The 135,642-nt window shown below is 45.4% G+C and overlaps 1 protein-coding gene across 1 annotated transcript; it reads right to left on the bottom strand.

Moving 5' to 3' along the window:
• Positions 1-51,700: 51,700 nt before the first annotated feature.
• On the bottom strand, positions 51,701-102,618 carry TUNAR (transmembrane neural differentiation associated intracellular calcium regulator). The gene is made up of 2 exons (XM_060277450.2): positions 102,335-102,618; positions 51,701-52,491 (listed from the first exon to the last, which is right to left on the bottom strand). The coding sequence occupies exons 1-2, from the start codon at positions 102,368-102,370 to the stop codon at positions 52,306-52,308; spliced, it is 222 nt and encodes a 73-aa protein (XP_060133433.1). The 5' UTR covers positions 102,371-102,618; the 3' UTR covers positions 51,701-52,305.
• Positions 102,619-135,642: the final 33,024 nt, after the last annotated feature.

Genomic DNA, 135,642 nt, shown 5'->3' with positions numbered 1-135,642 from the left:
AAGGAAACTTGTTGTTGTTTAGTCGTTTAGTCGTGTCCGACTCTTCGTGACCCCATGGACCATAGCACGCCAGGCACTCCTGTCTTCCACTGCCTCCCGCAGTTTGGTCAAACTCATGTTCATAGCTTCGAGAACACTGTCCAACCATCTCATCCTCTGTCGTCCCCTTCTCCTTGTGCCCTCAATCTTTCCCAACATCAGGGTCTTTTCCAGGGAGTCTTCTCTTTTCATGAGGTGGCCAAAGTATTGGAGCCTCAGCTTCACAATCTGTCCTTCCAGTGAGCACTCAGGGCTGATTTCCTTCAGAATGGATAGGTTTGATCTTCTTGCAGTCCATGGGACTCTCAAGAGTCTCCTCCAGCACCACAATTCAAAAGCATCAATTCTTCGGCGATCAGCCTTCTTTATGGTCCAGCTCTCACTTCCATACATCACTACTGGGAAAACCATAGCTTTAACTATACGGACCTTTGTCGGCAAGGTGATGTCTCTGCTTTTTAAGATGCTGTCTAGGTTTGTCATTGCTTTTCTCCCAAGAAGCAGGCGTCTTTTAATTTCGTGACTGCTGTCACCATCTGCAGTGATCAAGGAGCCCAAGGAAGTAAAATCTCTCACTGCCTCCATTTCTTCCCCTTCTATTTGCCAGGAGGTGATGGGACCAGTGGCCATGATCTTGGTTTTTTTGATGTTGAGCTTCAGACCATATTTTGTGCTCTCCTCTTTCACGCTCATTAAAAGGTTCTTTAATTCCTCCTCACTTTCTGCCATCAAGGTTGTGTCATCTGCATATCTGAGGTTGTTGATATTTTTTCCGGCAATCTTAATTCTGGCTTGGGATTCATCTAGTCCAGCCTTTCGCATGATGAATTCTGCATATAAGTTAAATAAGCAGGAAGACAATATACAACCTTGTCGTACTCCTTTCCCAATTTTGAACCAACCAGATGTCTCCTGACAATGGAAACTAGTATTTTCAAAATGGCAGAGCTCCTGTAAGGCAAGGCCCGCCTGAATCTTGGTGGGGTCGGGAAAGAGCAGTAGGTTCTGTAGCAGTGGCCCCCATGAATCTGAGAAACCCCATATTGTGAAAAACAGTTTGTTGCGTACACAATTGCAACCACAGCATGTTGTTCCCCTCCCCATGGCCATGGACCTTGCTATGCCGTCGTGTGTCGTCTGTCGTTGGGACAGGGGCATGGCAGGAATTCCCCCCACTTGGCTGATTGGCTGGTGCCATTTGGGTTCGCCTGCCGCATAGCAAATCGTCACAACTTGGCATTTCCATGTGCTGCTCTGGTTCACCAGAAGCTGCTTTGTCATGCTGGCCACATGACCTGCAAGCTGTACGCCAGCTCCCTTGGCCAATAATGCGTGATGAGCACTGCAACCCCAGAGTTGGTCATGACTGGACCTAATGGTCAGGGGTCCCTTTACCTTTACCTATTATTGGGTTATTGTTTTTATTTTTTTAATTTTTTATATTGTGATCTTTTTTTGTGAACCTGAGATCTCCGGGTATAGGGTGGTATATAAATAATAATAATAATAATAATAATAATAATAATAATAATAAACCAGAGTCCTAAAAATGCCAGTGTTCTGGATAGCGGTTTGCAGTGCACATCCTTAAGTCTGAATTGCCCACGGACCCAGGGCAAGGATTAAATATTCTTTTGATGATGCTGTATTGGGAAACAGTCCTTGCTGATCTACTGTAAATCACCCAGAGAGCTATCTGTAGATCCCCATTGACCTTCTACTCATCTCTGGTCTAGCTGCGGCCATCAAACTGGGCCAGGCTACGCAAAGAGTTTCATTAACTCCAGGGCTCCAATTAAGCTAATTTATTTAGGAACAAATGAGAAAATTGATTCCAAAATGGGGGGAACACAAAACAAAACACAAGAGTTAACTAGCTAACCTTTATATGTGAGCCAAAAATAGAACAGTGTGCATTTCAAAAGAGCTTACAGGCAGAGTCTGGGTGTCTATGGGCAAAGAGTCAGGCCTCTTGACCAATCCCAAGAAGAGCCAGCAGAGGTGGGCACTAGAATTCAAATGCTCCAATCAAAAAGCTCCAAATGGCCATGGTCTTTGGTACATCCTGCATATTCCTTTAGATAAAAATTTGCTGAGGGCCTAGGACCCTCGTACTTACGGGACCGTCTCTCCCGGTATGCCCCGCAGAGGACCTTAAGGTCCATAAGCAGTAATACCTTAGAGGTCCCAGGCCTGAAGGAAATCAGATTAGCCTCTACTAGAACCAGGGCCTTCTCAACACTGGTGGAACACCCTTTCTCATGAGACCAGGGCCCTGCGGGACCTGATTTCTTTCCGCAGTGCCTGTAAGACAGAGATCCTGGCATTTGGCCTGGAGCCAACCTGATTCCATCCCCCCATTTTCCCTTTCATTTTCCCTTTTATATGAGGCTGAATTTTTAATTTTTAATTTGATTTTGATGTATGTAGTCTTGTTGTTGAGTTGTATTTTAACCAGTTGTTTTATATTGGGCTTTGGCTGGGGAGGGTGGGGTATAAATAAAAATTTATTATTATTATTATTATTATTATTATTATTATTATTATTATTATTATTATGTCATGGCAAGACCTTCCACTGATTCAGATTGTGGTGCCTACAGATGCCTGGGCAGGCCTATGCATAGTTTTAGCTCAGAGGCTTGCTGTAGGAAGAAGGGAGGGAGGGAGCACCGGTTCATCACAAAGGCCAGATGTCGAGGTGAGTCGGGCCCTTTCTTGTAGGGCAAGGCTGGAGAATCTTTTCCAGCCTGAGTGAAGCATTCCCTTCAAGGGGAACCTCCCATTGGGGCTCTGTATTCCAGTATGGAGGGGCAACGGATACGCTTCTTACCTCTGTAAAGGTAAAGGGTAAAGGGACCCCTGACTATTAGGTCCAGTTGTGACCGACTCTGGGGTTGCAGCGCTTATCTCGCATTATTGGCCAAGGGAGCCGGCATACAGCTTCCAGGTCATGTGGCCAGCATGACAAAGCCGCTTCTGGCAAACCAGAGCAGCACATGGAAATGCCAATATGGAAACCCAATAATACCCACCCCCAAAAGAGCCACATTTTAAAAGAGCATAGGATGTCAACCAGATCAACTAAAGGCCTGGTTAAAAAGGAACGTTTTTGGCTGGCGCCTAAAGGTGTATAATGAAGGCGCCAGGCAAACTTCCCTGGGGAGAGCATTCCACAGATGGGGAGCCACTGCAGAGAAGGCCTGTTCTTGCACTGCCACACTCCGGACCTCTCAAGGAGGAGGCCTCAGAAGATGATCTCATGGTCCACGTAGGTTCATATGGAAAGAGGCAGTCCTTGAGGTATGGCAGTCCTGAGCCTGGATCAGGGTCCATGGCTCCAGATGTTTTCTTGGAGAAGCTGATACCACCTTCTGCAGATGACAGGCCTCCTAACAGAAATAGACCAAGTCTGACCATTGGCCCATCTCGCTCAGTACTGTCTACATCAACTGGCAGTGACTTTCCAGACTTTCCAACCTGGAAATGCTGGAACCTTCTGGGTGCAAAGCAGATGTTCTACCACTGAACTACAACTTGGATAGCCATCATGGTGACTGCTGAAAACATAAGCAACAGACAAAAGGTAAGGCAGCAGAATGGATCTCAATCGTTCCACAACCCCATCACCAGCCATTATTATCACAGCAACTTTCTCATGTGCATCCAGCACCTTGCGAGACCAATTTTGTTTCATTTTTCTCCCCAACGGTAGCTGATTCCCTCTTTTCTCGGAATCAGCTGTTATTATGGTGCCCTGCAGATTGGTTGAGATGCTGTTCCTAGCCTTGAAGTGAAAGATGACATAAGGAAGCATATTGCGGTGATGCTGATTAAAAAAATATCCTAGTATCATTTGCCTCTTTGACAAGTCATGTGCAGCAAGGGCTTCATGTAATGTAAGCCCACTGGCTGTTTTTCCCTTGAAAAGCACCCTTGGAGTGATTATTTTCAATGAGGTGGAGGGGGGAGATAGAGGTGGGGAGGGAGGAGGAAGTTTCTCTCTGAAACTCCTTAACGCCAAGCCGTTTTTCTTCCCATGGTATTCCAGACCCACACTGCAAAATACACATAGCTATGAAACTTCTGGAAGGAAAAAACAGCTGGCAGAGGATGTTTCAGAGAGAAATAGGAATGGCAATGGACACCAGATCCCCTTCTGGCCCTTTCTTACTGCAAATCCCTCCCTCCTGAGGATGCTTTGCAACCCAGAGAAGCAGGTGACAATCTTACATAGCACACGGTTGTACTGTAATGTTTAGTTTTGCAGCGAGAAGATAGATGCCTGTTCACAGTGTCTCCAATGAGTAGGGCACAACTGATTTACAGTTGAACAAGAGGATTGCATTCCTGCCTCGTGGATGAGTTCCGCCAAGCAAACATAAAACAGCAGGAGGGCGTTGGAAGAGTGGATTTATTGGGACTCTGGGTGCGTTTACGAGGGAAGAGTGTTGCAAATGGCCTCCCCACCTCATTCGCTTCTTCCTCCAGAACAACAGCTTGGGGTCTCTTTATTGATGAGTGGTGGTTTTGTCAGTTGTGTGGCACACAATAGTCTAGGCCAGGGATGGTGAAATATACTCGGAGTCAAGAGTGAATTTCATGCTCTTTATTCAGCTCATAGTCATCAAGGAGGAGAAGAGAAGACGAATGGCTCTTTCCCCAAAACCATCTGCTTATATACATTATTTACACAATGGGCCTTGCGTGATTGGCTACTTCAGGGCTACACCTGTGGGCCAATTATATTGTGGATTGACTTTTGCCTGCAGCCTGATTGGCTGCTCCTACAGGCCAATCAGGTAGCAGATTCACTTCTGCCAGCCGCCTGATTGGCTGCTCCAGCAGGCCAATCAGGTTGCGGATTCACTTCCACCTGGAGTTGGATTGGGTAGCTCCCGCTGATTCTGAATCCTATTGTTCTAGGATTCAGCTCAGTACATAACACCCCTCCCCTCTAAGTTCCAGTCCTGCCCGGGAAGTTGCATTCGTAGTCCCCAAGGTCTGCTGGCCGCCTCCGTGTGCGTTGTGGCCTGGGGTGTTCCTTGGTCAGGGGTTCTGGTTCTGGCTCGTGTTCCGAGGCTGCTGGCTGTGCCGGGGCTGTCTGGTCTGGCGCCACTGAACCACTAGGTTGTAGCTCTGGTTCCGGTGTCCTTCCAGCCTCGGGGCGCCCCTCTGTGCCTACTGCTTCTGCTTCCTCTGCCCACCCCTCTCGCTCTGCAGGCCTCACTGCCCTGCTGTCCCCTTGGGACCCCTCTGTCCCGCTCTCCTCCCGGGTTCCTCCTGGGAATCGTCGCCGTATCTGGTCGCAGTGGCGGCGCCAACATTGCCCCCCTTCCGTTAGTACCTCGTACGACACGGGACCGGTCACCTTGGTGACTGTGGCGGGTACCCATGCTGGGCCTGCCCCAAAATTCTTTGCATACACTGGGTCCTGGGCCACAAATGTCCGGGGGTTCCTGCCTTTCCCCACCACTACCTCATCCTGAGCTCTGTCGGGGTGAAGTCGGTCCAGTCTAGTTGCAAGGCGCCGGCCCATTAGTAATTCAGCTGGGCTCCGGCCCGTCGTTGTGCTTGGGGTGCTGTGCTGTGCTAGAAGAAATGCGGCAAGGCAGTATTCCCAGTCCCCTTGTGTCATGCGGCGGAGGCTGTCCTTGGTGGTCCGCACCATGCGCTCCGCTTGGCCATTGGTGGCAGGGTGGAATGGTGCTGAGCGGATGTGGCGGATGGCGTTCTGCGCTGTGAAGGTCTGGAACTCCTCTGACGTGAATGCGGTTCCATTGTCCGAGACGAGGGTGTCAGGGAGCCCGTGGGTCGCAAACAGCTTACGTAGTACCCGGATGGCTGCCGCCGTAGAAGTGGATGGTACCAGTGCGACCTCCAGCCATTTGGTGTAGGAATCCACCACTATGAAGAATGTTTTTCCCTGGAAGGGGCCAGCGAAGTCCACGTGCAAGCGTGACCATGGATGTCGGGCGGACTCCCAGGGCTGGACTGGGGCCCTTGGGGGATCCGGGCGGGATTCTTGGCAGGTCTGGCAGTGTTGGACCCAGGCCTCTATCTCTCTGTCAATCCCCGGCCACCACACATAACTCCTGGCAAGGGCCTTCATCCTCACTACCCCTGGGTGTGTCTCGTGTAGGGCTGTGAGGACCCTTTTGCGGAGGGGCTGGGGAACAACAACCCTGCTTCCCCATAACAGGCACCCCTTGTGGGCCGACAGTTCATGTTTGCGGTTTGTGTAGCCAGCGAATTCTGGCCCGGGGCTGCTGCTGGGCCATCCTCGCCACACCCAGTCCAGGACCCGGGAGATGACCCTATCTTTTGTGGAATGGTGCGCAACTTCTTGTGCCTGAATGGGTCGGTCGGGAAGCAGCTCCAGGGTCATAACCTCTTGCGCAGGCGCTGGGTCGGGGCCTGTTTCTGGTAGTGGTAGCCTGCTGAGGGCGTCTGCGTGGCCCATCGCCTTCCCAGGGCGGTGGATTAGTGCATACTGGTAGCCGGCAAGGAAAATTGACCACCTGAGGACACGTGGAGACAACACTTGGGGGGTCTGCTTCTCAGGGGCAAACAGGCCAAGCAACGGCTTGTGGTCCGTCACTATGGTAAAGGGCCGCCCGTACAAGAAATCATGGAATTTTTTTACGCCCTTCACGATTGCCAGACCCTCCTTGTCAATCTGTGAGTAGTTTCGTTCGGCTGCAGCAAGCGTCTGGGAGAAGTATGCCACCGGCACCTCTCTTCCATCCGGGAGTTGGTGTCCCAGGACAGCGCCGATGCCATAGGGAGAGGCGTCGCATGCCAGCACCACTGGCAGCCTCTCGTCGAAGTGTGCTAAGACCGAGTTCGAGACGAGCAAGTCCTTGACTGCCTGGAATGCGGCCCTTTGTCGCTGGCCCCACACCCAAGGGGCCCTTTTATCTAGGAGTCTGTGTAGGGGCTCCGCTACCGCTGCCTTATGGGGAAGGAAGGCATGGTAAAAGTTCAATAGTCCCAAGAATGACTGAAGTTCGGGCTTGCTCTTGGGCGCTGGGGCCTCACAAATGGCCCGTACCTTGTCACCGGTTGGATGGACCCCTTCTGCGTCCACCTTAAATCCCAGAAAGTCCACCTGCGGCACTCCCAGTAAACACTTTTCCCGCTTCACCTTGAGGCCCGCCGTCTGGAAACGGTGCAGGACGGAGCGGAGGCGGTCCTCAAATTCCTCTGGTGTGGGCCCGGCGATCAGTACATCATCGAAGAAGGGGGTGACACCAGGAATCCCTTTAAGGAGAGAGTCCATTAGATTCTGGAATATGCCTGGTGCCACGCTAACGCCAAATTGCAGCCGCTTAACTCTGAATGCCCCTCTGTGCGTCACAATCGTCTGAGCCTCTGCTGTGGCTTCGTCCACAGGCAACTGTTGATACGCTTGGGCCAAGTCCAGTTTGCCAAAGATTTTTGACCCAGCCAGGGTGGCGAGGACATGGCTGACCACTGGCACTGGGTATGCATGGGCCGTGAGAGCCTTGTTTATGGTGCATTTGTAGTCTGCACAGATGCGGACCGAACCGTTAGGCTTGACGGGTGTGACAATTGGAGTTTCCCAGGGGGCGTTGGGCACCGGCTCCAGCACTCCTTGCTCCACGAGCCGGTCCAATTCCTCGTCTATGCGGGGTTTCAGGGCGAACGGGACCCGGCGGGCCTTGTGCCTGATGGGTCGTACAGCGGGGTCCAGCTGTAGGGCAATGGGGGGTCCTGTATATCGTCCCAATGCCCCATCGAAAACCCCTGGAAACTCTTTGCATATGGCGTCCACGTCCACTTGTAAGCTAGTGCGGTTCACCCCGGTAACGGCTAGCCCCAGAGGTCCAAACCATGCCAGTCCCAGTAAGCTAACGTAGGGGCCCTTAACTACCAGCAAGTCCAATTGTTGCTTTCGCCCTCGATATTGCACCCTGAAGGTCCCCACCCCCATTGTAGGGACCTTACGTTTCTGGAAGTCCCGGAGGGTGAATGGGGCCGGCCTTAGTTTGGGACCCCCATTAGGGCACAGTTCCCTTAATGTTCGGGCCGAGATTATGGATAGAGTTGAACCCGTGTCCAGCTCCATGCGGCATGGGGCTCCCTCTATCTGTACCTCTATATAAATTTTCTCTGTGCTGGGATGGGGCAACTGGAATACCTGGTAGTCCGTGATCTCCGTCGAGTTGCCTTGGTGCATGGTGCCGTGTGACCTGGGGCTCCTGGGTCGGTCATCTGATGCTTGTCGACGGGTGAGTTGAGCCCGACACACCCGGGCGATGTGTCCCAATTTTCTGCACTGCCTGCACTCTGCGTTGCGGAAACGACAGGTCCTCCTCTCGTGGTTCTCCCCGCAGCTTGCACAGTTCCCTCCTTCTCGTCGAGGCTGCTGTGGTGTGTGTGCTGCTTGAGTGCGCCGCTGTACTCGGTGTACTTCCTCCCTGTCAGATTCGGATTCGTCGGTGAGGTCTTCGTGGTAGACCCTCGGTTGGGATGGCGGGGCCGGTCGTGCCTCTTGCGTTGACCTCTCGGCGGCTTCGGTTGCCAGGGCTTCCTCCAGAGCAATCTGGAACGTGAGGTCTTTTTTGGCGTAGAGGCGTCGTTGCAACATCTCGTCCCTCAGGCCACCGACGAGGCGGTCACGAAGCATGTTCTCCAATTCTGAGAAGTTGCATAACCGGGCGGCTTGGCGGAGGGAGGTCACAAACCCAGTTATGGTTTCCCCCGGGGCTTGCCGCTTTGCGTAGAAGGCATTTCAGCAAGCTACCACCGAGGGCTGTGGTGAGAAGTGCTCCTTCAGCCGTTCCATTATTGTTTTGTAAGAGACGGTAGCGACATCTCTAGGTGCAAGGAGAGCCCGGGCGATTTCAAACGTCTCCTCTCCACAGACGCTGAAGAATGTCGCCCTCTTCATGGCATCGTTGGTGACTTCTTTCGCTTGCAGGAGGAAGTTGAAACGGGTGGCGTACCCTTCCCAGTCTCCTGATGCTGGTTTGAATGGCGAGAAGCTGCTGTCGGTTGCCATTCTGGGTTCCTTGGGTCCTGGAGCTGAAGCCTGGATGCACGGTGCGATGCAGCGGTGCAGCAGGTGGCGGTGCTGCGGTGCAGTGCGTGGTGGCGGTCAGCTCAGCAGGATCCCATCCTCGTCGCCAGTGAAATATACTCGGAGTCAAGAGTGAATTTCATGCTCTTTATTCAGCTCATAGTCATCAAGGAGGAGAAGAGAAGACGAATGGCTCTTTCCCCAAAACCATCTGCTTATATACATTATTTACACAATGGGCCTTGCGTGATTGGCTACTTCAGGGCTACACCTGTGGGCCAATTATATTGTGGATTGACTTTTGCCTGCAGCCTGATTGGCTGCTCCTACAGGCCAATCAGGTAGCAGATTCACTTCTGCCAGCCGCCTGATTGGCTGCTCCAGCAGGCCAATCAGGTTGCGGATTCACTTCCACCTGGAGTTGGATTGGGTAGCTCCCGCTGATTCTGAATCCTATTGTTCTAGGATTCAGCTCAGTACATAACAGATGGGCAGACCACAACCCCTTCTACACCAACTTCTTCCCTGCTGGTAAAATTAAAAGGCAAGATTAAATGCATAGCATTTTGCTGCTTAAATCACTCTGCCTAATAGTGCCCCCTATTTCAAGATCTGCCCTATCCAACTCTGGTTAAAAACCGGATAAGATAGGGAACTGAAAGAAGGGAGAGCAAGGTGGCAGTGCTGGGAGGAGAGACAGCTCTGTCCTATCCAATCACTTCCCCCTCCTGGTCCTGTGCAAAGAGAATTTAGATTGCAACCAAGCAGGGTGATTGACCACTGAAAGAGGAGGTGGAGGCTGGCTGGACTTATATACCCCAGAGCCAACCTAGTCGGATCCACCCTGGGGCGAAGCCAGTACTGCAGCCTCACCACCATTGGCCAATTTGCAGGCAGGCTATGATCCACTTTTTGGACCAGAGTGAGGACTGTTTGCCTGATCCAACAGGCTTTCCTTATGTTCTTATCACAGGAACACTAGTTCCTGGCCATATCAGGAGTGTAAAGCTGGGAGAGTGAGTATCCTGCAAACAACTTTGGTGGGTAAAAAAAAAATCTACCCGTGTATAACCAAGTTCTGTATTAAGATCCATTGCTTACTTGGGAAAAACAAGAACTTTTCTTCCAATGGTTAGGTACCTTTTCCAGCTTCGGGACATGCTAAGTTTAAGCCTCGTTAAAAGCCACGATGCAGATAAGCTTTTATAAATACATCTATCATATCAATGAATTCTGACCCCGCTGCGTGCGCCTTGAATTCTCCCCAGCGCTTGACTTGATAGGCAATTTGTTTCATTACGACAACAATGTCTCCGAATTGATTAGTTCATGGCATGTTTGGTTTGACAGGTACTTTATATTTTATAGGGGATGATGGATTTGTTTTGACAGATGACAAGAGCCTTTGGCAGGATGAGCCACATCAGTACTGCTACAAGCCATGTTCACCTCAGCTAGTAATGTACGTACAGGGCACCATATAGAGGCTGTCTTACATAAGAAGAGTCTTGCTGGACCAGACCAAAAGCCATGGAGTCCAGTGTCCTGTTCTCAGAGTGGCCAACTAGACGTCTATGAGAAGCCTACAAACAGGATCTGAATTGAATGCTTGTGATTCCCAGCAACTGACATTCAGAGGCATACTGCCTCTGACAGGAGAGACAAAATATAGTCATTGTGGCCAGCAGCCATCAATAGATCCATGAGTCTGTCAAATTCTTTTTCAAAGCCATGCAAGTTGGTGGTCATCACTACCAGCTGTGGGATCAAATTCCCTAGTTCAGTTGTGTGCTGTGTGGAGAAGTACTTTCGTTTGTCTGCCCTGAATCTTCCAACACCCACCGTCATTGGATAGCAGTGGTGTAGCATGAGTTGCCAGTGCCCGGGGCCACACAGAAGGGGTGGGTGGGAGGGAAACGGAAAGAATATGCATGCGCATTCAACTGCCTAATGGCGTCCACATCACCCAGGAAATCTCAGCCACAGAGATAAGAACAGTCGTTCCATTGTCTGGAGAGGTTGTGAACTGGCTCAAAGATCCAAAAATGTTGTTAATTGGAGGTTAGCAAGGTCATTTCCTGGTTTGCATGGAGAAGCTGTTTTCAACGGAGCCCAGTGATGGAAGTGTGAAATTTTGTTCCGCCTGATGTCAGGGACTGAGCAGAGGAGGAGTAGTGGTGGAGACCACTTCCCCATCCTGACCTTTCCAGGGAGGAGGAAGAGGAAGACAGTAAAGAGTTACAACAGGGGTTTGTAGGAGGTCACAGCTCAAAGGCAGATGAGGGGAAACGTTGGGAAGTAATGGGAGAGGAGAAGCAGGCAGAGCTGGATCAGCAGCTGGCTGAAATGTTTTCACTAGAAAGCATTCCAGACCCACCATCTCCCAGAACCCAGCGAGCCTTAAAAGTAGGAGAGCAAAGAGCTCAAAGACAGAGGGCACTTAGCAGCACCTGTAGAGGAGATGGTGCTGATGATGAATGAGGAAGATTCACTTAGGATTCACTTGGGACAACACCATTATCCAAGAGGCTGGGCTCTATAGCCTCTCTCTGTAAAGTTTGAAATAAAAAAGGATTGTAAGAAACTTTTCCTTGTCTTTATAATTTCCTGGGCAACCAGCCAGGAGCCGTTGACACCTAACAATTTTTTACCTGGGGCAACCGCCCCTGTGGCCCCCCACGCTATGCCACTGTTGGATAGCCCTAAGTTCTAGTATTGTGAGAAAGGGAGAAAAAGTGTCGCTATCCATTTTCTGCGAACCATGCATAAGCTTATATACCTCTATCACACACCCTCATTCACCAGCCCCATAGAAAAAAGCCCAAAATGTTGTAACCTTTCATCGTAGGGTTTTCTGAATGTTTTCCAACTCAGCAATACCTTTTTGGGTAGCCGTTCTTAATGTACACTTAATGCGGAATTGCAATTCATTTTCTCGAAAGAAGTTGAAAAAAAATAAAAAAAAATCATTCCAGCAGCACCTTAAAGACCAACCAAGTTGTTTGTAAGATGCTTTGCCAATTTTGGTGGCAGATATGCTCACATTGTTAGAATAGCCAGTAAGCAGCAACTGAAAATTTAATATCCAGCACTGTCAATTGACAACTATATAGCTCAACGTTTTGCAGCTGGCATGCAGTAGCCATCAATATTGGAACAAGAAAGAAAAAAACACCTGACAGCAGCTTCTGACAGTATTTAACAACCTGCACTGATATGTTCATGGTTAACACAGAGTTAATTTGGACAGCAGTTTGACACTATCTGACAGCTGGTAAGTAGCAGCAGTTAACAGTTGACGGGACTTAACATGCAGCAGCCACGTTTTGGCAATATTTACATTGGACATGCAGCAGCAACCAGTATTTTACAGCATATGGGGCTCCATATATCGTTGGACTACATTACTCTGATCATTGAGCATGTTGGTTGAGGCTGATAGGAGTCCAACAATTTTAAAATGACCACACACACACACACACACACACACACACACACACACACACAGAGAGAGAGAGAGAGAGAGAGAGAGAGAGAGAGAGAGAGAAATTTCAATAAAAAACAGATTCTGAAAACATACCCTGGACATGTAGGTCTTTTGATATTTTATTTAATAGATAGTTAATGACTTAGGAAGTCATTGGAAGAGGCCATAGCTCAGTGACAGAGCACACTTGGTTGTTTCTAGTTCAATCTCCACTGTCTCCAGTTACAAGAATTGGTTAGCAGATTGATTATTTGAAATAGCTCTACTCTGCAGAGCTTCTGCCAGTGAGAATATACAATATATTGGATTCGGCCATTCCTCCCTAACCCGCTGCCCTCTAGATGTTGCTGTACTACAGCTTCCATCATCCGTGACCACTAACTATTATGCCCAGGCTTATGGGTGTTGGAGTCAAACAAGTCTGCTGACCTTTCCTGGTCAGGTGGCATTGCAGGACAGAGGCTCCCCACCCTTTTTCATCCGATGGGGAGCATGTCTCAGGCAGTTTTCCTAAGTCAGCGTGCCCCAAAGTGGTCCTCACACCTGCCTGGGAAGTGGACCATAGCCTGCCCGGAATTTGGCCAATTGCAGGCAAGCTGCAGTACTGGCTGAGCCCCAGCAGTGGATCAGACTAGGCTGGCAAACTTCATTTGAGTCCACCTTGAGTATATAAAACCCACCAGCCTCCACCTCCTCATTCAGTTCCTCATCAGATCTCCCACCCTCCTTCCCTTTTCTTGGCTTTTGTCTGTGCTTAACCTTGCTAAGGACTATTTGGGGCAGGGTAGGATTTTGTCCATTGGACTAATTGGCCAGGTTCTTTGGTTTCGCCTACCTAATTGCAATTGTCACAACTTCGGTGACAGGTAGGTAGCCGTGTTGGTCTGCCATAGTCGAAAAAAAATAAAAAAATCCCTTCCAGTAGCACCTTAGAGACCAACTAAGCTTCTCATTGGTATGAGCTTTCATGTGCATGCACAGTTCTTCAGATGGTATCTGAAGAAGTGTGCATGCACACGAAAGCTCATACTAATGGCAAATTTAGTTGGTTTCTAAGGTGCTACTGGAATGAATTTTTCTATTTTGTTTTGACAACTTTGGTGGTTTAGGCATTGGGTAAGTAGTCTTTGGTGGAGGGGAGGTTGTAGCCCAGGGGTCAGCAAACATTTTCAGCAGAGGGCCGGTCCACTGTCCTTCAGACCTTGTGGGGGGGGGCGGACTATATTTTGAAGAAAATTTGCTCCCCAAAGTTGGGTCTCCAGCTGTTTTTGGACTACAGTTCCCATCATCCCTGATCACTGGTCTTGCTAGCTAGGGATAAAGGCAGTTGTAGTCCAAAAACAGTTGGAGACCCATGTTTGGGAAACACTGCGTTAAAGGGACCCGGGAGGAATTGCTTCCGTCCAAATGCCCAGGCAGGGGCTACTACCATAGCACTCCTCGAGGTGGCAGCCCCACAAGGGGTCCCTTCTTGATGTGTGTCATAGTACCTCTTTTGTCTTGAGTTGACCCAATATGTATATTCCAGCAGGCAGGCTCGCGGTTCGATGGTTATGCTCAATGCCTATGCTGAATGTATATGTCTGTAATCAATAAAATTGTGGCCTGATGTGACCTGAAGCAATGTTGCCTGCCTCTTTATTTGGGGATGGGGGGCACACAGCATCAGGATAGCTGTTCTTGGTGGACAAAACAACTGACCCAATTAAAGGCAGCTTCTAGTTGGGTTGGGGGACATTGTAGGTTTGCTTTAAAAATCAATCTTCTTTAAGAAGCTGGTTTCCAAAACAAGAGGCACCCAAATCGTTTTGACAACCTTTGTTACAAATCAAATTTTCTAAAGTAATACTTTTCACAGAAGTAGTCCGAGTCTAGCTTTGGGGAGAAAAGTTCAAAAACGGAGCCCCCACCCCACCCCTACTTCAAGCAAGCTTCATCTACTAATCTACTTCACCATGAGACACCTGTCAAATTTCGCTCCAATCTTGCTTTCAGGGTGCACGTGTTGAGCCGTGAAGTGTGCTTGTCCACTGTGTGGAAAAACATAGACCGCTATATACCCTGTATTTGTGGCTGTCAAATCCTGTATTTGTGGTTGTCATCCTTTAAAATTGCCCCTTTGCCAACTGTAGTTGCGGTACTCTTAAAAATAAAAGAACCTCTGTGGGGAGGTGACGTAAATAAAAGATCTATAGGCTCTGCTAGCTAACCTAACTTGCACTTACGACACAATCTGCTTGTTGACTCATCATCCCACTGAAAGTCATTGATCTGTTTCAGGGCAACGGTCAAAATTTCTTGTTGATGGTCTTTGAATCAAACTACACTTTAAATGCAAACATATTTGTTGAAAATGCAACCCGAGCAGCTCTTTCTTCTGAAAGTCAAACTGGACACAACAGGGACAGCCTCTTGTATTTACAAAAAAGATCCTGCCATCCACAAGGATGGTTATTATTGTGGTAATTTGATATGACATTACTTGATCAGGTTGTCCATGCTTCTTCCTTCCTGCAAATGTCCCAGGTGAATGAGGAAGGAAATAGTTACACTATCACCCACAATTGCTGGAACTGCCTACACCTGTTTTCAAACAGACACACTGCAGGGTAAGCCAGAATCAATCTGCGGCAAGCTTTTATTTCTGGAATCATTGCAGCAGCCCCCCCCCCCACGCATGCTGGGTGTCACGCCCCTGCGGGCAGCACACCATGCCCCCAGGACATGCTCCATGCCCCTGCGGACGGTGTGCCATGCTCCCAGGATGCGTGCCATGCCCCTGGGACACGCACCAGCCATGCCCCTGCCTGCTCTCTGCATGAAGCTCCGCCACTGGTTTTCAGGAGCATTAAAAAAAAAAATGCAGTAGATCTAGATTGCATGTGGACTATGTAGAAAAAAACAACTACTTGGCCTCCCAGAATAAAATGTTGTGTGTACACAGCCTTAAGCTTATAATTTAAACTGCATTATACTAGGAACTGAGAGTCCATGCAAGTTGGGAGCTGACCTAATTATGAGCACGAACTTGATGTTTATCAATATATCTGGACTAACCTGAAAAATGCATTTTAGGCTTTTAATGTTTTATAGATTATTTTATTTCATTTTTCTGTTGGAAGCCGCCCAGAGTGGCTGGGGAAACCCAGCCAGATGGGCGGGGTATAAATAATAACAACAACAACAATAATAATAATAATAATAATAATATATTATTATTATTATTATTATTATTATTATTATTATTATTATTATTAGAAACAAAGACCTTACCTGGACGTCTTGTTGTCAGCTGGAGTCCTTTGTGTACACAGTCTTATCGACAAGATTTACTGCACAGTTGAACTATTGAACTCTCAGTCTCAGTTATATTGTATAGCAATTTGCAAGACTGTATATATGTTTTTTTAAGTTCCTTGTGACTGTACATATATGCTTTGTGTTGATACTATTTTGAGTCATAATACAGAATGCATTGGGACATTCAGTGTACATTATACCTTTATTATATACAGAGTTGTGTTTGATTTGATATAATTGAAACAAATCTGTCAAATCAATGGCGGGACTAAATAACCGTTGAGGTCCCTTCCAATTCCGTGATTCTGTGACAGGACATGCATAAACATGAACACAACGGGGCCATTCAATGGGCAGCTTTTCACGTCATACATACAGAAGTGGCTGCTGTCATCTGCGTAGATAAAATGGCACGATGCAGAAGAAGCAGATTTCGGGGAAGCACCAGGTTTGCAAAAATATTTGGGAATAAAACTCCTTAAGGAGGCAGGTAGCTCAGTGGCCACCTGATGTTGACTGATGTCGGGGGGCGGGATTGGAAAACCTCTGGGTGGGGGAATGGGAGGCAGGGACATAGCAAGGGGGGCGATGGGAGCGGGCTGCCCCAGGTGCCACCCTGGGGGGGTGACAATCAGTGCACCCCTCCCTGGCCCGCCCCTCGCCTCCACTCATGTGCACCGAGCAAGTGAGCGAGAAAGCTGCAGAGTGAGAATTTTTTACTGGGCAGCAGGGCAATGGTGCCTCCCAAGCCGCCCAGTAAAAAAACCTCGCTCCACGGTTTGCCGGTGCCGCTGCTCCAGCGCTGTACAAACAGTGCCGGGATCGGCGCTGGAGCACCGCCGCCGGCAACCCGTGACGCAGTGTGCATGCGCAGCGTCGCTACGCAGCGATGCATGTGTTGTATGCAGCGAAGCTCGCATGCACGCTACGGGCAATGCCGCGCATGCGCAGGTTGCCAGGTGCCGGAGCGGCTTCCTCCGCCACTGATGGGAGGCAGTGACTAAAACACTGAACAGGTAAGGTGGCGTCTTATGCTCTGACATGGTGGTAAAGACTGACCAGGTGACCAGGTCACCTGTGTGCCTGCTCTGCCTGCTATCCAGGTGCTCACTATTCTTGGGTAAGCTGAAGACCACACCCACTCTCCTTTCTCAGGGTCCCTATAGACTAGACAGACCTTCAAATACTGTCCTCTATAAAACAGGAGATATCGGCACCCTATGAACAGGGGTCCCCGCACGCTGCACATTTTTGTTACAGGTCCCATTTGTATGGTGACTGTTTTCAAATCTGTTGATCTTAAGTGCAAAATATGATGTGTATGAGACATATTGCTGTAGCTCAGCAGCTGTGATAAAAGCTTTTCTTAATCAATGCCTGGAAGTGCCCAAAATGAACAAATCCTCCCAATGTGCAGTCATATAAACATGTATCTCAGGAGTAAAGCCTATTAAACTCAATGGGGCTAATGTCTGAGCAGACAGTGATAGGCTTGCACTGTATGAGACTTTTTTGGAAAACAAAATCACTGCCAGCTACAATGTTGTTATTGTTAGCTGCTTTCACATAAATGTGGCTTATTTCTTTTCTAGATGCGTCCTTCTCATACGCTTTTGGATCCATTCATTCTAGGAGTTTCCCTTTTATTGTTCAACTATCGTCTTGTATATGTTTGCAGTTGTTGCGGCTTTTAAATTTATTGGATTGCTTTATGACCTAAGGCTAATGCATTAAATAAAAACAGAACAATTGGTCATATTTATTTAAGAAGAGTTCCAAACAAAATGGATTAAATGCATTAATAAACATCAGGATGTTAAATGATTCATTGGGGTGATGCATTCAATTTGCCAAGTATGCATTTTCTTAAGTGTATTTTGTTCACTATATAACAAATTACTTTTGTTGCAAAAAGAAAACCAAAGTGAAATAATCCATTTTTAGGTTTACTGAGCTCTTTTGCCCACTACCTCTATCTTCTTTGATTTTATAATTGTGTTTTTAAACATTGCCTAGGGATGGAGGCAGCCCTCTAGCTAACATTTTAAAACATAATAATAATTTTAAAAGTTTATATCCTCGTTTATTTATCTCCTTTGAAATATAGCCCCTGCTTTTGAATATTCTGTCCTCAGTTTTCCTGGGATATTAGATATTTCTGGAGAATGGATCCATGGTATTTTCAATAACATTTTGATTTAAACACACTTCCAGACCTTCTTAGCTGACAAACAGTGCTGATGGTAACCGCCTGCCCTAATAGCAGTTTGGAGGATAGGCAATTTTCATTCAGATCGCAGTGGCAGGGAGGGAAAGGGTTAATCCCCATCCCTGTGTACCACTGCTTTGTTGTTGTTGTTGTTGTTGTTTAGTCATTTAGTCGTGTCCGACTCTTCGTGACCCCACGAACCAGAGCACGCCAGGCACTCTTGTCTCCACTGCCTCCCACAGTTTGGTCAGACTCATGTTGGTGGCTTCGAGAACACTGTCCAGCCATCTCGTCCTCTGTCATCCCCATCTCCTAGTGCCCTCCATCTTTCCCAGCATCAGGGTCTTTTCCAGGGAGTCTTCTCTTCTCATGAGGTGGCCAAAGTATTGGAGCCTCAGCTTCACGATCTGTCCTTCCAGGGAGCACTCAGGGCTGATTTCCTTCAAAATGGATAGGTTTGATCTTCTTGCAGTCCATGGGACTCTCAAGAGTCTCCTCCAGCACCATAATTCAAAAGCACCAATTCTTCGGCGATCAGCCTTCTTTATGGTCCAGCTCGCACTTCCACTGCTAGTCAAACCGTAAAAACAAGACCTGCTGAGTGCACTCCCACGATTAATGTCATACCTAGAGTTCAATCCATGTGTGTAGAGGAGAGGAATGGGATTGAGATGACCACGCACAGCGCAGCCTGCTCCTTTTCAGCCGATTGTGGGTATAAAGTCTATACTGTACATGTACAAACTGTGCAAGGGCAAGCTCAGTTTGCATAACCAGCCTGCAAAAAGCAGAACTCCAGATTGCGCAGACAAGTGAGTGCATTTCTACGCAAGGATGCTCTACATGCACAGGTCTACTGAACATATCTAGGTTGGCCTAACAGAACAGTCTTCTCTCTCTACCAGTGCATTCTGTATCTCTAGATTTGTAGTCTGAAAAGGGAAGTCTGTTTTCCTTAAGCAGGGAAGGCTGCATATATTTAGAGTCTTCGTTGCCAGGAGCCATTCATTTTTGCTAAGCTTCTTCTGCCCCCATGTGACTGTACACAGTTTATAAAGGAATTTCCTCCGTTTCAGAGATAGATCAATTCTAGCGGGAGATGATGCTGTGAACTGTATTTATTCCTGCCGCATCCTTTTATTGCCCGTGTGCAATGCAAGGGTGGCTTACAATTTGACATCACAAGAAGGTACAACTATATTACAAGCACAAAGGGTTAAACAGGAGAAAGGAATAAAATACACAGCATATTAAAAATCCCTTTAAAAGCCACAGTGGCAGAGATCACAATCTTTTTATTTATACACCACAAAATGCCATATAAATATAGTTGCACACTTTTTGTTGTTGTTTTGTTGTTTAGTCGTGTCCGACTCTTCGTGACCCCATGGACCAGAGCACGCCAGGCACTCTTGTCTTCCACTGACTCCCGCAGTTTGGTCAAACTCATGTTCGTAGCTTCGAGAGCACTGTTCAACCATCTCATCCTCTGTTGTCCCCTTCTCCTTGTGCCCCCCATCTTTCCCAACATCAGGGTCTTTTCCAGGGAGTCTTCTCTTCTCATGAGGTGGCCAAAGTATTGGAGCCTCAGATTCAGGATCTGTCCTTCCAGTGAGCACTCGGGGGTAATTTCCTTCAGAATGGATAGGTTTGATCTTCTTGCAGTCCATGGGACTCTCAAGAGTCTCCTCCAGCACCATAATTCAAAAACATCAATTCTTCGGTGATCAGCCTTCTTTATGGTCCAGCTCTCACTTCCATACATCTCTACTGGGAAAACCATAGCTTTAACTATACGGACCTTTGTTGGCAAGGTGATGTCTCTGCTTTTTAAGATGCTGTCTAGGTTTGTCATTGCTTTTCTCCCAAGAAGCAGGCATCTTTTAATTTCGTGACTGCTGTCACCATCTGCAGTGATCAAGGAGCCCAAGAAAGTAAAATTTCTCACTGCCTCCATTTCTTCCCCTTCTGTTTGCCAGGAGGTGATGGGACCAGTGGCCATGATCTTGGTTTTTTTTATGTTGAGCTTCAGACCATATTTTGCGCTCTCCTCTTTCACCCTCATTAAAAGGTTCTTTAATTCCTCCTCACTTTCTGCCAACAAGGTATCACACTAGTGATTCATAATAAAAAGTATAAAGGTATACTAAAAATCAACAATTAATGGTTCGTTTCACTTACATCAAATTTCCGTGGCCTTAAAGCTCACCAATATCATCATCATCATCATCATCATCATCATCATCATCATCAATGAGCCGGGCTCAGAGCGGCTAACATCATATAAATAATACAACAGATATTGGAAGGGATCCCCAAGGGTCATCTAGTCCACACCCCTGCAATGCAGGAATCTCAGCTAAACCAACCATGACAGAGCTAATGTGATGTGAGCTGTGCAATTGCCATTCCTCCACCATGCAGTTGATGTGCGGTGCTGCAGAAAGATAAGTGTGAGTATGTTTGCCTTGTGGCGCACTGTATTTGCAACCTTCCTTTGTATCTTACACACACACACACACACACACACACACAAAATGTGCATCTGTTGAAAGCAAGAGGGAAGAAAACACCCTGATATTTATTTATTGCATCTATTTAGGAAGATTTGTAGACTGCATAATCACAAAACATCTCTAAGTTCTGTAAATAATAAAATCATAAAAAACATTACCTAAATCCACACAAAATTGCCCCCAAATAAATATTAAATAGCTATCAATGAACTACAGATAGAATCTGTCAAACTTTTAAAAACAAACACAGAAATGTATATGGGTAGAATTGCTTGAATATTCCACCCCCTCCAGCAGTTGTCCAAAACAACACCTAATGTCAACAAACAGAGTAAAGTTGCACAAATATGCATATATCATTAAAAACTGCATACATAAATGCATTCCATTAGCAAAATGCTTTGCAAAAATGTGTAGGCAGTAGGCAACTTGGCCTATAAACATGTGTACATTAAGGGAAATTCTCACCAAAATGCTGACCATAGCTGCCAAGTTTTCCCTTTTCTCGCGAGGAAGCCTATTCAGCATAAGGGAAAATCCCTTTAAAAAAGGGATAACTTGGCAGCTATGATGCTGACATTTTTTTCAAGAGGACTTTAGCAATTGCAAACTGATGTAGAAATATGGATAACCGAACCTGGGACTGAAAAGCTTCCCTACCAAGTACTGCATGAGAAGCAACCCTTAATAAAATGACTCCGATCCTACATCAAAGACTTGCCAGGTCATGAGTTTAGGAAGCGTGCAAAGGAGAACAGTTGCAATAGCAGGGACAGCAGTAGCAGCAGCTGTCACGAGGATGGTGGTTCCTCTTAAGGCGGTGCATTTCTCTCCTTGTACCAAGAGGTGGCCCTCGGGTATAAGAAATGCTTGCCTCTTTAGAAAACTTAAGAAGCTAAAACGCAATTCCTTTCCCCCACGTGGATAGTCAAGGTACTCCATATTGATATATTACCGGAAGCAACGAAATCTCCTTTCTCGTTATAAAAAAATGGCAAAAGGAACTTTGATATAAATGAAGCAATTCTAAACAACTGTGGCAGGTGCTTGAAACAGAGGAAGGCTTAGGATGGAATCCAAAGTAGCCTTCAGGAGATTGTTCTGGCAGCCCAAGCACTTCTGTTTACCTGACGGAATCGCCTCTGCTCTGTTCTCTTCTCCTCTCCCCACGTGGTCTTCTGGGGATTTCTTGACCTTCCAGAGTGGATTTGGGGGAGATGTGGGAATGTCTGGGGACAGGAGTGGGGAGCCCTATTGTGTTAGTAGGACTCCTTGTGGACCCTCAGCCTGAAACCCTATACTTCAGCTTAGGAATTCTGCATCCTTCCAGATGTTCAATTTCCCCTACTATATTGAATTTGTGCATGTTATTTCCACTATTAAATGGATTGTTATGCTCATTTTATCCCCAGCATGTGCATTGTTGCACTTCACTGGATAAAAGCATTGCAAAATTCGGAGAAGTGCAAATTTTGAAGGATGGCAGTGTTTCGGTTCTCATAATAATAATAATAATAATAATAATAATAATAATAATAATATATTATTTATACCCGGCCCATCTGGCCAGGTTCCCCCAGCCACTCTGGGCGGCTTCCAACAAAACATTTAAATACAGAAATCAATCAAACATTAAAAGCTTCCTTAAACAGGGCTGCCTTGAGATGCCTTCTAAAGGTCTGGTAATTGTTGTTCTCTTTGACCTCTGGTGGGAGGGCATTCCACAGGGTGGGTGCCACTACCGAGAAGGCCCTCTGCCTGGTTCCCTGTAACTTGGCTTCTCATAGTGAGGGAACCGCCAGAAGGCCCTCGGAGCTGGACCTCAGTGTCCGGGCAGAACGATGGGGGTGGAGACGCTCCTTCAGGTATACTGGACTGAGGCCGTTTAGGAAAGTGCAGGTTCATATTTAAAGGCAACCTGAATCAAATTTCTCCCCTGTCCCTACTCATGCTTCCCTTAGGCTTTTGAAGGCTCATCCATGTAAAGGTGACCCGCCCCCAGCCTTCTGTGATCCCAAAAAATATCAGACTCCTCATCAGGTATTTACATTTTTTTTTAAAAAAACGTGCATGTTAGATGCAATGGCACATTTAATGCCACATCTAAACTGGTCATTACCCTGTGCTGCTGCCCAGCCGATTCCCTTCTGTGGTGTGAAAAATGCTAAATTGGGGAACAAGGTACTACAGGATTCAGAAATGCACTCATGCACTTCACAACCCATTCAGACTCACTACACAAACACTTTTGTCCCCAAAATTGGGACATCAGGAGGAGCATGGCTTCTGGTCTTGCGCTCTGGTGTTTGTCAGCAGGGTTGTGCCAGAGTTCTGGAGTGACCAGGCTGTCCCAAAGGAGAGAGAGCATATTTGGGTCCAGTGCTCTAGACTCATGCTACGGTCCTGGACCAAAAAAAAGGGGGGGGATTTCAAGATGGCCATGATTGGCTTCTGTGATTCCGGATGTCCCGTTAAAACAGGACACTTGTGGCACATGCAGACATGCCTTGAAACATCTGCTATCTCCCTTTCAGAATACCAGTAGCTACAAGTGCCTGGATTCTGTTCCTAATCCTCAGCATTCATGGAAAGATTAAAAAATGTGCCTGACCACTGGCCCTGTTAGCTAGGGATGATGGGAGTTGTAGTCCCAAAACATCTGGAGGGCCGAGTTTGGGGGTGCCTGTTTTAGTGGTTATGTGCTTCTAATGGTTATGTGCAGTGCTTTTTTCTAGGGGGACGCAGGGGGACACATACACCTAAACATTTTGTGAATCTTTGTACTGTATTTATTTTTCCCAATTTGAACTATAAAACGGTGGTTTTCCTGAGTCAAAAGGAGAGTACACCTAAACATATTTTTTTTAGAAAAAAGCACTGGTTATGTGGTTATGTGCTAAAACACACAATCCTACCCTGCCATGAGGCTTGGATATTCAAACCTTTAATGGCTGCTGAAGATTTGTCCTTGCTGTTTGCAGAAGGAGCCTGGTGCAGTCAGTGATCACTGCCTTCTCCTAGATGCAACTATTTGCTCTGCAGATCAGCCGAATGGCCAGATCGCAATATACAAACAACCAAATGCCAGCAGAGTATCTATCTTTATTCAGGTTGCTGACTGCTACGAGTCTTTGGGCTGACCAGGAAAATTGAATTAGATTTGAGCACCTCATGCTGAGACTGAAAAAAGGGGGGGCATTACTTGCAGATACCAAGCTTTCAGAAAAGGACGAACAGGCAGACCACATCTTCTGCAAGGGACTTAAAAAGAATTGAGGGAGTTCCCAGATGGCAGATTTCCCAGCAATACTGGGCTCCTCCAAATGACCTATTTCTTGAGCATTCATTCTGATTTGTTTGCACAAAGCTTGGCCCACACAGGTTAGATTCTGCCCAGTCTTCACTGTGCGTTCATCCTGATTTGCTTGTGGTGTGTTTACACATTTTCCTGTAACGGCATTAAAAGTTTTGGCAGAAACAGAAATCTGAGTTTGCTTTCTTCATCTGACAGTGAGGACCAGGAAACAAGCAAATCATGGTGCTTTTGCATGAAACCAGTGCTCTATGATTGCAGCATGCTAGACACCCACAAGCTAGAAGCTAAATGAGCTGATTCTGTTGGTGATTGACACCCGTCCCATCTCTCTGTGCGTATGTGTGTGAAAGTAGGGCAGCAGTAATCTTGCAGACCCAGCAATGGTACTTCCAAACGCCTGTGATCAAAAACTACCTCCCAGGTTGCAACAACACTGTTGGGGATCCTGCCATCTGGAAACTCTCTACAATTCTTTTAATTCCTTCCCAGATGTTGCGATCTGCCAGATCATCTTTTCCCCTGAAAGCTTGATATCTCTGAGTAATGGCCTGAATACATTCCGTTTTCCCCCCCATCCTCAGCAGGGGGTGCTCAAATCTCATCCAGTTTTTCCTAGTCAGCCCAAACACCTCTTGCAGTCAGCAGTCTGACTTCAGCACATTCCAGCAATCATAACCTCTTGGGCTTTCCCCCCCTGGGGGTACACAGTACTGGAAAACCCCTAGAAGAAAAGCACTGGGCACCCCTGTTGTGTGTGTGCTACCAAATCATCTATCTATCTATCATCTATCTATCTATCTATCTATCTATCTATCTATCTATCTATCTATCTATCTATCTATCTATCTATCAGTGTTTCCCTGTGGCTTTTTGCACTGCAGGGGAGCTTAGTAGTTGTAATCAAGCTGTTTTGGGGGGGATGTTTGTCCGCAATTGCTACCACTGGTGGTTTTGTGTGTGCATATTGCACAACACATCACTGATGCAACAATATTGCAGCAGTGGTGGATTTATCCTGGATGGTCCACACATCATTCCACTTTATCCGTTCTCCTGTGATGCTTCCCCAGTGTTACCACCCTGAACTCAGCCACATTGGTAAAGAAAAAGTGCTTTATATGTGTTATAACGCTGTGAAACCAGATCACTGTGGAGTCCCGTCTTTCACCAACGTGATTTCCCTTCATGTACTGTAGATTAGAATGTGTTTTCCTGAAACGCTTTTTTGATGTGTCTCGATCCAGCCACTGTTGCTATCCCAGTGATACCATTGTCGTCTGGAGGGCCACTCTTGCACGGCAACATTTGTAGTATGAAAAGTTGCAGGGTTTCAGCAGGAAGCTACAGGATATCCACCGTTTGAAAACAAACCAGTAATCTACCCCAAAACCTTTGCAGGTGCAAACAGTATTGAACTTGGGATCTCATATAACCATCCTGATACAATCACGAGCAAAATTAAGCTAGAGTAGCCCTAATGTATTATTATTTATATACACTTGACACCCACAGTAGGTTTAAATAATTTTAAACCCTAATGAAGCATACAGTCAGGAGGGGGGGGAGAGAAGGAGATGCTGTACCCAATCCTGCTGGATGCTGGTTAAGCAGACCCCTGCAGAGAGCTGATGACCAGAGGCTTCAATCCTGCTATGTGCTGCTTCACCAGGGTGTTCCCTGTAGGGAAGCACTAGCAAAGCAGACTGCATGTGGAATATTCAGGGAGGCAGGAGAGGAGATATTGTTTATTAATATCCTTCCTAACTTGTGCTAAGGACGTGGGTGGCGCTGTGGTCTAAACCACGGAGCCTTGGGCTTGCTGATCGGAAGGTCGGTGGTTCAAATCCCCACGACGGAGTGAGCTCCCGTTGCTTGGTCCCAGCTCCTGCCAACTTAGCAGTTCAAAAGCATGCCAGTGCAAGTAGATAAATAGGTACCGCTCCGGCGGGAAAGTAAACGGCATTTCCGCACGCTGCTCTGGTTCGTCAGAAGCGGCTTAGTCATGCTGGCCACATGACCCGGAAGCTGTACTCCAGCTCCTTTGGCCAGTAAAGCGAGATGAGCGCCGCAACCTCAGAGTCGTCCACGACTGGACCTAATCGTCAGGGGTCCTAACTTGCGCTAGAAAGTCCCTTTACTTAGCAGAGTGCATTCCCCTTTTAAACGCACAGCGGGTAGCTGGTTGCAGGCTTGTTTAAGCCTCTCACTATCATACAATTCAGTACTGAATTGTATGTTCCTGGTAAGTCTCCTTTTTATCCCTCTTAATAGAATGAACACACAGCAATCTTGTTTAAAGTCAATAAAAGAAGTTTGCTCACAACATCATCAGTTCACAGTTGGAACCCTGAAGGCAGGCTTAGTTACAAAGTATATACATGTGGAACTATCCCATATGGAACTATACATGTGGAACTATCCCATATGAATAACCCCAGTGAAAGCCAACAGTACATCTCTAGCTAAAAAGATGTTGCTCCTGCGATGGAGGACGTCAAAGAGAGAGTGCTGCATGCCTTGTGCTTTGGTTACCTGCACAGGTAAGGTCATGCCCACCTCTAGTCACTGTGGGAATGTTAGGGATGTGGATTAGGATATATTATTAGATAGATCCTATCCAAGCTTGTGTTAGTAAGCTTCCAATATCAGCAGAGTGACATTCCCCTTTTGTGTGCAACAAAGCATGTGCGTTCAGGTTTGCTAGAACCTGTACAATATTACACTTCCTGGCAAAGGTCTTGGCTGCAGGCCAAGAGTGAGAACCATTCTAACTGGAGATTCTCTGGAGATGTGTTCCCATCGAAGGAGGAAGTAGCTAAGAGAGAGAATGGCTGATGGTCAGAGGCTTTGTCCCAGCTAAAACATCTCATTTGCATGTCTTTAGGAACAGGAACTTAATCAGGTGTCCTTCCAGGTAAGTTCCTGTTAGTGGACACTCTAGGAACTGTTGTGACTTGTCTGCCCCAGTGTTCCATCCCACAGTCACATGCAAAGGAAGTATGTCCCAGCCCAGGAGGAGACAGGAAGTTCCGACTGGCTGGACCAAACATTCCCTTGCATGTCCACTCTAGGAAAACAAGGAATGTTGTATTTGACTGCTACTTATGTATCACATCCCACACTGCAGAGGCTGCCTGCCTCCACTTCTTCCATTCTGCTGCCCCAGAGCTCTGCTTTTTGACAGCCTTGGAATGCTCCAGGCGGGATAATCTAACCTGAAGCTATCCAGGGCAATCTCAGCTCAATCGAACCCGAGGCCAAATTGTTCTGAATCTGGCCAATTTGGTTCAGGATGCAGGCTTTAGCCAGATCCAGACCCCTAGTACAGGGGTTAGTTGTCCAGTTCAATACTAAGGCAAAATAGGCATGATGCCTAAGGCAAAATAGGCATGATAGTGAACAATCTGAAGGCAGGAAAGTTTGAGCAGGAGTGTGAAATAAGGAAATGCTTCAAAATGTGAGCATTGAAAGAGCCCAGATAGATGCCAAATACACCGGAGATGTTTATTTTTGCCAGACACATTGCACAGCTGAGACAATTAAGCTTGCAGAAATTGCTTGTCCATTAAGACTTGAAATCAATAGGAATAGGACCGGCATGCCTGAAATGCAGGCATCTTATTAGAAGGTGAGAAATTGAAGGAGGAAAACAATTTCACTTCCTTGGGAAAGCTCCATGCTAGCTGCCGGAGGTATAACAAAAGGAGGCATTATTAGAATGCAGAGGAGGGAGCTGAAGTGTTTTACAAACTTAACAATATCTGGGAATTAAAGTTATTCAATCTAGATCAAAGTTGAGAATTCTCAACTCAAGTATAATTCCCACTCTTAGGCATATAGATGAGAAAGCAGTGGACTGTCAAAGGAAACAGATGAGAGGTTTGAAAACAAATATATACATATATGCAGTGCTTTTTCTGGGGGGAGGATGCAAGGGTACACATACCCCTAAATATTTTGTGAATCTAAGTTTGTCCTCATCGAGGGGCAGTATTTCAATATGAGTAGGAAAATGAGAGTACCCCTAAACGTTTTTTAGGGGGGGAAAGCACTGCCTATATGGATAGTAAATAGGAGGAACTCCAAAAATGCTGGCAATTGTTTAAAGTCAAGGTTTTGTCCTTGAGGGAGAACTCTGAGGGAGAAGGCTGACATGTACTGAACTCTGCCATTGGCTAAAACACAAGTGTGTGTAGTGGTTAGAGCAGCCACTCTCAACCTTGTGTGCCCAGATGTTGTTGGACTACAACTCCCATCATCCCTGACTGCGGGCCCTTCTCACTTGGGTCTGCTCTGAATGAGGGGAGGAGCCGATCAGAGTTAGGCATAGACAAAGAAGTCAAGGTTTCCCTGTATCCCTTTTGTTCCTCCATGTTGATTGTGAGGCTCAGCCTGGAGGTCATGCGTGACCATCAATCTAGACAAGGCACCCCAAACTGCGGCCCTCCAGATGTTTTGGCCTACAACTCCCATGATTCCTAGCTAACAGGACCAGTGGTCGGGGAAGATGGGAATTGTAGTCCAAAACATCTGGAGGGCCAAAGTTTGGGGATGCCTGATCTAGACTCTGAAAGATGTGGAGAGTCACTATAAGGTGAGTTCTTCTGTGGAATGCTCTCCCAGGAAGGTTTTTGTCTGGCACCTAAAGGTGTATAATGAAGGCACCAGGTGAAAACATTCTTATTCAACCAAGCTGTCGGCTGACAAATATCCAATAATATAGTCTTTTAAATGTGTTTGTGGGAGGACCCTTGTATTATGTATTTTACATTTTTATCTTGTATTTTTATGCTGTAGCATACAATTTTTAATAATAATAATAATAATAATAATAATAATAATAATAATAATAATAAAGGTTATGTACTTACCATAGTTTTAAAGCACATGACTCCCCCCAAAGAATCCTGGGAACTGGAGGGAGTTGGGAATTGTAGCTCTGTGAGGGGGTAAACTACAGTTCCCAGGATTCTTTGGGGCAAGTCATGTGCTTTAATCTGAGGAACCGGAGGCAGAGATAGAACTGCCAAATATTTATTTCAAGTATTTGTATATCAGTTTTCACCAAAGCATCTAAAACAAACTAAACAATAGATAAACCATCAAATAGCAGCATACAGTCCAGAAAACAAGAGCGATACTACAGCATAAAATGTCCATCATTCGAAGAAAATGATTAGTATGGTACTATAGTTTACAAGTCCAGCATGATTGGGGCAAGGTGGATATGGGTTTAGGTCACTTGAAAATGTATGTCTGTATAAGCTCATATTGTCTGATTCTATAATAAGGGATGGAGAGATGTCGAGCAAGGTTTTGAAGCTGATACTGACAGTGAAGCGATCTAATGAGAGGGGATTTAAGCTCCTAGTGACAGGAGATGATGACTGTAGCAGAGGTATTTTTGGAATTGACAGGAGGGGTGACATGACATCAGGGGGTTGCAATAGAGGAGGGAGTGGAGATGATGAGGACACAGATGAAGGCTTTAGTTGGAAGCCTAGGTGCTGGAGATGCTGAAGATGAAAGAATGGAAAGACCTGGATATGTGGCGGCTGGAAGGATCAAGAGCTCTCGAAGAAAACCCCTGAGGTTGCATACCCAAATATTGGGTGACAATCTGCCCAACAGTGACAGAAAAGCTGGAGATGAGACAGAAGTTTGGGGGAGGAAAAGGAGCAGTCCTGTCTGTTCCATCTGAAACAGAAACAGGAGGTTAAGGCAGAAACAGCAGTAAAAAAAATACATGTCCCCAAACTGTTTTGCAAATATGGGATTTGATAGATGGTGAATGGTCAGGGACTGAAAAATAGAACTGCAAAAATTTGAACTGAAGATGGATTATCTTTTTTTTTTTTTTGCTTTGATATCTAAAGGTGTACTAAATGTACTGTTTGGATGGTCTTTTAGCACCAAATACAAAATGAACAGAGGAATATAGGAAGCTTGCCTTATACTGAGTCAGACCCACTGGTCAAGCTAGTTGTTGGCATCCGTCTGTCTTGAGAGGCAATGGAGTACACCTCTTGGGGTGAAGTTAGCAACAGTGTTAGCAGCTCTGAAGTGACCACTCTAGGGCGCAAGCCTGGGCAATGTGTATGGAGTTCCTGGAATGCCCAGATGAATGCCCTGGAATGCCTTGGAATACCCAGACTGAGTGCAACCAGTGAAGAAGATGGACCACTACTGGGCCAGCTAGGTGGCTGTGGCACAAAGAAATGGCCAAGGATGGTGAAGATTAATTCACTGTACAACAGAATGCCGGGTGCGTTTGAAGCAAATAGGTCACCCTGTTTTATTCCTGATGCTGCTAACAAGCACGGAGAAGCTATATCCCCAGTGAGTCAGTTGTATGGTCTCCAGGAGGGAGACACCATTTGTAAAGTGTCAGGATGGAGAAATTTCCCTCTGCTGTTTTGTATGTGTGTATGCAAAAAGACCGCCTGGCAAGATAACACTCTGTTTTCCTCAGAACGCTCCCTCCAAACTTTCTCAGCAGTGCCCAGAAGACCTGAGTTGAATGATGCACTTTGCCTACATGTACTTCTGTGGTAGACGCATGCTCTCTCTTCAGACCTGGCCTAGTTTCCCTCTTCTCTGTTTTGTAAGGAACCTATGGCAATGCAGTCACCATAGGGAACAAGCTCGTTTCCTCCTGCTCTGGAGGGTGGCACTCGAAGTTCAAGTTACAAGAAAGGAGAATCTGAGTAAACATTCGGGAAAAGTTTCTGACAGGAAGAGCTGTTTGACAGTGGAACAGTCTCCCTCGGGAGGTTGTGGACTCTCCTTTCTTGGAGGTTTTTAAGCAGAGGTTGGATGGCCATCTGTCATGGATACTGTAGCTGATATCCCTGCATTGCTGGGGGTTGGACTAGATGACCCTTGGTGTCCCTCCCAACTCTACAATTCTATGATTCTATGTGATCTGCCAAGGGAACGTCACCACAGCTAGGAAACGCATCTATCACAAGGTGTGAACTTTGGTGAGCAAGAATTGGGGCACTCTGTTGGGGTGCCCCTTGACCTGAGCTAGTCATTTACTCATGTCCAACTCTTCATGACCCCATGGACCAGAGCATGCAAGCACTCCTGTCTTCCATTGCCTCCCGCTGTTTGGTCAAATGCATGTTGGTAGCTTCAAGAATACTGTCCAACCATCCCCTTCTCCTTGTAAGGAACCTCCTCCTCCTCCTCCTCCTCCTCCTCCTCCTCCTCCTCCTCCTCCTCCTCCTCCTCCTCCTCCTCCGTAGCTGCCAAGTCTCCCGTATTCCCCGGGAAACCCCCATTTTTCCAGCCGTTTCCCGCTGGCAGCCCAGATTAAAAAAAAAACGTAAATCCCCCGGATTCTTACCGGCCTGGGGAGGTTCCTTCTGCGCATGCCTGGAGTCTCTGGACATGCGCAGAAATGATTTCTGGCGCTGTCGGCATTTTGGAAATGGGCAGAGCATGCGTAGAAGCGACTTCCGGTGCTGCTCTGCCCAGTTCCAAAATGCCTGCAGTGCGACTTCCAATCCCGGATTTTTCAATCTGGGAGTTGGCACCTATGAGTGACCACTCAGGGCTGATTTCCTTCAGAATGGATAGGTTTGATCTTCTTGCAGTCCATGGGCCTCTCAAGAGTCTCCTCCAGCACCAAAATTCAAAAGCATAAATTCTTCAGCGATCAGCCTTCTTTATGGCCCAGCTCTCACTTAGCTCACTTAGCTATGCCCTTACTTGACTGTAACCACTACGTTCTTTTCTATTTTGCTTGCTTATTTCTTTATTTTTAAGAGAAGAAGGAAGAGACAGAGGCCACATTGACATGCATTTCAAGTTCTGTGGTACCACTTCAAACAATCATGGCTTCCCTCAAAGGATTATGGGAGCTGTCATTTGTTAAGGGTGCTGAGAGTTGTGACAGGACCCCCCCCCCCATTTCCCCTAGACAGCTACAATCTCAGTATTTCCTGCGAATAAGGATTGATTGTTAAACCAGTTCGGGTATTGTAGCTCTTTATTGAGAAACTAGTGGTTTTCAGCCCGTTCAATAACGGGCGCTAGAATCCTGGGGTTCGGAGAAGCGCTTGCGCAGCGCTTCTCCGAACCCTGGGACCTGTCCTTGCTGTCGGCGGCAGGGGGACAGGAACGGAGGAGGAGAAAGCGCTGCTTTTTCCTTCTCCGTTCCTCTCCCGCAGCCGCCGACAGGAAGCAGATATCCCAGGGTTCGGAGAAGCGCTTGCGCAGCGCTTCTCCGAACCCTGGGACCCGTCCTTGCTGTCGGCGGCAGGGGGACAGGAACGGAGGAGGAGAAAGCGCTGCTTTTTCCTTCTCCGTTCCTCTCCCGCAGCCGCCGACAGGAAGCAGATATCCCAGGGTTCGGAGAAGCGCTTGCGCAGCGCTTCTCCGAACCCTGGGACCTGTCCTTGCTGTCGGCGGCAGGGGGACAGGAACGGAGGAGGAGAAAGCGCTGCTTTTTCCTTCTCCGTTCCTCTCCCGCAGCCGCCGACAGGAAGCAGACATCCCAGGGTTCGGAGAAGCGCTTGCGCAGCGCTTCTCCGAACCCTGGGACCCGTCCTTGCTGTCGGCGGCAGGGGGACAGGAACGGAGGAGGAGAAAGCGGCGCTTTCTCCTCCTTCCTTCCTCTCCCCCAGCCGCCGACAGGAAGGACGCGCGCACTCTCCCCCCCCGCCTCCTCCAACCGCCGCTCCTCACGGCCAGGGAGGGTTGTGAGGAGGCCTTCGCCGGCCTCCACCCCGGCGGGAGCGGCGGTTGGAGGAGGCAGAGTGGGGGGAGAGTGCGCGCGCGCAGTCTCTGCTGTCCAATCCCTGTATCCCTGGGGCACATGCGCAGTGACCCAGGGACACACGGGACATCTGGACGCAGGGACAACATGGACATTATTATATAGGATAAGTGCCACTAAATTCATTCATTGTCGACTCCCTGGGAAGAGGATATAGGTTTGCAGCCTTATAACCATAATCTGTACAAGCCAAAAGAGCAGAGGCATTATAGGTCTGTACTTATTTTAAAAAAGTTTCAAATAAGTGAATTTAGTAGGTTTCAGCAGTTTGGGGCAGGGGATGTGGAGGGAAGGGTGCTTGTGATGTGTCCATTGGTTTTTCTGAAGCCTGAAATTGTTATAGCTCTGAATTTTGAGCGTTCAAATATCACAGGAGTCAAGTGTTCCAGAGCTCAGTAAATGTCTCCGAATGGTATTGGCATAGTGGGCTGAGTTGGATAATAGCATATAGATTACAGACTTGCTTTTTGAGGCCAAGGAGAGACTCTCGATCAATCAGTGAGTTTTGCTAAGGGGCTCGGTGCCTCTCCGTTCTGTTTCTGTGCACTTATTGGGAATCACGTTACCTAATCCTCGCTTGAAATACTCAGTAGTTAAATGCCTAATTACTGTAAAATATTTTGCAAACAACTTAAAGGATGGAAAGCAAACAAACAGCATCTTTTTAACAGTAGCTTTAATCACATCCTACAGCTGGAGATCTCTGAGCAAAGATTAAGATAATTAACAAATGTCAACATGTCAGTCACATAAAAAGCACCTTCTTCATTTTTATTTTTATTTTAATTATGCAAGCACTCCTCTTTCTTCAGGACGTGGGAGCACAGCGGAATCCAGTTTCTGTGAAGGTCACCCTTTGATTGCTGGAAGATTTCCCCATAGTGCAGGAGTTCAAACCTATTTTGATGCCTCCAGTAGGAGTTCCTCTTCCCACTTTAGCCACTGTTGTCAATGAATGAAATGCTGTATTCCCATCTCTGCGGAGCACTTTAAAAATAACCTTTGAATAACCTCCAGTAATTGGATTATAGTTGATTTTTGTGTGAATGCATATAAATGCTAGTTAGAATCGTTTCCAGTTGATGCCGTATTGGATTTTTGGCTAGTTTCCATTTATGTTGCATTTATGTAACATGCATTTCATTTCTTTTTAGCTAATGTTGATTTTAACCATCTGTTGAATATTTTTAATTACCTGTTTTTAACAGTTTTTTTATTGACGATTTTAAGGCTTCATATTTTCCTAAAACACTTACCGGTAGTGGTTTGTTTGTTTGTTTGTTTTTACAGTCAAGTGATATATATACATTTTAAATATATATATATATATATTTATGTTGTAGAAATTGTAGAACCCATCTTAATTCTGAAACCTCAAGGCAGCTATCGACAACATATATTTAAAACAAACTAGGAGACACGGGTGGTGCTGTGGGTTAAACCACAGAGCCTAGGGCTTGCCGGTCAGAAGGTCGGCGGTTCGAATCCCCGCGACGGGGTGAGCTCCCGTTGCTCGGTCCCTGCTCCTGCCAACCTAGCAGTTCGAAAGCATGTCAAGTGCATGTAGATAAATAGGGAAGGTAAATGGCGTTTCCGTGCACTGCTCTGGTTCGCCAGAAGTGGCTTAGTCATGCTGGCCACATGACCAGCTTCCTCGGCCAATAAAGCAAGATGAGCGCCGCAACCCCAGAGTCGTCCGTGACTGGACCTAACGGTCAGGGGTCCCTTTACCTTTACCTCTAGGCAGTTAAAGAACAATTAAAAGCAGATAACAAATGAAAGCAGCTGCAATGAATTTGCACTGTTTTGTTTGTTTGCTTGAGGGGACTTTGGGAGAAATCCTAACCTCCTGATCTTTACTGATAGAAAGGATAGAGTGGAGGTGTCCATCTGCTGGTCTTCATCATCTTCCAGGTATGGTAGGGCATTCATTGGCAAAGATGCCCCCTCTGCAGCCATGGAAAGCTCAGTGGATGGGACAGTACCACCAGAAATGTTCTTGTTAGCTGTGGCAAGTAGAGATGGGGGAGAAATTAGAATCAGTTCACTTTTCAAGGTGGACCTACCAAATCTGTACCATCCAAAGCAATATGGGAACTGAAACACTGTCATCTTTCTAAATCCACACTAAATTTTTCAATGAAGTTCTTCAGCCCAGTAATGTGTACAAAAATGCATATACTTGGACGAATTGGGTATAACAATGCATATATACATGGAAATAGCATAAAATGCATTGTATTTGGGAAAATTGCTTTGAAGTCCCAACAACCGGGCCTTCAAAGAGCAGCAGCATCTGACATAACTTCAAATTGCTTTGAAGTCCCAACAACCGGGCCTTCAAAGCGCAACCACGCTAATCTGACAAAGCTGGCCCTTCAAATATGGGGAGATTATGGTCAGGAAGTGTTCTCCACCCCTGCAGCTGATATTTGTTTGCTCCATTAGTCCAGCAGTGCTGTTAAGACAACTCAGTCCAGTGAATCAGGAGTTCCTGAGGCCGAGATTCCCCTAGTCAGGCCTTCTAGGAATCCAGGCTCATGATTCCTGTCTAGACCAAGTCAGCCTAGTTGGTAGCCACCACTGCATCCTGTAGGAGTGAATCACGTAGTTCAACCATGTGCTGTGTACTAAAGTATTTTCTTTTGCCTATCCTGACTCTTCTAACAACCAGCTCTATTGGATGGATCTGAGTTCTGGTATGTGTTAAGACCATAGCTAGAGCCCAAGTGAGAGTTCATTCTTAAGCATCATGGAGCCGGCGTTCCTTTGGACAATCATAAAAGGTGGATTGTATTAAGCTGCCTTAAACATTTAGGATTCAGTGGGTAATAATAATAATAATAATAATAATAATAATAATAATAATAATAATAATAATTATTTATACCCCGCCCATCTGGCTGGGTTTCCCCAGCCACTCTGGACGGCTCCCAACAGAATATTAAAAAACATTTTAAAATTCCCTAAAAAAGGCTGCCTTCAGATGTCTTCTAAAAGTCAGATAGTTTTTTGTTTCATTGACATTTGATGGGAGGGCATTCCACAGGGCAGGCGCCACTACCGAGAAGGCCCTCTGCCTGGTTCCCTGTAGCTTCACTTCTCACAGTGAGAAGTGCCAGAAGGCCCTCAGAGCTGGATGGGAGTGGAAATGCTCCTTCAAGTATACTGGGCCGAGACATTTGCAGACCAGATGTCACCCCAGTGTATTGCATTCTCTCTGTCTGACTGGCATGTTGGGCATGAAGAATAATCCCTCTGTTAGATTTCCTCCATGTATTCTAATAAAAGTTTTAAATAAAGAGAATGTTGCCTCCCATTGGTGCCTCTGTGCTTTTCTTTCTTCTAATGAAATATTTACTGTGCCATAATTGCAGTCCATCCCTCAGGCAGAGGGAAACTCTCAGACACTCGGCAAATATTCTACTCTGTCTCAGCAGGGCATTTGGAAGGGGAGAGGAAAGAAATGGTTCTCAGTAGATAACAATTGTTTGATAATGGCCTCTTTTGAGATGAGCTCTAGGGCTTTCTTCACTAACTGGATTAATTATCTTTGGAAGGGAGGCCTTAAATTACAGTTCGCCACATCACAGCTTGCTAATCGCTTCTGTATTAGAAAGGATCTTCCCACACAAACCCATCGGAGGACAGGTGTTTGAAGTGAGCCACACGGGTCAAGTTGCCAAATTGCTTCTAAACTTTGGAGCAGTTGCTCAAATCACATTCCGAAGAACCCCGAGGACACCGTTTCTCCACTTGCTAGGAGAAAAAGAAAGGAAGAAAAAGGCATTTGGTACCCAAATCCCAGCTGCTGTAACTGAGGCTCAGTTTTTCTGATCAAGTTTTAAAAGGAAATGCCATCACAAGCCCACAGGAATGTTCCTTTAATTATAAGAACATGTCTAAACTGCTGAATCTATATCTTTCTATCTATATTAGTAGCATCATTCAAACATCATAAAGTTGTAAAAGAATACATTACAGAACATATGACCAACGCTGAATCAAATCAATTCCCTTAAAAAAAACCACACTTGGTGCAACTTCTCTCATCTTCTCTCTTTTTAGAGTTTCCCTTCTCTTGTCTTTTTTCTGCCTTTATTCTTTTTTTTATACTGAGTAGCTGTTTAATATCAGTATCTTATAAAAAGATACTTTGTAATGGGTATGTATTTTTTTATATCTCTGAATAAGGATCAAAAATTTATTTTTACAAAAAAAAACACACACAAGCAAACCAACCAACCACATGTTTTATTATGTTTTCTATATGTTGGAAGCTTCCCGGAGTGGCTGAGGCAACCCAGTGAAATGGGCAGGGAATAATAATAATAATAATAATAATAATAATAATAATAATAATAATAGAATAGGAAGTCCTTATTTTCATAGGAGAAATGTTGGAGGGTGTGAATATGGTGCATGGAAATATAAAGTGCATTTCCATTCCATGAAATGGAGGATAAAAACAGATTACTAAAGCCCTGAGCACTCTGGGGATAAGCAGGAAGGTGATCAACTGCAAGTGCAGTTTCTTATGCAGGGATGAGACTGAGAGAAGCTACACTTAGAATCATAGAATCATAGAGTTGGAAGAGACCACAAGGGCCATCCAGTCCAACCCCCTGCCAAGCAGGAAACACCATCAAAGCAATCCTGACATATGGCCGCCAAGCCTCCGTTTAAAGACCTCCAAAAAAGGAGACTCCACCACACTCCTTGGCAGCAAATTCCACTGCCGAACAGCTCTTACTGTCAGGAAGTTCTTCCTAATGTTTGGGTGCAATCTTCTTTCTTGTAGTTTGAATCCATTGCTCCGTGTCCGCTTCTCTGGCGCAGCAGAAAACAACCTTTCTCCCTCCTCTATATGGCATCCTTTTATATATCTGAACATAGCTATTTGAACAGGTGGCGCTGTGGGTTAATACACAGTCTAGGGCTTGCTGATCAGAAGGTCGGCGGTTCGAATCCCTGCAACAGGGTGAGCTCCCGTTGCTTGGTCCCAGCTCCTGCCCACCTAGCAGTTTGAAAGCACATCAAAGTGCAAGTAGATAAATAGGGACCGCTCTGGCGGGAAGGTAAACGGCGTTTCTGTGTGCTGCTCTGGTTCGCCAGTAGCAGCTTTGTCATGCTGGCCACATGACCCGGAAACTGTCTGCGGACAAACGCCGGCTCCCTCGGCCTATAGAGCGAGATGAGCGCCGCAACCCCAGAGTCGGACACGACTGGACCTGATGGTCAGGGGCCCCTTTACCTTTACCTTTTATAATATCACCCCTTAACCTTCTCTTCTCCAGGCTAAACATGCCCAGCTCCCTAAGCCGTTCCTCATAAGGCATCGTTTCCTGGCCTTTGACCATTTTGGTTGCCCTCTTTTGGACATGTTCCAGCTTGTCTGTATCCTTCTTGAACTGTGGTGACCAGAGCAGAATACAGTGGTACTATTACTTCCCTTGATCTAGATGCTATACTCCTATTGATGCAGCCCAGGATTGCATTGGCTTTTTTAGCTGCTACATCACACTGTTGACTCAAGTCAAGTTTGTGGTCTTGTTGAATTTCTCTCTCCTACACACTGCTGCCGGCTCAGGTTCTGCTACCAAGCTCTGATCTTGCTTCAGCACAGCCTTAAGCAGAAGCAGCAGGCCAGGCGCTGCTATAAGAGAGAAGAACGCTGATGTTGCTTCAGCAACAAGCAGCCTTCTAATACTTACCTTTTATTGAAACTCCTCAGCAAAGGGATAAAATTTAAAACGAAAATGAAAAGAGAAAGAAGCAAAGTACATTGGTACCTTGAGTTACAAACGCCTCGGGTTACAAACGCTTCAGCTTACAAACTCTGCTAACCTGGAAGAGTTACCCCGAGTAGAGAACTTTGCCCCAGGATGAGAACAGAAATCGTGTGTTGGAGGTGCAGCGACAGCAAGAGGCCCCAATTAGCGAAAGCACACCTCTAGTCAAGAACAGTTTCAGGTTAAGAACGGACCTCCAGAACGGATTAAGTTCGTAACTAGCGGTACCACTGTACAATACAATATGCAGGGCTGTCACATGGAAGATGCAGCAAACTTGTTTTCTCCTGCTCTGGAAGTTAGGACACAAAGCTATGGTTTCAAGTTACAAGAAAGGAGATTCCGACTCAACATCAGGAAGAACTTTCTGACAGCAAGAGCTGTTTGACAGTGGAACAGTCTCCCTTGGGGGATTGTGGGCTCTCCTTCCTTGGAGGTTTTAAAGCAGAGGTTGGATGGCCACCTGTCATCAGCGGCGGAGAGCCGATCGGGTGTCTGGGTCAGGGCCAGGGGCATGTGTCCAGGGGCAGGGCCAGCCGCCTGCGGGACAGGACGCTCTGCGGGGGCCTCCAGAGTGTGCCTGTCCGTAGCTGCCAAGTATCCTGTTTTCCCCGGGAAATCCCCGTTTTTCCAGCTGTTCCTAGCTGAAAAAACAGATTTTTTTTGTTTTTCCCCGGTTTTTTCTGGCGTGGCGGCCATTTTGGAACTGGGCGGAGCATGCTCAGAAGCGACTTTTGATGCTGCTCTGCCCAGTTCCAAAATGGCTGCGGTGCGACTTCTGGCACGGCGGCCATTTTGGAACTGGGCAAACAGCATCAAAAGTCACTTCTGAGCATGCTCCGCCCAGTTCCAAAATGGAGGCTGCACTACTTCCGGTCTGCTATTTCCAGCCCGGTCCCTTATTTCTCTGACAGCAACTTGGCAGGTATGTGCCTGTCTCCTCCCACTCAGCCGCCCTACAGCTAAGGGGGAGGCGGTGGGTGGACCGTTTGGGGCAGCGTGGAGCCTGTGCATGCCCATGCCACCGCATCACTCCCAGGAGAGACACATGGCTCGAGCGCGCTGCAGGCCCCGGTGTGAGTGCCGCCCAGCATTTTGTCACCCCCCCCCTCAGTGGTGACACCTGGGGCGACCCACCCCTACCGCACCCCCTTCCTCTGTCCCTGCCTGTTATGGATGCTTTAGCTTACATTGCAGGGAGTAGGCTGAGATGGTCCTCAGGGTGCCTTCCAACTCTATGATTCTATGAGACCTCCTCAGACTCGGGAGTCCCCATCTCATCTCCTGGAGAAAGGGAACCCTGTGCCAGACCATGACACTGGGTTATGGTCCAGGAGCTTCATCAATCCACCCAGTCACCACACACTGAAAGGGCTGCGTCGCATCCTGATCAGGGAAGTATCAACAGACAAGTTTGTTTGGACTGTCCCTGGAAAAGTCAGCCAATGACCCGACACGTGCTCTACACCTTCAGACAGGTGGATGATGAATGGCTACAGCCCAAGCGCGCTAATAACCTCCCGAGCAGGTGCAGGCGGACTAGTTTTAAATCACCTTGAGAAAAGCGGCACCGCGCAGCCAGGCTGCGAAAGCACCTCCTTGGAGGGTAAGCCTCGCCTTGCTCGAGATGACAAGTAGCCTGGGGGAGAGTGGAGGCTATTGTTTACCTTACTCTCTGGAGGCAGTGGGGGGAAAGGGAAGTTTTCAACACATTTCCACCTTGGGGAAATAGGTGCAAAATAAGATTTATTAGTTATGAAGCATAAGGCACGCTGCAGGGAAAAGATAAAAAAGAAGAGGTGGAGAAAATACACAAGCGAAGGCAAAAGGCCTGCGCTCAAAGTGCTCTCATTGTCTGGGCTTGCAGAGCTGCGATGTAGATTAGTGCTGCAGGGAAGAGAAGTGAGAGTCTTCATACCTGCACTGAGGCCAGTTTTAATTTCATTTCAGTGTCCTGCCCCACCAAGTACTTCTGCTATTTCCATATGCATCCTCCTCCCACAGCTAAAAAGCTAAAATGAAGCCTGTCCTTAGCTTCTCTAGGCATGGGGGGGGGGGGGTTCAATTCAATTTGTGTTTAAAATCATGCTAACCATTTCAATTTTTCATTGTTGCTCTTTGCACATTAAAGTTTTCTGATGTATGCTAAATATTTTTTAGAGGACAATGCAGGAATCTCAACTAAAGCATCCATAACAGGTGGCCATCCAACCTCTGCTTGGAAACCTTCAAGGAAGGAGAGTTCATCACCTTTTGAGGCAGGGCCGTCTTAAGCGCCCCTGGCACCGTGGTGCGCCGGATCTCTCTGGCGCCCTCCCGCCCCATTTCCCAGTGCAGTGGGCGGGTGGGCGCAGCGTGCAGCACGGCTGCTACAGGTGCTGCCGCGTGGCGGGCAGGCGGGCAGCACAGTGCGATCTTTCCGGCGCCCTCCCGCCCCGTTTCCCAGCACGGTGGGGGCAGCGCGCTGCGCGGCGGACTGGCCAGCCCACGGGCGCAGCTCGCGGTGCCCTCCTGGCGGGCCGGCGCCACCCAGCCTGCACGTAGGGCCAGCCCTGTTTTGAGGGAGTCTGTTCCATAGCTCTCACCGTCAGAAAGTTCTTCCTGACGTTTAGTTGCAATCTCCTTTCTTGTAAAGTGAATCCATTGGTTCAGGTCCAGAGCAGGAGAATACAAGCTTGCTCCAAATGGTCCTTTGTACATAAAGGAGAAGAGTTTTACGCCCGAATTTTGAAGCCTAGAAGATGACAATGGTGACAGCAGGATGTATTGAAGTAAAGACTCATCTCAGCACATTGTGAAAAGGGAAAGCTATGAACAAGATTCTAAACAGCGGAGAAGACAAGCAGAAGGCAGAGTCCCTCTAACAAGGCCAACGGCTTAACAGATGCAGAGCAGCCAAAGAGTTATGGCAAGCAGCTTGCACCCACAAGCTGTCAGTGTGTTGAGCAGACATGCCTCAGCATGTGCACCAATGAAGAATTTGTCATGGCTCAAGTCTTGCTGCACACAGAGAGCTCTGCTGGACTTTGCAAAGTTAGAGAAACATTATGTTGGCAAGAATGGTGAATTGGGAGTGCTCTGCACAAGCAGATTATCATGGAGGGTAGCGTGGATCCTTGCAGAGTTAGGCATGGAGGCCATTGCTTCTTTGAAGCTGAATCACCTGCTTCCCTCTCATTTTAGCCTACATAAAATCTATAGACTGTCAGCTCACATTCAGAAGGTTTGTAGTGGTGTGATAAATACAGGTTGAGTTGCATGTGGAGTGGGATGTGAGGCCCATCAGGTTCCTAACTCACCCTAAGGCCAGGAATCATCACTCCAATTTGAACCTGTACATTTCTCAATAGTGTCCAATTCTCATGCTGTGGATTTAAGGTAGAGAGCAACTCTTGGCAGATATGCACGGATTCCCATGAAAATAAAATGTGCACATTGCATATGCAAAATCTGTCTTGTAAAAAGCTCAGTGTGCTAACTCAAGGACATGCCATGTTTCCCCCCACCCCCCTGCTGAGGGTTACAGTCCCAGTACATACCAGTAGTTGGGAGAAGAGCCAAATTGGGGTGAGGCCACCGTCTTCTCTCCCCTCACACTCTTATCTGGCCATTTCAGCAACAAACACTGAAAGCCACTTTAAACAGTCATGGTTCCCTCCAAAGAATGTGTGAAGAAGCACTTTCAGCAGTCCATTCTGTATCTACTGCCCATGACTTAGAACAGCGTTTCTCAACCGCTGTTCCGCGGCACACTAGTGTGCCGCGAGACACTGGCTGGTGTGCGGCGACGAGAAGGGCGATTTTGCAGCTGCAAACTCCACCTCCCTGGGCATCCTATTTCTTCGCCCCTTCTAGTTTCCACAGACCAATCAGCTTTCATTATTTCCATTTTCCCCATGCCTCACGTGACAGGATCATCCCAGAATCCTTTAGCCAAGATGGCAGCCCCCAGCAGCTAATAGTGCCGCACGTGTGTCTCTTTTTTGGAAAATCGAGCGAACTTCAAGTAGCTACTTTTAAAATATTCAATCTCCATCATTCAAAAGGTAGTTTGTTGCTAATTCACGGAGGCATGAAGACCAAATCGTCCTCTCACAAGTCCGAGAACACGCACAGGGTAAGATACGGGACGGCGGGGTCGGGAGGGGTGGATCAGAAACCCGGATCTTTTAAGAACTCGGCAGCGCTGACCCGCCAGAAAGCAATATTTGGCAAGTGTTTCTTACAGTCATAATTATAATATAGGGTGGCACAGAGTTAATTTTTTTAACTTTTTAAATGGTGGTGTGCCTCGTGATTTTTTTCACGGAACAAGTGTGCCGTGGCCCAAAAAAGGTTGAGAAACACTGACTTAGAAGAATTGCAGAAAACATACACATGCCAATTTACATGTACAGGTGCAGATTTAGGAATAACTGCTAGAATTTAAACAGATACAGTGTTCTGTATCCTGTTACTTTTGCTTTCAGTCACACATAAGTAGTATATGCAGAATTAAATGTCCACAAAGCAATACTGAAAAAATAAACAACAACAACCACTGTCAGTATCAGGGCTTGGAGGAAAAGGGGAAAAAACTGTACCCCTGGCCAGGTAACAAAGGCTATAAATAATTACCTGATTTGAAAAGTGGTGGCTGGGCTCTGTTTTATTTTTACTCCCATCTCAGTAAATCTTGCAGTAAGCCCAGAGCTGAGTGATCGAAGAGCAGCCAGCATGTTTATTGATCGCTTCTTTATTTTGATTCCCAAGCAGTGGAATCCCTGTACAAGGGGTTCTTTCTTTTCATTTCCTCCTCCTCCTCCTCCTCCTCCTCCTCCTCCTCCTCCTCCTCCTCCTCCTCCTCCTCCTCCTCCTCCTCCTCAATCCCCAGCTCCTCCAGGTATGACTGAGAATGTCTTCTGTTGCTGGTCAGTGTAAACAATACTGAGCTGGTTGGACCACTGCTCTGACTTGGGCTAATTTGCTCAACCCATTCCATAGCTGATCAACTTGGAAAATTCCCGAGCGTATCTCAATAGTGGCTTAGTGCCATCTTCTCCTTTGCCTCAGTCTGCAAAATGTCTTGGGCTAGCCAAATTAATGCAATTAGCTGATGTGAAGACGGCTTTAATAGAGGGATAGCCTTAATTCCTTTCCAGTCATTTCCAATGTTTCCTCTCAACCTCCTTCTACAGTGAGCAAGACGTGCAGATTTGTCAAAAGTTTCATTGCTCATTTTGGGTGCCCAGAGAATTTTGGACAATGTGCAACCTAGCAACACTACATGGTTGGGAGATTTTTTGGGGGGATGAATCCATTCCCAACAATGACATTTCAGCCTATCTTTAGCTGCACATCATGTCAGGATTGGATTTTGTGCCTTGGGTCACAGGTCAAAACAAAACAAATCCAAATGGCTCTTCAGCAATTGAGAAGGAAGAGAGTATGTTTGCCTGAGGGCTCTGGTCTCCCAAAGACCCTCTTCCTCCCCATCATTCCAGGTATAGAATTCAACTGGACCGGTGGCAGGAGTGACTAGTTTGATGTGGTGGAGCCTTTCAGGTGGGCACCATTGCCATTATGAGAGAACAAGGGAGGCATTCACGGTGAATTCCAGCACCTCTTTTCCTAGAAAAATAGCACTGATTAAAGGTTTGGGTGGCACTAATTCAAAAGCCTTGTGTTTTGCAGGGAGTTGGGCTGAAAAGCAGATGTAACCAGCCTTGCTGCCCCTGTAAATAGCTGTGTACAGTGTTATAACAGTTTGAGAATGTAGTTTTCATGACCATATAATCAGATTTTGTAGCAGCCGTACAACAACAACTATTATTATTATCATTACTATCTCGGGGGGGGGGGGGAGAGAAGGGGCTTCCTATGCCAACTGTGGGTGCAAAATCTTTTAAACACAATTAAAGGCTAGTGGCTGAATAGTTAAATATGGATTTTGTGGCCTACATATAGGCACCAATTCTGGAAAAAGGAAGAAAAATCCACTTTAGCACACAGAGTACAGTTGGCTGTCCCACCTGTGCAAGAGTGTTTGTTACAGTGCATTTGCCAATGATTTGTCCAATGTTCCACACTGTTTCATGAGAGGCCTTGATTTGATTTCTTGCCCTCAGGCTTGTGCTTACGTTGTGTGTTTGTTTTCAACTCTACTCTCCCTGCCACACAGACACACCAGGAAAGAGGTTTGTATCCCGGAACCGGGGGGGGGGGGGCTTTTTAATCTCTGCAACACATGTGAACGCAAGCAGAGAAACAAGCAGAAGAAAGAAACATATTGTTCCATATGCAGACCTAGAGTGAGACTCTGCTGCTCAATGCAAACTTAAGGAAGGAAATAATAACAGTATAGGCTATGCAAATGTGCAAAGCTAATTCCTAGCGCCATTTCCTACAATGAAATGCAGTGCCAGGGGAGGGGGATCTGAAGCTAAGAAACAGCAAGGAGGTGAATGTGTGTGTGTGTTAATCATTCCTCTGCCCGCTGTTTCAGTGCTTCAAATCCCCACCCTCCAGTGGCTTATTCTCCCTATCCATGTTACAATTTTCTCCTTCCCCTCCAAAAAAACCATGGCCAGTTATTTTCAGCTCCAAATGGCAGGTAAGGGAGAACAATGGTTCACTTAAAGTCAGGTGCGCAGCACAATCCTTTGCATTTTTACTCAGCAGGGAGCCCCGCTGAATTCTCTGCAAATGTTTGACAGCCTTGGAGAGTTTTTAGCAGTGGTGAGATCTGAAACTGCCTTTCTGTCTCAGAATTATAACAGAGTTCTTGGTTGTTGTTTTTAAGGCACATATTTGCTTAACTTTTTGCACATGCCGACTTTTAGGGACAGATGCAAATTTAGAAATAATTGCTATAATTTAAACAGAAATTGGGATGCGAGTGGCGCTGTGGTCTAAACCACTGAACCTCTTGGGCTTCCCGATCAGAAGGTCAGTGGTTCAAATCCCCATGACGGGGGCTTCCGGTCCGTCGCGCTGGCGGAATTGGACGCAGGGACTTCGCGCTCCAAAGTCCCTGGCATCGCGGAGGGGGGGGGAAGTCCGCAGAGCGAGCGGACTTCCCGCAAAAACACCGGGAAGAGCGTCCCGGTGGCATAGCCGCCCAGCTGTTGCTCCGGACGTGATTCCTCCGCTGCCCGAGAGCTCAGTAGAGCAATCGAGACCCAGCGGAGTGGAGTCGCGGGAGCCATTTTGGGAATCATCTTACCTCCTTGAAGTGAAGCTCCGAGTCCTTAGCCTGCAAGCGGCGGATTCTTCCAAGAAAATAAAAGATTTCTATAAAGTAAATGAAATCTCCATTTGGACTCTAAAAATATTAATTTGGAAAATAGGGAGAGATTCCAAAAAAACGGAAGTCGATCTCTTCCTAATGGCTAATTGGGAGGCGCATTAAATATTCTCAAGCCGAAAGGGAAAAAGTTTTCGGATTGTGGACCCGAGAGAAAGAAAGACTTTTCCAACCCTTCTCAGCTCCCGAGGCCGGCACCCCTTGAGGTACAGCTTTAACAAGGGGGAAAGTGTTTTGACAGCTGTCAAAAGCTGTCAAGCTGTTAAAAGATTAAGAAAATCTATTATACTGCTGTGGATGGTAAAATTTGTTTGAAGATGAGGCAGAAGTAATCTAATTGGAATCAGGACTTGATTTGTGATGGAGTTAAAGACAAAGGAGAAGAGCAACCAAGATGGAGCCGACCGTGTAGCAGGAAGGAATTTTCCAGCACCCTTTGTCCCCTATCTCCTGTCTGCCTGCGGTTAAGAGAAGTATGAAAACAATGTATTCTCGAGCCTTCCAGGAGGCTGTGCTGAACTATCTACAAATATGGGAGGATATGTATAAGGAACGGCAACATCCTAATTCATCATCAATGGAGACTGAGGTTCAAGATCAGGATTTAGAGGACAATTTCGATTCTGAGACTGTGTGTGAGGAGCAACAATTTGACGATAATTTTGAAAGTGATTCGGACCACAAAAAATATGTTTTGGATGATGCAAAACAAGGACTTGAAAAGGAAGAAGAGGACGATAATGAGAAGCAAAGTGAAATGAAGATCAATGGAAATGAGGAGCCTGGAGGGACTGAAACATGGAGTGGTGTCATTGAGGGATGGGAAAGACAGGGGGAGGGGGGAACAAGGGCCTGGAGTTGGAAGTGGGAAAGAACTGGTGTGGGGTGATAATTTTAGTTAAAAGGTTTTTTGGTTGCTGAATAACGGTTTCTGAAATCTTGGCTTGTTAAAGGAAATGCTGATCCAATTGGGGGAAAAGGCATCGGGAGAGGGGAAGGAGAGTGTTTTAAAGTTTAAGGTTAAGATTTTGATTAGAGATGTGATAGTATATAAAAACTGAGTTTTCTGGAGGGAGCTAGAAGAATGGTTGAGGAAATAAATTCTAGATTAGTATTAATATTTTTGTGTTTAGATAGGTGTTTGGGTAGAGAGCTGCCTGTCTTCCTCTCTTTGCTCGGAGGCACCTAGTGGCAGGGGGTGCTCTGAGGGGAGAGGAGGGGGTGGAGAGAAACCCAGACACAAAAATGGATCCTTTGAAGTGCTGTGCCCCGCGGGTTCCTCTTGTGGCAGGAGGGGACTCGTGGGGGGGGGCAGCATGAAGAAGGAGGAGGATTAAGTTAATATAAGAATAAGATTTTGAATTAGAATAGAAAACCCGCCATAATTAATTAGAGAAGTTAGGAAAACCAGGAGGAAGAGAATCGAGGAAGTCACAATTACAATGTTAAGAAAATAAGAATTGGGAATTTCTTTTTTTTCTTTTTCTTTTTGTTGTTTTATTGTTAATCTGATTGTTGTGTTGAAGAAACAGCTGGGGGAAAACCAATCCTCAGAGCTCCTCCATCCCTGTCCTCTCAGTGGCAGGGAGGGGATGAGGGGGGAGGAGGGAGGGGGGAGGTCAAACCCAGCCTATAATGGACCCCTTTGATTCTCAACGCCCATGGGTACTACTGGTGGCAGAAGTGGACTTGTGGGTGGAGGGAAAATGAAGGGACAGAGTCTACATTGTATGTTTTGTTTGTCTTGTTTGTATAAAAACCAATAAAAATTATTATAAAAAAAAACAAATCTCCATGACGGGGTGAGCTCCCGTTGCTTGGTCCCTGCTCCTGCCAACCTAGCAGTTCGAAAGCATGCCAAAAAGTGCAAGTAGATAAATAGGTACCACTACAGTGGGAAGGTAAATGGCATTTCTGTGCGCTGCTCTGGTTTTGGTGTTCTGTTGTGCCAGAAGCGGTTTAGTCATGCTGGCCACATGACCCGGAAAAACTGTCTGCGAACAAACGCCGGCTCCCTCGGCCTGTAAAGTGAGATGAGCGCCGCAACCCCAGAGTCGTCTGTGGCTGGACTTAACTGTCAGGGGTCCTTTACCTTTTAAAACAGAAATGCAATACAGCTCACCACAGTGGAGAGACCGTTAAAAGGGGACCTATGTGCCTGGGCTCATTCTGCTGTCCAGTCCGTTGGTAGGTAACTTCAAGGTTCTCCTTTCTAATGAAACTGGATTTGAACTGGACAGCCCTTCAAAAAGGAATAAACGTATGGGAAAATGATATCTGGGATACAGCAATGTCTGAGCATCTCACCAGGCACAGGTGGGTAATTAAGGGCATAATGAAAAGAGGCACCTTCCAAAAAATGTGGACCCCTTTCTTTAACTATGTTAATGACTAAAATCAGGACTCAGGACTCAGCTACACAGGTCAATTATAACATTAAAAATGTGCTGTAAAAATGTGACAACAGATGGTGCTGTAGAGCAGCAAGCAGAAGTCAATGGTAAATTGCACAGGGAGCTATAAATACATTTTATAGTGTTCTTCATATCTGTGTAGATCCAGCCCTTGTTATACCCATCACTCAATATTCTCAATGGACAGGTTATGTCAAGTAATATGTTTGAACGTTGAATGTGTAAGCTTATGTCTATAATAGATGGCTAGAACAAACATAATTAGCTGTACTGCTGGACGAGTGTTTAATAGCTTTTGCAGTTGTTTAAAAACCAACAAAAATGGTTTAAAAGGAGAGAAAGAGAGTGGACTCTCCATGTGCCCTAGCCACTCCCAGGCTATATCAGGCCTCATGGCCTCTTTTCCAGAGGGTTGGAAAAGGAAGCCTGCTTTTCCTCAAGGCATTGTCTTGTGGTCTTCTTTTGCTCTGGTCACCAAGCCGAGCTCATGGGAAGTCACTGGATGTGTAGCAAAAGAGGAAATATAACCTGGCAATGCAGCAGTAAGGGATCACACAGACATTCTTAAGTTTCGAGTGCCAAAAGTGTGGGAATTGTAGGTCAGTGAGGAGGATAGGGGTCTCCAAACAACTCCAAACACACTGAACAAACTACAGCTCCCACGATCCTTTGGGGGAAGCTGTGAATGTGAAAGTGGCGCGATGCTGCTTTAAATGTATAATACAGATTTGGCCCTAGTCCTACAAGGAATGGCTACGATTAGCTTGGAGAAGAGAAGGCCAAGAGACTGCTTTCAAATATCTGAAAGGCGGTCATGCTGACGGTAGAGCAGACTTATTTTCTGTTGCTCTGGAGGGGCAGGACTGGGACCAGTGGGTGGAAATGGGAAGGAAACAGATTTTGGGGAAATGTCCTAATGGCAAGAACCTTTCCACTGCCTTGGTAGGTGATAGTTTCTCTGTTGCTGCTGCTGTTTAAGCAGGATCTACACAGCCACTTGCCAAAGATGCTGCAGTTGCAAGATGCCTGTACTGAACAGCTAGACTACATGACCTGCAAGATCCCTGCCAACTCTAACATCCTATGATCATCTCTTGATGTTGCAGCCATCTAGTGATAAATTTGCATAGCCAGGCCGTTATGTTTGCTGGGGGGAAAGCAAAGAAAAGCCCATATCCTTTTTCTTATCTAATTTTGAGCTTACAAGGAATCAGGGCTGGCTGACTTGGTTCTCCTCCCCCAGCTTTGTGTTCTGCATTCTTACCGTGCAGGTTGAATTAGCAAAACCTGAAGCAAAGATATACACAGTCATAAGACACCGCTTTGATAGCTCCCCCATGCTTGCTTTTCAAAGTGCTTTCTCAACATTAAGCCTCTTAGCACCCCGCCGAGAAAGATCTACATTATTATCCAAAGCAAAGAGAGGTTAACTGCCTTTCCCCGGGCACAGAGGAGGCAAGATGTAAACACAAACCAAATTATAACCCTTTCACTAGTTTCTCGGTCCTAAACTATAACCAGGAGAGTCTACCTGTCATTGGGCCAGCTTTCAAAAGAGCTAATGATCTCCAATTAGGGTTGCATTTTCCAATAAGTTCAGTTTGTCCTTGTGTGCAGAAGAGTTCTTCACATCCTGCTTTATAGAAGGGGTGAAATGGCTCCTTTTTTGCTACTACGGGTCTTTGCTTGAAAAGGGAATGGGTGGCATTCAACACTGTGCTCCTCTGATCGTTCCATCAGCACAACTATATCAGCTTACCAGATAGAATGATCCCCCCTCCCCTCTCTCCATGTGCTTTTTCTGGGGGTTCTCCCAACCCTTTAAAAGCCCATTTCAAGGGGAAGGAGAGTGGGGGGAGCCCATTGCGCAAGCGGAAGCCCATCTGCTGGCACGGTTCAGTGGGTGAATCCCATCCAATATATTTATAGCTGCATCAGACTTGAATGTTGAATGTATTGGATCTGGATGGAAACTTCCCACATTTGTTTAATGCTAGTTACAGGTAGGTAGCCGTGTTGGTCTGCTGTAGTCGAAACAAAATTTAAAAAATCCTTCAAGTAGTGTACTGGAAGCAATCTGTAGTATAATCTTGTAGCTCTTCTCTACCCCCCCCCCACCCAATTCATTCTTTCTTCTTTAAACTCTATGAGATCTTTATAAGTAGCCCACCTTTTATCCATGTTTATCCTTTTCATTGATACCACCTCAGTAGGGGATAACCACCTTGGTGTTTTCCTTTCTAAGAGGTCCTTATGTCTCAGTCAGGCAGTGTACAGGATCCTTCTTACGACATGATTTTGGAAACCTTTATGTACCCTTGTTTTGTCATAATACAGATATTATGCATGGCATCCATAACATAAGTCAAAACCCTCTTTTCCCTCATTCCATTGCTCCATCCATTTTGCCCCTCTCTAAAATCAGCCACCCCATAAGAGGACTTCTCTGCACACTTCCTGTCGCTGCCATTTATCCTTTCCCACAGAGCTCCCTCCCCCCGCATAAAAGTGTGAAGGTCCATAGGCATCCTGATGACACCCCAGCATTAGTCCAAAGCTGGTGAAATACAAAAAGCAATACTTGAGAAGTATTAGTAAGAGAAGTGGGAGGACCTCTCAAACTGATGCTATCCAATTTTTAACTCATATCCGAGAGCAGGGGTGCCCGCTTAAATAAAATATTGTGGGGGCCCAGGTAAGCCCTGCCTCACATAATCAGTCACATGACACAGTGCACACACACCATTTGAATGGAAATGCCCATCAACTTTATGGGTGCCTGTCTCCCTCAAAGATTTTATTGTGGGGACCAAAGCACCCACGGTCCCTAGGAGTTGTCTCCTATGTCCAGGAGTACCATGAAGAAGCCACAAATTTTCATATTCCCCTCGCAATCTATATCCCATTCAAATATGTGGGCTGCAATCCTACACTCATTTATCTCACAGCAAGCCCCGTTGAACTTAATGGGACTTCAGTATATCCTTGAAGTCCCCGTCAAAAATGGGAACTAAGTATATATTTGAAAGGCTTGACATTCTCTGAGAGGAAGAGTGGAGGTGGAACAGGAGGTGGAGCAACTCTTTCTGCTCCTGTTGTTGTTTGTCTATATATAGAGTTGTGCCCATGAAGCGACTTGGCAAAGGTCGCCGTGCCATGCCTCCATATGAAATGCAATGTTTTCCAACTGATATTCCTGTTTCAAGTCAGGCATGTAAGCATGATGTGTCTGGGCTCTGCAGTGGAGCAGGAAACAAGGTGTCTGTCTCTGCGGCAAAGAAACAAAACTAAAGCCCAAGCCCTTAGCATATGATGATTTAGAACCAGGGGGCGGGGGGGGGAGGATGGAGGAAAAAGAGGGGCGCTCTTTTGTGGAACAAACCCAGGCTGGAAAACAACAACATTGGCGTCACCCAAAGTTTGGCTCATGCTAAAAATATAGCACATTTATTAAAAATATATATTTATAAACATCGGTTTGAACAGACACAGATGTCAAGCAACCGAGAGAGAAAAGGAACGTCAGGTAACCTTACTTTGCTCAAGGTTTTACCCTTTGGTAGCTCAGGCAGCTCAGCGGAGTAGCTGGTTCCCCTCCCCCCTGCCTTGTGATTGCACCATATGTTCATTTTTAGTTAAAAATTGGAAAAAAAACAAAGAGCGAGAGAAAGAAAAGCTTGCTAGCTTCGATGTAAACCAAATAAAGAAGAGAAGAGAAGATGCAGACTTATGGGCATGGAACTTAACTTGGCACAGATATGCTATATATTTGTCACTGTTTATAATAGTGTCCAGTCTTTGGCTGTATTGAAAAGTTTTATCCATAGTGGAGGGGTTTTCCTTGACCCCCCCATCCAAAGCTGATACTTACAGATTTGCACTCATTTCTCTACGAGAGAGAGAGAGGGAGGGAGGGAGCGATGCGAGTTTTGCTTGTAACTGTGTGAAAAAAAGTCTTGTTCAATTAATTGTGCTTCAACCTCCAACGCCCTCAGGCAGAGCTTTTATGACGTCTTAATATACTACAGAGTCAATTCTCATTAAGCCGTGTGTCAATAGCCGGCCACGTTTGCCATCACCTCTTGTCAGCTGTCTCCCCTGTTTTGTGTCTGCGCCTCACAATGTCGTGTAGATGTACACAAAAATGATCACGACGAGGTTCAGGATTGTCCCGATAATGCCCAGCATTGCCAAGATGGACTCCTCTTTGCTCTCCTTTTCCTGGTTGCCTTTTTCTTCTTCATTTCCACTAGTGATTACCATCTTGGTAGCCAGTTTCTTAATCCTTCTCCTCAGGCTAACCTACAATGTAAAAAAAGAAAGAAAGAAAGAGAGAAGGAGAGAGCAAAGCAGAGAGTCAGAATACAATTGCTCTATTCATGAATTAGTGAACAGGCAAATTCTGTCAGTGTCAGTTCCTAATTTTTCCAGTCTTCAGTTCTCCACATTTGCACATCAGCTTGCAATTTTTAAAATTAAAACTAAAAAGGCCTCGTGAAAACGCTTCAGTACCTGAGGGCAATATTTACCACACTTCTGTATGCAGTTTTGCATGATGTTGTGACGTGGGGTTTGTGATTTCAGCTCTCTTGACATAACATGCTGGAGACAGTTCTCTAGTAACAGCTCTTTATTAAAGTGAACAAGACTGACTGTGAGGGCAGGAAGGCTACATTTATAGGGACAGGGAACTAGCTAGAAAGGGATACATTTTGGAGGGAACAATATCAGGCAATCACAGTGCTGCCTTTTGGAGGGAACCAATAAGACAGAGGATCCAAATACAGCAGCTTAAATGACCCAATAGTAGCTGTACCCTCTGGAACCAAAAGGCAGTTACTTTATCCTAATGCAAATACAGACAATAAAAATACAGAGATAAAATCCTTTGACTCAATACACAACACCCCTCCCCCCCTAGTGAGCACAGCAGACGTAATCCCTCAGGTACTGTGGGGTCCTACAACTTCTACTTGATCTCCTGACAACAGGTGTTGCAGGTTCTGGATTGGGTGTTACCTGTGGTGGAGGGGCTGCTATAGGGGTTTCGTCAGGAACAGATGGAGTCCCAGACATCTCAGGGTCCCCTACCTGTACCTCGTCATCCTGAGGACTAGCAGACCCTGGTTCATTTGCTGAAGCCCCTGGTGACTGCACCTCTGGGCCATCTTCACTCTGGTCTCGCAGCTGTGCGTCATTAGCCAGGGATGAATTATCTGACTCCTCCCTGCTGAGCGCCCGGCGCCTCAGCTGATCTATATGTCTCTTCCAAACTTGCCCATTTTCCAAGGTCACATAATAGGACACAGGTCCACTAGCCCGGGTGATCACACCGGCCACCCACCGCGGACCTCGTGAATAGTTCCTCACCCAGACCAGATCTTCAGGGGCGAGATACCTTGTTGTGTCAGTCTCAGCCTGGGGGGTTGCTCTTGAATTACGGTTTGGCATTTTATCTGGGTGGACATAATCCAGCACCGTTACCAGTCTTCTACCTAAGAGCAGCTCGGCTTGCGACTTGCCCGTCGCAGTACACGGCGTCGCATGCTGCAAAAATAACATTCGCGCAATGCGAGCCGACCAGTTACCCTCCATTAAGCGTGCAATGGATTCTTTGGCTGTTCTTACCATGCGCTCAGCCTGCCCATTGGAGGATGGGTGAAAGGGCGCAGATGTGACCCCTCTTATGAAGTTATCAGCCAAGAATGCCCTGAATTCTTGGGATACAAAAGCTGCCCCATTATCTGATACAATGGTCTCAGGTAACCCGTGGGTTGCAAACAGCTGCCTCAACACCTTGATTACGGCAGCTGATGCCATGCTAGGGACCATCGCCACTTCTAACCATTTGGAATATGCATCAACGATAACCAAAAAGACCTTCCCTTGGAATGGCCCAGCAAAATCTATGTGCAGCCGGCTCCAGGGAGTCCTGGACTGCTCCCACCAGTGGACTGGTGCTCTGGCCACTTCTGGCCGCACCTCTTGGCATGCCTTGCATGTTCGTACCCATTGTTCTATGTTCTGGTCCATTCCAGGCCACCACACATAACATCGGGCTAGCGACTTCATCCTGACCATTCCCGGGTGTCCCATGTGAAGCGTCTCAAGAACCCTGTTTCTCAGTGGTGCTGGGATGATCACCCTATCTCCCCATAGGAGACAACCCTTATGCATGGACAATTCGTGCTGCCTTGTCGCATAAGGCCTGAATTTTTCTTCATGCGGACCACCTGGCCACCCCCTCCCCACCCAAGTGAGCACACGGGAGAGAACAGCATCTTTCCTCGTTTTCTCAGCTATATCAGTAGCTGTTACAGGAGCCCCCGGAAGTGTTTCTAGCATCATAATGTGCTCCGCCGGAGCAGGATCCTCATTGCTCCCGCCAGGAAGGGGCAATCGACTCAGCGCATCAGCGTGGCACAACTGTTTCCCCGGCACATGGGTCAAGGTGTACTGGAACCCATTCAGGAATATTGACCAACGCAACATTCTGGGGGAGAGAATTTGTGGCGTTTGTTTGTTTGGGTTGAACAACCCTAACAGTGGTTTGTGGTCCGTTTCAATGGAGAATTGGCGACCGTACAAATAATCATAGAACCTTTTGATTCCCGACACAATTGCTAGTGCCTCTTTATCAATTTGAGCATAGTTGCGCTCCGTGGGTGACAACGTACGGGAATAGAAAGAGATGGGCTTTTCCGACCCATCCGGTTCCCTATGACTCAGCACAGCCCCCAGGCCGTATTGAGAGGCATCACATGCCAGGACCAGCGGCTTCGACTCATCATAATGAGCAAGGACGCTCCTGCTACTCAGCATTTCTCGCAAGGAGTCAAAAGCCTTCTGCTGCTCCCGCCCCCATCGCCACACATTCTTTTTCTGCAATAGTCTATGTAATGGTTCAGCTACCGAAGCTTTCTGGGGTAAGAACGAATGATAAAAGTTAATAAGTCCCAGGAATGACTGCAACTCCGTCTTGTTCTGTGGTCGTGGTGCCTCGATGATGGCCTTAATCTTAGCATCTGTGGGGTGGATGCCTGATGCATCAATCTTAAACCCCAAGAAATCCACCGTTGGCACCCCAAAACTGCATTTTTCCTTTTTCAGTTGCAATCCCACCTCCTTGAACTTGAGCAACACTGCACGGACACGCGCAACCAGTTCCTGTGGGTCTTTTCCAGCAATCAAAACGTCATCAAAAAATGGCAAGACCCCTGGCAGACCTCTTAACAGGCGTTCCATGAGCCCTTGAAAAATCCCTGGGGCCACACAAACTCCGAACTGTAATCTGTTAACTCTGAACGCCCCTTTATGTGTGACAATAGTCTGTGCTTCCGCTGATTGTGGGGTTACTGGCAGCTGTTGGTAAGCTTGTGCCAGGTCAATTTTAGCGAACACCTTGCCCCCAGCCAGTTTAGCCAACAGATGTGATACAACTGGAATGGGGTATGAGTTTCCCCTGAGTGCCTTATTGATAGTACATTTGTAATCTGCACATATCCTGACTTCCCCATTTGCTTTAAGGGGCGTGACGATTGGAGTCTCCCACTTAGCAGAGTCCACGGGTGAGAGAACTCCCTGCTTGACCAATTTATCCAGCTCTGCCTCGATCTTGGGTTGCAGTGCAAATGGCACTCGCCTTGGTTTGAGTCGGATTGGGGCCACCCCGGGGTCCAACTCGAAGTCAACTGGGGGCCCTTTATAACAACCCAGTTTTCCATTAAAGAGACCAGCAAATTCCTTGCATAATGCCTCGCTCATCTCAGGGCAGGTTTGGATTGAATTAAGCCCTGAGATACTCAGTCCCAGGGCGGGGAACCAGTCAGTGCCCAGGAGACTGGGGCGACTGCCCTTCGCAATCACCAGTTTGAGTACAGCCTGTTTGTCCCGGAACTGTACTCTCACAGCACACATTCCCATAACATGGATGCGGCCTGCTGAGTACGACTGCAAGGTTGCCGGGAAGGGCTCCAGAGGGGGCAACTTACCCCTGGGGAAGAATGTCTTCGCGGTCTGGTCCGACACGATGGTGAATGCAGATCCGGAGTCCACCTCCATGTTGCACTGCTGACCCTCAATTTTCACCTTGACGTGTGCCTTGCCTTGCGCTGGAAACTGCACGGCCCTCCCGTTGATCTCCGTTACGTAGTGGCAGTCCTTTAGAAAACGAGTTGCTGTGGGCGGTCTGCGATGCTCCAGTCTAGGTGCTCCTGTCGCTCCCGACGCCGCCGATCTACAGACCCTGGCGATGTGACCCGTCTTTCCGCACGTCCGGCACATAGCATCCCTGAAACGACAACTCTTCCGCCCATGGTTTCCGCCACAACCTGGGCAACTGCCTTGGTGATCTTTGTGCACAGTGCAGGCCTGACGCACCAACTCGACCCCACGGACTGGGCTCTGGCTCGGAGTAGCCTCTAGCCCGTCCATGGCATGCGCAACTTCTATCTGTGGCTTAGTGGCCTTGCGACTGGCATCAAGCTCCTCTCTTTCATAATTCTCCGTGGCAGTGGCCTCCTTCAAGGCTGAAGCAAGGGTAACCTCTTCTTTAGCCACGATGCGTCTTCTGGCTTTCTTGCTGCTCAGACCACCAACAAACCGATCCAGGAGAGTCTCTTCCAGATTTTGGAAGCCGCAGTGCTGAGCGAGCTTCCGGAGTTCAGCCAGAAATGCGGATACAGACTCCCCAGCATGCTGCTGCCTCTTATGGAACTCCATCCGCCAGGCCATCTTGGTCTCAGTAGGCGCCAAGTGGCTTGTTAGGCAGGCAAGAATATCTTGGAGAGATGTCTCACTCAGCTTCGCTGGAGCAAGTAATGCCTTGGCTAGCTTGAAGGTCTCGGGCCCACAGTAGCTCAGGAATGTGGCCCTTCTTTTGCTGGCATCGGTGATCCCTTGAGCCACTGCAAAGAACTCGAAGCGTTCGACGTAGTCTTCCCATGTGTGGGGCTCTGATGGCTGGAAGGGCTCCAATACCCTTGGACTCTCCATTGTCCTAGCGGGCAGGGTCGTCTTCTCAGCTGGCCAGTGAGTCTTGTTCTAAGCTGCAATCCGGACTCTGAGGCAGGGCTGTGTTTAACCGCTCCTCAGCATTCCGGATCCCATCCTCGTCGCCAGTTGTTGTGACGTGGGGTTTGTGATTTCAGCTCTCTTGACATAACATGCTGGAGACAGTTCTCTAGTAACAGCTCTTTATTAAAGTGAACAAGACTGACTGTGAGGGCAGGAAGGCTACATTTATAGGGACAGGGAACTAGCTAGAAAGGGATACATTTTGGAGGGAACAATATCAGGCAATCACAGTGCTGCCTTTTGGAGGGAACCAATAAGACAGAGGATCCAAATACAGCAGCTTAAATGACCCAATAGTAGCTGTACCCTCTGGAACCAAAAGGCAGTTACTTTATCCTAATGCAAATACAGACAATAAAAATACAGAGATAAAATCCTTTGACTCAATACACAACACATGATAGGCATGTTTTTTTGCAAAGCAACATCCCCCAATGTAATGCATTTTCATCTGTTGTTTCATTGATAAATGCATTTTGTGCATACAGTACTTTACACCAGCACATTCATTTTTGTACGTTATTTATAGGCTAGGGACCTGCATTGCAAAATTTTGGAGAAAGGTGAATTCTGAAAGATGGCAGTGTTTTGGTTTGCATATTGTCTTGAAAAGTGCAAATTAGGTAACTTCACTTTTTAATAATAATAATAATAATAATAATAATAATAAATTTATTTATACCCCGGGCATCTGACTGGGTTTCCCCAGCCACTCTGGGTGGCTTCCAACCGAATCGTAAAAACAATACAGCATCAAATATTAAAAACTTCCCTAAACAGGGCTGCCTTCAGTTGTCTTTTAAAAGTAAAACAGTTGCTTATTGCCTTGACATCTGCTGGGAGGGTGTTCCACAGGGCAGGTGCCACTACTGAGAAGGCCTTCTGCCTGGTTCCCTGTAACCTCACTTCTCGCAGTGAGGAAACCGCCAGAAGGCCCTTGGCACTGGACTTCAATGTCTGGGAGAGTAGCTGGAAGTGGGGAGGCAGAAAAAGGTCCTCCTTTCCTTAACTGAAATCTTAGGCATAAGATTCTGAGCCCAGAGCTCAGAAAATGCTCAGGCGAATGAAATTTCCTGTGGCAAAATGTGCCTAGAACAATGGGAGTTTCAAATGCTGTTCATGGCTGAATGGAGATTTTGATATGACGAAAACCACCCAGACCCCCTGTTAGGCTGCACACCCAGACCCTCTCTGGGCTCTGTAACCTGGAGCCAAAAGGGTTCATTTATTAGCCTTTCCCAGGCTCTCAGAAGTTCTGATTTCAAGATCTGACACTCTGCAGCAGCACAGGTGAGGGCATAACAGAACAGGCTTGGCCAAATCTCATTTCTGCTAATATAATCAGAGAGAGAAAACAATCCCAGGAGGTAAACAAGAGTCCCCCACCTTTTTTCTATATTTTCCCTGCACAGAAAGAAAACTACAATGACTTTCTTATAAATAATGCAGAATAAAACCAGAGATGGAACAGGGTTTTTTTCTTTGTTTTTGTTTTCCCTTCTCCTTAATATAAAATGAAACATTTGCAACAAGGACAGCTGCTGCTGGTGGGATATGGTGCTGACCAGTCCCGCTTTTTGAAGCTGCAAGCTCTCTAGGACACTGAAAACACACACACACACACACACACACACACGACTGATATTTGGTCTCTGAAAAGCAATCACATTATCCCAAGCTACACCCACAACTCAGAAGGCTCCATATCCATCAAGGAAAGCAAGACAGGATCTTGACCCACCTGATTTTGCCATGGTTTCATCCCTAAGATGAAAGAAGATTCCACCTAAACATTAGGAAGAACTTCCTGACAGTAAGAGCTGTTCGACAGTGGAATTTGCTGCCAAGAAGTGTGGTGGAGTCTCCTTCTTTGGAGGTCTTTAAGCAGAGGCTTGACAGCCATATGTCAAGAATGCTTTGATGGTGTTTCCTGCTTGGCAGGGGGTTGGACTGGATGGCCCTTGTGGTCTCTTCCAACTCTATAATTCTAAGATCGCCAACTCTGCTGTGATCTCAGCCCCTACCCAGGCTGGTAATATTCTTACAGAAGTTGGGAGCCATCCCCACTCTCTGACGAGCAGTAGCAAGATTCCAGGGGGTTCCAAGTGCTCACCCAGGGTTTGTGCTCTTTTGGAGAGTTGAAGACTGTCATAGTTTTAAGAAATATGATTTATTCACCCATTTACACCTTCAGTCTGCATGGAGGGAGCCCAGATCTTACAGCGTGGTCATTTCGAGAGGGGCTTGTTCCCCACAGAGGTGTGGCATGTCTATCATTATACTGTAAGTGAGATATATGGTGGATTCTTAATGAGTGCCTGGCTTTAGGTCCTGCACAGCTGAGACATGCCCAAGCCCTTTTGCTAAATTTTCACACTGTGCACTTGCCATTTGGGGACAGGATTCCTTAGCCCCCAACCATACTTACTGCATAGCAGTATTTGCAGCAAGTAATGTGTAGGGAGTACCTGATCTCAAACGAGCCCGCCACAGGAAAGATACATCCTGGTCGCTATGAAAAAAGGAAGAGCAAATATTCCAAAGGCTATTAGAAAATAAGAGAGAAGCAGGAAATGTACCCTAAAGAGAAGGGGGAAACAGCTCTTTAGGATCCCAGGGATTCTTATTGCCTGATTCCCAAACAACTAACTTGTGTGGCAAGGCGTCCCCCTTGCCCTTTAGTCCTCCCCATACCAAAGGCACGACAGCTATTATTTTGTGTAAAATCAGGCCACATCTTTATTGACTACAGATGTAGAACCCACGACTTCTGGCCAGCCTGCCAGAAGGTCTTACATTGGGGTCAACCAGAAGTGGGGAAGTTCCTGACCTACATCAAGGAGTAACTCCCCCCACTGGATTGCACCTGTGGAGTGTTGTGGCCCCTCCACCCCCACCTGGATATCTAGACAGAAGCATCTCGCCTGGATCCCTTTAATGGGATATCTCACTTTTGGAGGGATCAGGTGGAGACTACAACCTCTCCTCCGTCCAACACTATGCCTACCCAATGCCTAAACCACCACTTGAGCAAATGCTAACTGCCAAACCACCCATATATGAAGCCAAAACCTTCAGCCTTCAACAGGTGGGAACAACCAGGATGAGCTCATTTTGCTGAAATCCCTGAGAAGGGTGAATTTGCTTCATAACTTTCTTTCTAGAATGACTAGAGACTTAAAAAACAAAACAAAAAAACACCTCAGAGTTTGGAGCTCCTGCTCAGGTGTGCCAATGAAGGTCTTCCTTTGTGCCATCATGCCCACAGATGTCGCGTTGGTGTCCCCAGTGTGGTGTAGTGGTTAAGAGCGGTAGACTCGTAATCTGGGGAGCCGGGTTCGTGTCTCCGCTCCTCCACATGCAGCTGCTGGGTGACCTTGGTCTAGCCACACTTCTTTGAAGTCTCTCAGCCCCACCCACCTCACAGGGTGTCTGTTGTGGGGGGGGGAGGGGAAAGGAGATTGTAAGCCGCTTTAAGACTCCTTCGGGTAGTGATAAAGCGGGATATCAAATCCAAACTCTTCTTCTTCTCCTCCTCTTCCCCTGTCACATATCATGGGCCCGTTTCCTGCTCTTTTTTTTCAACGTGGCTGGTCAACTTGGCATCAGGGCCTGAGGGCACATTTATTTTGTTTCCTTGTCACTGTTGAGGGAGTCAACCACCAGCTTGCTTTTAGGAAAGTTTCCCAACTCAAACTTCGAACAACCACTGCGCTTCAGAAGAGGGGAGCGGTAGCACGTTTAAAAGAAATGATAAATAACAAAGGAATAGTCCGTTCTTTTGTCTCATTCATACAGCTCAAGCCTACGCATTCCCCAGAATCTTCTCTTCCCTACTTGGCGATTTGATCACTGCCGGTGCCTCTCTTCTTCAGGAGATAAGGAAGACTCGGCACTCCAACAGCGTAGGAGCTCACACACCTCTTTACCCCTTCCTTCCGGGGGTTACTTCAGTTTGCCAATCAAAGCAGGTTTCTGCTGTATATCTCTCATCTGCAGAGGGATGAAAGTATCCTCCCAAAATTAATGCTCCCTTATCTCTTAATGTGTCATCACAATTAATAGCCTGGGGGTAGAAAACATGCTGAAATTTCTGAACAATTTGCCTGGGAGATCTGTGATTGTGTATGAAAGCATACAGAACTGGGGGCTGATAGTCAAGCTAGACTGAACAGAGGTGGGACAGATCCTCATTTCCCGGTCTTTTTTTCATGCTCCGTTCAAATAAAGGGAAAGCTGCTCTTGATTTACACCACTGGCAGATGTGGCCTTTGGGAAATGGTTACAAAAGAAGAGGCCTGACTTGTTTTGCAAATCACCAGATAATGCTTGCCAGCATAATGTTGAGCCTGGTCCAACATGGTGTCAAGCAAGTTTCTGCGATGTGATAATTAATTACTTCTGGCGCTGCGGAAGCTGTGAGAGTTGAATCTGTTCAGTTCTCCACGGGATAAGCTTTGCTCGTGCATCTCTCTTGAGCATCTTAATAAATTATTGCTTTTAATCTCAAATCACCATCATTCCCACAACTTTTTCAAGTGCAAGCCAAGGTGCTGGCAACATTCAGAGCCTGTCTCAAAAAAGTTGAAGCATTTCCTCTCAGATTTTGTTTTTTTTTTGGGGGGGGGATGCATTTCCAGAGGGTGCCCAAATGTAGCATAGCAGGTGCTGTTGGTCTCACTCATGAACTACTCTCTGTCTGCAGGGTTGCCAACTTTTAAACCAGCCACTGTGGCACTGCCTTTAACAGCAACAATGCTGTGTTTCCACACTGATTTCTCCCATACATGATACTGAAATTATAAGCACAAGAGCATGCCAGACCCCTTTTCTGGTCATTTGGCAGTGCGGATTCTCCTTCCTGGAGAGCATGTGTTGCGGTGGGGGCCAACAAACTACCCCCTTTGCTGCTGGGGTGGGATTGTTTGGATTACCGCTATGGTGATTGGACCACAGGTTGTTGCCATGTTGCCATTATTTGATTGACAGCCCTGGGGTATAAATAGGCAAGCACGTGTTCAGATCCCCTTCTTTGTCTGCGTACTTCGGATCTCCCTCCCTCCCTATTTTTAGGCTTCTGTGTTGACCTTGCTGTGCCTGTCATGGGGTCGTCCGCATTGATGCAGGGGCCCAGTAGGAATTTTTTCCATCTGGCTGATTGGCTGGTGCTGTCTGGTTTTTGCCTGCTGCATAGCAAATTGTCACAACTTGTAAGGTTGGTGGTTAGGCATTGGTTAGTTTATTGGTAATGGAGGGGTATTGTTGACTGTGGCTACCCCTCCAATTGGTAAGGAATCCAGGGGCTCGACATGCTTTTGTCCGTATCCCCCGGTCGGGGGCCAGGGCCTCGCAAGAGCCCCTGGGAGCCTGAGGGGAGAGGGGAGGGTCAGACACAGCCGACCCCCTGTCTCTCCCCAGAGGGTTTTCCTCTGACTGACTTAGATGTCAGTTCTGTCCATAGGGGACAGTTGGTGGAACCAATGCCTACGCAACCACTCACATACTTTGTATTTTAATAAAGTTGTGGCCAAATTCATGCCAAAAACCCAAATCAAAATTCTGTCTGTGGTGTGAGTTATTTGAGGGGGTGGTCAGGGGACCTCAACACACAACTTTATTCCTCTGGTGCTTGTTGTCGACTAAGGTAGACTAACGATTTCTACAGGGAGTGCAAGTTTGTAAGTTTGCTGGGTTCATTCTGTGGCGTAACAGCTGTGAGAGATTCAACTCTTCTCCTGCTCTAGCTCAGTTGGTTAGACTGTGGTGCTAATAATGCCAAGGTTACAGGTTCGATCCCTGTATGGGACAACTGCATATCCCTGCATTGCAGGGGGTTGGATTCGATGATGCTCAGGATCCCTTCTGACTCTGCAATTCTATGATTTCTATGGTTTCCAGTAAGGTTAATTCATAGTACAGTGGTACCTCTAGTTACGAACTTAATTCGTTCCGGAGGTCCGTTCTTAACCTGAAACTGTTCTTAACAAGAGGCGTGCTTTCACTAATTGGCGCCGCCAGCACACGATTTCCGTTCTCATCCTGGGGCAAAGTTTGTAACCTGAGGCGTTTGTAACTCGAGGTACCACTGTACAGTGGAACCTCGGTTTATGAACACCTCGGTTTATGAATTTTCGGTTTATGAACGCCGTGGACCCATCTGGAACGGATTAATTTACTTCCCATTACTTTCAATGGGAAAGTTCGCTTCAGTTTATGAACGCTTCAGTTTATGAACAGACTTCCGGAACCAATTACACCCATGCTTCGGGTTAAGTACGCTTCAGGTTGAGTACTCCACGGACCCGTCTGTAACGGATAAATCCACTTTCCATTACTTTCAATGGGAAAGTTTGCTTCAGTTTATGAACGCTTCAGTTTAAGTACTCCACGGACCGTCTGGAAAAGATTAATCCACTTTCCATTACTTTCAATGGGGAAGTTCGCTTCAGTTTATGAACGCTTCAGTTTATGAACAGACTTCCAGAACCAATTGTGTTCATAAATCGAGGTAAAACTGTAAAGTCTAGCTCAGTTGGTAGAACATGAGACTCATAATCTCAGGGTCGTGGGTTCAAGCCCCACATTAGGCAAAAGATTGGATTGGATTAGATCAGGGGTCAGCAAACTTTTCTGAAGGGGGCTGGTCCACTGTCCCATAGACCTTGTGGGGGGCTGGACCATATTTTGGAGGGGGGGGGAATGAATGAATTCCTATGCCCTGCAAATAACCAGAGATGCATTTAAATAAAAGCACACATTCTACTCATGTAAAAACATGCTGATTCCTGGTCCGTCTGCGGGCTGGATTTAGAAGGCTACTGGGCCAGATCTGGCCCCCGGGCCTTAGTTTGTCTCCCATGGATTAGATGGTCCACACGGTCCCTTCCAACTCTACAATTCTATGATTCTATGATGGTAAATACTTTGCATTTTTCATGCGGCTATTCAGGGCATGGGGAGGTTCCTACCAGGGTTGGAAAAAACTGTTGTGCACTCATGGGTAAATCAAGGTGCTTCTAGATAGTGTCCCACCTTGTGCTGGAGCAATGTGCAAAGCAGTGGCACAAGATCCAGAGATGCTCTCCACTTGGACATGAACAGCCTAGATCAGCCTTCCTCAACCTCCCATCATCATTAAGATCGTTACTTATATGCCGCTTAATATGCAAAGTCCATAATGAGTTTATTTAAAATCCAGTAAGATAATTTAAAAAGAAAAAAGGTATATACAACATTTAAAACCAAAAATACAAAGAAATGCCTGAGTAAAAAACAAAAAGAAGTTATCTTTCGGTCAAATATCAATAAAAAAATAAAACATAACCGTGCGATGAAATGCCTGTTTAAATAGACAGGTATTTTTTGTTGTTGTTGTTTAGTCGTTTAGTCATGTCCGACTCTTCGTGACCCCATGGACCATAGCACGCCAGGCACTCCTGTCTTGCACTGCCTCCCGCAGTTTGGTCAAACTCATGTTCGTAGCTTCGAGAACACTGTCCAACCATCTTGTCCTCTGTCGTCCCCTTCTCCTAGTGCCCTCAATCTTTCCCAACATCAGGGTCTTTTCCAAGGATTCTTCTCTTCTCATGAGGTGGCCAAAGTATTGGAGCCTCAGCTTCACAATCTGTCCTTCCAGGGAGCACTCAGGGCTGATTTCCTTAAGAATGGATAGGTTTGATCTTCTTGCAGTCCATGGGACTCTCAAGAGTCTCCTCCAGCACCATAATTCAAAAGCATCAATTCTTCGACGATCAGCCTTCTTTATGGTCCAACTCTCACTTCCATACATCACTACTGGGAAAACCATAGCTTTCACTATACGGACCTTTGTCGGCAAGGTGATGTCTCTGCTTTTTAAGATGCTGTCTAGGTTTGTTATTGCTTTTCTCCCAAGAAGCAGGCGTCTTTTAATTTTGTGACTGCCCTATAGGTAAAGGTAAAGGTAAAGGTAAAGGACCCCTGGATGGTTAAGTCCAGTCAAATTTGACTGTGGGGTTAGGCTTATGCCAAGGGAGCTGGCGTTTGTCCGCAGACAGCTTTTCTGGGTCATGTGGCCAGCATGACTAAACTGCTTCTGGCACAATGGAACACTGTGACGGAAGCCAGATGCACAGAAACACTTTTTACCTTCCCACCGCCACAGTACCTATTTAATTGCTTGCACTGGCATGCTTTCGAACTGCTAGGTTGGCAGGAGCAGGGACAGAGCAACGGGAACTCACCCCACTGTGGGGATTCGAACCGCCAACCTTCTGATTGGCAAGCCCAAGAGGCTGAGTGGCTTAGACCACAGCACCACCTGCATCCCAGGGCAGTTCACAGAATTCAGGGTGGTTTACAGTTCCTGCCTCATGAACCACATATGGAACTGTGTTCCAGAGAGTGGGTGGAACTCTGACCATTGGTCATGTTGACTGTGATGGGTAAGAATACCACAAAACCTGGAATCTCATAGTTTTCCCATCTCTGGTTTAAAAGATAAACCCATCGAAAGTGCCAGGTGATGCTATGGGTAAATGCGTCTGACCATTAACCAGAAGCTTGGTGGTTAGAGCCCACCAAGGGCGGCCTGTGGGCAGGATTCCTGCATTGCAGGGGCTTGTACTAGATGAATCTTGGGGGCCTTTCCAACTCTACGATTCTATGACTTCTAACAGGATTTGTGGGAAGGGGCTGTCAGATAAGACACGGGCCAATGGTCTGGGATGATAGGAGTTGAAGTTTAAAACATCTGGAGAGGACCAGGTTGTGGAAGGGGGCAGTCCAAATCCACTAAACAGCAAAAGAGCCATTTGGGTGGAAAGGAAGGATGTAATCAACAACAACTGTAATAGGGTCAATTGAAATCTGGCTACAAAATGGTGCTTTAGAGGAATGTAAGGAGTCAAATGGGCCAAGGGAGAGACATTATGTGGCAGCATAAAGGTTGCAAAGCCTTCGTCATATCCTTCAGCACACAGTTGGGAGGGAATTGCTGTGGCCACGAAGTATGGTGGGAATAGAAGCTACTTGAGGACATGCGGGAGAGTTGGCTGCAAATTAAAGAATTTCCCCTGAGTCAGAAAGGTACTCGGATCTCATAATGGTGAACATCTCCATGCCAGGAAATAAACCTTTTTTGGTCTCCTGAAGTTCAGCAGCACCTCTAACCCACATAGTTAAAAAAAGTAAAAAGGAAAGGACCCCTGGAAGGTTAAGTCCAGTCAAGGGCGACTATGGGGTTGTGGTGCTCATCTCGTTTCAGGCCAAAGGAGCTGACATTTGTCCACGGTTTTCCAAGTCATGTGGCCAATATGACTAAACTGCTTCGCAACGGAACACTCTGACAGAAACCAGAGCACACAGAAACACTGTTTACCTTCCCGCCACAGTGGTACCTATTTATCCACTTGTACTGGCGTGCTTTCAAACTGCAAGGTTGGCAGGAGCTGGAACAGAGCAACGGGAGCTTACCCCATTGTGAGGATTCGAACCACTAACCTTCCGATCAGCAAGCCCAAGTGGCTCAGTGGTTTAGGTCAACCAGGCCTTTGCCTGACCTGACATCCTATACCCTTTTTAAAATGCTGACTCTTTTCGGGGGGGGGGGGATCTGGTATTTGTTTTGATTTCATGTAAATGATTTTTAATGTGAACTGCCCTGAGACCTTTGGGTTTAGGGCATAGCTGCCAAGTTCCGGCCTGAGAAATAAGGACCGGAAATAGCAGACCGGAAGTAGCCATTTTGGAACTGGGCGGAGCATGCTCAGAAGCTACTTTTGATGCTGCTCTGCCCTGTTCCAAAATGGCCACCACACCAGAAGTCGCACTGCAGCCATTTTGGAACTGGGCAAGGCAGCATCAAAAGTCGCTTCTGAGCATGCTCCGCCCAGTTCCAAAATGGCCGCCGCGCCAGAATAAACCAGGGAAAAACAAAAAAAATCCATTTTTTCAGCTGGGAACAGCTGGAAAAATGGGGGTTTCCCGGGGAATACGGGAGACTTGGCAGCTATGGTTTAGGGCAGTATAGAAAATAAATAAATAAATAAATAAATAAATAAATAAATAAATAAATATCACAGCATCACCTGCTCCCCATAATCCACATAGGATAAGCAATCTGGCCAGTGCTTCTCCAGCTACCCAATTCCTCTACCAGGTGTTGAGTTCAATGAATAATCTCCACCCTTGTCTGCTAAGGCAGAGGCATGCAAACTTCTTGCCCTTGAAGAAAACATGTGGCAATGGAATGTGCCGTTTTGCCCTGCTGGTGCTGTGCCGCTGCCCCACCCTGCAAGACTTCCTTGCCAGCTGGTGCACTCTGCAAGATCTCACCAGAAACTGGCACCCCTGCTGGCACCACTTCTCTGCTGGCAGTAAGGCAGGAGCGGCGCCTGTGGGTGTGCCGCTTCTTGGGCTTCCGCTATAAGTTGCAGTAGACTCCCATCACCACAATTTTTGCAAGTCTGAGAAGGAACGAAAGCGATCATTGCCATAATGGTCAAAAGCTGCGGAGCTTGATCCAGTCAGATTTAGAATTTATTTCTCTTTTCTATTGAATTTGGATCCTGCCAGCAGCATGGCCCAATGCTCATGGCAGCTAACGATAAAATAAAATTAACATGCAGCAATAATGCACTCTAAAGATAATGCACTCCAAGCCAAAGCTCATCTGAACTCTGTGATGCTGTTCAATGCATGTCTTGATACCCCACTACAGTATGCAAAATCCACACCTCTGCGGAGTGGTGAACCTTTGAGTTTTTGATCACAATGAGCATTTAATGCATTTCCTGATTTTCAACAGGCCCCTGCAGCAGCTGCATCTGAAGACTTCAGCAGGCGGCCTTGTTTATTTCCATGCTCTAGAAACCTCTGCCTGGTGATTTCTGCAGATCAAGGTTCCATTAAAAGATATGGGAACAGGCCAGGCTGGATATCGCTCCCTGCTCAATTATTTCATGCAGTTCTTTAATAAATGTGTACCCTGCCTTTCAGGGTAGAAAACCCTCCCAAGGTGGCTAAGAAAGGTTCAGGGAAACAGAGGCGCAACATTAAGCGCACCGCAATCAAAATTAAAAACCAAACCACTTCTTTGTCTATTAGAAAATGTGTATCCTGCCTTTTCCCACAAAGAAGCCCCAAGAAACCTGTGCAAAACTCAGACAACCATATCGCTGTTCTGCTCCATCTCTCAGAATGCTAGAACATCGGCAATCCAAGGAAATTGTCAGTAGATTCCTGATGGACAAAAGAAAGCATTTCTTTATGCAAACACAGTGCAACAGTACAGTGGGCCCACCACTTAACGTGTAAATCGTGCCCTCCCTAAAAGAGGGCACGTGTTGCGGTGAGACCTGGAGACTGACCTCCTGGTTGTGGGTGGGTCTATTGGATAGCCACAACACCGGATTGGCAGGTCCCTCATTGCTGGGTTTAATCTGGCCAATGGGGTGCAGTCTAAACGGATCGAGGGACCTATATAAACCCATGCACGTGTCCCAGAGCTTCCTCTTTCGGCTCGTGCATTGGAACACCCACCCACCTCTCCCTAATTTTAGGGCATTTTGCGATTGACCTTGCTATGCCATCGTGTGTCGTCTGTTGTTGGGACGGGCACGGCAGGAATTTTCCCCACTTGGCTGATTGGCTGTAGCCATTTGGGTTTCGCCTGCCACGTAGCAATTTGTCACAACTTGTAAGGTTGCGGATAGGCACTGGTTCATGTGAAAGGGATGGGAGAATGGTTTTGACATCCCTATGTGAAGGGTATTCTGTTGCATGAGAGAGTGTTGGATAGCCACACCCACTTTTGGGCAGAGGGTTGACCAGGGCTGAATGCAGCTTTCAGGTTAGAGAAGTTTAGCTTACCTACACTGTGAGGATTAGACAGTTTATGTAAACATATGTTCAGATATGGACTGTCCCTCCTTTCCTTTACCTGCCTTGTGCCCCACAACTAACTAAATGATAGCTCTTTCACAAGGGTTGGGGTTGGATGATCACATATGTGATCATTCATTTGTGAAATCCCCTGCTGCTGTTCCACTTGCAACCTTACCTGCTAAGGTAAGGGGAGTGTTATGTACTATTTCAGGGAGGCAATGTTCTCTCATGTCCTCTTCCCATCCTATGTCCCTGCACCAATGGAGAGACCCTTCAAAACAGCATAAAGAGTGGCTGCAGGGGGGAAGGGATTCCTCCACTGGGTCAAAATCAGCTATGGGACCAAAATGGCGGCATTGGATCTCACCCACTGGAACTTCTCTTCAGAACAACCCTGTGACGTCACAAGACTCTTGTCTTTGGTCAAAGATGAGTGTGTTTCAGAGACACCCTGGGTACTTCCAGACTGGCACTTAATATTAAAATAATAATAATAATAATAATAATAATAATAATAATAATAATAATAATTTATTATTTACACCCCGCCCATCTGGCTGGGTTTCCCCAGCCACTCTGGGCGGCTTCCAACAGAAAAATAAAATACAGTAATTTTAAATACAGAATTTTCTGCATGAAGAGTGCATCTGGATTAAATGGGGTGGGAGGGATACAACCTGCCATTTTTATGCCAAGGGTGTCATGCGGACACTGCCAAAAAAAGAAAAGAAAAAGAAAAAGTTGTTGGTCATCTGGAACACCCACCTGGCAGCACCCTATACTGTAACTCTCCTATGCAGGGCTGAATTCTCTGCTGTTTTGAGAATAGCCTCCTCTCTGCAATGGTGGCCGGACTATATAAAGAACATATTTGGATGTCTCTTGCAATGCAGCATATGCATTGCAATGCCTCAAGGTCATGGTAGGTTGCGCCACGGTACATGATGCATCCTGACATGCTCTAATGTATCATCGGTAATTGAAAAACAGTGACTATGTAAAAAAGGGAAATGAAAACAAGAATTTGACCCCAAAGCAAATTGTATCTTGCCTCTATCTTGCAGCATTGTAGTAGAGGTGGATCGGAACTTATTAGTATCAATATTTATTAAATTTATATAGCGGCCTTCATCAGAAGATCACTGGGTGGTTTGCAGTATAACAGCACAAAAATACACAACATAATAACAAACAAGCAAACAAAAACCAACAATATCTCCCAACACTTATGAATAAAATAGCAACAGTTCTCTCTCTTGCTCTCTTTTCATGTTTCCCAGCTACTGGTTTTCAGAAGCTTGCTGCCTGGTGCTAGAGATAGCAGTATACAACCAACTCTGCTAGTAGGCACTGATAATCTCATCTTTATCTGGTATTCAGAGGCAGCTGCCTCCAGCAGCAAAGACACTACCCAGCTATCCTGACCAGTAGCCACTGATAGATTTATATGCCATGAATTTATCCAATCCTCTTTTAAAACCACCCAAGCAGGTGGCTATCACTGCCTCTTGGGAGAGTGAATTTCACACCCAGCGCAAAGAAAAGTCCTTCCTCTTGTCTATTTGGAATATCCCACCAATCAACTTCAATGGATTACCACTGGGTTCTAGTGTTACAAGAGAGGGAGATAAATGTTTCGCTATCCTGCATACACGTTTGTTACCCTTTCTTGCCTCCATATTTCTTACCAAGTTCAAAAAAAGGCCCAAGCATTCCTCAAAAGGGGAGCTGCCCCAGCCCCTCAATCATTTGGGTTGGCCAGTTCTGCCTGCTTCACACCTGAAAGCCATCGTCTGGTGTCTCCATCAACTGGCATTGCCAGCAGGGACGTCTTTAGCAGATGTGGCGCCGGGGTGCAAATATCTACCCAGCGCCCCCAAATTACCACAGATAGTGTTGGGTGGCCGTGGCTGCGTACTGCCAGCCATCCGGGGGGGGGGGGACTCTCCCCCATGCCACTGCGGGAGAGCAATCCCCGCAGAGGCTTGGGAGTGAAGTTGCGCCCCTCCCAAGCCTCCTCGGGAGGAGAGCAATCCCTGCAGAGGCTTGGGAGGGAAGCTGCACGCCTGCCAGTATATGGTTGGCGGGGCACAGCTGGCGGGCGTGCAGGGAAAGGGGAGGCTGCTGGCAAAGCTGCGCAGCTCCCTCATTTGCTGGGGCACCCCTGAGAGGCCAGCGCCCTGGCGCGACACACCACTAAGCCCTATGGGAAAGACAGCTCTGACTGCCAGAGCACTCCAAGTTAAAGATTCCCTAGCATATACAGTTAGATGCCAACAACCACAAGGGGTTGGGAACCTTCTTAAGCCTGGGGGCTGCAATGCCTTCTGGGAAACCTTCCAAGGGCCGCATGCCACCAGTGAGTAGAGCCAGGTGCAAAAGTGGATGGAGGACAGTACAGTAGGGTAGTTTCTATGCACACTGCTTCCTATCCTTACCCAAGCAAGCAAGAGGCGTTATAAGAGTTCTAGGAAATATCCCAGTCAGGCAAAGACACCTGGGGTGTAGCCTGGGGAAAGTTCTGAGGGCCAGCTAGAGAAGTCTGGGGACCGTATTTGCACGCTGGGCTTGAGGTTTCCCACTCCTGATTTATGAACTGGCTTACTAGCAGTACATGTGAAAAGGGTCTAGGGGTCTTGGTGGACCACAAGCTTGACATGAGTCAACCATGTGATGCAGCAGGAAAAAGAGAGAAAAGCTAATGCTATTCTAGGCTGCCTGAACAGAAGTATAGTGTCCAGATCAAGGGAAGTTCTATTCTGCCTTGGTCAGACCACACCTGGAATACTGTGTCCAACTCTGGGCACCACAGTTTAGGAAGGATGTTGACAAGCTGGAACATGTGCAGAGGAGGGCAACCAAGATGATCAAGTGTCAGGGGTGACATCAACAGCTCACTGGCTGTCTGCCTAGTGAAATCAGAGCGAGAGAGAGCTTTTCACCTACTTTATTTTAATCCACAGAAACACAGGAAGATATGGAATGTACATCCTCACACTTGAACCGACGTGGCTCAGAGTGCCATTCCACCCCCCTGGCAGTTACTGTTGCCTACGGTGGCTGCTAAGAGCTTTCTGCTCTGAAACACAAAGAGCCCGTCTGATGCTAGGGGAAGCAGGGGGCTCTAGCAAACTCTCCAGAGACAGCATGTCACTTGCCCACAGTACTGTTCCTTACACATCTGTTTCCTGTCTCTGTGCACTGCTATCTTGCTCCTTTCATCTTCTGGGGTGTGACCCGTCTCAAACCACCACCATCCTATGTCCATACACTCGCCCCTTTCCTCCTCTCTGGAAGGATCTTGGAGGGGGGTGGTCTCCACTCCTCCTCCTCATCTGCCCAATCCCTAACATCATGGGTCTGGAAGCCAGGCCTTATGAGGAATCCTGCTCTGGAGGGTAGGACTCAAACCAATGACTTCAACTTACAAGAAAGCTGATTCTGACTAAACATCAGGAAAAGCTTTCTGGCAGCAAGAGCTTTTTGGCAGTAGAACAGGTGGTGGACTCTCCTTCCTTGGAGGTTTTAAGCAGAGGTTGAATGCCCATCCGTCATGGATGCTTTAGCTGAGTTTCCTGCATTGCAGGGGGTTGGACTAGATGCCTCTTGGGGTCCCTTCCAACTCTACGATTCTATGATTCTATATAAGGCTCATCAACCCAGCAAAGCGAAAAAGCTTTACCCACTTCAGTGGCACTCTAGGCTATGAAGTAAGCACATGACCACACTGTGGTGGCTGAGATGTTATTTTTCATTGAAGGCAGTGTCGGCGGGTGGAGAGAGAAGAAACAAATCTATAGTGATGTGGATTGAAATGATGGCCGTGAGTGTGTACAAAACAAAAGTACATTGAAGGAATTGTTCAACAAGAGCTTATCCTGCTGAAAAGATTACTCACAGAAGGTTGCCAAGGTCTGTGTCATCTTAGATTATCTGCAATTCAATGCCAGCTACACAAGTTAGAACCACCCAGGGGCTCTCTACTCTTAGACAGAAGGTCACTAAACACTAACAGTTGATCTATGGCTCCTGAGACATGAAGAAGAAGTCATAACCAAAATATAACAATGCATAGTGTTTCTTTCCTGGCCTCTTTTCATGATCCTTCAAATGGAGGGTTGTGCTGCTGTCCCTATGAGCACTGTGATCAGTGGTTCTAGGGCTGTCTGAGGGCAAAAATTGTATACGGCTGTTCTCCAAGTAACCTGGGTAGTGGTGGGCGAGGCTGCAAAGGCTGCATTCCTTTATGGGCACCCTTCCAGAGGCCACAAGTCACACTGTGAGTGGCAAAAGTGGGTGGAACCAGAGCAACAGGCGTGGCAGAAGAACAAAGGAAGAGCCTGCTGGATTGGGCCAATGGCCAGTGGCCCATCTAGTCCAGCACCCTGTTCTCACAGTGGCCAACCAGATGCCTGTGGCAAGCCTCCAAGCAGGACCTGAGCACAGGAGCACATTCTCCACTTGCGGTTTCTAGCAAATGATATTTAGACACATTACTGCTTCTGAACGTGGAGGTAGAGCATCATAGCTGCCAAGTTTTCCCTTTTCTCGCAAGGAAGCCTATTCAGCATAAGGGAATTTCCCTTAAAAAAAAGGGAGAACTTGGCAGCTATGTAGAGCATAGGTAACATTTTCCATTCTACATCAGGCTAGAATAGAACAGAATAATAATTTATTATGGTCAGAGACCGGTTTTTAGAACACATTTGAGGGAACGCTCCCAGAGGACAAAACATACATGTAAGACTTTATACAATGATAAAAAATAATGCTTAAAAGTACAGTGAACCTAAAGGTACTAAAACTTTAAAATAAGCTGCCGCAGAGATCTGACCCTGAGTCACTCGGGGAGCCAGATTTAAGGACTTTCATACGCACTAGTTTGGCTCAGGAGAAGGTCTATGTCTGCAGATCTGAACACAGAATCTGGCGACCGTCCGGGTTGTTTTCTGATCGTTGCCTAACAGGAGCAGGATGTATATTTGCTTCTCTGTGAGGTCAGCTAGCCTAACCAGCATGGAATCAAGGATCTCCCTACGGGCCTCTTCAAAGAAGGGACAGCTAAAAAATAGATGCTCTGGGCTTCCTATTTCCCCCAATGAACAGGCACAAAGTATGGAACTTTTTTGTAGGATGCTTCCAGGACCGGTGAGGGGCAGGGCTGAGCTTCTGGCGAGTGTGAAAGCCCTTCTTGCGTTTTTGGCTAAGAGAAAGGAGAGGTAAGCTGCCGGGACGGCTATGTATCTCTCTGGTTCTCCTATGTTATAGTCAGGGCATCTTGAGCAGTCCTGTTGTCTTTCAATATCTGTGATTATTTGACCATGGCTTTTGCTTGACCCAACCCCAGTCTTAAGAGGGTTTGGGGAGCAAAACCCATTTTCTGGAGGGTGTTCAGGACTGCTGTCAGCCAACCTGACTGGAAATGGTTGCAGAGTATCAATGGAGCTAATCCTCGAGGGAACAGATTTAATGTCAGCCTTTTGTAAATTGATATTAGGCAGAGTGAGCCTCCACTCTCATCGTCCCCGTTTCTAATCTCACCCATGCATTTGGCACGCATCTGGGGACTTGTAGAAGCGCTCTAAGAAATTTGGATTGCACACGCTCCAGGGCGGAGAAGGTAGAGGAAGGCGGACCCAGAAAGGTTCCATAAAGGAGCTGTGCCAGCGATTTGGCCTTGAATAGTTTAATGGCTGCAGGGACAAAAAAAAACCCTTGGGTTCTAAAGAATTTGAGGATGCAATTTGCGTTTTTTTCTGTGGAGCTCCCAGTAGAATTTGTGTGAAGTTTGTTGGATCCCGAGGCCTGTACCACCATTCCAAGATATTTATAGTTTGTGACTTGTATCAGGCTATGTTTCAGCCCAGGCAAAAGCCAAAGACATACAGACACACCATCATAATCAACCATCTATGTGAGCAAGAGGCATTGTCACAGCCCAAGTGCATGTCTAAGTCAGGTAAGGTGCAGAGCAGGGCCAGATGGTCTGGGGAGATTGTCAGGGGCTGGGCACAGAGGCCTGTGAGATGGGAAGTTGCAGTCATCCTCCAGACCTGAAAAGCCTCACCCCTGGCCTGCAGTAACACCTGAACAAGCTATGACTCCAAACTAGTTGTAGACTCCAAGCTAAGACTCACATGTAAGCTTGCACAAAATGGCAGCCACCCAGGCTGATCCCATCTGGATTTATCCAGATGTTAGTCCTACTGCATTCAATGGAGCTTTCTCCCAAGTATGAGTGTGCACAGGACTGTATGTGCATCCTTCAGGAGGAATTCAGCATCATGCTAAGGTGACCGTTCTATCAGGGCAAGAATTTGGGCTTCCCAGATGGAATGATACCCCCTCTCCTCCCCTGTGTGCTGTTCTAGAGGTTCTCCTGACTCCCCTGAGCCGTTTTTTTGGGGGGCGGGTGCAAGTGGCACAAAGGGGAGGAGACTGGGAAGAAATTCTAGTTGTTCAAGCAAAGGTCCTTGTACAGGGCTTTTGCTGAAGGGACTCTTGAGTTCAATCTGGTCCTTCATTACAAGAAAAAGTAATGCAGCAGAAAAAAAGCCAATGCAATTCTGGGCTGCATCAATAGGAGTATAGCATCTAGATCAAGGGAAGTAATAGTACCATTGTATTCTGCTCTGATCAGACCTCACCTGGAGTACTGTGTCCAGTTTTGGGCACCACAGTTCAAGAAGGATACTGACAAGCTGGAACGTGTCCAGAAGAGGGCAAGCAAAATGGTCAAAGACCTGGAAACGATGCCTTATGAGGAAAGGCTTAGGGAGCTGGGTATGTTTAGCCTGGAGAAGAGAAGGTTAAGGGGTGATATGATAGCCATGTTCAAATATATAAAAGGATGTCATATAGAGGAGGGAGAAAGGTTGTTTTCTGCTGCTCCAGACGGACCAGACACGGAACAATGGATTCAAACTACAAGAAAGAAGATTCCACCTAAACATTAGGAAGAACTTCCTGACAGTAAGAGCTGTTCGGCAGTGGAATTTGCTACCAAGGAGTGTGGTGGAGTCTCCTTCTTTGGAGGTCTTTAAGCAGAGGCTTGACAGGCATATGTCAAGAATGCTTTGATGGTGTTTCCTGCTTGGCAGGGGGTTGGACTGGATGGCCCTTGTGGTCTCTTCCAACTCTATGATTCTATGATTCTATGAAAAACTACTGGCAGATGAGCTAAGGAGCTAAAGCTCCAGATTTTTTTGCAAATCAGCTAGCTTTAAAAGACAAAACAGAAAAGTAGAGAAAAAAGTTTTCAAGATAAAAATTAGCGCAAGGGCCAACAGACTTTAAATCGCAGCAGAGATGACATTCAAGTTGAAGTAGAGCGCTCTTTTTTGAAATATGTGTTTGCCCATTGGATTTAGCAACAGAAGTTTTCCTTCCACTGGTCCAAAATTTATATTCCTTTTGCTTTGTGGAAGCGTCTATTGGGACACATAAAATTGCCCTTGGGCTGTAACTACACCAGTTTCGTTCTCATGCATACGGAGAGTGTCATCAAATGTAGGGAGGCCTGTAGGCAGAGCTTTTTTCAGCCAGAACTTGCTGGAATTCAGTTCCAGCACCTCTCAGGTGGGCGCTATTGCCATCCTTTTTTCTTTTTCTTTTCTTTTTAAATTTAAAACAACTTTATTAAACATAATTAGCTAAAAACAAAACATATAACATATAACATAACATACAATTTTTGTTCTCCACTCATATCATCCCATTACAATTATCTTTGAAATAGTGCTAAAGACAAAAGAAGAAAAAAGAAAATAAAGAGAAAAAAAGAGTGAAAGAAAGACAAAGAAAAGAAAAGGGTGGAAAAGCAGAAAAGAAGACATTATGAGATAAAAGACCTCCGCCGCTTTTCTCACAGCATTCGTATATTCTAATTGAAAAGACGTTCTGTCGTTCTTAAACTATTTAGTCTTAATTTAGCTCTTTTACATTGTTAACCTTCATTTATTATCCTTCATACAATTCCTGCAAGATTAGTCTAAACATAGCCAATTTTTTGTTCCCAGACCTTGTTTTCCCAAGTATTCATTAAGGTATTCCCACTGTTTATAAATTTTATCTTTCGATTTCCGTCGAATCAAATCCGTCAATTTTGCTAATTCCAAATATTCACATAACTTGTTTAACCATTCAGCTTTAGTTGGAGTTTCCTGACTTTTCCATTTACTTGCAACTAGAATCCTTGCTGCCGTGGTTGCATACAGAAGGATGTTAACTTTATCACAGGGGATATCATTGTATATAATTCCTAATAAATGGAGTTCAGCTCTTTTAGAGAATGGTATTTTTATCAGTTTTTTTAATCTCTTCATGAATCATATCCCCCCTTTTTTTTTATCTCTGGGCATGTGCACCATGTATGGTACCATGTGCCAGCCGCTGCATTACACCTCCAGCAGTTACTATTCATCGATTTATTCATTTTTGCTATTCTGTCTGGAGTCAGATGCCATCTATGATGCATCTTCATGTAATTTTCTCTTAGCAGGCATTAAAATTTATGGTCTTAATCCATAATTTTCTCCAGTCCTTGTATTCTATTTCATAACCTAAATCCCTTTCCCATTTTTGCATATATTTTTCTTTGCTTTCTTTGTCTAAGTCTACATTTTCTAACAATCTATACATCTTTGAAAGTATCTTTTCATTATTCTGAAGGATTTCTCTTTCAAATTTAGTACTTTTCTTTCCAAATCCCCTTGTTCTTGTCTCTTTTGCATAAGTCACTTTAAGCTGATAATATTCTAACCAATTTATCCCCATTACCATGATTGTCTCGTAATCCTTTAATTTATATTTTCCACTTGTTCCTTCTATCAAATCTCTGTAGGCTGGCCAGGTTTTCCTCCTATTAACTTTCAATGTTGAGTTTGCCTCTATTGGGGATGATCACCACGGAATTGTATCTATTATTCTCTCTTTTGTCCTTTCCCATACTTCAAATAGAGTGTTTCTTACCAGATGGGTCTTAAATCCATTATGCATCTGTATTTTCCCATACATCAGGTACCCATGCCATCCAAAAAATTTATCCCATCCCTCCAATTTTAGTAAATCAGTGTTTTCTAGAAGCAACCACTCCCTCAACCAACTCCAACACGCAGCTTCATAGTGGCGCTATTGCCATCCTGGGAAACCCAGCCAGAGGGGTGGGGTATGAATAATAAAATCATCATCATCATCATTCTAAGAGAACGAGGGAGGTGTTCATGGTGAGTTCTGGCACCTCTTTTTCTAAAAAAAAAAAAAAGCACTGCCTGTAGGAGTATCTGAGCGGAGCTTTGAAGAAACAGGGCTTGTAGCTATGTGCCTTGTGATCTTGTAATCCTTTTGCTACTTCTTGCTTATATCTATAATCTTGGTTAATAATAATAATAATAATAATAATAATAATAATAATAATAATATATTATTTATACCCCACCCATCTGGCTGGGTTTCCCCAGCAATCTGGGCGGCTTCCAACAGAAAAATAAAATAAAATAATCTATTAAACATTAAAAGCCTCCCTAAAGAGGGCTGCCTTCAGATGTCTTCTAAAAGTCTGGTAGTTGTTTTTCTCTTTGAAATCTGATGGGAGGGCGTTCCACAGGGCGGGCGCCACTACCGAGAAGGCCCTCTGCCTGGTTCCCTGCAACTTGGCTTCTTGCAATGAGGGAACCGCCAGAAGGCCCTCGGTGCTGGACCTCAGTGTCCGGGCAGAATGATGGGGGTGGAGACGCTCCTTCAGGTTCCCACCCCATTACTTTAAGTGCAGCTTCCCAGACACAGGTCTAGATTTCCCAGGAGCTGAACCAAGAAATTTCTACATGCAAAGTAGGTGACCTACCACTAAGCTATAGCCCTTCCCCAAAGGGTAAGATAATGGACCATAAGAAGGGAGAACAGCAAGGGTCATGAAGCTGCCCATCAACAGTTATCACCTGGCTAGCAGACTATGCAGGCACACCAGAGGCCACCAAAGGTCACAGTCTTCTAAAACAGGCATAGGCAAACTCGGCCCTCCAGATGTTTTTGGCCTACAACTCCCATCATCCCTAGCTAAGAGGACCAGTGGTCAGGGATGATGGGAGTTGTAGTCCCAAAACATCTGGAGGATCAGGTTTACCTATACATTTGCCCTCTTTTTCTTTTGATACCCAGCTCTACCTCTCTTTCAAATCAGAACCAGTGAAGGCGGTGAAGGTCCTCTGTGAGTGCCTGGAGGCGGTTGGAGGATGGATGGCGGCTAACAGATTGAGGTTGAATCCCGACAAGACAGAAGTACTGTTTGTGGGGGACAGGAGGCAGGCAGGTGTGGAGGACTCCCTGGTCCTGAATGGGGTAACTGTGCCCCTGAAGGACCAGGTGCGCATTTTGGACTCACAGCTGTCCATGGAGGCGCAGGTCAATTCTGTATCCAGGGCAGCTGTCTATCAGCTCCATCTGGTACGCAGGCTGAGACCCTACCTGCCTGCAGACTGTCTCGCCAGAGTGGTGCATGCTCTAGTTATCTCTCACTTGACTACTGCAATGTGCTCTACGTGTGGCTACCTTTGAAGGTGACCCAGAAACTACAACTAATCCAGAATGCGGCAGCTAGACTGGTGACTGGGAGCGGTCGCGGAGACCACATAACACCAGTCTTGAAAGATGTACATTGGCTCCCAGTACGTTTCCGAGCACTATTCAAAGTGTTGGTGCTGACCTTTAAAGCCCTAAATGGCCTCGGTCCAGTATACCTGAAGGAGCGTCTCCACCTCCATAGTTTTGCCCGGACACTGAGGTCCAGCACCGAGGGCTTTCTGGTGGTTCCCTTGTTGCAAGAAGCCAAGTTGCAGGGAACTAGGCAGAGGGCCTTCTCGGTAGTGGTGCCCGCCCTGTGGAACGCCCTCCCATCAGATTTCAAAGAGAAAAACAACTACCAGACTTTTAGAAGACATCTGAAGGCAGCCCTCTTTAGGGAGGCTTTTAATGTTTAATAGATTACTGTGTTTTATTTTTCTGTTGGAATCCGCCCAGAGTGGCTGGGGAAACCCAGCCAGATGGGCGGGGTATAAATAATATATTATTATTATTATTATTATTATTATTATTATTATTATTATTATTATTTCTTTTTGGCAGCCCTAAGAACAGAAGAAGAACCTTCCAGTAGCAGGCCTATGGCTCATCCAGTCCAGCATTCTGTATTTATAATGCCCACCCAGATGGCTGTGGGAAACCAGCAAGCAGGATCTAAGCAGAAGAGCAGTCTCTCCTCCTGCAGTTCCAGCACCTGGTATTCAGAAGCATGGCTGCCTCTGACATGGCTATCATCATGCTAAAGAGTCATCAATAGCCATAGTCTGAATGCCACTCGCCCCAGTTGGAATAGGGATTCCTCCAGGGACTTTTGCTTTCCTTCCACTTTGATGTTGTGAAGCCAAAAGAAATCAGCAGCAGCTTCTGATAGACGAAGATACTGTGGACCAGGCATAGGCAAACTCAGCCCTCCAGGTGTTTTGAGACTACAGTTCCCATCATCCCTGACCACTGGTCCTGTTAGCTAGGGATGATGGGAATTGTAGTCCCCAAACATCTGGAGGGACGAGTTTGCCCATGCCTGCTTTGGACGTATCTATGCCACTAACAAAGAATGCAAGGCTTATCTCTAGCATAAGCATTTTGTACACACTACCTGGCTGGAAAACTGCGCTGCAAAATTTGGAGAAGAGGGAACGTCAAAATGATGGCAGTGTTTTGGTTTGCCTATGGTTGTGGATTAGGTAAACTTTAAATGCAGGCTGAGCTGAATTTATTTCCTAGCCATGGTTTCTACCTTCCCAGCATAATGACTACCATAAACATTCCATGGTGTGCTGTCATATACCAAGTTTCTCTGCCTTCATTAGTAGCCGCTGTTGATGTGGAATGGGATGGAGTTGCTTCACTACACAATGATGGCATTTCACACTATATTTGTTTGTTGATGTGATTCCAACTTCAGAGGGATAAAACCTCACCAGCACAAATGAGCTGGGGTTTGGAAAGTCCAGACTACCTTTGTTAAATCATCAGAACAAGTGTCTTGTACAGATGACAGACCTTTTTATATCCTCTGCTGTGATCAGGAGAGCTATGGTGATCAGCAGCTATGGTTGGTCATGTAAAGAGGAGACATGGGGTAGCCAACATGGAGTCCTCCAGATGCTGTTGGACTACAACTCCCATCAGCCTTAGCTGGCATGGCCAATGGCCAGGAATGATGGAAGTTGTAGTCTGTCAGCCTCCCCTGGAGTAGACCCTGCTTTAGGTGTGAACCGGGCAGATACATGCACATCTGCTTCATCGCGTTAGGTTTTTTTTTTTTGAAAGCAAAGCAATGTAGCCATTGTTGCTCCCGGTGAACATATTCTTTTCTGTTCTGCTTTGGTCTCTGGACAAACAAAAATCAAGATAAGAGACACTAATTCTTATAGCTACGGATGAGGAAAGTCCATTCTGTTCGCATTTCCAGGAGAACTTACTTAATTCACAAGTTCTAAAACAATACAAGATTCAAAATACAGCTAGCCTTCAAAATTCGCACCTCTCTGAATTTTGCAATGCCATTCTACAAGTAAGCAGTGTTTACAAAGGTGCGTATATTGGGGGGGGATTTCTATTGGTTTTGTTTGTTTTTGATTTATTGTTTATTTTAGTTTTATTTTGGATTTTTCTGTTGTGAACCACCCTGGGATATTCAGATGAAGGCAGTATGCAAATTTAACAACAACAACAACAACATCTTGGGGGAAATGTGCATTAAAATGACTATATTGCTGAAATTCATTATTTATTTATTTATACCTACCCCAGCCACTCTGGGTGGCTAAAAATAATAATCCTATAAAATACGTTCTATTGAGGGAAATTGCTTGCAAAACTGTAGATTAGGTCAAAAGAGTAGAGGAGAAATTTCTACAAAAATGCTAGCAAATATTCATGAGGTTTTTTGTTTGTTTTTAAAAAAAAGAAATGCAAATCATTGCAGAAATGTGAAGAAGTGAATATAATACAGGAAAGATTAGAAACTGACTGTGCCCAAACTAACAGATCCATCCCTACTTACAGGCCTGATGAATGGGTAGCTTATGCAGCTTCCATGTACTTAGAGGTTTGGATACAAGGGCAAAAAAAAGTTCCACAACAGTTATATTTGGCTGCAGCTGAGGAGGGAGGCTGTTCAAAAGGTCAGAAGAAAGAGCTCAAGGCTCCTTCATCTTCCAAGAGTTACTTTATTCCTTTGAAGGTGCTCATCAAAGAGTAAGATTTAGTGTTCCGCTTGAGCATGGGCACAGGCATCCTACAGTAGAGGACAGGACTTCTGAAAGGCTAGGCAGACTGCATTGTCAGGACATTCTTCACATCTGAAGCTGAGAACACCTTCTAGTTTGCAGCACATCATTTGTGAATGTTGCCAACGAAGGAGAGAAGCAAGAAAAGGACACTGTGGCAGCAGTGGATAGCTTGATGAAAATGCCGGCCCCAGTTTGTGGCAAAGGTGAGGCAGGCAAAGATCCATGAAAGGGATTGAAAATAAAGCTGTCAAAATCATAATGCCGCTCGAGAGCAGCTGTAGCACAACCATGTTATTGGAATAGTAAGTACAGTTCTGGTTGCCACACCTCAAAAGGGTTATCATAGAACTGGAAAAGATTCAGAAAAGTAGCTGGAGCAAGTCCTCTGTGATGGAAGGTCATGGTGTTTGGGGCTATTTATTTGTGTGTTTGTTTATTAAATTTGTATACTGCCCAATACCCGTGGATCTCAGGACGGTTCACAACAGGACTGTTGTGAATGAGAGACATGGTAGAGGTGTATAATATTATGCGTGGTTTTGACAGAATGGATAGGAAGAAGTCTTCCTCCCTCTCTCTTAACTGTGGAACCATGGTGCCATCCAATGAAGATGAATGTTGGAATGTCCTGGAAAAGTACTTATCCACTAAGGGCATAGTTAAAGTATGGTATTCAGTCCTGACTCCCTTGTTCCAACAGCTCCCAGGCAGTTCCCAGGCACAATTAAAAGTGCTAATTATGACATAAAAAGCTCTGCAAGGCTACCTAAAAGACTGTATTCCCTTATTCAGTCCCACCACCCTCACAGGCTCACTCTGTAGGGATGCAGGAGAGGGCCTTCTCAGTGGTGGCTCCCAGACTTTGGACCTCCTTCCCTAGAAAAGTTAGTATGGCTCCCTCCTTGTTGTCCTTCTGCTGGCAGTCGAACCGACTGCTTTTAATAAAAGGGCTGGTGCCATGTCAAGAAAAAAAGGTGGAATAGAAATATAACAACCACCACCACCAAGTTGGATTTCAAAAGGTACTTGGGCAAATTCATGGAGGATAAGCTATCAATGGTTACTAGGCATGATGGGTATGTTCTACCTCTACTGTTGGAGGCAGTATATCCCTGAATATCAATTGATGGGATTCACAATTGGGGGTGTTGTGGTGCCTAGGCCCTACTTGCAGGCTTCCCATAGGCATCTGGTTGACCCCTGTGAGAAGAGGATGCTGGATTAGATCGGCTTTTGGAAGATCCAGCAGGCTCTTCTTATGTTCTTATGTCCTTACAAGCCCAGAGGGACGCAGGTGGCGCTATGCTCTAAACCACTGAGCCTCTTGGGCTTGCTGATCAGAAGGTCGGCAGTTCGAATCCCCACGATGGGGTGAGCTCCCGTTGCTCTGTCCCAGCTCCTGCCAACCTAGCAGTTCAAAAGCATACCAGTGCAAGTAGATAAATAGGTACTGCTGAGGCGGTAAATGGCGTTTCCGTGTGCTCTGGTTTCTGTCACGCTATTCCATTGCGCCAGAAGTGGTTTAGTCATGCTGGCCACATGACCTGGAAAGCTGTCTGCGGACATAATGCTGGCTCTCTTGTCCTGAAAGCGAGAAGAGCGCCGCAGCCCCAGAGTCACCTTGAATTGGACTTAACTGTTCAGGGGTCCTTTTACAAGCTTGGAGCAAAAATAATAACCCAAATAGCTTAGATTCAGCATGGGGACCGAGCTCTGTGCAACCTGAACCCTGTGTGGTGTTTTCTGCTGCTAGGGCAGCACATTAATTATCTGTGTAGGAAAAGTTTAATTGGTTTATATATATTTCATTTCCTACTAAATGTTTTGTGTAAATGTGAATTCAGGAATGGATGCTTGACCTGAAACGTGTACAGGTATTTGCCTGAAATGTGAACACTCAAAGTATGGACAGTGATGGGGGGCATGCAAGCCCTGCCCCCAATGCCTTCGCACTTGTTGACTGCCCCTTGGTCACCAAACTTCCCTCTATTGCCCAAGGAAGATCTGTAGGGCTCCTACTCACATTGTATCTGATGCAAGCAGACTCCCCTGTGTTATCAAGGCCCTTGCTCTGTCAGGAACCTTTATTATGTGGAGGGCTCTATTTGTGTTTAAGCAAACACAAGGAGGATCCTGTGTGGACCTTCCCATTCAAAACGGGGGAATTTAAAAATGAAAAAAGAAAAGCCACAAATTGCTGCTGCTGCTGCTGCTGCTGCTTATGTGTGTGGAGAACCAAATTTAAGATTGAAACTGAAAAACTGAGAGAATCGAAATTGACAAATGCTTCCGTCCCTGGTAGAAATCTCTAAAGAGGGATGGGAGAGGGAGAGAGGAGGGAGGGAGACATAGCTGCCAAGTTTTCCCTTTTCTCGCGAGGAAGCCTATTCAGCATAAGGGAAAATCCCTTTAAAAAAGGGATAACTTGGCAGCTATGCAGGGAGAGGAGAAACTATCTAAACATGGAGCTGCTTATTTTCTGCACATTGCTTCCATAAAACACTTTGGGGGATTTTTCAAGATCTGTTACAGTGAAAAGACCCCACTGTCAATAAGAATTAATCTACCAAATCCCTTCTCAAACTACACATTTCCTGACTCCTATACACGTTTTTACAACAGCAAGCAATATGCTTCTTGAGCCTAGCTGTACAGTCACATTAAGCAAAGCCTCATCTTAAACCTGATCCTGTACTCCACCAGGAGCCAGTGCAGCTGGTATAGCACTGGGTGAATGTAATCCCATGGTGAGAACCCCGTAAGGCATCTCGCCGTGGCATTCTGCACCCACTGGAGTTTCTGGGTCAGTCTCAAGGGCAGCCCCACGTAGAGTGAGTTACAATAATCCAGCCTGGAGGTGACCGTCACATGGATCACAGTGGCTAGGTCAGGGCGAGAGAGGTAAGGAGCCAACTGCTTAGCTTGGTGGAGATGAAAAAATGCTTCCTTTGTTATAGCTGCAACCTGCGCCTCCATAGAAAAGGAAGTGTCGAAGATTACACCTAACTCTGAACGGACAGCACTGGTACTAAATGCGCCCCTGCAAGAGATGGGAGTTGGCCCCCCAATCCCATATTGTCCCGAAGGGAAGACCCTTAAAGAACTAGAGCGGCAGAAGAAGGGGGAGATCTATGTGGCTGTACTGTGTGTTGTGAATCCCATGTACCTTCTGAGAGGGGAAATCAGAAAACCCTGCACTAATTTACTAAATTACTACTCTACTCTACTCTACTCTACTCTACTCTACTCTACTCTACTCTACTCTACTCTATTTTGCTGGAAACAAGCCAGTGATAGCTGGTAGCACTGGACCCATGACGAATTCAGAACAATTTGTGTTAAAAAACCTTATTCAAGTTCAGTTAAAATGAGGAGGGATTTATTTGATTTTTTATTTCCATAACTGATATATAAAACATTGCAGCAAACCAACCCATTTAATTTATTTAGGTTTTCTCTCTCTCCAGGATTTCTTACTTGCAGAGTTGACAATCCTACTTAGCATCACAAGACTTGAAAACCCACAAGGACTTTCCCACTGAAAAGGACTGGCTGTTGTATTCACATATGGACATGGATGTGTTTAATATGAAAGGAGAAATTTGCTAGAGGATGCATATTTATAGCAAAACATATATATGGGTCTGGTTTAGGGGACATTGCTATTGCATAAAAACATTCTGTTTTTGTTCTGTGTAGACATGATGCTCTCTTTCTCATTTGTATTTTATTTTGTTTTATATATTTTACACCCTTCACACCATGGAACTGGAAGCATGATATGGAGAGCAACATTTTGCACAGAACCAGCAAAGAGTGTATTGATCACCCCACATGTACATGCAAGCAGACTGATCCCACATTTCCCAATCAATCTCTTATAACAGCAGGAATGCAAGATGCACGAGATCAATTCTTCAGTAAGCAAGAGACAAACAGAAAACTTTTGCAAAAAATAAAAACCCAACTCCTTGCATATATAAAACACAATTAACTGCAGGAAAGGGAAGGAAATATTGGATTGTCAACACTTGTCCTAAAAAAGAAGACAGAAAAGAACCTTGGAGCTATATGCAGAAACACAACCAGACACATAAGAGAAATAAGGTTACAGATACTATTAGTACTACTTCTGGGTTTCTCATAGGACACTCATAGGATGGGTAGGAAAACCTTTATGGGATTAAAAAAGGCACTGGAACAAGTACAACATGGAGCAATATACTAGTGAAACATGCTGTTTTATTAATCAATCTCTTGCAGAAGCTTCTATATTTAGCTTCAGAACCAGAAGTCCATATGTTGGCTTCTCTCTCCGAAACACAACAAAAGCATAATATTTGCCTTAAGCTTGATAGAAAATGATGCAAACAGTCCTGCTGTGTGTGTTGTCCATTCTGCACTTCCAGTGGAGAAATCTTGCCCCCTTTTCAGACATCCAGAAAACGCTCCCCAGGTCCTATTACTCAAGACTCACTATCCTCATTGAGGTAAATGATAGACAGAGAACCCCTACTTTCTCATTCATTTGCTTACAGAATGCAAAAAGATCCCATATTCACACAAACCATGGTCAGGCATTATGAAAATATGGGAGGAGGGTTCATGATTGTGTTCATCTACCTCACCCTCGGCATCATTCACTGCATGGGTTGGCCCTGCCTGATCCGTCCCAAACTTTCCCATGGTGTGCTGGAAGGTCTAAAGGGGTGTTGTGAGCTCATTCACTTGAATGTGCTTAGACACCTCCATTCAGTTGGGGACCCAGATTGCAGGAAGATCTTATTGCATGTCCAGCCACATGCACTTACAATCCCCATTCGGACCTTGGATGGCTGCCCTGCTGCACTCTTCAGTATACCTGAAGGAGCGTCTCCACCCCCTATCATTCAGCCCGGACACTGAGGTCCAGCTCCGAGGGCCTTCTGGTGGTTCCCTCACTGTGAAGTAACAGGGAACCAGGCAGAGGGCCTTCTCGGGAGTGGCACCCGCCTGTGGAAATAAACAATGTCAAGGAAATAAACAACTATCTGACTTTTAGAAGACACCTGAAGGCAGCCCTGTTTAGGGAAGTTTTTAATGTTTGATGTTTTATCATGTTTTTAATATTCTATTCTGTTGTGAGCCGCCCCGAGTGACTGGGGAAACCCAGCCAGATGGCCGGGGTGTAAATAAATAATAATAATAATAATAATAATAATAATAATAATAATAATTATTTCAGCTGAAGAGAACTGAACCCTGATATGCTCCCACAAAATGAAACAACAGTAACAACTCCTATATGACACAAGCATGTGAAGGGAAAGGGTGTTGCGTTAGCCTGCAGATGCAGAGACATGGGGGACCAATTGAACATTATTATTATTATTATTATTATTATTATTATTATTATTATGCTAATCCTTTTACAATCTTATATGCATATATATTGTTAATTGGTTACAGTAAAACATCTGTTACATCTATTGTTTATGTTAAATCAAATATATACAAAGAAAAAGAAAACAAGAGAAAAACGGATAAATAAATACAGAATTCATAATTTAAACATAATCAAGCCTAACTTATTAACCTAAAGATGTTGGCTTCCAGTCATCTCCTGAAGTACGTCACATTTATAATTTGAAGCACTTACTTTTCTCACTGTTTTCTTACTAACCTTTTTTGTGCTTCTCATATCATGTCATACCATCATTTTCCTGTGGATTATATATTTACTTTATCCAAGAGTCACTCTAATGGCAGCATTAGGACCAATCGAACATTTGAGCTCCCCAGCAGCTTAAATGGGCCAGCCCTCCAGTACATACATCCCATGTGATTTCTGTACATCTCTTTCGCCTCTGCTAGGGACTCTATTGAAAAACACTGTTTTTCAGGTCACAATGGAATTTTGATTCACAGCTGTCAGTCCAATCAGCTTTGATTCAAGGAAGGGTTAGAGGGCGCCATCTTGTCTTTTGCCTCAGACAGCAAAATGTCTTGGGCCAGCCCTGAGTGCCTCCAAAACTTCAGACAGGAAAAAGGGATGTGCCCAATTTGATGCTCAAATGAAGAGACCATTGGGGAAAGCTGGAGCAGAACAGAGTGAGCAGCTGCTAGGATTTGGTAAGTAATGCCGGTTCCACGATACAGACTAAAAGTTTTCGCCGACATTATACAGGCAACAATGGTACCAATTTGTCTAGCTCAGCAAGTCCTTTCATGTCCCTGGAAGAACTTCACATGCGACAATCTGAAATATCATGAATGTGTTTGAATTACATGTGAACTTTCCGAGAGAGAGAGAGAGAGAGAGAGAGAGAGAGAGAGAGAAGGCCAAGGTACCCAACAAAAACGACTATACAAACGTAAATTAAAAAAAATACAAAAGTGTACAAATGCAATCAAGAACACTAAGGGCACAATAATTAAAAAGAGGGAAAAAGTAAAGCAAGCATAGAAATGCAGGTACCGTTGAGTAAATTTCTCCAGCGTAGCATAATTTATTCAGCCACATAGAAGGGAAGCCATCTCCTCCTGGCTGCTCTGCTTCCTGCCACTGATTCCCTCTACCCAAAAGGCATATCAGAATGACACTTAAGTGTAAAGGGCTTTGTGTCATCTTCTGCATATGGGGAAATTGCCATTCTAAATTAAACAAGCAATTACAGGTGTTCTGAACATCTGTGTTTATTACCTTTCCTCTCGAAATTAAGCCATTACCTTGCAATAAGCATCTCTCTCTTCCCCTAAGAGCCTAATCTTAGGTCACCTGGTAAATTGATTGGTGATACGTACAGGTAACGAAAAGCTGTGCCTTCAGTGTAGTGGGTTCAAATCTATGGAATTCTCTCCCATTAGAAGTCAAGTAGGCTCTGCCCCTCCTAAATGTCAGGTGCCAGGTTAAAACAATTCTATTTCAGGAGCTCTTTTCACCATGACATTGTTCTGATGTTTCTGTTGCTTTCATCTACGTTTAAAATTTTGTATACTGCATGGTGTGTGTGTGTGTGTGTGTGTGTGTGTGTGTGTTAGCCACTTGGGGGCATACAGTGAAAAGTGGGGTACAAATTCTTTAAATAAATAATTCAAATGGAAAGGAATTATGTTCTGGAAAAGTGTGCAGCTGCGCAACCTAATCTGCATGTCTGTATTCCAAACTGAGTATGACCTATTGGATGTGGAATGGAGAGGCTCACTGGCGGAGGAAGAGGGGTGCAAGGAGTGCGGCCCACTCCGGGTGCCATCCCTGGGGGGGGTGACATCGCCGCGCCCTCACCAGCCTCACCGCGGGCAGCGGAAGGCTAGCTGCACCCCTCCCCCAGCACTCACCACACGGGCGGCAGGAGGCTAGGGATATGTGCCATGCAGGCGGCTAGCCCCACACCGCTCCGGGTGCCGGAGCAGGTAGCTCCGCCTCTGGAGAGGCTTGCTCCAAAGATTGGAGCCAACCAAAATCTTCCTCCATCCTTATTCCAGACATCCAACAAAGCCCTGCACTGATGTCACCACTGATTTAAAATGTAAGGAGGTTTTCCCTTTGCAGTTTAAAGGATTTATTCAGAGGCTTGCTCTCCTTTTGAGTTTCCTGGGGCATCTGGAAGCACACATTCAATAAACTAAACTAAACTAAATTTAGTTTAGGTTTGCTCCAGATTAGTTATGTGGAAGAGTTTAATTCTAAACAGCAGGTCATAAACCAAAATCTAATTGGGCTAAGGAGGTCTATATTAATTGCCATTGAAGGACACAGATCCCAACCCTCAAGGGAAGAAGGCTCAGAGCCCGGAGATTCGGGGTGAGAAGATGATGAGTGGTGAGGGGGAGAAGAGGGAGAAGACTGGAAGGAGGGGGGTGTTGGCAGGGGTGTAGCAAGGGGGTGCGTTGGGGGAGGTCTGCCCCGGGTGCCACCCTGGAGGGGGGTGACACTCGGTGCACCCCCCACGACTCCCAAGCCGAGCGCTGCCGCCTGGTAAAAAGCCTTGTTCGGCGCGGCGGCAGCTGGCTTGCTTGCTCACCTGCTCGGCGGAGCTGCGAAGGCAAGGGGTGGACCAGGGCAACCCCCAGCACCCCGCTACGTAGCATGCATGCACAGTGTCACTACGTATGATGTATGTGTCACTACATACGACACATGTGTTGTACGTAGCGCCGCATGCGTCATACGTAGTGACGCATACGTCGTATGTAGCGAAGCTGCGTTTGCATGCTACGTAGCGATGCCCCGCCCCTGGGTGCGTGTCATGTTTGCCGCTCCGGGTGCCCGACCGGCTTCCTACACCACTGGGTGTTGGAAGCTGAAGAAGTAACCAGGTTTAGTGAGCAGGAAGGGGTTGGGGCAAAGATAAGTCCAGAATCAGAGGCAGGAGCTGAAGCAAGAGAGGAGGGAGGCCAAGAGGCAGAGATGAGTCAGGCTGGTGAAGAAGCAAGGGTGTCTCCTACTCCTTCGGCAAAAAAAACCTCCCCTCCCCTGCTTGCCCAGAACCAGGAAAGGGATGAAGTGGGAGGAGAAAAGGCAAGCACACTGGCGTAGTCTCAGATTGCTTGGGGGAAATCTGGGAAAGGAGGAGACATAGGCAGCTGTGGAAAGGTGGGGACCTTCAGTCTCCACAAATGACTCATAGGGGCAAGACCTACCAAGAAGAGTTGCTGTGCTCATTAGGCCTGAGGAGACCTTGTTTCTTCTAATAAAGAGTTAACTTCATGTACTCTGTGTGATTTATTGCTGCATTGCTCCTGACAATAATAATCTAAACGGAACTTACTTCTGATTAGACATTTCTAGGCTTGCACTATTACCTGACTTTTAACTGATTAATTAACTGATTACATTTAAGTAAATTTGCATATCGCAAAAAATTCAATATAGATTATTCTCATGAGATACTAAGGAAAGTGTGAAACTGATTATAATTTAATTAACAGAAGCTGCTATTCTTTGTTTGGATGAAAGATAATCTTTAGTGTTCTTTTCTTTAGTTATGGCTGTGAACACACCAGAATCAAAATAGCTTTGAAAATAAATTGTTGTGGTCTTATTTCTTAGTCTCACCAATTACAGTTTTCCCTTACACACTTCCCCACTAATTAAGGCTGTAACCCAATAGAAACTTACTTGGGAGTAGTCCCCAATGAACTGAATGGGTCTTAATTTGAAGCAAATATGCATAGGATTGGGTTGCACAACTGTAATCTTAAGCATATTCACTGAGTAAATCCATTGAACTCAGTGGGTCTCCTCTGTGAGTAAATACTCTTACCATGAACCAGTGTAGTATAGAAGAGTAGAAGAGTTTGGATTTGATATTCCGCTTTGTCACTACCCGAAGGAGTCTCAAAGCAGCTAACATTCTCATTTCCCTTCCTCCCCCACAACAAACACCCTGTGAAGTGGGTGGGGCTGAGAGACTTCAAAGAAGTGTGACTAGCCCAAGGTCACCCAGCAGCTGCATGTGGAGGAGTGGAGACACGAACCCGGTTCCCCAGATTATGAGTCTACCACTCTTAACCACTACACCACACTGGCTCTAGTGGTTAGAGTGTCAGACTAGGACCTGGGGGAGTAAGGTTCAAATCTCCCACTTGCCTATGAAACTTACTGGGTGACCTAGGGCCACACCGTCCCTCACTCTCGGCCTAATCTGCTTCATGGGGTGGACTCTTCTTCCTTGGAGGTTTTTAAATTTAAGCAGAGTTTGGATGGCCATTAGGGCGATGACTTTTTTACAACCTCATTTCCCTGTATCATAATTTGATGAGCTTTCATTAAAAATTAAATAAAATCTTACTTTCAAAGAGATTTGATTAAAAAAACCTCACGCACAAAATGACTTTCATAATTTTAATTTATCAGTTTTTTTACCATTTTTGAAGTCACTGTAAGCAGATATAAAATTGAACCCAAGCTTTAGAATCACATATATATATACAACATTATATAAGGTCATCAAACACACAAGGAAGCTTTTTTTAGCTGCAGTAACAGTATAGACGCTGTTAGAGGGCGATGTTTTGCTACCTCTCCTGTAGGTTCTTTTCCCAGCATGTCCGGCAGGGTCTGCTGGCTGAGTTTTGAGGTCCCAAAAAGGGGGTGTGACATTAGGCCACATTAGGACATTGCGCAGGTGTGACATTTGTATACCCTATGTTGCTAAGAACACTCCCCATTGTGGAATGTGGTGTTGTGTCCAAATTTGATACGAAATATATATAGAATTGTTAATACAATTTTATGAAATGGTAAAACGGCATACAAAAAAATTAAAAATGGTTTGTGCGTGACCTTTTTAAATATTTCAATGGAATATACCTCATTTTAGTCATTAATAGGCAAAATTTCATCCATTTGTGCTACAGGAAATAATTCTTGAGAAAAAAATGAAAAAGTCATCACCCTAATGGCCATCTATAATGGATGCTTTAGTTGAGATTCCTGCACTGCAGGGGGTTGTTGCCATACATCCGGAATTTCCCAGCCATTGGCGGAAAATGGCACTTGGGAGCATTGTCCAGGTTGAAAACGCAGAAATGTCGGGGGGAAATCCAGACATATGACAACCCATGTCAGAAGGCAATATTGTGGCGATTTTACAAAAATAGCTCAAAACTAAAAAAGAAGCAGCTCAACAACCTTTTCAAATATGGCAACTATAAGACCCTCAGGATCCCTTCCAATTCTCTAATTCTATCATTCTATATCGGCGCTCTGGTTTGGGTAGCTGGGCTTAAATCCAATACTGAATCCAAAGGATACACCACTTCCTTTTTAATTGCTCTATTTGCACTTTGAGTTTCAACAGAGTTCGCACTGGCAAAGTGTCCTCATAATTATGTAATTATGTAACGGGATACCTGACAAATTATTATTCTTATTCTTATTATAAAATGCAATTGGCTTGTTTCCTTTTTTCAAAGAATGTACACTCTATAGATTTTTCTCCATCTACGCCTGAGGTGAAGATCAATGCAAAGAAAGAATTTACATTCACAATCAGATTTTGTGCTATAGCAAAATTATGTAACAGACTTTTAATTGGCCAGTTGCCTTGTTATGAGTTGGTGAAAAGAAATTGTTCTGCATTGCCTGGAAGTGGCAGGACACTAGCTAGTTGAAACTGAAGAGAGACTGGAGGCGAGTGTCCCCCATTAACAGCTGGTTCATCCCAGTTAGGGTGGGGCTAAGTCTGTTTCATCCCATTTCCATGCGGATTTTTTGGGAAATCCTTAAGACAGCTGGATGGAAATGCAAACTTTTTTTAAAAAAAGTAACTACAAGGCAGTCTGAGGGCTTCAGCACTATGTCTGTTCTTCTAAAATGTATTTCTTTCTTTTAAACTTTTAAATCTAGCTGCCCACAGAATCTTCTTGTCGCCAAGAACTTGATGGGACTTGAATAAAAGTGGGCCGATGACCTAAGGTATAACGAATGTTAAACAGCGCAAGGTAAAGTATGACCTTAAAAAAACAGAAGAAGGTAGTGTGGAAGTCAAATTCTGTATTTGTGTTTTTATTTTCAGTTTTATGAAAAGTTTCTTTTCCTTTCTCCTTTTTGATTTTTATATTAGATGTCAATTTCTGTATATTTATGTACATACAAAGTCAAGATAAATGTTGAATGTATGAGTAACGAATATGGATTTGGGGAAAACTAAATAAAAATTAGTGACAAAGAAAAAGAACTTGATGGGACTTGGTGACATTCCAGAAGCCTTAGGTGGAATCAGGGGCATCAATATTGGGGGCCCAGGCAAGCCCCATCCTGCATAATTGATCGCAATGGCACACACACACCATTTGAATGGCATTGCCCATCAACATGGAGTGGGCACCCAAGGGTTTAACTTTACAGGAGGGAGAGTTGGAGTCCAGCAATATCTGGTGGGCCACGTTCCTACCCCTGGCCTATACACAGAAGTGTAGCAAGCCCAGGTGGTACCCGGTGCGGATTTTTTTTTTGTCACCCCCCTCATGCGGCTCTGGCTCTGGTTCTGTCTCTGGTGAAAAGTGAAAAACATGAATTGCAAAAAAAAACTAGAGCTTACAGAACAAAACTGACTTCAGATATGAAATCAGCATTGAAAGAACATATAAGAACAGTTGAAAAATCTCATGCAACAGAAAATAAAAAAGGTCCCCAGTGGGGGGCGCCGAGTGTCACCCCCTCCTCCAGAGTGGCACCCAGGGCGACCCGCCCCCATTGCCCCCCCCTTGCTATGCCACTGCCTATACAATTGGTCCTGCCCTGTGATGGTTTAATTCACAAGCTCCAGAGTGATGATGGTTTGTTCCAGGCAGCAGTAGAACCTATGCCGCTTGGCATATGCTAAGGTTATCCTGGAAAGTGGAGTCATTTAATGCACAGCAACATGGCATTTTATTCCTGGGAAGTGGCTCTTTGTGGAGAGAGTTATGCACCTCCCCAGTTCCCCCAGATATTTGAAGGGGACAGAACTCTGTTTAGATTTTCCTTGCAAAGCAAAAAGCCCCGGGATTCCCAAATGCATGCTGCATAATGTCAGAGCCCTAGTAAGCCCCACTGAGTTCAATGGGACTTATCCTAGATAAGTGTGCATAGGATTGCAACCTCCATCTCCAAAAACAGCGAGGAGATCAGGCTGAGGTTGGTGCAAAACCAGTTAAATTTATGCTTGCATTCTTGCATACCCAGCTTATATTTTCAGGTGTTGTATCTGGCAAGAACAATGTATTCAATTAAACTGTCTTCTAATAATTTCATATCTAGTTAAACTGGCTGAAAAACAATCCTCTCTATGATTTAAATTGTCTGCTGCTATTTTACATGGAGCAGCATTCACCAGTCACACAGGTAGAGACTTCATAGTGCAATTTATCTTCATGGACGTACTGCTATAGAATTACTTCTCCTCCAAAAGCCTGGTGCCTTAATAAAAGCTGTCCCTCTGGTGGATAAAATGTTTTATTGATAGTACAAGAGTGATCAACTGAATTTCCTTCATTTTCTGATTTGTTTTTGGGAACCTTTTCCACCCACCTTCCCAAACATTTTCCCCCTTCTTTATATAAATTTGAGGGATTACTTCCAATTGAAGAGTTACAGTGTCCTTATTAAAGGCACCAATTACCTGCTCGTGTCATATCTTCCAAGTTTGGGCACAAATCACACTATTAATATTCTGCACCAATTTCACATAATAAATGGCCTTTCTTTGATATTTCTCAGCAGGATAGTTTTCCATTACCACATTGGATTTATTTATGGATATTCTCAAAAATCTGCATAAACACACAATGAATACCCAACTACAGAAGTTACAAACACAGAGACATGCTGGTCTAGATTCCTGACTCCAATAACCAGGGACTAAGTCCTATTGAACTTACTTTTGAGTAAACATGGTTAGGATTGCTTTAAAGCATTCCTACAGAAACCCTACTTCATTTGCATAATCACAGCAAATGTGATTTTAAATTTTAATGTAATGTAATTTTCTTTTCTTTTTTTCCAACATTCTTGAGAAAATCTTCATGCTCTGTTCCATCTTGTTCCCAATGCACTCCTTCCCATTCTTCTTTGCTTCTAACTGTATTCATTTATTTTTGGGGGGTATATCAGTCACCTTTACATATTTAAAATGTTTGCTCAAAATGTTTCACAGTAAGTAAATAAATATAAAATTCTAAAGAGTATCAACAATTACATTTTTAGGCATACACTTAAAATTTTAGGTGTCTACCTAAAAAAATTTATACTTTTAAAAGGGTAATGATACACCAGCAGATAATGATGACTGTGTTGGCAGATGGATGACCCCAAATGCTTCAAAACAAATTTTTAAAAATCCTTCCAGTAGCACCTTAGAGACCAACTAAGTTTGTTATTGGTATGAGCATTCGGGTGCATGCACACTTCTTCAGATACACTGAAACAGAAGTCACCAGACCCTTATACCTGTGCAAGTTTCTTGGTGAGGTTGATGGACTTCCATTTCATGTGGCTCAATGTGGTGCCTTCCATAGTTTTAGTTACAGGTAGGTAGCCGTGTTGGTCTGCCGTAGTCACAAAATAAAAAAATCCCTTCCTTCTGAAGTGTGCATAGAAGAAGGAGCAAGCTTGGACTAGATGACCCTTGGGTCCCTTCCACCTCTACAATTCTATGATTCTGTGAAGGGCACCTGGGGCACCACAGGTAAGCAGGTAAGCAAATCCTGCTCCACACTTTTGAATCATGTGTTGCAGACTCAGTTAAACGCCGAAAGATTACATTTTGAAAAAAGAATTGCACCCCAGTAATTCCATTCCACAAGTGTTTTCTCTGTCTCCTCTCCACCCAAAAAGCAACAAATAAATTAACATTCAGCGTGAAAATCACCAAGAGCCACTTCTAAGGTTTCAGTTTTAAGCTCCTTGCATGTCACTACTGATCTGCAGAACAAACTGGAAAGTTGAGCATGTGTGATGAATCCAGAATCAAAGTAAAATGCAGACCTGCTTCTAGAACCTAGCAGTAACATGCGGACCTTAATATTATGTGTTGGTGTAAGGGAAACTCAAGTTATTTCAGGATTCCTGTTTCTCTATAGTACTCGAATTAGATTTTGCACATTAGCCATTGTAGCGAGGGACTCATAAGCTTTCCCCAAATCCAGAAAAGTTGGTCACTTACCCATCATTAAAAAAGAGGAGATGCATCTCTCAAAAAGAGTTCAGACAAGTGGCTCGGATTTGCATACTTATTTGCATTGGCTAAAGTTGCATAAAAATGCAATTACCATAGTGCAAATAGAACAATGCATCACACCACAGTATGGAGGACCAGCTGAGATGTGTGCTTGCTTAAGCCTCTTGTCTTTCTTGGGTAGTTCTCTGGCTGTAGGTTGGCTCTCATGATTGTACCGTACTATTAAAATAGGAGTCATGTGTGGCAGACCTATTCTCCCAGGGAGTCTCTGGATTTTAATTTACTGATCTCCAAACTTCTGGATTGACATGCAAGGAGAGATGTAGCACTTGGGGACAGTCAAAATCTCATAGCAGAAGGCAGATTTTTCTCCCTTTTGATGAAAACATCACATACCACCCCAAAATTGTTCTTCACTATGAACCTCACCCCTCCAAAAAAAACCCATCAACATTGCTGTACTGCTTACACTTGCATCCCTCATACTGGTGTAAATGACCCTTCTAACTTAGAACTTTCCCTTAGTTTTTACTATATGAAAAATATACAAATTATTAAAATACGAGCTTCTGTTGAAGTGTCTTTGTGTCTCTGGACCTGTAATTAATGGTAAACTTTTGCAGTTGGAAAAGATTGCTAAATAATGCATTTAGAGAGCTTAAAAAACTGAGATATCTGTTATTGACCTAGTTTGCTTGCTGTAATTACACAGTAAGGAAAGATTTACGTGAGCAAAAATAATGTTATTAAAGTGACTCTGTTTAGAAGAGAAAAACAGGAATTATGCCCCAAGCTTAATGACTGCTGCCATGACAATGAAGGAACCCAACTTGACAAAACCTTTACTCACATGAATTGTTTTTAGTCACATGTTAGCTTCACCTCACTTTTCACTGGATTGAGTGCCGTAAGTCAGAATTTGCTTCAACGTTCAGTTCTAACCACAGGAAATGCTTAAAACTATCCTATCCAGGGTTTGCGCCACACAATGTTAGAATCGGTCCTTTAGTGTGGTGGTTCCTATCCTTTACAACTTCCTCAGACACCTTTTCTATTGGGCTTTCGGTTCTGTTGAAGACATGCCTTTTCAGCAAGTCCTTCATGGGAAGCAATTCATAAATGAAACAAACAAACAAACAAACAAACAAACAAGAACTGTAATAATGATTTTCTCAAATGTGGTTCATTTATGATCTTTGAAGGTCCTTTGAAGGTCAGATGGAAGGCTATTATTGAAAGAGCTTTTTCTGTGGTGGCCCCTAAACGTTTGAACTCACACCCTAGGCGTGTTCGCCTGACACCATCTTTATTCTTTCTAAAGGGCCAGGCAAAGTCTGCCCTGTTCTCTCATGGAATTATCGGTACTGTACCTCCCTCTTCTCAAATCCTCTTCAGAGGGAATGGTATTTCGTGGTATTTAAGATCCTTCACTGAGCTCACTTGGATGTCACAGAAAACATAGTGAATGGTTTACTGTGTATGCACCATCATATGAATGGGGAAGGAATTCAATTCGCTTTTTAAAGTGAACCTGCCTGATTCACATTTCCTGAAAGAAAAAAAATATGTGAACCACAAAGCAGCTATCCTTTGAAATTTGCACTGCTCTGATGGTTCTCCAGCCGAAAAGTGTGTACAAAATGGGGGGAAGCATATGTATCTATGAGTGAAGTTAACATACAAAAAATGCATTGTGCAATTAGGCAAAAGTATTTGCAAAAATATGTATAGTAAGCAGGATTGAATAGAAGAATGTGTATAATTAGGGGGTTGACTGTACTACAAGCAGCTATATCCCCCCCCCATCTCGGTTTAGGACTAAGGGCCAAGCACATTCACTATTTGATCACTTCAGGAACTGGTAGTGCCTTGTGCATGCGAATGGACCGTCTCAGATGGAACTTCAGTATCACCTCTCCCAACCATGTTTTTTCAATGTTGCACAAACACCAGATTCCTTGAGAACCACAGCATGCCCTCTTTCTTGGAATACTGTGTACAGTTCTGGCTGTCTCACCAAATAGGGTGAAACAGTAGAGCTGGAGAAAGTTCAGAAACGGGCATCCAACGTGACCAAAGGGTTGGAGCAAATGTCCTATGAGAAAAGATGAAAACATTTGGAGCTTCTTAGTTTCAAGGAAAAGTGAGTAAGAGGGAGCATGATAGTGGTGTATAATGTTGGGCATGGTATAGAAAAAGTAGATAAGTAGTTTTCTCCCGTCTACACTAGGAATTGGGGTCATCCAATGGAGCTGAATATTGGAAGATTCAGGAAAAGACAAAAGGAGACCTCTCTTCACACAGTGATTATTATTATTATTATTATTATTATTATTATTATTATTATTATTAAAGGTAAAGGGACCCCTGACCATTAGGTCCAGTCGTGACTGACTCTGGGGTTGCGGCGCTCATCTCGCTTTATTGGCTGAAGGAGCTGGCGTACAGCTTCCAGGTCATGTGGCCAGCATGACAAAGCCGCTTCTGGCGAACTAGAGCAGTGCACGGAAATGCCGTTTACCTTCCCGATGTAGCGGTACCTATTTATCTACTTGCACTTTGACGCACTTTCGAACTGCTAGGTTGGCAGGAGCTGGGACCAAGCAATGGGAGTTCTCCCCGTTGCGGGGATTCGAACTGCTGACCTTCTGATCGGCAAGCCCTAGGCTCTGTGGTTTAACCCACAGCGCCACCCGCGTATAATGATAACAACAACAATAATAATAGTTAAACTATGGAATTCACTCCTGCCTGCTATAATAATGGCCACCGACTTTAAAGGGGTTTCAACAAATTCATAACAGATAAGACTATCAGTAGCTACTAGCCAGGATGACTATGTTCACTCTGCACTGTTGGGGTCAATATGTCTCTGAATATCAAGGGAATCAGTGTGGGGAGAGCACTGTTGACCTCATGTTCCGCTTGCATAGGCGTCCAGTTGGTGACTGCGAGAACAGGATGCTGAAAAAGAAGATCTAGCAGATATACTGCCTCCCCGGACTTTCGCTGCAAAACCTTCTGTGCTTAATCCTCGACTGTGAACACCCCATACCTTCAAAGCACATGACTTCCCCCAAGGAATCTTGGGAACTTTTATTAAGGGTGCTGGGAACTGCAGCTCCGTGAGGAGTAAACTACAGTTTCCAGGATTCTTTGATGGAAGCCATGTACTTTAACTCTATGATGTGTTACAGAGCACCCATCACTCCAGCTTTTGCTTGTGTTCTAGGAAGCTGCCTTGTAGCAGATCACCTTATTAGTGCCATTAGACTTCCAGCAGTGGCTCTCCAAGGTCTCTGGGAGAGGCAGAGATCTTTCTCATTATCCATCACCCATTTCTGTAAACTGGAGATGACGGGAATTGAGTTGGGCACCTTCTGCACCCACAAGTATAAATGGCACCTCCCCCAAGTCTAGTTGCTGTACTTTCCCATGTAACCTCCTTTTAATCCATTTGTACTTCTCTTTACACCATTCTGCTCTGTCCCTTATTTCTCCTGCTCTGATAACTTCTGACGCTCTGCCCCAGTCTGCAACCACACCATGTCACCACCTGGGTCACTGTTTGACTTGTACGTTTGAACACTTCCAGATTCTGCAAGGCACAACCAGTCAGAGATGTAGCGTTGGGGGACGGGGGCGGGGACGGGCGTAGCCCCTGGCGCACAATTTCTAGTGAACCAGGTGCACCCATTCAGGGATCCCTGTCCCACCCTGCCTGCCACTGGGGGCCTCTGGCCTTGCCTTGCCACCGTGTCCCTGGCCCCCTTGCTGAATGGCCACCCTGTGTAGGCAGGCAGGCAAGCGGCGCAGAGCAGCCCGACAAACCCTCTGTGGTGTTGGTGCTGAGTGCTGGGCTGGCACAGCCAGTTTTGTTCACCCTCCTGACCCTGCCCCCAGTCCTGCCCAGTACATGTGCATGCATGTGCACATGCCCCAGGTGCCAGCAAAGGACGCAACACCACTGCAACCATTCTCTTACAAAACACCTCGATGCTGTCTTTATTACTCATGCACTGACTGTCCAAACAAAGGAGTTTCACTTCATGTCTTTCTCCCTCACACTGTGATTCCTCAGGACAATACATACATCATGTCTTATCAATATTTCAGATACTCCAACTTTTGCCGGACTTGTCCAGCCAATCAAAAATATATTGATGTTCAGAAATTATAAGAACAAAATGCTACTACAACAGGCATCCATCGGTGTGAATGATATATTTTTACCTCAAGGGAACCTTCAGTTCGATCAAAAAGAAACCTACTTGATTTCAATGAGTCTGAGTTTGTCGTAAGTTTGCTTAAGATTCCAGTCCTAAAGAGGAAAATCCCACTGTTTCTACAATCTGGTGACCCGCTGCCTCCTACACACACCCTATCAGTCCTAAGCGCTGTCATTTGAATGTGCTACTGTGCATAGTTGCTAATGTTAGATTGCTTTTGTAGCTTAGGGGTGTTTTGTTGTTTTAGTGTGTTGTCACTTGCTATACACTCGGTACCTCCAAGCATATGATCATGTAGGGAGAAATATCGCATTTACTAAAAGTTCACAAACGCACTTTGCAGTGATTTCCTCCACAGGAGTGACAGCACAAAGTACTGCTGCAATCGTGGAAATTGCTGCAACGGGGGACCAGTGTACCGATGGCTCACGCAATACTTTCCCCATGCAATTACAGTTGCACATGTAGCCTGCAGTAATTGTGCAGAAAAAGTAGCTGTGGAAATGGTTTCATTGTCATAAAGTTGAGTGGTGACCACCCGCAAAACTTTCTTTACCTGCTTAGTATCTGTAGAATCCAAGTCTAACATAGCAGAAAAGCCAGAGAAGTCTTCTTCTTCTTTATTACCAGTTTGTCTTATGCAAGGATCAGAGATAGTAGAAGGCCACTTTTCAACAGCCAAATTACCTTGGTCATACATTGTAACAAAGCTATCATAGACTACAATCCCATGCATAGGTACTCATGTATACATCCCGCTGAATCAATGGAACTCAGCCACACACAAGTGACACAGGACCAAATCCATAACCTTATATTGCTCTTCAAAATACAATGCAAAGCACAACCTGGCCAATGTTTTCATTTTTAAAAAACAACAACAACAACCATGAAACATTTGAGCCACAAGGATTAAGGACCTAGATGCCTGATTACAAGAATAAGCAAACAACAAGCACTGTTTTACATGCTTTCAAACTGAAACCAGCATTTGCTACGAGAAGAGAAATGGCCTTACCATGCAATGCATCAGGAGGAGAAAATCACCGAGCATGCTGCAGAGATTAAGCTCAGCATGGCATCCAGATTCCCTTTGGAATGCGTGAGGATTGTCCAACCCATCCTTCCCAGCCAAGCGGACAAGTTTTCTCTAGGCTTGAATTCTTCACCAGGAGTCAGAGCTTTCAAGTGCATTGTACTTTCTTCATTGAGAGGTATGTTTCCTCCAGTTACGTTTCAGCTCTGCAATGCCATTTCCAATCAGCCTGGAGAGGTTCTTCATCCCGAGATCTGTGCTGTCATCAGAGACTCCAAAGGAAAGGGAGGAGGACAGAGAGAGAGAGAGAGAGAAAGAGAGAGAGAAAGAAGTATTTTAGTGACGCTCTGGAGTAGCTAACCAAAAAGGAGGAGGGTGCGTCTCCTTTACTCCACTGCAACAAAATTTTGCCCACCCACCCCCCTACAAAGAGGCAATTATTTTCTAATGAACAAACTTTCGCAATTCCCACATAGTGCATATTTTGTAATTGCAGCTCAGTTTTGCACTGCCAACAAATGACTCCCTCTGCTTTAAAAGAAGATTAAAACAAGAAACTCCCCGTTTCTCCTTTCCTAACCTGTGTTAGGTCAAGCGTTAGAAATTCTGCCTTCTCTTTAGAAAGCGGTTGGGATAAGAGAGGCAACAAATTCGCCGGAAAGGGGAAATGCTTCAGCCGAGAGAAAAGGCCGCAGGCTAATTTGCCCGAGTCACTCTAAGGCTGCTTACTCTGAATTCAAAAGAGAGATGACCCAAAGGACTGTGATCCTTAAGAGAGGGAGTGATGGAGATGTGGGAGGGAATATCTAAGGTGACTGAGATTCTGGAGTTGTTTATTTCCTTGATATCTGATGGGAGGGCATTCCACAGGGAGGGCACCACTACCAAGAAGGCCCTCTGCCTGGTTCCCTGTAACCTCACTTCTCGCAGAGAGAGAACCGCCAGAAGGCCCTTGGAGCTGGACTTCAATGTCCAGGCTGAACGATGGGGGTGGAGATGCATACATCTCAGGCATACGTCTTGTTATCGTTGCTTGTTCCTTTCACTTGAAGATGCTGGAAATTTAACATGGGGCACTGACCTACTAACTCACTGCAACATATCACAGCATTGATGCCTTGCCTCTGCCTGCTGTTGCTGCCCACCAACTCAGAAGAGTATTCAATAATGGAGTTTTGCCCAGATTCCCCTCAAACCTACTGGAAAGCTCAGGCACATCCGTGGTTTTCCACGGATCTGAGGGCAATGAAACAATCGCTGAGACGGCTAGAGCGCCGGTGGTGGATAACTCATTCTGAAGCTGACTGGACACGGGTTAGAGCTCAATGTCGAGCCTACCAAGTGGCGGTAGCGACGGCAAAGAAGACTTTCTTCACCGCCTCTATTGCATCTGCAGAAAACAGCAGCAGGAGACTTTTTCAGGTGGTTCGCAGTTTAGTGGAACCACCTGCTCCATCGGTGCCCAGTACGGGCCACATGATCTCCTGCAACGATTTTGCAAAGTTTTTTTGCAGATAAAGTTACTCAGATTCGGGAAGAGGTAGACTCCACTGTGGGAGCAGGGCCGGGGTGGGGAAGTGCTAGAGGTCTGTCTAGTCAAGTTGCATGGGATCAATTCCAATCTGTTACCTCCGAGGATGTTGATGTTGTCTCCTTGATCCTTGCCCATCCTGGCTTATAAAAGCTAGCCGGGAGGGGCTGGGCGATGGGCTTCGCAGGTTGGTGAATGCTTCTCTCTGTGAGGGAGCCTTCCCAGACCCGCTGAAAGAGGCAGTTATTAAATCGCTTCTTAAAAAACCATCCTTAGATGCGGCCAATATGGCCAACTATCACCCAGTCTCAAATCTTCCATTCTTGGGCAAGGTGAATGAGCGAGTGGTTGCTGAACAACTCCAGGCACGCCTGGAAGAAGCGGACCATTTGGATCCCTTCCAGTCGGGATTCAGGCCTCATCATGGGACTGAAACTGCCTTGGTCGCACTGGTTGATGATCTCTGAAGGGCTAGGGACAAAGGTGAGAGATGTTTCCTAGTCCTGCTGGATCTCTCAGTGGCTTTTGACACCATCGATCATAACATTCTTCTGGACCGTCTAGAGGGGTTGGGAGCTGGGGGCACTGTCATGCAGTGGTTCCGCTCCTTCCTCCTGGGCCGTGTTCAGAAAGTGGGGGGTGTTCAGACCCCTGGGCTCTCACTTGTGGGGTGCCTCAGGGTTCTGTCCTCTCCCCCATGCTTTTTAACATTTACATGCAGCTGCTGGGGGTTTGGGCTGGGTGTTCATCAGTATGCGGATGATACCCAACTCTACCTCTCTTTCAAATCAGAACCAGTGAAGACGGTGAAGGTCCTCTGTGAGTGCCTGGAGGCGGTTGGAGGATGGATGGCGGCTAACAGATTGAGGTTGAATCCTGTCAAGACAGAAGTACTGTTTGTGGGGGACAGGAGGTGGGCAGGCGTGGAGGACTCCCTGGTCCTGAATGGAGTAACTGTGCCCCTGAAGGACCAGGTGTGCAGCCTGGGAGTAATTTTGGACTCACAGCTGTCCATGGAGGCACAGGTCAATTCTGTGTCCAGGGCAGCTGTCTATCAGCTCCATCTGGTACGCAGGCTGAGACCCTACCTGCCTGCAGACTGTCTTGCCAGAGTGGTGCATGCTCTAGTTATCTCCCGCTTGGACTACTGCAATGCGCTCTATGTGGGGCTACCTTTGAAAGTGACCTGGAAACTATAACACCGGTCTTGAAAGATCTACATTAGCTCCCAGTACGTTTCTGAGCACAATTCAAAGTGTTGGTGCTCAGAAAAATCTGATCTTTAAAGCCCTAAATGGCCTCGGTCCAGTATATCTGAAGGAGCATCTCCACCAGGGCCGGCCCTAAGGCAAGGCTGGGTGGCGCAATGCGCCAGGGTGCCGAGCCGCCAGGGGGCGCAACGCTGCTGTGCCCGCAGCAGCCGTGCTGCGCGCTGCACTCGCCAGACAGCTGTGCTAGGAAACGGGGGCGCCGGAGGGATCTTTGCACCACGGCGCAAGGGCGCCAGATATGCTTAAGACGGCTCTGATCTCTACCCCCATCGTTCTGCCCGGACACTGAGGTCCAGCACCGAGGGCCTTCTGGCGGTTCCCTCGTTGCAGGGAACCAGGCAGAGGGTCTTCTCAGTGGTGGCCCCTGCCCCGTGGAACGCCCTCCCATCAGATGTCAGAGAGAAAAACAACTACTAGATTTTTAGAAGACACCTGAAGGCAGCCCTGTTTAGGGAGGGTTTTAATGTTTAATAGATTACTGTATTTTATTTTCTGTTGGAAGCTGCCCAGAGTGGCTGGGGAAACCCCGCCAGATGGGCGGGGTATAAATAAATTATTATTAGTAGTAGTAGTAGTATATTTTGCTAGAAGCTGTACTGCCTGGTTGGCGCTGACAAGTGGCTGGTTCCTCTCACTGGCAGTTTCTCCATTTGTGGAATGCCCTCCCTATTCTTTTGTTTGTTTGTTTGCTTGCTTGTTTGTTTGTTTAATTCATGGAGAAAAGGCTATCAGTCTCTTGATATCAGTTTTTGCGAATCACAAGTAGGGAAAGTGCAGTTGCATTCACATGCTGCTTGCAAGTTTATGTTCACGTATCTAACAATATGCATTCATTAAGTTGCAAATGGAGTAATTGGCAGTGTGAATGTGAGGCTCCTGCTCAGGTAAAACAGTTGAATAATTTGGAAGGCAGCTAAAATAATTCTGACTAAAATTTAGCCAAATTACATGGTTTGGCTCCTTTGCCACCACTGCATTGCAGCCAATGGAAGTTTACTTTCCAAATTCAGAAAGCCATATTCAAAGCCCAACCACTGTAAGTATTTCAAGAGGAGTTTGCAGTACAGCATTTCTCTTAGACATTAGCAGCGTTCCATGGAACAGCCTTAAATCATACCATTGGTTTAGTACTGTTAACTTTGATGGACAGGGGCTCTCCAGAAGCTCAGGTAGAGAAACCCTTCAGTGCCCAGTTGCTAGGGATGGAAGCCATCAGTTCATTTTTGGACCTTGTCACTGTCACATGCATTGATTCATAAGTGGCTTCGCTGCTATCTGCTATTTCCACATTAATATGCCAAAAATAACAATAATACAGAAAAAACTGCTGGAAAAATCACATTTAAACATGTACTTTCTCACAAAACAACAATTTATAAACATAGTTTATTTCTAATATTTTCACCAATCTCTACAATTCTATGATTATCTGAAACAGGGGTGGGTCACTGGATCTGGGTGGTAGGCCAGATTCTTATGTCCACATTCACACCCCGCAGGCAAAGTTTGACACCTGATGTCACAATGACATCACATGACCCATTTTTGCCTTTGCAGCGGGGGGGGGGGGGAGTGTGCAGTTCTTTCCACACTCCAACAATAAGCTGATTGTCAGCACTAGGGAAACCGTGTGCACACTCTTCCCAAGAGCCGACAGACAGCTGATTGTCGCTGACAGAGAAGTGTTGTGCAAGGGGCTTTGCAGGCAGTGGTGATCAGCAAAGCCTTTTTCACCCAAGACCTGCTTTTACTTGCCCAACAGCTGGCACCATATATGAATCTCCCAATACTGGTTTTTCCCAAGGTCTTCATTTTTCCAATCTTAAATTTAGTTCTCCACGTTTCTGTGGCATTTGCCAGAAGAAGAAGAAAATCCTCATGAAGATTCATCAGCATTTAAGTGCAAAATTCTCCTAATAAACACATTATTGTATGTACTTTTAACTAATAATTAACTAGCACGTTTCTGCAAGAAATTTCCCATGATATAATGCATTTTTGTATATTGCTTTCACTAACATATGTATTCTTCTGCACACACACACACACACACACACACCCCAATATATACATTTGGTACATATTGTTTGACTGGAGAACTGCATTGCAAAATTCAGAGAAGTGTGAATTCCAAAGGATAGTGACAGTTCACTCTGCGTGTTGTTTCAAGAAATGTTAATTAGGAATTTCCCCATTAAAACACAAACAAAAACTAATTTCGCCTCCATCGCTACTCCCCCATCTGTCACCTCAAAGTAAGGTTAAGTGCAACAAAACTCTACATCACACCCATGAGAACACCACCAAAACTTCACATACACACACATGCATATGCACAAACGATAATATTCATATGCAATTATTTTTCATTGATTGGTGGAGAATGAATAAGAAAAAGATATAGTCAGAGTGCTGAGAGTTGTTAGGAGACCCCTGTTTCCTGTCCAGAGCTACAATTCTCAGAGCGATGTATCAATTCCTCTTCCTCGCAGAGAACTCTAGGAACTGTAACTTTCTGAAGGGGCTGGTGGTCTGCATAGCAGTGAATATCAGCTGATTATTTGGTCTTATGAAGTGCCATGCATGGGTCAACTCACCTCAGAAACGTAGAATCAGAAAAGATCTAGAACCAAAGAGACCAAGGGGATGGTGTGACTCGCCTATGAACATAGCTGCCAAGTACCCCGTTTCCCCCGGGAAACACCTGTATTTTCTTACCGTTTCCTGCAGGTGTCCTGAATGGCAAAATACCCCGTATTCCCCCGGATTACGGAGCTCCTGCCGGCAGCCATGTTCTTCTGGTGCTGCACCGGCACCGGATGTCGCTTCTACGCACTTCCGGACATGCGTGGAGGCGACTTCCAATGCCACTGGGCCCATTTCCAAAATGTCTGCAGTGCCAGAAGTCGGATATGCGTAGAAGTGACTTCTGGCGCTGCAGGACATTTTGGAAATGGCCACAGCGGCATCGGAAGTCGCCTCCGCACATGTCCGGAAGTGCGTAGAAGTGACTTCCAGTGCCGCAGCGCTGCTGATCCCAGATTTTTCAATCCGGAACTTGGCACCTATGCCTATGAAGAAAAATTGCAGTGTTTGGGACTTAAGAGGTGACATGATAGAAGTTTATAAAATTACGTGTGGCATAAAAAAAGGAAAAAGAGAAAAACTTTTCTCCCTCTCTCACAACACCAGAAATCACAGACACCCAATGAACCTGAAAATTGGAAGAGTCGGAACAGATAAATTATTTCTTTGCACAGTGCATAGTTAAACTATGGAACCGACTCCCACAGGAAGCAATGGTGGCCACCAACTTAGATGGCTTTCAAGGAGGATTAGATTAATTCATGGAGAGGGCTATTGATGGCTCCTTGTCATGATGGCTATTCTCTGCCTCCACATTGGAGGCAGCAATGCTTCTAGATACCAGTTGTTGGAAACCACAGGAAAGGAGACCACTCTTGTGCGCAAATCCTGCTTGTAGGTTTCCCAGAGACATCTGATTGGCCCCAGTGAGAATAGATGCTGGACTTAATGGCTTGATCCAGCAGGCTCTTCTTATGGTCTTATGATCAATGATCAGCTGATTACAAGATAACTACATGAAGACATAGCTTTTCTCGGAAAGCCCTTTTCAGGAGAAATGATAGCTGCCAGTCAGCAGCCCTCAAGAAGAACAAAAAAGAATTTGCCTCCATTCCTGGAATTTCCGCCCCCTCTTGGAGAACAATCAGAACATCCGCACCATTTCACAACTCTGTGAATGGGTCAGCAAAATGTGTGTGAGGGGTTGAGTTCATGCTCAGCTTTAGTCCTGGACAGCCCTGGGCAGAGGTGGGGTAGCAGAGTACACTTGCTCTGGGCCTCAGAGGGGTGCTGTTGGACTTACACAATCGTGCCAAGAATGCCCTGTGTCTCCTAGCTGACCGGGGACTCACCCCCTGGTCTCAGATAAGCTCTGCATGGGCATTGGCCTGCGAAGTGTGAAAAGAACACACACAACTATGTTTTAGTCATAGAGTCAGAGAACTGTAGAGTTGGAAGTGACCCTGTGGATCATTCAGTTCAACACCCTGCGATGTAGGAATATGCAGCTGTCGTACACGGAGGCTGGCAGTGCTATTTTTCTAAAACTCATCATGTATGCCTCCCTTGTTGCTTACCTTCCAAGTCCCGGACTGCAGAATCCGGGACCAGCCGCCGTGTGATACCGGAAGTTGCGTCGACGTAACTTCCGGTGTCACTTTGCCCTTCTATGGGCACCAAAAATGGCCGCCGCCGGCTTCGAAAGCCACTTGTACGTATGTCAGGAAGTGCGCCAACGCAACTTTCAGTGTTGCTCCGCCCATCTATGGGCACCCAAAATGGCCGCTGCCGACACCGGAAGTCGCGTCTGTGCACTTCCGGACATGCGTAGATGCGGCTTTTGAAGCCGGCGGCGGCCATTTTTGGTGCCCATAGAAGGGCAAATCGGAAAGAAAAAAATGGCCGCCGGCAGGAGAAAATAACGGAGAAAAACGGGAGACGAAGTGATACGGGGGACCACCGGGAAAAGGTAAGTAAAAACGGGGGTTTCCCAGGGAAAACGGGGTACTTGGCAGCTATGTTGTTGTTTTATAATGACAATGGCGCCTACCTGAGAGGTGCCAGAACTGAGTTCCGGTGAGTTCCGGCTGAAAAAAGCCCTGGGAGCAAAGGGTGTAGGTTGGAAACGGTAGACAAGCTAGCTCTCATGAAAACTTGACTACCACTGTTCAACTTCTCATTCAAATTCTCCTGCCAGAAGGTGACACGGCACGCAGTTTAGAAGCCACTGCCCTAACTAAATTGCACTTCAGTTTAGAAGCCACGTTTTTTGAATGCTGTAGTATAACTCAGTCTTCGCTTTGAAGAAAAATGGATTCAGGAAGTTGGCGAGATAAGACTCCATCAGTCAATATCAGTGTACACCTGAAAACGTGAAGGGAAAAGAAGCACACCCTCAGCATTTAGAGATAGTGGCTGAAACTGCCGTACAGTCTTCGAGCCTCCAGTGCTCAACCGTGTATGTTGTTGTTTAGTCGTTTAGTCGTGTCCGACTCTTCGTGACCCCATGGACCATAGCACGCCAGGCACTCCTGTCTTCCACTGCCTCCCGCAGTTTGGTCAAACTCATGTTCGTAGCTTCGAGAAACTGTCCAACCATCTTGTCCTCTGTCATCCCCTTCTCCTAGTGCCCTCAATCTTTCCCAACATCAGGGTCTTTTCCAAGGATTCTTCTCTCCTCATGAGGTGGCCAAAGTATTGGAGCCTCAGCTTCACAATCTGTCCTTCCAGGGAGCACTCAGGGCTGATTTCCTTAAGAATGGATAGGTTTGATCTTCTAGCAGTCCATGGGACTCTCAAGAGTCTCCTCCAGCACCATAATTCAAAAGCATCAATTCTTCGGCGATCAGCCTTCTTTATGGTCCAGCTCTCACTTCCATACATCACTACTGGGAAAACCATAGCTTTAACTATACGGACCTTTGTCGGCAAGGTGATGTCTCTGCTTTTTAAGATGCTGTCTAGGTTTGTCATTGCTTTTCTCCCAAGAAGCAGGCGTCTTTTAATTTCGTGACTGCTGTCACCATCTGCAGTGATCAAGGAGCCCAAGAAAGTAAAATCTCTCACTGCCTCCATTTCTTCCCCTTCTATTTGCCAGGAGGTGATGGGACCGGTGGCCATGATCTTGGTTTTTTTGATGTTGAGCTTCAGACCATATTTTGCGCTCTCCTCTTTCACCCTCATTAAAAGGTTCTTTAATTCCTCCTCGCTTTCTGCCATCAAGGTTGTGTCATCTGCATATCTGAGGTTGTTGATATTTCTTCCGGCAATCTTAATTCCGGCTTGGGATTCATCTAGTCCAGCCTTTCGCATGATGAATTCTGCATATAAGTTAAATAAGCAGGGAGACAATATACAACCTTGTCGTACTCCTTTCCCAATTTTGAACCAATCAGTTGTTCCATATCCAGTTCTAACTGTAGCTTCTTGTCCCACATAGAGATTTCTCAGGAGACAGATGAGGTGATCAGGCACTCCCATTTCTTTAAGAACTTGCCATAGTTTGCTGTGGTCGACACAGTCAAAGGCTTTTGCATAGTCAATGAAGCCGAAGTAGACGTTTTTCTGGAACTCTCTAGCTTTCTCCATAATCCAGCGCATGTTTGCTATTTGGTCTCTGGTTCCTCTGCCCTTTCGAAATCCAGCTTGCACTTCTGGGAGTTCTCGGTCCACATACTGCCTAAGCCTGCCTTGTAGAATTTTGAGCATAACCTTGCTAGCGTGTGAAATGAGCGCAATTGTGCGGTAGTTGGAGCATTCTTTGGCACTGCCCTTCTTTGGAATTGGGATGTAGACTGATCTTCTCCAATCCTCTGGCCATTGCTGAGTTTTCCAAACTTGCTGGCATATTGGGTGTAGCACCTTAACAGCATCATCTTTTAAAATTTTAAATAGTTCAGCTGGAATATCATCACTTCCACTGGCCTTGTTATTAGCAGTGCTTTCTAAGGCCCATTTGACTTCACTCTCCAAGATGTCTGGCTCAAGGTCAGCAACCACACTACCTGGGGTGTACGAGACCTCCATATCTTTCTGGTATAATTCCTCTGTGTATTCTTGCCACCTCTTCTTGATGTCTTCTGCTTCTGTTAGGTCCTTACCACTTTTGTCCTTGATTATGGTAATCTTTGTACGAAATGTTCCTTTCATATCTCCAATTTTCTTGAACAGATCTCTGGTTTTCCCCATTCTATTGTTTTCCTCTATTTCTATGCTATACACAACCGTGTATAGCATAACACTAAAACTAGAAAAAAGCAGTTCAGTGCAGAATATTTTACTGCAACTGAGTCAACATGGAAAAGAAATGAAAAATACCCCCCAAAAATGCAGAACACTTATCATCTGAGTTAAGCAGCTGTGTTTAAATTACACTTACTGTTCGATACCTAATTATTTCATGATGCTGCGGATCAAGGAAGTACCACATACCTCTGCATATACTAAACACAGCCAGAGTTTGCTGACCTAAGTTACACTCCTAATAGGCAATTTCTGCAGTGTTTCAGTGCACTATCCATACTGCTTCCCTTGGCTGAACCTACTTCTGCTCCAGCAATGCTCCCTCAGGGGTGATCTGGAACAGTGAATGGTCATTAAAGGCTGCATGTGGATAGCAGAGCCATAATTTGATTGCAGAAATTCTGCAACCTATTTGCGCGCAGAGAAATTGTGCTGGGGATAGGGGCTTTTTGCCAGACTTCTCCAGAGAGAGGAGGAATTCTCCAACAGCTTCTCAGTTCATCATACAAAGCTTCTTCCTTTCCCCCCCCTAAGTTGGTGGGTTTCCTAATGTTGGTGCAGAAGCAGCGGCTGTGCTGGCAGCCTGGTCATCATTTAAAAATCTCCACTGTGTCTTGGATCTCTCCCAGTTCCAAGGCAACTGTTACCAAAAGGGGGGGAAAGAAGTGGAGAATATTCTGCGGGGGGGGGGGGGAATCTGCAAAGTGGTCTTTTTTTCCCAAGCGAGGGGTTGGGGAGAGAAATCTCAGACTCAGAAAAACACCTTCCGGGAAATTTAAGATAAGCTTTCGTGGATTAGGTGCCAGAACTGGGAATGGCTTCCCAGAATTTTGTGAGCTGATGAGGGTGAAATTAGACTATGGTGCAAATAAATAAATAAATAAAGTGCATTAGGATCGCCTTAAAAAAAAAAAGTTCAAAGCAGCTGAACCTGAATAAGAACAAGATGCTAGGGAAAGAACAGTTAACACTTCTCCCTGTGCTGTTTTCCTGATCTAAATCACCCCTTTCATGAGGGAGAGAATAGGACCAGTATGGTATCTCTCTTTGTTGTAATAGGGATACTGACAGCTTTTAAGGGCATTCTGAAAAGTGACTCCCCCTATTCTCTAGCACGATATCCCCACATATCCCCATTTCCCTCACTTATAAAACTGTTTTTAACTTCTTTCATTGCTATTGTTTTTTAAAGAGTAGGTGATCTTCATCATATATTTCCAATCTCATCTAATAGCAGCCATAGAACATTTCTTCATGGGATCAAATGTGCTTGAGTAAAGTCTGCCTTGTGTCCCTCAACTTGCCTGCATGGGCAATAAGGATAAACGCAGGGCCTTAGTCCCCTGTCCCATCAAAGGAAAGATGGCAAAACAAAGGGGTTCCCCTCCCTTTGATTACACAACTACCTTGGCGGGGAATAAAGTTAGCCATTCCTTTCACAAGCATTCCAAGAGGTTCATTGGTGTGAGCATGCTTTTTGATGCAGCCTACTCTGATAGTGGCTCTCCTCTCTCCATAATGCACCTACCTATGAGATCCCAAAGGAAGTAGAGGCATTGCACCATCAGCAACATGGGGCTGCATCAGCAGTGTGAGCCTCACGCAACCCAATGCGATCCGCCAGCAAAGTGAACATTGCAGAGGACACTGGGGCAGAGCCTTCAGACCATGTGATGGCACAAGTGGCTTCTGCCTGCAGATTGTCTTGCCAGAGTGGTGCATGCTCTAGTTATCTCCCGCTTGGACTACTGCAATGTGCTCTACATGGGGCTACCTTTGAAGGTGACCCGGAAACTACAACTAATCCAGAATGCGGCAGCGAGACTGGTGACTGGGAGCGGCCGCCGAGACCACATAACACCGGTCTTGAAAGATCTACATTGGCTCCCAGTACGTTTCCGAGCACAGTTCAAAGTGTTGGTGCTGACCTTTAAAGCCCTAAACGGCCTCGGTCCAGTATACCTAAAGGAGCGTCTCCACCCCCATAATTCTGCCCGGACACTGAGGTCCAGCTCTGAGGGCCTTCTTGCGGTTCCCTCATTGTGAGAAGCCAAGTTGCAGGGAACCAGGCGGAGGGCCTTCTCGGTGGTGGCACCCACCCTGTGGAATGCCCTCCCATCAGATGTCAAAAAGAAAAACAGCTACCAGATTTTAAGAAGACATCTGAAGGCAGCCCTGTTTAGGGAGGCTTTTAATGTTTAAGAAATTAGTGTATTTTAATGTTTCTGTTGGAAGCCGCCCAGAGTGGCTGGGGAAACCCAGCCAGATGGGCGGGGTATAAATATATTATTATTATTATTATTATTATTATTATTATTATTATTATTATTATTATTATTATTCTGAGCTAAGAGGTGTGTCTCAGCATTCCCTGCTATGTTGCCAAGGTTCCTGCTGTGCATATTTCATCTCTCATGCTTCAGGCAAAACACCCACAAACACCCCTGAAGCAATGCAGAAACTAAGAGGGTGCCTGAGCATCCTTTGCAACATTGCTGAAGTTGCCTCTCAGATTTTCTGCAGCGGCCTCTCATAGGCAACAAAACGTCTCACCCCATCAGTCAAATGCAAAAACATAATAAATGTTGCAATCTTCAGCCACTGTCTCTCTTCCCTTTCTTATGCACTCTTGTTTTGAGTACGGGGCTCCTCTGTGTTCTCTCTCCTCTCCTAATAGCAGCCCACACCACATACTGAGAGTTGTACATGGGGGGGAGGGGGGCTGTGTGTAGGAAAGGGTCTGAATCGGGCCAATAGCATTGGACCAAATTATATTATTCTCATTCCCATTGCTTCTTTTCTAAGCAGATTTTTTGTTTTAAATCTTATGAAGGAGACGTGTCAGTCTGCAGAAGTAATAAGGATGAATTTGCAGAATTTCCATTCCAAACATCATATAAGAATCAGATTATCTCTGAATATGATGCAGTGATGTATTTGCACATCCTCTGTTTGTTGTCGAAGCTCATTGGGGAAATGATCATCTTCCTGTACAACCATGTAATAAGACAGGACATGCAATGTGCGAATTCACTGAATCTCAAGAGTGATCATCTGCCTGAAATCCTTTTAACCCTAAGCAGATATGTACTTCAAAAAAAGAGAGAAAACTCTCCAGTAAGTTACCCAAATTAACAGTTGTAACAGCTGCATAAATATACACACATTATTATTATTATTATTATTATTATTATTATTATTATTATTATTGCAAATGCCCCAAAAGCATGGCAGAGAGAGAGAGAGAAACAGAGAGAGAGAGAGAATTGTATCAGGTTACTGGAGGAGAAAACAGCTATCCTCTCAATTAGTCTTATTAAAGTTTAGTTAAGCTCCCCATTATTGGCTTAAAATCATGAACAGGAAAATAACTTCTCTTCAAGTTTCTATGCATTGAAAATTGTAGAAAATTGGGGATATTTTCTTTCATTGGATTAGTTTCTGGGAAAGTGTACACACACACACACACACACACACACACACACACACTTCAAATAATGCAACTGAAAAAAAATCAAAACATGTTGCAAGGCTGAGACTTTAATACTAATGCTCTGGCTGTCAGTTTTGTGCTCTGTTCCATTTCACTGTGCTGAATAATATTATTCAGGCTTCCAAAGTTTATTGAAATGATTTTGTTGAGTACTAGATGTAAAGGAATGGGAAATGGAATTTAGGGAATCGCTTTGAAAAATTCTGTTAAGGAATCTGTGCTCATGAAGAGCATGAAAGGAGATAATCTTTCTGAAGCACTGTTCTGTGCAACTGTTTTCCTCTTCAACGAACTTTCTTGACTGGTTTTTTTTTTCTTTTTGAAATATCTTACTTTGATGAAAGATATTGGGAAATTCGCAGAATAGTGATCCTAAGGTTGCAGTCCAAAACACATTCACTATGATGCTGAGCACAATGGGACTTAGCATGCCTAGGATTCGGGCATACTTTTTTGAAAGTAAGTAGCAGCATTACTGCTAGGATTTACTTCTAGGTAAATGTGACTAGAATCAAACATGTGAGGTCACGGTCAGGAAACTTCCATGGGACTAAACATGCTCCACCAACTGGTTTGTGGAATAGTTTACTCAGAATCCCAGCTGATGACTATTAGGAAATAAACCATGCCAAAGCAATCACGTTCCTACAGCACATCCAGATTGCTGCTTTCAAAATTGAGAAATACGATATGACATGATGCTACTCTTGTTTGCTTGCCTATATCCCTATATTCCCCAGTTAATCAGCTACTAAGTTCATATTAAATTCTCCCTATTTTAACATCTCACTTCCTTTCCTCTGCTGATCATGAGGTGGCTTTTTCACGTGAGCCCTCCGTGAGATGGGGTGCTAAATGGCTTATGCGGTGCAGAAACGATAACAGCTCTGCCTGCTGTTAATTAAGCATACAGCTATTCATATATTTTAGTTATAATTTCTCTCTGTCAGCATGTTTGTGTGCAGATCGCATAACTAAAATGCAAACCAGTATTCGAATTAATTACTTTCCACAATCAACTACACTTTCTCCTTTGTTGTATCGCTATAAAATTAATAATTTTGCTCAACTCTGCTTCTGACTTATTTTCCTAAAAGGCTACCCTAAAGATTCATCTTACACCTTTAAGATTCATATTGAAAATCATGAAAGTGCAACTAAAAACTGAGGTTGCTGTTGGTGTGTGTGTGTGTGTGTGTGTGTGTGTGTGCGCGCGCAAAAGTAATTTTCAATTTTTCTTAACAAAAGAACCAGTGATCACCTGTCATTGCAAATAGCATTCTCTATTAAGGCATTATTAGCACATCCCTCACTCATGCAGTTGTTCTGTAACTGATCCAAGTTGAATAGCCCAGATTATCCATAAACCCATTAAGAGCCTTCATGTTGATCCAGAGACTACATTCATCTTATCAGCATTTAAAATGCCACCAAAGAGAAACCTAGCTAGTGGAGGGTGGGGGTGGGGGGGTGGAATCCTGGTGGAACAAGAACTTGATGGTTGCAAAAAGCAAAGATTGAGAAAACGAACTGGAAGGATGTGCTCCAGCAATCACACAGCCTGTTCCCATGCATGTTTATTTGGAAGTAAGTCCCACTGACTTCACTGGGGCTTACCCCCCCACATCACTGTGCAATAAGGATCCAGTCAAAATTTGCCGGGATACCTGTAAGTACAGGACCTCCTATTAAGATAAGGTCCCACCTTTGTAACTGTTACATTTTTGCTGGGTAGCTGTGCCAAGTTCTCAGAATGGAAACGGCTAAAATGTATTAATGAAAACTGTACAACTCGGGCATGAATAATCTGTCTTGCAAGTATTGCCAAGATAGCACTGTGCAGCTAAAAACTAGCTCCACGCAATTTCCTCCGAAACAACAACTGCCCCCCACTCAAACCCCCATTCAGTTTGTTTTCTTTTTTAAAAAAAAAGAAAGAAAGAAGGGTCTTAAGACTCACATATTCCACTTGGAAGAGATGTTAAAAGTTTAAGCCATCATCTTTTGCAGTGCTGCTCATCCTGTCCAGAGAATCAGCCCTTCAAATTTATCTTATGGGGAAAGGAAATTATGACATTCTCTCCAGCTCTTATCCTCCTTGGTAAGTGACAGCTCCTTACGAACGTCGGCAGCTTTGCTGAAGTCTTATTGTAATCCATCCGAGCTTCCCAAGATTGCTCAGGAGATTGAGTCTGAAATATACATCATCTTTAGTTTCGCAAGCTGCTCAGTGCTTTCCCCCTGCCGTGTGCCTTCCCCTCCTGGATGCCTGGATATCTCAAACTGGATGTAGCACAGGCTTGGCTATTTATACAGCGTTCTGCACTGCCTGCTTGGAACACAGAAGGAGGAGAGCAAATGAAACCGAACTCTTCAGAGATGAAAAATGCTCTCACATGCCCGAGCATTTCCCATATCAAATGGTATTCATTTTTTTCAAAGTGGAAGGCAGCCCCTGGGTTCAAATAAACCCAAGCAAGCACACAGATACACACACACACACACACACACACACACACACACACACACACATGGTTTGGTTGGTTGGAGAAGCAATACGGAATGATACAGAGAAACAAGTACAGTAGCAGCTTAGTGAGCATCAGGAAGGGAAGGGCATCTAGTGATTGCTTTGAATTTAATAGTCCTCAAGGGGAGTTTGTTTGTTTGTTTGTTTGTTGTTGTTTTTAAAAAGAGACCTCTACAAATATAGCGAAACCTGTCTCATGGAGTGAAAATCTGTTGGCTCAGCCAAGTTCTTCTGGCAAAGTTATACAGCGTGTGTATATTTACTTTTGCTAATTTGCTCGGAGTTACAGCCATGGTTCAACAACAATGGGATTAACTAACCAGATGTATCTTTTCTCCATCCTCGAGAAAGATGAAGAAGAACAGGATATGGAAAAAAATATTGCCCTGGTCCTGATTTGCTGAAGTCAATAAGACCAGACCAATTACCAAAGGCAGAATCACCTTTATTCTGTGATAATACGGGTCAGACGAAAGGCCAAGATGCCCTGACATGATTCCGAGCACAGTTCAAAGTGTTGGTGCTGACCTTTAAAGGCCTAAATGGCCTTGGTCCAGTATACCTGAAGGAGCGTCTTCATCCCCATCATTCTGCCCGGACACTGAGGTCCAGTACCAAGGGCCTTTTGGTGGTTCCCTCACTGTGAGAAACTAAGTTGCAGGGAACCAGGCAGAGGGAGGGCCTTCTCGGTGGTGGCGCCTGCCCTGTAGAATGCCCTCCCATCAGATGTCAAAGAGGAAAACAGCTACCAGATTTTTAGAAGACATCTGAAGGCAGCCCTGTTTAGGGAGGCTTTTAATGTTTAATAGATTATTTTATTTCATTTTTCTGTTGGGAGTCGCCCAGAGTGGCTGGGAAAACCCAGCCAGATGGGAGGGGTATTATTATTATTATTATTATTATTATTATTATTATTATTATTATTATTATTCCTGGTAACATTTTGATAGCCAAGTCTTCTATCTAGCAGTTGCATCTTCAACACTGGGAAGAGATTACATTTTGCACTGTGCCTGAGGGCAGTGGGCTAGCATAGAGGGTAAAGGACAGGGGAGCACAGCCCTGTCTTCCGAAAGAAGGAAAATGCTCAGGGACCTCAGGAAGAACAACTGAGGGGCTCTTACTGCTGCCTTCTCACTTCCCCCAACAAAGGAGCCAACTCCTAGGGGTCAAATTCCCTTTGCCTCCCTCCCCAATAAAATATTTGAAGCCCCCCCCCCAAGTTGATGGACATTGCCATTCAAATGGTGTTGTGTCCAATGCATCATGTGATCGATTATGCAGGGCGGGACTTGCCTGCCCCCCAATATTTTATTCAAGTTGGCACCCCTGTCCCCCAAGATCTGCCACCTGAGGCAGCCACCTCACTCTGCCTAATGGTAGGACTGGCCCTCTGACCTCTTGCTACTGCCGCTTCATCACATCAAGAAAGCAACTGGAATCCCATTCCAGCATTTTTAATTTGCCAGTGGAGAGCTACATGCAAGTGTGGTTCATCTGATCTCCACTGTGCAGGAAGAAACGAGGACCGGTGTGGTCTGAGGGCTGGACAGGTCGGATTCATACCATACATGCACATCACTATAAATTTAAAGCCAATGTGAAACTCAACTTTCCTTAAGGAATCTTGTGAAATCTATATTCTAGTAGAGAACCCTACCCTCTTTCCAGAACTACAGTTCCCAAGATCCCTTGCCCAGATGCTATGACAACTGAAATGGCTGCAGTGCATTTAAATTTATAGGGTGGGCATCAAAATAGGTAACAACACATAGCTGAAGAGGCTCTTTCTTAGGGTGCATTCCTGTGTTGTTCAGGTGTGTAATGGCTAACATGAGGTGCAAGGAATGACCCAGGAGTATGGATATTTTTTCTCTAAAGGCATCTCCATTAGGTACATCAGGCAGAAGTCATGTGACTATACAGCCTCAGCTGGCTGTAGACTGATAGACTGGAGAAGACCAGAAGAAGCTAAAGTCCCCCATATATGTGGACTAGGAGCACTGAATCACCAGTTCAGAACCATCTGTTAGCTTGAACATGAACCTTGGGAATGTTCTTACCTTCTGAAGCACTTCCTGAGCTGGATCCCAGCCAACATAAAAACCGTGTTTCAAAAAGGAAAGCTGTTTATTCTGTGCACAATCAACATCTGTTTGCAAGTGCTTGTAAATACACTTTGGGACATTAAATGCCCAGGCACATGCATAGGTGAGATAAGTGTGATGTATCTGTAGTGTGAGATCACTGCCAATATAGCAAAGAGGCAATGCCAGTGTGTGAGAGGATGTGAAGGAGAGATTCCGTTCATACCTTTTTCGGTCACGTATGTTCCAGTGCTGGGCTGGAGAGAAGGAGAAGGGGGGAAAGAAAGAGAAAAGGGAAAAGGTATTCGCTTTCATAACTGTATACATAAAAAATGCTTCCTGGATCAGGCAAGATTCATCTAGTCAAGTATTGTGTTTCCAGCAGTGGACAGCCAGGTGTCCCTTGAAAGAGCATAAGTAGGGTATGAAAGTAATAGCTGAATTTCGGTCTTAAGCATCTCTGGACATGAATGCAATCTTTCTATAAATGCTACAGGGGATGAGAATTTGTATAATAATTTTTATTAATTTTCATTTATAACAATCCAGTAAAAGCCACATTAATACAATACCAAATTATAATACAATGATAAAAGCTCATTAAGGTAAAGGTAAAGGGACCCCTGACCATTAGGTCCAGTCATGACCGACTCTGGGGTTGCGCGCTCATCTCGCATTATTGGCCGAGGGAGCCGGCGTATAGCTTCCAGGTCATGTGGCCAGCATGACAAAGCCGCTTCTGGCAAACCAGAGCAGCGCACGGAAACGCCGTTTACCTTCCCACTGTAGCGGTTCCTATTTATCTACTTGCACTTTGATGTGCTTTCGAACTGCTAGGTTGGCAGGAGCTGGGACCAAGCAACGGGAGCTCACCCCGTCACAGGGATTCGAACCGCCAACCTTCTGATCAGCAAGCCCTAGGCTCAGTGGTTTAACCACAGCGCCACCTCAAACCATTTGAATGACTTCCCGTGCTCTGGATTTCAGGGGGGTGTCGTTCTTATTTCGGTCCTGCTCCGAAACTCTTAATTAATCCAAATGCAACAGTTCCAATCTTGATCCTTTATTTTAACAGTCACTGATATGACAACTATCATTCGTATTTAGAGATTCCAAATCCATTAATTTTGCAAGGGGTTTTTTTTATCCTGTGAGGGGGATGAGATTTGTTGCTTGTGTTTGTTCAGCATCCCCCTGCCCAACGTTTGAATCAACAGGAGAAGCTAAAGATGCTAATGTTTCAATTTATGATTTGCTTCAATTGTGGAACTTTATATTTAACACTATTTTGTTGTTGTTGTTGTTGCTGGCCATCCATAATTTCTTCTGAAAAACAAGTGGGAGATAAGTTTATAACAAAAGAAATAAAAGTATAAAATTAAAGTAGCCCTTAACAAACAATATGTGGCAGTACAATCCTATATGTGGCAACTCATATAAGCTCAGGAAATTGTGAGTCTACAGCTTTAGGCTGCAATCCTAAACACATTTTGAGAAACACTTCAAGGAAGCCACCATACTTCCATTTCAGCTGAAATGAAATAGTGGGAACTGCCTGAAAGCACTTCTCAAAAGCACTGTTTGCAGCAGCTGTCCCCTCTTCTTCATTTAAAGGAGAAGCAGGCAGCTGCTGCAAGCAGCACTTTTGCAAAGCCTTTGAGACATCCTTGCACTGCACACTCCCAATTTAGGCTGAAACAAGCACAGGGCCTGTTTCATATCCTTGCAACTATCCCCATACTCTCCTATTAAACCTCCAAGACTAGGAGTTTGAAAGGGGAGGCTGAGACTTGCAAAGGTGCTGATTTGACAGGTAAATGGCCTCACTCACCTGTCATATTTTACCCTCTAGGCAAAATAAGGATTTAGCCTGTGGAGTCACAAAGCTTCCTCACCCCTCCTGCAGAGGAATAACTGACCCAAGGAATTGTATCATTGATATCACAGGCATTATCCAATAGGGTCCTGTGACAGTCACACACTCACCTCACAGGCAAGATTTCAGAAGCAATATCTGTGCTAGTGAAGGGGTTGGGGAATTGCATATAACATTTATAATATTTTTGGAGGTGTACATTCATTTTGTAAAATGGATGGAAAACAAAGCAAATTAGACCCATTTGTTTCATTTGTCTTAGTTATGGGAACAGATGGGAAAGCAAATGAATGAATGGAAATTCATTTTTTATTCATTTTATCCCCTCCCTGCCCCCCCCAAAAAACCTATTGGAATGAAAACAGCCTGGAGCAGCCTGAACAAGTCACAGAAAGGTGACGGGGATTGGAAACGGATACATTTGCTTATTTAAGAAATTAATACCACACTTTCCAAGAAAGCTTCTCCACAAAGTGGCATACAACAATATTGAAAAGCACAAGACTAATACAATATACAAGAATAACGTATTCATTCCATGAACAAGATAAGGATAAATCCAACAGCCAACAATAAAACAATAAGCTGTGTACAATTCTGGTCACTCCACCTCAAAATCGGATATTATAGAGTGGAAGCAGGTTTGGAAAAGGGCAAGCAAAATGATCAAGCAGGTGGAGTGAGTTTGGGACATTTTAGTGAAAAGGTGGCCAGAGGAAAGTATCTTAAGTAATGATAGAAGTTTATAAAATTATGCATGGCATTGAGAAAGTGGACAGAGAAAAGCTTTTCTCCATCTGTCATAATACAAGAACTCATAGATGTCCAAGGAAGCTGAAGGTTGGAAGATTCAGGACAGAGAAAATAACTTCCTCCCACAGAGCATGATTGAACTATGGCTCTTGCTCCCTCGGGATGCAGCAATGACCACCAACCAAGATGGCTTTGAAAGGCAATTAGACAAATTCATGGAAGAGAGGGCTGTCAATGGCTACAAGCCATAATGTCTACTGCATAGTTGGAGGCAGTAACGCTTCTGAATACCCATTGCAGGAAACCACTGGAGAAGACAGCACTCTTGTGCTCGAATCCTGCTCGAGGGTTCCCCACAGGCATCTGGCTGGCCATTGTAACAACAGGATGCTGGGCTAGATGGGCCCCTGGCCTGATTCAGCAGTCTGCTTATGTTCTTCTTAAGTTCCAGCTTGTTCGACCTCATCCACCTCTAAACAGCTGAGGAGTTCCATAGCCTCCCCAGGGAGAAATTCCAACAGCTGTCGGAAAGTGAGGAAACAAGGACTCTGGTGAGGTCTCCCAACCATTCTATTAATGCTAGGCAAGGTAAGAAGGAAAGGGTGGCGGGAGTTGTGGTTGCAAGTGGTTGGACCTCACTGCTTTCCTGATTATGTAATTAGAAGCATATTGGGATCAGATTTGGACTTGGAATACTGAAGAGAAAAGAAAGATACTTGCTATTCTATATTTATGTATTGGACCAGTGCCGGCTCCTTTTTTTTTTTACTGGACCAAGAACTGTAGAAAGCCCAGTTCTCTAAAACTTATTATGGAAAGCAACACACTGAATTGTTGAGATAAGGAATTGTTGAGACGAGGGATGGTGGTGGAATGTGCAAACAGGTTGCATATCAAACTGACCCATAGTCCGCTTGTCTCCTTGCAAAGCAGTCTTGCTTGGAACAATTTTCTGTGGATTTTCCCTATCCTGGTTGTTAGGTTTTTGTTTTGTTTTTAAACAGAATTTGTCAAATACGCCGACATTTGTTCTGATACAATTTAGTCAGCTACCATCACCAATGTTTATCTTAACTGCCTGCTAACATGGTACTTTCGAAATGTGCATTCACTTCAACTTCTGCTCATTGGTTATGTGTTGAGGTGATTATATTAGCCATTAACCACAACTAACATGCCTTGAACAATGTGAGCTGGGTTTGGGGGGGGGGGCTGGTGGGTCGCTCATATCCTTGACAATATACGCTGTTAATATGCTAGCTAGCTGACAGTAAAAAAAATGACCAAAAAAACAATAACTTTGGGGGGGGGGGTTCCCATCACCTCCTCATCCTCACTTAAGCAGACAGCAACCCTCAAGCAAGATGCATACTTGAGTGGGCAATTACTGGCTCATTGAGTTTTCAGCCAGCTCTGAAATCGTCATAACAAACGTAAGGAATAACATTATATTCAACAAGCTAAAGGGCTGTATCAGGAACAGGTAAAAATAGAGAAGGAATAACTGAAGAGAAACATTGAAAAGTGAGTCCACTTAATTGTAATCTGAACCAGTACCTAGAATCAGATTTCATCCTTAGTTGGGGCCTACAGGAAAAGGTAAAAGTAAAAGACACCTGGACAGTTAAGTCCAGTCGAATTTAACTATGAGATACAGCACTCATCTCCACTTTCAGGCCAAGGCAGCCGGCGTTTGTCTACAGACAGTTTTTGCAGGTCATGTGGCCAGCATGACTAAACCACTTCTGGCGTGATGGAACACCATGACAGAAGCCAGAGCACACAGAAATGCTGTTTACCTTCCTGCCAGAGTGGTACCTATTTATCTACTTGCACTTTGACGCTTTCAAACTGCTAGGTTGGCAGGAGCTGGGACCGAGCAACGGGAGCTCACCCCGTCGCGGGGATTCGAACCGCTGACCTTCTGATCGGCAAGCCCTAGGCGCCACCCGTGTCCCAAGCAAATTGTATTTGATATGAATTTCCATAATCATCACAACTACAACAAATAAAGGCTTGACATATCTTGCTTTGCATGCCATGAGTCTATCTCCTATATTAGTTTAACCTTTTAAGTTGAATTACTGAAATAAATGAACTTTTCGACGATATTCTATTTTTTTGAGTTTCACCTATAATAAAAACCATATCCAAATAATTACCTATGTAAAAACAGTTAAAACAATTGAAAATATGTATGTAACAGCAACTGCATATATAGTAGAAAACTATTTCAAAATTCAGATCCTAATGGGGATATTTTTAAAAAATCTTCACTTAGAAAGCTTGTTGAAAGCAGAAAGTCTACAACAAATGATGAAGGAAAGCCAACAGAGGTGGCAGTTCTCTGGTGTGTAACAAGAGAGAGGTTCAAAGGGCACTGCCGGGCTAAAGGCCCAATTTCAACATTGTGTGCAGCAGACCTCCTGATAAGATGGCATCTTAAGTTTGTTTTCTCCTGCGAAACACAGTGATCAGCTTGGTATATAAGGGATGAGACCTTTTAGATATTGTCACGGTGCCTGGAGAAGGCTACTTCAGAGTAACGACTCTACACAGCTCTGCATTTTATGGTTTTATTGGTGCTGAGTATTTACAGTGCTAATGGCAGTGCTATTTACAAAGACCCATCTGTTTAGCTTGAATCAGAACCTCCCAGTGGCTTTTGGCGCGTTTTGCGCCAACATAATAACTTGGGGAGACCCATCCTCTTCCCCCGACGCCTTTTGCGAAGTTCCAGAGTTGGGGGGACTGGCCTGCCCCCCTTCCTTTCCCCTTCCTGTCCCACCTGGGACGATGGCTCTCTTTCCCTGCCAGAGCCTTGGAACCCACTTCCTGTTTCCCCACTTGAGCTGGAGCTTTCCTTCTTTTCAGCCTCGCTCGGGTCTGTGCTGGAACTCAGGAGGGGAGGGGCTTCGCGATATCCCTTGCCCCTCACAGATATGTCTAAACATATCTAACAAAGGCGCCAGCTTGTGAAGGCGATTGGGGTGGGGGCAACATCACACACACGACATCAGAACGTTGGGAGGAACATGGCGGCCGCACAGCTTCAATGGCCGGCAGCTCCTCCTCCACCTTCTTTTGTCGCTGTGCAGCCTTATCAGCTACTAAGGGTCCTTTAAGTTGCCCCAGGCAGGACAAAGATAGTCAAAACGACACCGGGGTTGAGTTCCAGAGAAAGAATTTAATTTCTTATTAATAAGAGACTCAAGGTGGTTAGTTCCACGACAAGAGTAAAGAAACACAAATTGCAAAGCTCTCTTATACCCTTCTTTAGGGCTCCTTCCCCCCTCCCTGTAAATGTGCACACGCAAGGGGTTCACGCACGCAAGGGGGTCACGCACGCAAGGGGGTCACGCATGCAAGGGGGTCACTAGTACACGTCCTGTGCGTAAACACATGCTGGCTCAACAAAGCCTTTAGCCTTCAGTTTACGCATCAAGCTAGCACTTCCAGTAGCCTTGAGTAAGACTACGCAGCTGATAAGTCCTTCTGTGTTCCAGACAGGGCCAGCTCATCTGGCCTTGATAGCTTAGCTGGGCATCCTGTTTTGTTTACATTACCCTTTGGCACAGAGAGAGAGGCAAAGGGAAAAAAAGCATTTTAAGCAAGTCATCCCAGGGATAGGGGGGGTGGGGGCTAAGCCATACACTCACAATTATACAATGCAAGCAATGCAAACTATAGGATCAGATCTAGCTCAATAACACAATTGGCAAATCTCTCCTCCACAGCTGCCACCAGTGAAAGGTGGTTTTGGCCCTCCTTCCCCTATGCAGCTGGAGGAGAAGGAAGAGGAGGAGCTGGTCACTGGGGCCATGCTGAGAAAAGTCATCAGGAAACAAAGTTGACCACAAATCTCCCAGTCACAGACTCCAAAAAGACTTCTGGTTTTTGTGCTTGAATACTCCTAACAACATAGACATGTGCCCATCAAGTACAATGGGGCACACTCATGTAGAAATGGACATATGTCACACCCAAAACTCAGGTGAAGAGTCAAGGACATCATTACCTCCTGCTTCCAAGTTTGTTTGTGACACCCTTGCCATATGTACATCCATATGTTTTTGTGTGGATGTCTGTAATTGCCTCCCATGTGAATCAAATACGGATAGCACTTCCACATTCTGCCTCATCTGCCTGCCATCTTTTCAGGTGGAACCCACAGCAGGATAGGAATCTGTGTGTGGTCATGTGAAGACCTATGCATTTCTCAATAGAGTGTCTAGGTGAGCTGTATCCCCGTTACCGTGGCAGTGGCAAGGGCAATCTCAGCTTGAGGATGCCCAGAAAGTCTCATAAGATGGCAAGGAACTCTCGTGAGATTATGTTCCTGGTCACAAAGGACAAATCTGTGGCCTTTGCTTCACTGCTAGGAGACAAGGCTGAAGAACTGAATCTGGAAGCGGGAGTTTGTTCACCCTATTCCCTCTAATTCTGAGGTCAAGGGAGGGAGAATCTTGGGAGGCCAAAGAGGAAGCCAGGACAGAGACAGTGTTTAAGCCCCCCTGCCACAACTGGAGGAGTCCTGGGGCACTAAAGTAGGTATACATATCGAAGCACAAAAAAGTAAAGCGAAAATAATCTCCTAGTGTGGTTCACGGAAGTCTGTATTTTACATCTCCTGTACTGTTCATTGTGCGGGAAAATGGCTTTGACAGGCTAGGTTCAAATTCAGTTTAGAACGAATTATAGCTATTTCACTGGGCACCAGGGCTTCCAAATATATCCCTACTGATCTATCTATATATGTGAATTTATAGAGAGTTTCCCTGCTGCAACCTAAGAGAATTACCACAGCTATTTCCCCCATCTTGTCTCAGGTTATTTTGCCAATATGACAATAAACATATTTTGTGGGCTCTGTTTCTCTCTCCAAAGAAGCTTATTTCAGACAATTAAAAAAAAAATGTTTCCGCATTCGAAAACGTTTAAAAGTGACATACTTAATATCACAAAAACTACTGAAATGCAGCACCATCCAATGTTTAATATCTCATAGATTCTAATTTAAAAGTTACTAAATAGATTGCCAAGAGACAACTTGTTTCAGTTTAAAGTGTTGTAAATTTAAACAGGGAAAACAGGTAAAGAGAAACAGGACTCCACATCGCCATCTGGTGGCACAATGTTATATCACCAATATTATTATTAATAATAATAATTTTATTATTTATATCTCGACATTAAAAATTTCCCAATACAGGGTTGCCTTCAGATGTCTTCTAAAAGTCAGATAGTCTAGCTGAGTCCAGAGAGGAGGAAAACAGTCCTCCATAACCATCTACACTAAACATGTAAAGCAGGATCAGACCACTTTAAACAGCCATGACTGTTTAAATGCCGGACTGTAGTTTAAGGGTTCTGAGAGATGTCAGGAGACCCCTCTTCCCCTTACAGAGCGAAAATTATCCGAGTCCCCTGGTTATATTAATTGACAGTTAATAAATTTTGAGAACTGTAGCTCCGTGGGGGCCTTCTAGCAACTCTTATCACCCTCAGCACCCTTAAACTACAGCCCGGCATTTTTGGGTGGGAGTCATGGCTGTTTAAAGTGATCTGATCCTGCACTGAAGTGTAGGTGGGTTCCCACAAGGCAAGACACAGTCATAACAGCAAGAACCTTTATTAAGCAAACAGAAGTGGACAACGGGGCAAAGCAACTGCTTATATACACTTCTGGAGGCTTGGGCCACTCCCATTCCCAACGTGATTGGCTGTCTGAACTTCCAAACTGCGAATCATAAGTCAGAGTTTAAGGGCCAATGGCAGAGGATATCATGTATTGAATCAGAACACAGGGGCTCAGAATCCTTAGTCCAAATTCAAGCTCAGGCAAACACAGACCACTTTGTAGGACAACATGTCTGTTTAGGTCATACTTGCAGCTGGCTCATTGAAATCAAAGGAACATACTTAAATGTCATTTATTTCAACGGGTCTACTCTAAGCATAATGGGAAGTCTAGACCCACCTCTTTATTTTTTTGTATATCTTTTCATTTTTCAAGAATGCAACACAATGAGAAGTTTTAAATTAAAGAATAACCAACATTATAGGATCAAATAATTGGGCACAACAATTGCTTCATAACAAAGTTTGCAACCCTGAACAAAAGCTGTGATGAAGGGCATCCTTTAAACCGCAAAGTAATTTGGATATTTTAATCCCTTGTGCCTTAAGAATGGTCTGCTAAGGTTCTTATCAAATTTCATACCCACCAACCTTATTGTATTTCAGATAGAAAGCTGGTTTTAACCTCCAGAAGGGCTTGCCTCTGTTGTCTCCCTTTACACCAGTGGCAAAGATAGACATGCTTAGTTATCGATTTTTTCTCTCTCCTCTGACTCCCAGATGTAAGTTGTTTCAGATATATCAGCAAATTTCATAAATAAAAATGTGTCAAGGGCATATTGAAGAATGCAAGCAATCCAGTTGCCGTTTTGCTAAACTGGACATATTTATCTCCTCCAAAGCAGACGCTCTCAAATTCTGTCACGAGGAGTGGGTACGCATTATATTTCTACCCTGAGCTGCTGTTCTAACAAAAACGCCTGGTCTCTATGCATGCACCAAAATGAGATGGAAGAAAATTGAGGTGGTAGAATGGACTGTGCCACTTTAGACTGCTGGCCGGGATGCCATTTCTTTAATGACTCTCCATGCAAAAACGACAACAGCAGCCCACCAAGATGAGAAGTTCTTGACAAGTCCTGTTAATCTTATACTTGCAAAATGGCACCCCTTCCTGCGGCCCATTCTCCCATCTCAGAATGCTCCTAATCAGTGCTATTTTTCTAGAAAAAGAGGTGTCGGAACTCACCATGAACACTTCCCTTGTTCTTTTATAATGGCACCTGAGAGGTGCCGGAACTGAGTTCCGACTGAAAAAAAAGCCCTGTTCCTATTTCATTCTACTATGTGTGTACACCCTGCCGCAACCTAGAGCATATGCTCCTCAACATACGCAGGCTGCGTTCACACTGATGTGTACGTGGGTTTCTACGAGGTGAGACACGGTGATTACAGCAACAGACTTCATAGAGCTGATGACTAACAGCACAGAACAGTCAAACAAGGGCAAAGCAACTGCTTATATATATTTCTGAAGGCCTGGGCCACTCCCATTCTCATCGTGATTGGCTAGCTAAATCCCCAAGCTGCAAATCATAACCAAGAGCTTAAGAGCCAATGCCTGTAGCCCAAACCCTGACAATACTATGTGATTGGATATCATGTATTGGATCAAAACACAGGACTTTGGGTCCTAGTCCAGACTCAAGCTCAGGCAAACATAACATACATACATAACATACCCCCTACAATGAAAGCATCATAATGCCTCTTTAATTATTCATTGCTTCCCCCAAAGAATCCTGGGAGCTGTAGGTTGTTACAGGTGCTGAGAGATGTTAGGAGATCCTCTTTCCCCCTCCCAGAACTACAGTTCTCAAAGTGGTTTAACAATTCCACTTCACGGGGAACTTTGTGAGGGGGACAGGGGGTCTCCTAACAATTCTCAGCACCCTACAGCTTCCAGAATTCTTTGGGAGAAGCCATGCCTGCCTAATGTGCTTTCAATGTTTGATGAGGATGTAGTCCCAGTGGTCAGGAGTGGAAGGTAAGAATTTATCCTCTGTTTACCAGTCAAAGGCTAAGCCAGAGGTGTTGTACTGAATACCAGCCGCATGGGCTGAAGTTGCATGAACATATAACCCTTCTGTGCTGAGGCCTAACTACACACACACACACACACACAGAGAGAGAGAGAGAGAGAGAGAGAGAGAGAGAGAGAGAGAGAGAGAGAGAGAGAGAGAGAGAGAGAGAGAGAGAGAGTTTATACACTTTTTTTGTTTGGAAAACGGCATCACAAGATTCAGGAAAGTGGATTTTGAAGGATTGCTGTGTCTCAGTTTGCATATTGTATCAGGGAGTGCAGATTAGGTAGGTCTGCATTAAAATGAGAAGTGAATTGAATTGCTTCCCCATTACTCATTTGTTGTTGTTGTTGTTGTTTAGTCGTTTAGTCGTGTCCGACTCTTCGTGACCCCATGGACCATAGCACGCCAGGCACTCCTGTCTTGCACTGCCTCCCGCAGTTTGGTCAAACTCATGTTCGTAGCTTCGAGAACACTGTCCAACCATCTTGTCATTACTCATTACAATGCACAAAACACATTGCACACACTCTCAGTGCTTCTTAGTCAGCCAGCTTCTTCATTTGCTTCTGAAAAGACAGCAGCTTTGGAGTGTGCATCTCTTTGAGGTCACTGAACTTATCACCTTGTTGGGAAGGAATGGGCATGCCTTTGTGACCAGAGGAACTCCATATGCCCATCACATGCCCACAAAGAATTATTTGATTGGCATGATAGTGTCGTGGAATTCAGGCTAAGCTGGTTGATTCCATCTCAAGAGGAATAGCTTAACCGCTGAACACCTTCACTATGGATGTTCACAGGAACAAATGAGAACATAACTGTGTAATTTATTATTAGATGTTTGTATTGGGATGGTGTCAGGAGGAAAGGTCAGCAAAGCAGGTCTGCAGCATAGTGATGCTAGTCCATTATTTATTGGTCTAAGGGGCTGGGCTGGCTGAGTAGTAGTAACATATGATTTAGGAAGCAGGTGTGGTCCTACTTTCTCCATGGAAAGAAGGAAGTACAGTGCAAGTGAATCCCTCAACATATACAGCCAACGCATGGAGGAAACAGGAGGACCTACAGCAACCAGCTCCACCCCCCAGTTCAGTGCATCACGTAGCCCCTCTTAGAGTTTACACATTCACTCTGTGGCCTTGGAAAGGAGCAAGCCTATGGACATACAGATGTATGCAAATCATTGACCTTTTCCAGATGTTATACCCAACATGCTGTCAGGAGGCTGTCAGAGGCTCCCAGCTGGTTGCCCAGGAAAGTATAAAGACAAGGGAAAGTTTCTTACAGTCCTTTTTTATTTCAAACTTCACAGAGAGAGGCTGTAGAACCCAGCCTGTTGGATAATGGCGTTGTCCTGAGTGAGTGGCGCCCGCCCTGTGGAACGCCCTCCCATCAGATGTCAAAGAAATAAACAACTATATGACAATTAGAAGACATCTGAAGGCAGCCCTGTTTAGGGAAGTTTTTAATAACTGGTGTTTCATTGTATTTTTAACCTCCTGTTGGAAGCCGCCCAGTGTGGATGGGGAAACCCAGCCAGATGGGTGGGGTAGAAGAAATAAATTATTATTATTATTATTATTATTATTATTATTATTATTATTATTATTATTATTATTATTATTCTCCACCCCCATCTCTCCCACTTCCTCATTCCTCATTCTCATCGTCTCCTCTATGGGTGCTGCTATGTGCCCTCTGTCTTTGAGCTCTTTGCTCTCCTACTTTTAAGGTTCGCCAGGTTCTGGGAGACAGTGGGTCTTGGAATGCTTTGTAATGATGTGTCAGCCAGCTGCTGCTCCCACTCTGCCTGCTCCTCCTCTCCCATTATTTCCCAACTTTTCTCCTCATCTGCCTCTGAGCCTGGACCTCCCTCAAACCCAGAGGTTTGTAAATCTATACCATCTTCCTCTTCCTCCTCCCTCGAAGGGTCAGGATAGGGAGACGGTCTCCACCATTCCTCCTCTGCCCAGTCCCTTACACATGCAGATCTTGTAGTTGGGGGCAGTGGTTGGGATGTGGCCAGCCACAGTCCCACAGTTACCAGTTGCTGGAAACCACAGGTGGTGAGAGTCCCTAATTGGGAGGGATTAACTGTTAAACCACCCTGGGAGGTTTTAACTCTTAGTACCCTTAACAAACTACAGCTCCCAGGGTTCTTAGGAGGAAGCTGCATGCTTTAAATCAGGCATCCCCAAACTCCGGCCCTCCAGATGTTTTGGCCTACAATTCCCATCATCCCTGACCACTGGTCCTGTTAGCTACGGATCATGGGAGTTGTAGGCGAAAACATCTGGAGGGCCGCAGTTTGGGGGTGCCTGCTTTAAATATATGGTGTGAATATCTGACTATATTCATGGCAATAAAACAGGATAGGCTGCAATCCTGATCAGTGGCATAACAAGGGGGGCTGGAGGACCTTGGCCCTGGGCACATTTTTGTGAAGGGGCACAACCAGGCCGATCAGGCTGATTTGAAGCAGTGGTGAGGGCTGGGCTGGTGCGACTGCAGCGGGCTCCCTCTACACACTGCCTCCTGCACATACCGCCCCCAGTGCACTGCGCACTTGCCCCGGGCAGCAGCAGCACATGCTCCGCCACTGTTCCTAACCTCACCGGGGAGTAAGCCCCATTGAATTAAATGGGCTTAACTCTGCGTAATTGGGCTGTAAAGAAATAGGCCTTATCTCTAATGCACCTGTCTTTTTAAACGCACATGCGTGAACACTGATTCCACGTAGCTTGGTCTATCTTTTCACATGCTGGTGGGGCTCATTTTGAATGGCTGGTAATAGCTTCTTGGACCATTTTGCTTTTCTAGCATATCTTTAGTGTAAAGTACAAAAATCAGGTCAGGAACAAATACGTCCCGGGGATTAAAAAGTCCCTACGCCTCTAACTAGAGAAACAATCTGATTGCTTCTCATTTACATTTCTGCATACTCGTGGGAAGTCTCCGGCTCTTGCTTTCCATATAAGCCTCCAGGACTCGACTTTTGCTTCAATCATATCTGCCTAAACCCCATTCAAGTACCTTGAACAGATGTGGTTTTTATTAGCGTTTGTCTTCTCTTTGGAATTTTCCCTCTAATTTCATGCCCAGAAGAAAAGGAAAAGCCTGAGTATTATATGCATATATAATAATAGTAAGAAGAAGGGCTTGAGCAGATGTTAAATCTGCGAGATTGGAGAACCAAAGACACTTTCCCCTCTCCTTCACTGCGGTGCATGCGGCAGACTGAAAAGGATCCTTATGCCCATGTGCAATATTTCACGTCAGACAGAGAATCAGACTAGAAATAATCACGATATGTGCCATCAAACTGTAGACCTGGTTGGGTGTTTGCCCTTCACAAAATTGGAATTGCATGAGTGGAAGAGCAAGTCCATATTCCTGGTGCCCTCCACCTCTGTTGCATCTCCATTGGCTCATCCCTACCACCATCTGCACCACAGATACAGAACCTTAGGGCTGGGGACTCTCTATCCAGGCCTGTAGGGGACGTGGGTGGCGCTGTGGTCTAAACCACTGAGCCTCTTGGACTTGCCGATAAGAAGGTCGGCAATTCAAATCCCCGCGACAGGGTGAGCTCCCATTGCTCTGTCCCAGCTCCTGCCAACCCAGCAGTTCGAAAGCACACCAGTGCAAGTAGATAAATAGGTCCCGCTGCGGTGGGAAGGTAAACGGTGTTTCCGGGCGCTCTGGCTTCCATCTCGGTGTTCCGTTGCACCAGAAGCGGTTTAGTCATGCTGGCCACATGACCCAGGAAGCTGTCTGTGGACAAACACCAGCTCCTCGACCTGAAAGCCAGATGAGCACCACAACTCCATAGTTGTCTTTGACTAGACTTAAGCATCCAGGGGTCCTTTACCTTTACCTTTTTTACCTTATCCAGGCCTGTGGACTCTCACTAAATCACATCCCCTCCCAGGCTGCATCCACCACTGGTCCTGCTCCACACCTTCTTTGATTGTTGTTCCCTAGCAGGAGTGTATCCCCAAACTGTGATAAGGAAGCATTTTGTTTACATGGATGGAGGACAGAGGTGTGTGTGTGTAGAGACCTCTGGCTTGGTGTGGTATAAAAACACACAAGGAGAACCTGTTGGATCAGGCAAATGGCCCCTCTAGTCAAACACCTTCTTCTCACAGTGGCCACCCAGATGTCTGTGGGAAACCCGCAAGCAGGATTTGAGCACAAGAGCCCTCTCCCCTCCTATGGTTCCCAACAACTGGTATGAAGCGTTTACTGCCTTCAACAATGGAGGCAGAGTATAGCCATCACGGCAAGTAGACACCATTAGCCCTCTCCTCCACGAATTTGTCTAATTCTCTTTCGAAGCCACCTAGTTTGGTAGCCTTCACTGCCTTCTGAAGGAGCAGGTTCCATAGTTTAACTATACACTGTGAAGATGCACTTTCCTCTAAATGTCTTGAATCTCCCAGCATTCAGGTTCATTGGACGTTTACCAGGGACGGATCTACTATGAAACTAATGAAGCTTAAGCTTCAGGGCCCCAATCCTGGAGGGACTCCAAAAGTGACTTTAGTCCACATTGCTTCATTTTTGGAGGGAGGGGGTCTAGTAGACCCAATTTGATTTGCACAACTCAGTTTTTTTGTTGCATATATTTCAACAAGCCAAAAGTTTGGGCATCAGTAGGGCAGATGCTGTAAAGGTGGAGTGACCACTGAAGAAGATGATACTCAGACCTTGTTGCTGGCTGTGATGCCCACCCCCCACCCCACCCACCCCATGACAGATCAAGCTTCAGGGCCTCAAAAATGGTCCATAGCATGGAATTTGCCTTTTTCATGGCCCCTGCTTACTTTTTACGCAGGCATTCATGCTCAAGGATACGGTTTCTGGGAAACCCAAGATCACCGGCTGGATGAATGTATTTAATTGTACCTGCTCTTATTTGTTCCTAGTTGTAATTGTTTAATGGTGATTTTGTTAAATAAATAAAAATAAAGCACACAGTGACATTAGATCCATTAAAGAAACCTGCAGTCAACAATCAATTCAAACAACTCAAAATATAAATGTAAGTGATGCCTGCATATATGGGCAATTTTTCATTGAAATGCAGCATTAAAGTATTTTAAATGGAGGAGTGTTTCAAGGCCGATTTTAAATGAATAAATACCATGCATGCCACAGCTACCACAGCTGGAGAGAATCTGGGAGTTGCTATTGTGATCACAGGGGACAGAGTTGGGATGGAAAGGAAAATATTAACTTGATGTTTCTA

Source organism: Zootoca vivipara, chromosome 1 (assembly GCF_965207765.1).
Source record: "Zootoca vivipara chromosome 1, rZooViv2.hap1.1, whole genome shotgun sequence".
Classification (NCBI taxonomy): Eukaryota; Metazoa; Chordata; class Lepidosauria; order Squamata; family Lacertidae; genus Zootoca; species Zootoca vivipara.
Note: the sequence above shows the minus strand (reverse complement) of the source record. Positions and strands in the feature narration are given on the sequence as shown.

Bases quoted from the DNA above. Each gene is read 5' to 3' on its own strand.
- TUNAR (XM_060277450.2), bottom strand. From the start codon at position 102,370: ATGCTCGGTGATTTTCTCCTCCTGATGCATTGCATG. The intron at 52,492-102,334 runs GTAAGGCCATTT...TTTACATTGTAG, and splicing joins TCCTCCTGATGCATTGCATG to GTTAGCCTGAGGAGAAGGAT.